Source organism: Natrix helvetica (genome assembly GCF_964273705.1).
Source record: "Natrix helvetica genome assembly, chromosome: 6".
Taxonomy (NCBI): Eukaryota; Metazoa; Chordata; class Lepidosauria; order Squamata; family Natricidae; genus Natrix; species Natrix helvetica.
This window is the reverse complement of record NC_138553.1, coordinates 10,822,262-10,966,440: the sequence shown is the minus strand read 5'-3', so window position 1 is coordinate 10,966,440 and position 144,179 is coordinate 10,822,262. Positions and strand designations below refer to the sequence as shown.

The following is a 144,179-nucleotide window of genomic DNA, read 5'->3' as shown; positions in this document are numbered from 1 at the left end:
CTTAAAACTATGTGCTGCCTGCAAGCGGGGATTCCCAAAATTTATGATTAAATGTTAATGTGAAACAAAGAGAAAATAGTTTAAAGCACAAGTAGAGGTCTTTGCTCTTTGCTCAGGGTTGTTTCGACTTAGATGTTAAATTATTTTATCAGATCCTCAATGATTCAATCAGCCCTATTTTGGGGGTTAGGAGAGTACATAAAGAATTCGGTATTTCAACAGGCCTTTGAAAGCAAAACAAGTTGATTTTAGTTCTTCCTGCGGTATAATCATTATGATCAGCCTTGTTCCTTTTGGTACTGTGGCTCAAAAAAACTCCATGGACCTATCTACGAAGTCATCATAAATCAAATTTGGGTGCAGTGAACCTTTACTAGAGATACAGAGTGATCAGTTGATGGTATGTAATAGCAATTAAATGTAAATGATGTGCCCCACTGATGTCCAATTCCGAAGACAGCTGATAACTGTCAGAGGGCCCTGGCCCCATCTCTGCCTCTGACGCAGAGCCCTCATCAGAGCCTTCCCCAGACTCCAGGACTGGCCCATGTTCCTCTCCAACCTCCTCACTGTCCGAATCTGCTGCCAGATCCGCTGGCTGCTGGTGGGCCACACCACCATCACCCAAATACTGGAAGAGAGTTATCATGTCCCTGCTCCTCTTCGTTCGTCTGGACATACCCATTTCCCCACAACCATTCATTTTATGTTTTATCCTCCAGTCGCCTCATCCTTGCGGGATCGCATCCTCCCACATACATCCCTGCGGCCAATTCGCTCTCACAGGGAGGGGCTTCTCCAGGTGCCGTCCACTAGGCAATGCCAGCGGGTGGCGCCAAGGAGTAGGGCCTTCTCTGTGATGGGCCCAAGCCTCTGGAATGACCTCCCCCCCCCCCGATATTAGAACCACCACGGACTTCCGCTCCTTCCGCCAAAAATTGAAGACTCACCTGTTCAGATTAGCTGGCCTGGCATAATTATAACTGTTATAACTGTTACCTCCTGGAAATATATTTTTAACTGGTATTTTAAGGGTATTGTTCTAAATTTAATTGATTTTAGGGGTTTTAAAGCCATATTTATATTCCTGCTGTACAGTTCTTTTAATTCTTTTAACCTCCTCCATATTTATTTATTTACTTATTTATCTGTTTATCTATTTAATGAATTTTATTGTGGATGATGTATTTGCTATGTGGACTGTACACCGCCCCGAGTCCCTTTTGGGAGAGGGGGCAGTCTAGAAGTGCAAAGAAATAAATAAATAAATAATAAATCCTCTTTGTTACTCTTCTCTGCATTCTTTCCACATCTTGTTTGTATCATGGTGAACCGAATTGGACACCCTATTCCAAGTGTGGTCTCATCCACGCAATACCGCAGGGGTGACCCAATCCTACCTTCATATCATGTCATTCCAGTATGAGTATTTTGCAACCTATCCATCTAGTCGGCATTTTGAGGAGAAAATAAAAACCTAAGCGAAGTGGCAAAAGAGAAGGTGGGGGGGGAGAAACAGGCAGAATAAACATTTGCCTGCCTCTGAAGAGCACCATGCGGTGTACTTCATTAATATTTGCACAGCATTTTCTCTATTGAAATGTATTACATAAATGCAACATAATGCGTTAAATGGACACGGCTTCCCTCTAGGTTTGATCTGTTTTCTCAAAATAAGCAGCCATGTCTGCTCAAATTCTTCCTGTGCGTGGCATAACAATGCGCAATTTCTCTTTTTCAAAAATGCTGATGCAAAAAAAAACGTTCGTGATTTCTGTGCAATTTAAAGGAAAGGAGCCATTATTAGAGAATGGCTAATTGAAAATAAATGCTGCATGCATTTTATTTTCTGTTTTGAGGAGGGGGGTTCAGACAAAAAGAGAAAGTATTTGTTTGGACTATGGAATCCTAAACATTCTAGATCAGGGATGGCAAACCTTTTTGACACCAAGTGCCCATACAGGGACGTGCGGTCATTGGAGGCAGGGGAGGCAGAGCCTCACCTCTCATCATGAAATAATAATATATAAAATAATAATATCCACAAGGGAGTTTCATATATATAAGAGGAAGAGGAGGGAGGAGGAGGAGCGCATGCGGGGTGGTGCCAGCTGGGCAACCGGTGGAGTCAGGAGGGTTCTCGGAAGCGCCAATAACCTTCCTGCCTTCGCTGTACTTTGTGCGCTCCTCGCAACTGCAATCGACGTCCAGAAGTGGCAGGGGCTTGATGACGGCGCTGCAGCTGCCATGCGCGGACGGACGGAGGTAGCTAGAGTGGCGCCAAGGCAGTCCGGCGGACGAGCGACCGAGGATCAGGCTGCCTGATCCTCCATCGCTTGCTCTTTCGTTTGCCTGGACCCCTCGGCGCCACTCTGGTTACCTCCGGCTGGCCGCGCCCAGCAGTGACGTCGGCGACGTCATCAAGACGAAGTGGCTTGGAGGCGAAGTGCTTTTCAGTGCTTTTCTGTGTGTCTGGCGTTTAGGTAGATAGCCGGATGTCCTAAACGCCAGCCGCACAGAAAAGCACTAAAAAGCAGCTGCTGTTGGGGAGCGCGAGCCGGCGGAGCGCGCTCAGGAAGGCGGGGAATGGGATCATGTGTGCTGGAGACTGAGGCAGCCTCAGCCTCCAGCACACATGGTCCCATTCCCCGCTTTCCTGATGACGTCACCAGCCTCACCAGGCGTAAACCTCACCGGACGTCACTGCTGGAATGACCATGCATGCGTGCATCTTGGAGTGCCGGAAAACCGAAGGCCTGCTGGCTGGTGTGCGTATGCTTGTTTTTTGGTCATTTTTCAAGCCATTTTCAGACCAATTTTTGGGCCTGGAAAACAGCCTGAAAACGGCCCAAAAAGCAGCCTGAAAACAGACCTAAAAAGGCCCAAAACCAGCCTGGAAAACGGCCATTATTGGGGTTGTTTTCAGGTTGTGAAGACCAGCTGGCTGGCACCCATGAGAGCAGCTGGTGGTGGTGCGCATGCTCACAGAGAAGGCTCTGCATGTCACCTCTGGCATGCGTGCCATAGGTTCGCCATTACGGTTCTAGATCTTTATATACTGTACAGCTGGCTGGCTGGGGAATTCTGGGAATTGAAGTCCACGCCTCTTCAAGTGGCCCAGTTTGAGAACTTTTGCCTTACGGTACAATCCCATACATACTTATTTCGAAGGGCGAAAGTAGGAAACGCATTCAGAGGATACAAAAGCGTAAAGCTACATTTTGGGTCACTTTTTCTTTTTACCACTGACAGGTAAAATGGTATCAGTTGAAAACCAAGCAATCAATCAATTCATGTAAGAGTATTTTGGAATTTGGAATTTTTTTTCCAAACGGCCTAGTGCTGTCACAAATATGGGAACATATGAGTTCCATTGATGGAATAGATATCTCTAAAAAAAATTCCAAAATAGACGAGTAGATTATACAGGGGTTTTCAAAACTGATGTCATCTGGCTGTTAGCCAATTTGACGATGGTGAAAAAGGTACTCAAAATTTAACTTTACACTTCTTTTTAAATGTATTTTTGGATTCTTATGTTGTGGATTTTGACTGTTGCAAGCCACACAGAGTCACGTCTGTTAGAGCTGGACGGCCATATAAATTTGTGTAATAAATAAATAAAGGCATTTTAGCATTGTTGAAAGCAGCCCCTGACATGTCCCAAAACCTATCACTCTTTTTAATATCGATTGCTATTATGTTCTTGATTAATCTGCCTGTAAATCAAACACTTCTGACAAGACATTAATCATATCTGCTCTGTAATCAGGGACAGCTATTGCTTGGAAAGTTCTGAAATGTGAAGTAGGAATTAGGGTAATAACACATGGAGAAAAGTTGGGAATGGCATGTCTCAAAACTGAAACAGTAAGAAAGTCCATCTGCTAAGCAAGTTGCAAAAAGCTTTCTTTCCATTTCTAATCTAGGCCTATTTGGGCTCCTCAGAATATTGAAGCTTTAACTTGTAATTAATTCTGTGTATTGGTTTTGTGTGTTGGTGGAGACTCTAGAAAGAGTGTAGAGAAGAGCAACAAAGATGATGAGGGGGCTGGAGGCTAAAACATATGAAGAAGAGTTGCAGGAACTGGGTATGTCTAGTTTGATGAAAAGAAGGACTAGGGGAGACATGATAGCAGTGTTTCAATATCTCAGGGGTTGCCACAAAGAAGAGGGAGTCAAGCTATTCTCCAAGGCACCTGAGGGTAGAACAAGAAGGGTGGAAACTAATCAAAGAGAGAAGCAACCTAGGAGACATTTCCTGACAGTTAAAACAATAAACGGAACAACTTGCCTCCAGAAGTGGTGAATGCTCCAACACTGGAAGTTTTTAAGAAGATGTTGGATAACCATTTGTCTGAAGTGGTGTAGGGCTTCCTGCCTATGAAGAGGGCTGGACTAGAAGACCTCCAAGGTCCCTTCCAACTCTGTTATTCTATTATCTGCACAGAAAACAGTGTGAATATTCTTGGAGGAATTTATGTTTCCATCTAACAAAAGGCTATAGGGAAAGACCTGATAGGTAGCTCACCAGTCTATCTACCTAACATTCTGTGTCTCCCAATGAACAATTGACAATTTCAGAATTCACAAAATCCAAGTTGGGACTAGAGAACCAGAAGCACTTCTATTGTCACTACCTAGCAGACAGCATTAATGGTCCTCTTTCTTGTTGGCTGACTAGGTAAGAGAACCTAGTTTGAAGAAGCCAATGTTCATACAGGAATTGAGGAAAGACAAAGCTCTTTTATTTCTGTACATAAGCAGAAGAAGACACCTCTGTGTTTCACACCCAAGAAGTCTGCCGGAAATCAGACACAGTATTCATTCATTCATTCATTCCTCGCCTTTATTATTTTTGCAAATAACTCAAGGCAGATACCTACAATACTCCTTCCTCCTTTTCCCCCTAAAATAACAAGCCTGTGAGGTAGGTTGGACTGAGAGAGTGTGAGTGATCCAAAGTCAACCGGCTGGATGCCATGGCTAAGGTAGAACTTGAACTTATGGCTTCCCACATTCTAGCCTGGTGCCTTAACACTAGATCAATTTTACTACAGGAAGCAAAAGTGAGAGAACTGCTGATGGGTCGCAAAGTTACATGTCAGTTGCGTATGCGCACAAAGCCGAGGCAACCAACAACACTTCATAAGGTATTTAATTCTACTTCATTATCACATAGGTTGACTAGCTCTCGCTGTGTTTTTTTTTTACTATGTCAAGGTCGAGGTTCCCCTCGCACATATGTCCTAGTCATTCCTGACTTTAGGGCAGTGGTTCTCAACCTTCCCAATGCCGCGACCCTTTAATACAGTTCTTCATGTTGTGGTGACCCCCAACCATAAAATTGGTGTCTCGGTTCCTAAGACCATCGAAAATATGTGTTTTCCAATGGTCTTAGGCGACCCCTGTGAAAGGGTCGTTCGACCCCCAAAGGGGTCACAACAGGTTGAGAACCACTGCTCTAGGGGGTGGTGCTCATCTCCGGTTCAAAGCCGAAGAGGCAGCGCTGTCTGAAGATGTCTCTGTAGTCATGTGGCCGGCATGACTAAATGCCAAAGGTGCACAGAACGCTGTTACCTTCCCACCAAAGGTGGTCCCTATTTTTCTACTTGCATTTTTACATGCTTTCGAACTGCTAGATTGGCAGAAGTTGAGACAAGTAACAGGAGTTCACTCTATTACACTGCGCTAGGGATTCGAACCGCTGAATTGCAAATTTTTTTGATCGACAAGCTCAGTGTCTTAGCCACTGAGCCACCACGTCCCTCTTTCCTCCCCTCCCCCACTATACTAATAATAAACTTTGCTTACCTCCGGACCTTTGTTTGGATGCTCTCAACTAAAGCTTTAGTTAAATATCATATTATTCCTTGACTCCAATATAGCTTTGCCTGCACAATATCTTAGCTGAAGGTCTTTGAGCAGGCAAAGGCACAAATAAGCTAATTGATCTGGCCAAAGTTAATTCATTGCTTACAAATACCTCTAATTATTTCTTAATGCACTAATAAGCCAGCAGACCTTCAAGCCGAAAGATTGTCATAGCTATAACTAAAAATCTGGAAAATTTCCACACATCCTACATCCTATGATTCAGGAGGCAGTAAACCACTGTCCAGTTTAATCTAAGAGGTCACTATTGGAGGAAATGTATTCTGGGTGGATGAAAAACACCTTTGAATCAATCAGAGTTGCTGGTTTCTCAGTTTCTCACAGTCTCCAGACCATTGTGCTGCTCTGCAATGAGAAGAAAATGAAAGTACTCCTTTCTCAAATGCCTGTTGGTCCTGCCAGTGGTGGTATTCAGCTGGTTCGGACCAGTTTGGGGAAACCGGTAGTAGCGACCTGCAGGTGGCCCCCTGCTCCTGCCCCAGCACTATAATATATTTAGCCATGTTTTCTAAGCCATACACATGCGTGCAAGCCGTCACTGTTTTGGTGTGCGGTGAACCAGTGGTAAAATTACATGAAACCCACCTCTGGATCCTGCCGTATGCCAGAAATGGGTTTCAATTAAGTATGACCCTGATAATAAGGGGCAAAGAAATCCTGCCACGTGTGGCCTTGCTCCAGGAAACTCTGTTGCTGGGATGCTGTAATCGCACCTGACAACCTCTGAAGTCCCCGAACAATGAATTTTGACAGCCACTGTTAAGTCCTTATTAGCAATGGCAAATTCTACTGTAACACAAGCTGTATTTAGTCTGCTGACAACTTAATCATAACTTTTCTTGTAGTCATTGAGCCGGATGAGGAATGGAAATTTAAACCTTGGGCACAAGGAAAGCTTTTTAATGTGGGGTGAAAGAACGAAAAGCCACCTTCTGCAACATGAAAAAGACTGCACGGCCTCAAGTGTATTCAAAATAGAAGTCTGGCCTAGCAGAGTTCTGGGTCTCTTTGGGGATATTCCAGTCGCGTCTTCTATGCTGGGACTTGGCGTCTCAAAGAAAGCAGACACATAGAATATCAATCTCAATTCTCCCACATTGGACTCTAAGTGAGAGAAGCTGTTGTGGTTCATTGCTGGCCTGTGGAGCTGGCAGCAGAGTCGGACAGGGAGGAGGTTAGGGAGGAACATGGGCCAGTCCTGGAGTCTCGGGGAGGCTCGGATGAGGGCTCTGCATTGGAAGCAGAGAGGGGGCCAGGGCCATCTGGGAGAGTCGGACATCAGCAAGGCAGAGAAACAGGGGAAGCTTGTTCCCTGTGCAAGCATGTGCAAGGCTGCCAGAAGGCAAGAACAGTTAAGACAGAAGGGACGACTCGGGAGTAAAGCTTGGAGGTGATTGGTCCTTCCCATAGGACATAAAGGATGAGCAAAGGCACACAAGTCTTTGCAGGAAGCAACTTTGTTCATGCTGGTCAGTTTACATTCTGAAGCTCCGTTTTGACTCCTTGCTCTTTGACTCTTTGCTCGCTGTGGCCTTGCAAACTAATTGCCAATTAAGTGTTTGACAGCATTTCATGGAAGATAAAGGAGGGTGCTTATCAATCTTATCCCGAAAGACTTTGGAAGCTTTTTTTTTTGCCAAAAATTTTTATTGGTTTTTACACATATATGGGGAAAGGTAGGTGGATATACAAAAATTTTGGCAGCTCCCACACTGGTGTTAGTAACCCATCCAGCACTCACGGTTTTTACAATCTTAAAAACAAATACAAAAGATAAGCAGAAAACAAGATCTTATTCTATAATGTTAACCATGTGTTTATTCATTTTCCTTTGCCACTTTCTAGAGTATCACCAATTGCTATTTATTTCAAATATTTTTATTTTTGTGATCTGAGCCTTTTCGATATTGCTTCTTCCTCCCTGTCCCCAGAGGAGCCTTCAGCCCCCCCTCCTTCTTATCCTGCACCATCCTGTCCCCCCCCCCCCCTTTGCTATGTTCCTCCTCTAGGAGGGGAGAATTCTTTTTGATGAAGGCTTCAGCCTTTGGAAGCTTATTGTCGGACTCTTTACAAACTATTTGGGACATTATTCACAGCGTTTGAAATAAAAAGAGGAGTTTTGGGACTAAGCATCTGCTTTTTACTGTATCAGGAAGCCTAGGTCAGAACAGAAGTCAGGATCCAATGCTCCCTCAAGGTTTGGGATGGAGGTTGTGTGGAAGTGAAGATCAACGTTTATGATGTTATTCTTTATGATCTAGATCAGGGGTCTCCAGCCTTGGCAATTTTATTATGGCTGGCTGAGGAATTCTGGGATTTGAAGTCCCCAAGTCATAAAGTTGCCAAGGTTGGAGATCCCTGATCTAGAAGGTTTGGGGAAGCTTTCAAGACAATATTGATCACTGGCAATTGCCTGGAGTAATCCATGGGGCTTTCTTGGCAGGATTTGAAAGTGATTTTCCATTTCCTACTTCTTTCTTGGGCTGAGAGAGAGTGGCTGGCCGAAGGTCATCCAACTGGCTTCTGTTCTGACCTAGGCCTCCCAAGATCATGAAGCAGACTCCTTGCCCCAATAAAACCTCTTTTATTTAGGATAAAGGGAACTCTTCTCCAGCAAAGTCCGGACAAACAGTCTTTCAAGAGATTTCACAACTACAGACCTTTATCAGGCTTGGAAAATTGCCAGGCTAATATCTTCCAAATGCCACGCTGTAGCAGCAATTACTTGGCAAGAAGTCAGGAACAGATCTTCACCCTAATGAAATGAACTAAGTGTCTCCTGCAAACTCCACTCCCCTTTCGCTCCTCTTTATTCCCTATGGGAGGGGCCATTCACCTTCCACCTGTGCCTTTACTCCCGAGTTGACCCTTGTTCCTTAGCTGTTCCCTTCTCCTGGCAGCTCTGCACATGAGCACACTGGGAACAGGGTCCAGCTGTTCATCTGCCTCACTGATGTCTGACTCTGAAGGTAGCTGATAACTGTCAGATGGCCCTGGCCCCATCTCTGTCTCCAATGCAGAGCCCTCATCAGAGCCTTCCCCAGACTCCAGGACTGGCCCATGTTCATCCCCAACCTCCTCACTTTCTGAATCTGCCACCAGCTCCGCTGGCCACTGGCGGGCCACAACAGCATCATGCCTTAGGCAGGACTAGAACTCACAGTCACCCATTTTTTTGATGCCTTAACTGCTGTATCAAACTAGCTCTCCTGATGGGCCTCATATATCATCCTCAGTCGTCCTTCCTGTTGCTTTTATGTTTCAAATTTTCTCTCACACATAATCTCCCTCCGGTGCCGGATTGATTCTGAATATCTGCTTTGCGGTTTCCATGGGTCTTTTCTGATGCATTACTGTTTGAAATGAACGAAATATTTTTGAACTCTCTCGTGTTCCAGGGGTTACCCTTCTGGCTTTTTGCATACAGTTGATGAATGCATCGCTCCTGAATAGAGTGGTTTAGTTTGGGATTTTAAAAAAAAGGATTAGATTCTCAGCATTCCTGACATGTCCTTCCTCAAAGGAAAACTAACACAAATCACTTTCGCCTGCTGAAGTCATTGGCTGCGATTCTGAGCCTCACACTGGGATGAGTTCTTTACTAAATGGGCCTAAGAGAAAATATCATATATTTCTTTAAAAAAAATAGGCTACTATCAATTCTCTTTGAGCAGGGGTGGGGAACTACAGTATGGCCCTTTTATGATCTGTGGACTTCAACTCCCAGAATTCCTGACAGGCTCAGGAATTCTGGGAGTTGAAGTCCACAGATCATAAAGGTGTTGTCGCCCACCGGCAGCCAGCAGAGATGGCAGCAGAGTCGGACAGTGAGGAGGTTGGGGAGGAACATGGGCCAGTCCTGGAGTCTGAGGAAAGCTCAGAAGAGGGCTCTGTGTTGGAGGCAGAGAGGAAGCTAGACAGCAGTGAGGCAGAGGAACAGCTGGAGCCTGTTCCCAGTGAGTGCATGGTCAGAGCTGCCAGAAGACAAGAACAAATAAGAAAGCAGGGTCAACTTGGGAGTAAAGCCCCACCTTGCAGGTGATTGGCCCCTCCCATAGGAAACAACAGAGGAGCAAATGGGGAGTGGGCTTTTTCAGGAAACAATTCATTCCTTCGGTCGTTTCAAGAGTGGAAAATTCTTGAATACTCTTTCTATCCTGTTTTTTCCCCCCCAAAACCCCAACTTTCACATCCATAGAATCGCACAGGGAGTACTAGGGCTTGCACTATTCTCATTTTTGTAGGGATGGAGTCTCCCTGCCATCTTTTCCAAGGTCTTCATTGCTGCTCTACTAGTCAGTCTGTATTTCTTGATAGCTTTTCCCAGTGGTGGGATGCAACTGGTTTAACAATCAGTTCGGTGAGACATGCTTGTGTGTTTTGCAGGCAAGTGTGTGCACGCAGCATTCAAAAACCACCCATTTTAAGCTTAAAAACTTACCCTCTATGTCAGCGCTGGTGAGTAAAACAGCTGACGCAAGGCAATTTGCTATGCTGGGCAAATCAGCTGAGCTTAAAAACAGGGCAATATAGGAGAGGAAAGAACAGGGGTGGGAGGGCGGGGTCAACTGCTCACCAGAACTACCAGTTCTCCCAAACCAGACCGAACTTCTGAATCCCACCTCTGCCTTTTTCCTTTTAATGGTTGATCCTAAAAGGAAGAAACTAGGCACCCTTCCGATGTCTCCATTCTCAGTCTGAGGAGCATCCATTTGTACGTTCTTCTATTAAAGATTCAGATCTTAATCCTTTCTATGCATGATGGAAATGAATTATCTAAATGAAGAACTTACAGATGTATTTCAGTGACAAAAATTATTCATTTCAACACTGCTCAACTGATTAGTAATCATGTCTATGGATTTTCACATTCAGGTGACATTTCTTCTTTTATATATATATATATATATATATATATATATATATATATATATATATATATATATATATATATATATATATATATATATATATATATATATATATATATATATATATATATATATATATATATATATTCACACTGTTTGGTAACACTAACCTATATGATATTCTCCATTCTCTAAAAGAACAAGAAACTTTACAAGTTTTTGGGGGGGATTTTAAAAAAAAACCGAGAATGGATTAAGTGCTATCTCTTATTCGTGGCATGTTGCAGGCAATTCAGATTTATTACTATCAGGATATCTTAATTATGATATTGCAAGGCAAGGGAGAAATCTATTCCTGCAGAAATTACTTTCCATCTCATTTTTCACCCCATAATTTGTAGATAATAATTTTTGTAATGTGGTTCTCCTACAGGATTACTTCCAATGTATCTCAACACTGCAAATGCCAACATTATTAAAATGGAACATACTAGACGTAATGAGATTATTGCTGATCTTTTGAAAAAATCATATTTTAAAAATATCTGCGCTCATTCATCATTCACTCCAAATGGTGGGATTCATTTTTTTTTACTACCGGTTCTGTGGGCGTGGCTTGGTGGGCGTGGTGTGGCTTGGTGGGTGTGGCTTGGTGGGTGTGGCCGGGGAAAGATACTGCAAAATCCCCATTTCCTCCCGATCAGCTGGGACTCAGGAGGCAGAGAATAGATTAGGGCAGGGCCAGTCAGAGGTGGTATGTACCGGTTCTCCGAACTACTCAAAATTTCCACTACCGGTTCTCCAGAACTGGTCAGAACCTGCTGAATACCACCTCTGATTCACTCCCATTTCTACAACTAGTGTTTAGTATACAATTTAACTAAATCAACCCTTTAAAAAATAAGTAAGTAAAACACGAGATATTTTTGAGGAACAGATAGAAAATCTCCCTTCAAAGCACTTTTACTCAAGGGTTGAAGTTGAGTGTTTTTCTTAATCCATAAGTTTTCATGGGCATCATAAACATCTTATGAGAGTGTACAACCATTTTAAGCCAGAGAAGTAAAAAGATGCAGGCTCTTTCATAAATGTCCTCAGCAGGAAACTGAGTTAAGTCGATGTTCTGCTTAAGTTGTAGGGACGCTATTCAAAGAAATAATTTACTTGCTTTAAAGCATGATTCAAAGGAATCGCCACCAAGAAGATGTCCCTGACTTGCTGTTGAATCTCAGAATCTAGAAGCCTTTGAATTTTTCAGAAGTTGGAAGATAGCTTTGCTCCAACTCATTTCTCTGAAAACTCACCTTTCTTTAAATAGTGTGTGGATCTTAGCCAAGTAAGAATTATTGCAAGGAAGGTCGCACAAGAGGCCAGTTCTTTTAAATATAATTAGGGAAATCTAAAATGGTCCATGGATTGTATTATTGTATTGTATTGTATTATTGATTGCATTTTCAGTCAATTTAACATAATCAAGAAATATACCACAGACTTAAACTTGGCAGGGCAGCCGTGAAGGTCTTGGGAAAAGGTATTCAAATGCCATGAAGTGTCTGTACCTCCATAGAGTAGTGCCATGATAGTGAACCTATGGTATATGTGGCACGCAGGTGGAATGCAGAGCCCTCTCTGCGGGCACATGAGCCGTCGCCCCAGCTTAGCTTCACCGTGTGCACCTCCCGCCAGCCAGCAGATTTTCAGGTCTCTGCTGTGCATGGGGGCAGGGTGCATATTGGAGACACATGCATGCACAGAGGGGCTGGGAGGTTGTGCGTGCATGCGCAAGGGGCAGGAGGATTGCAAGGGGTTCAGTGCTCCCCCTTGTGGACCGTTTTTGGTCCCATGAGGCTGCAGGGAGGCGTATTAGGCACAAAACGGGGCACAGGGGGGTCACATGCGCATGCACAGGGAGCAGGGGTGCATGGGGGGTTATGCACACACGCACAGGGGTCAGGAAGCATGGGGGTGTCGCACGTGCATTGCATTCAGCACGCGACAACAAAAAGGTTAGCCATCACTTGAGTAGTGCAAGGGATGATATTCCCTGTGGCACTTTATGGAAGTGAAAGTTGGAAGAAGTTGGCAGGAGATTGGCACTTCTGAAATGTGGTGCTGGAGAAGGCTCCTGAAGATGTTGTGGACAGCCAAGAGAAGAAACCATCATCAAACAAATCAAATCTGGGTCCTCATTTGAAGTACAAGGTGACCAGGCTCAAATGAGCCTACATTAGATAGATCTGGACCTCCGTAGAAAGCCCTAATGCTGGGAAAGTTGGAGGGAAAGAGAAGTGGATAACCAGCGGGAAGATGGACAGATCTGGAAGCTGGACAGACAGACCTATTTTTGCAGGAATAAGTGCAGCTTTGGAAGACCTGAAAGACCGACCTAGGGCAGACTGTCATGAAGAAAATCTATCTCTGCGCACAGTAAAAGTTGAAACCAATTTAATGTCACATAATCAATGAATCAGTAGCATAACAAATTGTAAGTCTATAGAGATTCTCAGTCACCCATGTCATGCTTGTCCCAAATGTGCTTTTTCAGGAACTTCCTTGTTTATACTGCAAATGTCCATAAATTGGATAGAGTATACTTTACTAAATACTAAATACATTTATTTGTTTGCTTATATCCCACTTTTATTATTTTTATTATTATTTTTATAAATAACTCAAGATGCTGAACATACCTAATACTCCTTCCTACAGATCTAACCATTGTTTCAATTGGGAAAATGCGACAATCCTTGTTGTGGTTAGTTGCAAAGTCATATCCAACCCATCGCGACCCCATGCACAGCATTCCTCCAGGCCTTCCTGTCCTCTACCGTCCCCCGGAGTCCATTTAAGCTCACACCAACTGCTTCGGTGACTCCATCCATTCACCTCCTTCTCTGCCGTCCCCTTTTTCTTTCGTGACAATCTTAGACCAGACCAAATCCAAAAAAGGCCGGGGAATTTCTAGAAGCCTGGCACTCTGACAAATCAGCCATCAACAGACACATAGACATTAGCAACATCTATAAACTATGCAAAAGAGACAATCAACCAGCCCAAAAGAGAAGAAGACTCCAGCACATTCAGATCAACATAGATTAACTGCAAGGTGAACTTCAGACCAACAGTCAAGTAAGCAATACCCCAATCAAGAAACTGCCAAAGAGCCATCAGTAAACAGCCCAAGCAAAGACTCTCTAAGACCATCTCCACCCAACACAGACAGGCAAGACACCAGAATATAAACTGGCAGTAAATAGAACTTCTTACTAACACTGATGATGTTGTGTCGTTAGGGTAATGAACTGTCTACAAGAAAACAAGCAAGCTCAGAGAGCACCAAGGACTTCTTCCTTCTCCTAATTTCCCCACCACCACAACAACCCTATGAGATGAGTTGGGTTGAGTAACTGGCCCAAAGTCACCTTTCATGCCTAGGACAGGACTAGAATTCACGGTCTCTGGTTTCTAGCCTGATGCCTTAACCACTATACAAAACTTAATGAAACTATCATTGTTTGTTGCCCTGAAGTCCCTTTCGGGAGAGGGGGCGGTATATAAACGCTAATAAATAATAATAATAATAATAATAATAATAATAATAATAATAATAATAATAATAATAAATGAAGTTTGGTCTGTGGTTAAAGCGTTAAGGTTGGTGACCATCTCAAGGAGTATCTTTTCTTGATAGAAAATTAAATGCCAAAGTGTTTAAAAAAAAACCACAGAATTACATGGCTTTCTACTATCCAGTTGTCATGGGATTTTGTATCCAGAATCTATTGTCTTCAATTTTGGCATTGTACACGGATGGGGTACAATGCCAAACCCAGCTGCTAATTTTATGTTTGAACAGACTCTTATTGCCTTTCTAGATTCTGCATTAAAAGGTTTCAATCCCCTCTGTGAAACAAATTTGAGAGTTTCATACCACTTTAGAGCAGAAAACAGCACCGGCCCTTCAGCGTAAGAATCACATCGGGGGGTCGTCATTAGTCAGCTTATGATCGTCAGTGTCTAAGTAAAGCCATTATATAAATTGAATAAAAGACAGTAGGACAGAAAGATAATTGGTGCGCGTGTGTTTGTGTGTTTGGAAAAGGTGTGTGTGTGCGTGTGGAGTGTATTTCTAGCCCTCTTTTGCTGGCATATGAAGCCTAACAGCTTTTGTCTCTGGCAATGTGGCCCACAGGGGAAAAAGTAAATTGCTGGCAATTTATTCCTTTTCAAGCAATACAACACATTTATCATTTTCATTCTAACCTGCCAGCAGCTCACCCTATTTCCCATAACATATGCCATTACCTCTGTCCACTCAGAGGCCATTACGTCTGTCCAGTCGGCCAAACAATCCTTCAGGCTGCAAAATTGCTGAATTAATGTTTTCCATTATTTTTACTTTGCAAAGCAAGCGTCTCTTTTCCTTTTTCCTTTCTTTCCCCTGCTCAGGCTCCCACAACAGCAAAAGTATTATCTCGTTTGTGATTTGGCAACGCGGCTGGCCGGGCGCCCGTCATCTTTCATTTACCTTATGCCGTTGTCCTGTTTTTACCTCAGGAAAATGGACAATAAAGAGCCAAGTCCAGCATGAAAGAAAAAGTGACATTTTTAAGATGATGATTCCTAACTAGGCCCAGTCATGTAAAGTACAGAAACAACAAACTGGCACAGGTGGCACGCGGAGCCATATTTGCTGGCTTGGCAGCCCTCAGCTCCAGATTTTCAGCTTTCCAGAGGGCCAGGTGTTCTGTCCCGTGATTCCAATGAATGTGCAGACACGGGCTTGGCTGTCTGCCACGACTAATTACATAGATAAAGTCACCCCTTGGCTAGGAGCCTAGAAAGCTATCTTCAAGAACCAAGATTAAACTTACGGAATGCTTTCTCAACGACTAGTAAAATGGACTGTTGTTTCCTGCAAAGATTCCCCTCCCGTCGCTCCACCTATAAACTCTTTGGGAGGAGCCACACCCTTAGCCAGCTGTCCTTACTTCCTTCTATGACGTCATCTCCACAGCTGTTCCTTTCTCTTCTCAGCTCTACGTACACGCACATCAGGGACAACCTCCCTCTGTTCCTCTTCACTGCTCCCTGACTCAGATGCCACCTGGTGACCAACAGGCCTCTCTAGTTTCTGCTCTGACTCCAAACACCCTCCAGAGCCATCCTCCAGAGCAGTCCCACAATTGTCTGAGCTGTCAGAGTCCACCAACAGCTCAGCTGGCTGCTACTGAGCCACAACACCAGGGAGGCTGTTTTTGCCCTCCCCAGACTTCAGGAAAGCCTCCAGAGCCTGGGGAGGGTGAAAATGTCCCCCTCCGCAGTGGGTGGATCGCTCATGAATGTGCGGTAGATAGGTACACAGACATGCACGATAGCCTTTAGAAAAAGGTTAACCATCACCAAACTATAACATGAAAAAAAAAGGGTTGGGGTAGAAAATGGAGCCTTAGAAAGTGACCTTGGATTCTTGTGTCAGAGAAATATAAAACAGAATTACGGATCTTGGATATATGTCTGGGAAAATGTCTGGAATCAATAGGCCGGTAGTGAAATAACATGTCTAATTATCCTGGCAGAATAACAGTATTTTCCATAAACATTTAATTTTGCCCAGCATGCTGGCTGGTGAATTCTGGGAGTGGAAGTCCATGCATTTTTCATTAGTAAACTCTTTTGTTAAGTGTAATTATTTTGGAATCTTCTGCCGTGTAAACCACCTTCACTATTTGACTTGTAAATTCTAAATTAAACGGCAACATCTAGGCTTAAGTTCTTGATAGGTTCCCATTTATCTCCACAATAACATTAAAATGGCAAGAAATACCATAGCGTGTTACAACACTGAGGAGAGCTGAACGTTTAGTTTAATAGTCTGAATGTCCTGTTCTTTTGGACCTTCTGAAGAGATGATTTTATAAATATTGTTTTTCTTTTTCTCCAAAAAGGTTCAACACACAATTATATTTACAAAACGGAGCACTTAAACAAGAGTTCAATTTGTCAATGAACTGATGCAAAGGAAACATTCTTTATTCAATCTAGTTGAAACCCACTTATATAGTCCTAACTCTCTTGATGACCTCTAGGAAGGAAAATAAGCGGGAAATGTAGCTTTGGGTTCATGAATAAATATTTGTGCAAGGCAGTGATCTCTTGCCTGATGGAACTCCAAATCAGAACTTCATTTCATTGACTGTAAACCAAATACTAGATTTGGGTAAAACAAATATTGGACTGGCCTCTGGATAGCCCTCTCTTAGGACTAAACCAGCAGCACAGGTTAGTACTGTGATTTTCAATATATAGAATAGAATAGAATAACAGAGTTGGAAGGGACCTTGGAGGTCTTCTACTCCAACCCCCTATTTAAGGAGGAAACTCTACACCACTTCAGACAAATGGTTATCCAACATCTTCTTAAAAACTCCCAGTGTTGGAGCATTCATAACTTCTAGAGGCAAGTTGTGCCACTGATTAATTGTTCTGTCAGGAAATTTCTCCTCAGTTCTAAGTTGCTTCTGGAGTAGAACAACAGCCAACCAAGAAAACTGCATTCCTGATGTTACACATCTGTAACCATGATATATGATATGTGTGTAGGGTGTGTGTGTGTAAACGACTTGTTCAAGCATTATTTCCTTGAAACTGAGACAAAGGTATGACAGTCAAGTAAATAAAATGTGTGCTTTTACAAATAGATACATGCTACTATAATATGCAAGTTATTGCACAGGGGTGTCAAACTCAAAGCCCGCAGTTTGGATCCGGCCTGTGGGGTGCTTAAATCTGGCATCCAGGGCTGGCCTAGAAATAGTAAAGGACCGGCGTGCCGTGTATTTGGCAGCCAAAAGGTGGCACAGGGGGGAGGGGACAGGCATTTCGGCTGACAAGGTGTAGCAGTTTGCCGGCCAGGCGGAAAACAGGCCGTAAATGCCCTGTGCTCTATTTTGGCTTGCAAAGTCCTGCAGGAGTCTGTCCGGGCTGAAATCAGGCCATGCAGGGGTCACATGCGAGGCCCCAACACTCCGTTTTGGCCAGCAAAGTGCTACAGGAGACCGGCCGGCCCTCCCCCCCACCTCCATGGCCAGCCCGCAGAGGAGAACTTCAATGCTGATCCAGCCCTCAAAGAAATCCAGTTTGACACCCCTGCTATAGCATGTGCCAGCCAGGGCCTTATTTGACATGCTGTCTGAGGCCATCCTTTGCTGGGCTCTTTGCTAGAAAACTAGTCAAAAACATCAACTAAAATGCCCAGGGAACCTGCTGTCTGGATGTCACCCTTCGAGGCAGTCGAGACAGAAAGCGCAAACCATGAGTACTGTGCTACCTTTATTATAAGATTACAGTCAGGGAATCTTGCAAGCCTGAAAGCATTTCTTCCCTACCAACTTCATGGAATGCATGCCATTAAAGAGGGGAAGAAACTGGAATTTAGTTTCTGCTATAGGAGAAGTTGTAGGAGATGACCAGGCTAAGCCTAAAGAGCTAAACATATCAGTGTTGAGTCTCTACACCACTCTATGAGACCCAAGTCCAGCCTCCTTGGAAGTCCATTGACCCTTATCAGGAGCCAATTCACCTTGATCATTACTCATTCAGATTCTTGGGTATGGGTAGCATGAAATAAACATGTAGTACTTTTGGACTCTCTCCCAGTTCATGTCTATGGAGATCCTCGGTCATCCAGGTCATGGTTGTCCCAAAGGTGCTTTTTTCAAGAGGCAACTGGGCTTTCGGGTTTTTCTGTGAAGATGTTTCTCTTCTCATCCAAGAAGCTTCTTCAGTTCTCTAAAGAAAAACTGAACTACAGTGAACTACAGAAGTGAAGAAGCTACTTGGATGAGAAGCGAAACGTCTTCAAAGAAAAACCAGAAAGCCCAGTTCCCTCTTGAAAAAAAAATCACCTTTGGGTCTCTTCTTGGTTCCTGGCTTCTTGAACCTGACAGAAGTCAAAATGAAAATAAAATGAATGCGGTCATACGAAGTAAGTGCAGAATTACAGCACTTCTACTACCCAACAATTTTATACTCCACATTGTCCCATATTCCATTAAAAACAGCGCTGCTAATGGCAGCCTTGGTAAAATGCCCAAAGATCTGCTGATACAGTTCTACAGAGGAATTGTTGAGTCTGTCATTCAATAGCTGCCTGGTTTGGCACAGCAACCAAACAGGACAAGTACAGACCTCAACGAATAGTTAGGACCAGGGAATGGACTTCAAAAATTGCAGCAACGGGCTCGCTGCCCCGTTGCTGAGTGGGTGTGGCCATGGTGGGTGTGGCCTAGTTGGCCTCCTGCACTACAGCAGTGGGGTGTTTTTCACCCTTCCCATGTTCCAGAGGCTTTACTCAAGCCTCTGGGAGGGCGAAAATTGCTTCCTCCGGGCTCTGGAGGCCCTCTGGAGGCCAGAAACAGTTCCGTTTCCAGACTTCCGGAACCTCCAGTAGGCCCGTTTCCTCCTCCTCCCCGAGCCTCTGTGCAAGCCATGCACTTACCTGGCATGATGAACAGGTTGCATGGAGACTACTGTGAAAGGCGGGGCAGGATGGGAGGGGCAGAGCAGGGTGGGCATGGCCAGCCAGGAATGGCATTTTAGGGTTTGACGAACTGGGTAGAATCCTAGCTAGAGGATTACCCAAGCCCATGCAAACTCCCAGCAGCCCACCCCTGGTTAGGACTGCAGAAAAAAATAACTGCAATCAGCTTGCCTTCTATTGAGGACCTGTATACTGCATGAACCAGAAAGAGGGCTGAGAAAATATGTACAGACTCCTCTCATTCTGGACATAAACTGTTTCAACTGTTTCCCTCACGATGCCGCTATAGGGCATTGCATGTCAAAACAGCTAGACAGTTTTTTTCCTCCTGTGTCATCACTCTGCTGAACACTTAATTCCCACAGCACTGTCTTGGGCCTCAGAAATTTACTTGTGTAGTAGGGTTGTATTGCTATTATCATCTTCCTCATCTTCTCATTTCTCATCTTTGCTCCTCTTCTCGTCTTCCCTGCTGTCCTCTCCCATTGGTATCTTATGATTTATCACTTGTTGCTCGTATGTTATGATGAATGATTGCAACTGTGATTTTTGATCACTTTGTTGTTGTATATGTGTATACTGACAGCTGATGAACTGGAGACAAATTCCTTGTGTGTCAAATCACACTTAAAGAATTTAAACCCCAATAAAGAATTCTATTCTGCTCTGCTCTGTTCTATTCCTATTCCTAGTTCTAATTCTAATAATTCTAATTCTAACTCTATTCTTATTCTTGTTCTGTTCTGTTCTTATTCTATTCTATTCTATTCTATTCTATTCTATTCTACTCTTATTCCGTTTATATCAGAACTATTTATAAGGTGCTTATCATGTATCTTAGCACTAACATATAATTCTATAGTTCAGAGTTTATTCTGTGTTTAGGTCAATCGAAGCAAATCCCACCAATTTAGCGGAGGTTAGGAGTATGGGAGAGACAAAAATGATTAATGAGGATGTGTAACCTGATTCATTTTCTTGGGTGTGAATTCGAAGGAAAAATCTTTCTCCCTCAGTCTAGTCTGCCTCCTTCCTCCCCCCCCCCAAAAATAAAAAGAGCATAGAAAAATGAATTTATGGAGTCTGTGAAGAAGTAACAGCCTAAGAGCAAATCTGCATGCTATATCGCATGTACCTTTGCCCATTTTATTATTAACATACACATCTCAAAATGGAAATTGTGGATTACACTAATTCTGCAATCATTTTAATTGCTAAGAAGACTATAGTAAGCTGGCTTTGGATGCCAAAAATAACACAGGATTGCTTCTAATGACTTAAGCTGGTACAGTAAACAGCTTCTACTGAAACTGAAATGTTTTGGTTTGAAAATGCACACTGTGGTTTAATTCATAGAGATGCTTGACATTACGCTGAGTAATAAAATCGTGTTTCCAACATTCTTTCCCTTAACTGTTATTAAAATCAATAACCCAGATTAAAACTTAAAACCAAAACCTTAACAGTCCAGGATATCATATTCAATACAATACAATAGCAGAGTTGGAAGGGATCTTGGAGGTCTTCTAGTCCAACCCCCTGCCTAGGCAGGAAACCCTATACCGTTTCAGACAAATGGCTATCCAACATCTTCTTAAAGACTTCCAGTGTTGGAGCATTCACAACTTCTAGAGGTAAGGTTGTTTCACTGATTAATTGTTCTAACTGTCAAGAAATTTCTCCTCAGTTCTAAGTTGCTTCTCTCCTTGATTAGTTTCCACCCATTGCTTCTTGTTCTACCCTCAGGCGCTTTGGAGAATAGTTTGACTCCCTCTTCTTTGTGGCAACCCCTGAGATATTGGAACACTGCTATCATGTTTCCCCTAGTCCTTCTTTTCATTAAACTAGACATACCCAGTTCCTGCAACCGTTCTTCATTTATATTTATATTCATATTTACTGATGCATTTTAATTACGGGAACACCAAAATTAGCCACGGTATTAGTAAGGCTACAATTGGAATCAGAAAGTTAGAACTTTAGATAATAAAGACCTGTTTACGTTTTTTTTTTCCTGAAAAGGTAAGAAACCACTTTTTTCCCTTTTTAATGACTCTGTAATCTCTTGGATCAGGGTGGAATCAGAGCAACTGAATGGAGCTGAGCATTTACTGGCCAGATGCCCTTCCTGATGCCTAGGCAAAGTTCGCAGCAGATATTTTTCTTTGCACCCAGAGAGAGAAATATCCGCCACTACCTAGGATTGAACTCACAGCCACTTGATTGTAAGGCGAGAGCTCCACCTCTAGGCCGCCACTCCACTCCAGATAAGAAACAAGATAATGTTAGCAATTATTTCCCCCAAATTTGGCAGCATGACTTGGAGCCATATGTTGTGGATCCATTGGCTGATATAGCATCTTTGGGAAATCTGGATAGCCCCTTTAAGAAATGATGGTGATCCTTATCCTATTATAAGCAGGAGTGGACTTCAAAAATTTTAGCAAGGGGTTCTCTGCCTGGTTGCTGGGTGAGCGTGGCCATGGTGGGTGTGGCCTAGTTGGCCTCCTGCACCACGGCGTTGGGGAGGGTGTTCCTTTACCCGGGGTCCGGAAGTGAAAACAGCCTCCCCAGGCTCCAGAGGCTCTTTGGAGACCGGAAATAGGCATGTTTCTGACCTTCCTGAACTTCCAGTAGGGTGGGCCATTTCTTGCCTTCCCCGAGCTTCCAAGCGAGCCCTGCACTTACTTGCATCAAAAACGGGCCACACGGGGACTCCTGTGAGCGGTGGGGTGGGCGGGGCCAGCCAGAAGTAGGATTTGGGGGTTCTCCAAACTGCACAGAATCTTAGTTAGAGGTCATCCCGGACACCTGTGAACCCTCAGCAGCCACCCCTGAGTATAAGATATCCTTGTGTTGTTGTTGTTAGTTGCGAAGTCGTGTCTGACCCATCGCGACCCCATGGACAACGTTCCTCCAGCCCTTCCTGTCCTCTACCATCCTCTGGAGTTCATTTAAGCTCATGCCGACTGCTTCGGTGACTCCATCCAGCCACCTCATTCTGTCTTGTCCCCTTCTTCTTTTGCTCTCAATTGTTCCCAGCATTAGGCTCTTCTCCAGTGAGTCCTTCCTCCTCATTAGGTATCCTTGTGATCCTTATACTATCATTCCTACTCTCTAACTCTTCAACCATAGAATCTGCATATGGCTGAATTATTTATCATAGCTATGTTTCATACACTGCAGTTAGTAAATCATCTGTTTAATGCTACACTGAACTTGGAATCTTATGCAAACCTTTATGCTGATTTATTTTTTTACTTTAGTGCATTTTTACTTAATGCATTGAAAAGCCCAGTGGTTCAGAAACTGTGTTTAGCACATTATGTAAACACAATAAATCACTATGGAACAAGCATTATGGAGAAGTAGGGGATGTAAGATTCTAATCCTCATGTCTGTGGAGAAAACTTTGGACCAGAGGTGATGCCTGATCCAGAATTAGGCATTCACTGTCTTGCAATTTTCCCTAACTAGGAGTCCTTAATCTTCATTTTATAGCCTATCTATCCCAATTTGCTTGGAGAAGGCTTACACCCTACACCTTTTTAGATTATTTGTCTATTTAGTTGGTGAATATAGAACATAGAATAATAGTTGGAAGAGACATTGGAGGTCTTCTAGTCCAACCCCCTGTTTGAGCAGACCATATACTGGGAGGGGGGGGAGGACAGGATGAGCATAGCCAAAATGGGTGTGGCCAGCTCAACATCACTCGTATTGAGGGAGCCTATGCTCTGCCAGTGAAAATGGACTCCTGAGCTCCATGTCCAGCTGCAGTGGCCTCCTGCAATTCTCTGCCAGCAAAAATAAGCTCGCAAGGGACACATGCAACCCTCCCAAGCTCCATTTTCATTGGCAGAGTCACTGTGGGGCAGTCCTTCGCTGTTTCCAGGGTGACCCCGTGGGCCAGAGGCCAGATTTAAGCACCCCATGGGCCAGATCCAGCCCGCAGGCCTTGAGTTTAACACCCCTACCCTATACCATTTCAGGGAACTGTCCTTCAGTCCTTCTTTTCATTAAACGAGACATGCCCAGTTCCTGCAACTGTTCTCCATGTGTTTTGTATCCCTTCAGCCTGTTCCAAAGAATAACAGTTCACCATAGTCTGGTATGGAGCATTTTCTCTGAATGTGCCGAACAGTTCTCTGGGGAATTGTCCATTTTTGAAGAGCAGTATACCAACTTTAAAATAAATATATCAATTACCGTATTTTTCAGAATATAAGACACACTTTTTCCCCCCCAAAAAGAGGGTGAAAATCTGGGTGTGTCTTATACAATGACTACAGCATTTTTGGCTTACTGAAACCCCGCCCCTTTCACAAAAATGGATGTGCAGAGAGTTTGGGAGGCCTGCAAAATGCTCCTGAGGGTTGGGGAAGGCAAAAACGAGTGAAAAACAGGCAAAACGAGTGAAAAACAGGCAATTTTTTGTTCGTTTCCTCCCCCCGCTCCGAGCCCCCAGGAGCACTCTACAAGCATCCTAAAGGCTATGCATGCCCTTTTTTGGCAAAAAATGGGCCCGTTTTCATGAAAAATTGGCCATTCTTTGCTCGTTTCTGCCCCCCCAGCCCCCAGGAGTACTTTGCAGGCCTCTCAAACTCTCTGCATTCCCCATTTTTCACAAAAAATGAGGCATTTAGAGGGTTCGGGAGGTCTGCAGAGTGCAAAAACTTTTTTTTTTCAATTTGCCTCTTCAAAATCTTGGTGTGTCTTATATTCCGGTGCATTTATACTCCGAAAAATACGGTAGCTAGCTAAAAGAGAAGCTACACAGGTTAACAGCAATCGGAAGCAGAATTACTGTTATTTTGTAAAGTGCCATGTCCTGTGAGCAATTGCAGTTCCAATAAACCTAGCTGCCATCATTAAGCAAGAACCACGTGGGTCACTAAGTGAGGACCTGACGCAACTGCAGCTTCTGACTTCCTGCCAGCTTCTCCATTGACGTTGCTCGTAGGATGCAGGCAGCGAACATCAGAAATAGTGACTGCCTGACTGCAAGAACCCTTATGATGGCTGGAATGCTGATGATCAGTCATAAATCTCCCTCATTCAACGCTGTCTAAGTTTGAATAGACGCTGAATAATGAAGCTGAGGTCTATTTCTATCATATGGCAACTATCTATGATTTCTGGGTCACCAAACCCAACCCAAACAGCCTGTAGCAATTTGTCCTTTTGAAACTCTCTTTTTTCACGTCTAGCTTGAATGCAAAAAACAACAACTTTGACTAAGAGCGCCTGTCTGGGAAATGAATTACCGGTACTACTTCTGTATGTTGTCAAATGCACAATCTGCCTGTGTTTTCTACAAAGGGAATACATGTTGAAAAGATGGCTGTGCAAATGAGCTTGCTGCTTGAAATGGGCACAAACGCTGCTAGGAAAACTCAAGGCTGCCATCGCAATAATTGCCGAATGTTCATATCCAAGAAAACAGCTCTCCCATTTTAAGAGATGCCTATTCAATGATTTCTGAAAGGCACAGCAATCCAGGAACTATTTTTATGCTTGAAATTTCAAACATTGTGAAACGGTTTTACAATATTGTGCCCTGTGTCGTACAAATGATGAGAGATGGGGTTTTGCATTTCGGATTTAATCTTGCGCTCAAGAGGGCAGGACAAGAAACAATGGTTGGAAACTGATCAAAGAGAGAAGCAACCTGGAATTAAGGAGAAACTTCCTACGAGTGAGGACAATTAACCAATCGAATTACTTACCTTCAGAAATCACGGGCACTGCATCACGGAAGGTTTTTAAGAAGAGATAAGACAGCCACTTATCTGAAATAGTATAGCTTCTCCTGCTTGAGCAAGGGGCTGGACTAGAAGACCTCCAAGGTCCCTTCCAGCTCTATTCTATTCTATAGTGGAAAAAACTATCTATTTAGTGCTGTTCTAATTACTCATTCTGTACAAATCTTGCTGTCTCAGGCCGACTTTTTCAAATATTTCTGCAAAGGACATCACTATAAAAAAATAATGTTGTGAAATTGATTTTTCATGTTATTTTACCATGTGTAAAAGTAAATGTGTAGCTTGCTGGATTCTTCTTAGGAATATTACTAGCGAACATAACTTATGTGAGTAAACATTAAAGGAATTAGCACGCCACTTGACTCAATGGTGCAGGCTTCCTTTAAAAAAAACATAAATAATAAAATTGCCCATGTTTTTTCAGGATTGCCAGATTTTATGAGTTTTATGAGGTAACCTAATTTCATGATAGCATAATGATCTTTTGGAGTCTGATGAAATAATTAAATTTGGGGGTGTTGTAGACCAGGGGTGTCAATCTGGTCTGTGGGGCCACCCTAGAAACAGCAAAGGACTGGTCTGCGGTGCTGCTGCCAGCAAAAACGGGGCTCGAGGGGGTTGTGTAGCTCCGTTTTCACTGGCAAAGGGCTATTAAAACAAACTAAAAACAAAACAAAAGGAGAAATGTTTCCCCTTTTGCATTTGAGCATCCAAGAAGGGACTGGGAAGGAAAATGGGAAAGAGGCAAGACAAAGAAAAAGAAGGGAAGATGGGAAGAGAGCAAGGAAGAAAAAATAAGGAAAGAGGGGAAGGAAGAAGAAAGGAGAATGAAGAGGGAAGGAAAATGAAGGGAAGGAAGGAAGGAAGGAAGGAAGGAAGGAAGGAAGGAAGGAAGGAAGGAAGGAAGGCAGGCAGGCAGGCAGGCAGGCAGGCAGGCAGGCAGGCAGGCAGGCAGGCAGGCAGGCAGGCAGGAAGGAAGGAAGGAAGGAAGGAAGGAAGGAAGGAAGGAAGGAAGGGGATTATGAGAATGAGCAGGGTCTAAGGGAATCCTGCCTACTTAGCAGTTGGCCACCACAGGTGCCCCCCCCCCCCACAAGTGATATGGAGTGGGCCACACCCACCCTGGCCACGCTTACCCCAGCCATGCACATCCCAGTCTGCCGACATCAAACAAAACCCTAATGTGAGCCTCAATGAAATCAAGTTTGACACCCCTGTTGTAGACAATCTTGGTCTTTGTAGGCAGATGTTTCTTCATTAAACTAGGAAGTGCACCTTTCGCTAGATGATTGCCATGTTTATCTTGAGTCCTCAAGACCTTGCAGGAGGCATTGGCATTCCAGCCAAATGTTAGGGAAGAACTTAAGACGACTCTTTCCCCCAGTGGAAGATGATGAGTTACGGAATCCAGGTCCAAGAGACCAAAGCAATGAAAGCTAATAGGGGAAGAAGTAGTATGAGCAGGCGCAATAAGAATTTCTCCAATGAAGCTTCTAGGCCACATCAGGGAGCAAAGCTCTGCTCTTCAGATTTAAATGGGCCCTCTGAGCTTCTGCAGTCTCCTTTACAGTACTCACCCAATTGCATGAATCTTTTTCTTGAATCCAAAAATATGTATCAGGGCCAGTGGTGGGATTTAGCGGGTTCACACGGGTTTGGTAGAACCAGTAGCTAACATTTTGTGCAGTTCAGCGAACTGGCTAAGTGGCATGCCTCACCATGCCGGGCCCCACCTCGCCCCTCCCAGCCACTCCTCGCCTCTCCACCTGGCCGCTCACCCAACTGTTCACCTGGCTGGGCATGTCAAGGAGTGGCCGGGAGGGGAGGGATGAGGTATGTCCGGGCATGGTGAGGAGAGGCTGTGTGAGGCGTCCCTTGACACACCTACCCAGCTGGTTATTAGGGCATTGAAATGATTGTTAAATTATTTTAATCCTACCATTAATCATGACCCATTTTTTCTCTTCTTTTTGACCATCGAAGAAAAAACTAATGTATTTTTCGGAGTATAAGATGCACCTTTCCCCCCCCCCAAAAAAGAGGGTAAAAATCTGGGTGCATCTTATACACTGCATACAGCATTTTTAGCCTTCCGAAACCCCACTCCCTTGCAAAAATTGCCATGCATAGCCTTTAGGAGGCTACCAGAGTGCTCCTGGGGACTAGGGAGGGCAAAAATGAGCAAAAAATGGAGTTTTTTGCTCGTCTTTGCCCATCCAGCCCCTAGGAGCATTCTATAAGCCTCCTAAAGGCTATGCATGCCTCTTTTTTTGACAAAAATGGGCCCATTTTGGCAAAAAAACGGGCCATTTTTGGGAGGTCTGCAGAGTGCAAAAACTTTTCTTTAATTTGCCTCTTCAAAATCTTGGTGCGTCTTATACTCCAGTGGGTCTTATACTCCAAAAATACGGTACCTACAAACAGCAGACTATGCCACCTGCAAGAACCTACTACCCTCTGGCTTCCTATTCAGTATCTTTTGTTTTGCTTTGTTTTTTTCCCTCTGCATTAGACCAGCACTGCTCATTACTTAAGGGTGATTGATGGCAATTATGGCTTTCAAACAGGACAGATTGCAAGCCATGTTCTAATCACTTTTGGCAGTAAAATAGAAAATATTATGATAAGCAAAGGAGATGCTATGAGTACAGATGACTTGGCATCTGTAGTTGCTGGGCAAATACAGCTTTCAGCAGGTTCCTTTCCTCATTGGAAGATTTCAAACTGTTCATCAACAAAACAAAATCAGAACTGAGCGAAGACATTGCTCTGCTTTTCTGAATCAAACAGTGTTGTGTATGAAAAGGCTTCCTTTCCATCCTACCCCAACAGGAGCCATATTTCTTATCAGCTTGATGGCAGTGCTTAATGCTAAGTAAGGTCTCCTCATTTATTCATTCGATTTTTATGGTCACTCATTTGCAGAATGACTGACTTTGGCAAAGTCTTGTTCTGAACAACACGCTGGATTTTATAGCCCAACGAAAGTGGACATATGAAAATGCTTCGGAAGCAGCTTCAGCAGATTGGAAGATAAACTATCTGAGACAGAGAAACCACCTTGGAGAAGGGATGCCTCCATGACTTTTAGCTTCTAGACGGAAATTAGCTGGGGATAAACATGCCCTTACAAATCAAGTTCAAAACAGATTGGATGTTGAGATTGCAGTGAATTTGTAAGGGGCCCAATTTTCATTTTACAAGTCTTATGCTGTCCTCAACGAATGATTGGAAGGATGAAAGAGATTTTTGTTGCCATGAAATGTATGGAAACAAGAAACTGGTGACTAAGGCATTCCTAAGATTGTGACCTGTGCCTTGGAAGAATCTCCTTTATGATGTTTTCTGGAATGCTCTAAATCAGTGGTCACCAACTGGTGGTCCATGGAACACTGGTGGTCCATGAGAAAATTTTGGTGGTACGCAGAGAAATTATTTGCAATGGTCTCCAGGTTGCAAAGCACGGGGAGCAGAGAGCAGCCATGCCCACAGAAGCAGAGAGTCACCACCTCCGCTACTCCACTGTTGCTGCTGGTGGTGATAGTAATATCGTATTACTATCCTGCCCCACACATCCCTTCGGCTGATTCGCTCACACAGAGAGGGACTCCTCCGTGTGCCGTCCACTAAGCTGTGCCAGCGGGCGGCGCCCAGAGGAAGGGCCTTCTCTGTGATGGGCCTGACCCTCTGGAATGACCTTCCCCCTGATATTAAAACAACCACGGACCTCCGCTCCTTCCGTAAGAAGCTAAAAACCCACCTGTTTAATCTAGCCGGCTTGGCCTAATCCAGCTCTCCCACCTCAGTCTGTATTTTTAAATTTTAGGGGTTGGTCTTAAGGCTGAGTTTTTAATTTTTATACTTGTACAGGGGTTTAAAGTTTAATCCGATTTTAACTATATCTATGATTATTTGTATGGTTTTTAATTTGGTACCTGTACACCGCCCCGAGTCCCTTCGGAGAGAGGGGGCGGTCTAGAAATCAAATAAATAAATAAATAAATAAATAATAAATAAATAAATAAATAAATAAATAAATAAATAAATAAATAAATAAATAAATAAATAAATAAATAAATAAATAAATAAATAAATAAATAAATAAATAAATAAATAAATAAATAAATAAATAAATAAATAAATAAATAAATAAATAAAATTAGATATGGATGCATCCTTGCTTTAGGTCCCACCTGCCCTGCCGGCAGAGGGAAGGGTGCAGCGGTGGGAGAGGCTGGCCATCCCATAAGCCAGTTCTCGGAGGAAGGAGGCAGAGATGCCACTCAGAGTTCACTTTCCTGCCTCCTTCCTCCGAGAGCCATGGGTGGCAGGGAAAGGGAAGCTTCTTCCCCAGCTTCCCCGCTGGCAAAACAGAAATTTTCGTGGTTCTGTGGCTAGGTGGGGGGCATGTGACTGAGTGGGCATGTACGTGAGTGACCTCAAGTTGGCCACGCCCACTCAGTCACCTGCCCCCTACCTAGCCACACACACAGAACCGGTCGTAAAAAAAAATTGAAAGCCACCTCTGCTCGCACATATGTGCTAGGCGTTCCGATTCTAAGAGTTTGCGTCCTATGTGCTCCACTAGGATGATGAAATGTTGGCGTCTTAACCTGTGTGGAATTCTTGGGAGGAATATAAACATCTGGAAACCTCACCACCTAGGTTGATTTTCTTCATCTGTCATTAAACCTTCTGTTAACACTATTGGTTTTTTCTTTCTTTCCCCACGTATTGCGATGGAGGTTTAGTAGCTACATACGCTGCAGTGCATAACTCCAAGGATCTTCTCTGCCTCTGAGCGATGATGCTGATTGCTCAACAAAACAACATCCAGCTGAATGCAGGAAAGTGGTTCCCCACTGGAGAGGGATGTAATTTGAACATTGTCAGAGGCAATTGAATTATTTCTTCATTAGGATGTGGTCCCCTCCTCCTTATTTCCTGGAGTGAGCTCTTTTGCCACATTTAACTGAAGCATTTGCCCTAGAGAATAGGTGCATACGGGAGGTTGCTAACGGCACATAACAAGTTGCTAATCGTGGGGAAATTATAATGGCTTTTTCATGGTCCATTGTCGTTTAGTTATCTACATGCAAGGAGTACCCTCTATGTGCAAATGTCCCCATTAGTACGGGGGCATAAAAGGCCAATCTATTTATTTTGCAGTGTGCAATTGCTGCCAAGGTAAAAGGGCTAAGTACACATTACAGGCTAATGTGCTTAACGCTGTTCCAGTCCTGGTTTTTTAATCACTGAAACATCTTCAGCAGTAGGCAATTTAGGATGGACATGTAGCAGAGGTGTGCTTAACGGCTTCCTGGTTTTGTCAGTCTTGCCATTGCCACTTGAATTTTTTTTTGGTCCCTTAATAGGATGGCAGAAAGGACGCGGTTGCTCAGTGGCTAAGACGCTGAGCTTGTCAATCAGAAAGGTCAGCAGTTCGGCGGTTCGAATCCCTAGTGCCAGTGGTGGCTTCCTATTGGTTCGGACCGGTTTGGTTTAACCAGTAGTGGTTTAGCGGCCTGGGTCACTGGAACCAGCAGCGAGACAGGTCTGCCATGCCCCCGAACCGATTCTCCGGGTGCACACAGTCGTGAGCGATCCAGCAGTAGCAACTGCTGAAACCCACCCCTGCCGAGCGCCGCCTAATGGGGTGAGCTCTCGTTACTTGTCTCAGCTTCTTCCAACCTAGCAGTTTGAAAGCATGTAAAAATGCAAGTAGAAAAATAGGAACCACCTTTGGTGAGAAGGTCACATCTATCTATCATCTATCTATCATCTATCTATCATCTATCATCTATCATCTATCTATCTATCTATCTATCTATCTATCTATCTATCTATCTATCTATCTATCTATCTTGTAGATGAGTTAAATCATTGGGTTTTATTTGTGTGTGGTCATTCAAGAGAGATGAACTGTGAGCTCTTTGGTGCTCTCTGAACCTGGTTGTTTTCTTGAAGACATTTCATTACTACATAACCAACTAAGTAACATCATCAATGAGATGAAGTGCAGCCATTGGTAGGAATTCAACTATCAAAAAATCTAAACCTATGTCCTTCTTGTAACTGGAGGTCTTGAGGTATCCCAACTCATCATTTTTCTAAGCTAAAATCACTCCTGCCACTCAACTCTTGCTCCTAAAAGTCCGCCAGTCCTTTCATTATTTTACTTTGGACTGGACACAAAAATGACCAGTTCAAAGATAGTACCTTTGATGCAGTTTGACCATATGAGAGAATATTCAATCTAATTTTAATTCAAAGATAATACATAAGGGTTGGATTTAAAAAAAAACATGAAGGAAAAAGGAAGAGGGGAAAGATTAATAAATCTGGTTGAATGGAGTTACTGAGAAGTTCAAAAAGAGGTAGAATAGATAAGTTTAAATCAGAAAAACAATGATGTGTGAATCAATATGTGGATATGCTGGAACTGTGTTAAGAAGAGAGACATGGAGCTCTCTGGTGAACCAGATAAAGTTAAATTTCTTTACTCTTTTTCATCCTTTAATGTCTATGGCTAATTATTTCTTAGTCCCTTTCTGCTTCTCCCTCCCCCCTAACATTCCCAAAAGAAATAGTGTTGGATTTGTTTTAGATTTGTTTTAGATCTCCTTTTTAACAATGGAAGAAAAAAAAATCTATCTGTTGGCTTACTAAAGATGTATTTGCTCAGCCTACAAGGAAATACACACACTTTGGCACCAAGTTTTCTGTTAGAAGAAAAAGATAATAACCAAACCCTTGTGAATTGGATAGAAAATTATCAAAGGCAAAGAGTTGACAGTCTGGTCTTGGACATGCAGCAATTGATGGCGTTGTGATTTTGGAAATGGAGTTCTACTCAAAAAGAGTCATTTCAGTGATAATACCACTTTATAATGCCGTGGTAAGACCAAACTATCCAGTTTTGGTTGCCATAATATAACAAAGTTGTTGAGACTCTAGAAAGAGTGCAGAGAAGAGCAACAAAGATGATTAGAGGACTGGAGTGTCCTTCAGATGGTTTCAGATGCCATCATGACTTTTTCACCTCCATTCACACCTGTTAAGATTGAACCACTTTGCTTCTTTCAAACCTTAACACTTTTCAACTTGCCAATGAACTGGGGTGGGGGAGGGATAGGGGAAACAGAATGCCGAGAATGTGTGCGTGGACCGTGAGAGTCTGGCAACCATCAAGGTCACCTTTGCAAGTACTTGAGAAAGAGATGGATTGTTCCCATAACAAAAGGACATCTCATAATTGGACAATGTGATCACCCAGGGGTGGGGAGAAAGGGAAGCTATTATTTATCTCCTGTGCCTTTGCACGGGAAAACCAGAGTTGGTTTTGACTCTTCAGTACCAAAATGATGTATTCAATGAAGTTTTACTTTTGGGAATTCAAAGCACCTGAGAGTGTTTCCTTATTTTGGGTTCACTAATCAGACAGTTGACACTCTGCTTCTCCCAAAAAATTTTTTAATGTTTACTAAATGTGTCCTGGAGGTTGATTAATAAAACAACTGGCAGCTATTTTAAGTGGTACCAAGAAAAGAACAATCTTGAGTTGTCTCCATCTTTTGCTTATGATCACCTCACAGTCATCTTGGTGGCCATTGGGAGAATAAAATCAATGACTAAGATGGGCCTTGGCCTCATCTAGCAGGCTATTTTTATGTTGCTCTGCCACATTCTTCTCCAGATGCCATTTATTCAACAGTTTCAAAACATTATTCATCATATTTATATGGTGCCATTTTTGGAGCAGATATTTCTTTGGAAAGAGAAGACAACATCATCATGCAAATGGGGGCAACTAAAGGTGCAGTTTATGGTGGTAAAAAAGGGTAAAAACAAGTCCCTGCAGATTTTACTCTGTTGCCAACTATATGGGTAGATCCTCATCTAAATTTCAAGACCATTGAACCAGTGCTGTCCGAAGACGTTTCTGTAGTCATATGGCTGAGTTGACATTATAGAGTGTTATTATCTTCCCACCAGAGTTGTAGCAATAGCAATAGCATTTAGAATTATATACCACCTCATAGTGCTTTACAGCCCTCTCCAAGCATCTTAAAGAGTCAGCATATTGCCCCCAACAATCAGGGTTCTCATTTTACCAACCTCGGAAGGATGAGTCAACCTTGAGCCTGGTGAGATTCGAACTGCCAAAGTGCTGGCAGCCAGCAGTCAGCAGAAGTAGCCTGCAGTACTGCATTCTAGCCATTGTGCTACCATGGCTCTTGTACCTATTTATCTACTCACATTTACATGCTTTCAAACTGCTAGGTTAGGACAGGAGCTGGGCAAGGTCAGGAGCTCACCTGTCACTTGGCGCTCAGGTCTCGAACCTTTCTAGCATCATAATCGCTCCAAGCTCAACAAGTTAACCACTGAGCCACCAAGATACCTCAATTTATAGTGGAGAGGGATACTATAAAGCTTTCCTTCCACAACAATTAAACACACACACACACACACGCACACACACCTATTCCATAGACCTAGTACTTCAAGTACTATAAACGCTTAGCTCTTCTATTAAAAAGTAGAAAGTATCACCTGCTTGGACCATGGTTGCTTTATTAAAACACACAGATGGAAGAGCAGGCGATGACATTACTGTTGAAAGTACCATATGTAGACAAACAGAGAGGCAGGCTTGAGGGTAACTCCAAGTTTGGAAACCAACGGAATGTGGCGATAACCTGAAAGAAAACCAAGATGTCAAGCAAGAAGCAACAGTAGAAAAAACTTAACCATCCACATTGACTTAGTGAACTAGATGGATCAACAGTCTGACTCTAGGAACCAACTGCCTAATGTTCTGTGTTTAGCTTCTGCATTGATAAACTTATTATTACAGTATCCATGCAGGTTGTGTCTCTCACACTAAATAAGAATAATTATCCAACCAGGCAAAATGAACAAAAAATATCTTATGGGTTCCTTGGTGCTCTCTGAGCTTGGTTGTTTTCTTGCAGATGTTTCATTATCCAACTAGGTAACATCATCAGTGCTAGAAGGGACTTGGCGAAATAAAGAATTCTATTCTATTCCATTTGATCCTACGCTACTCTACTCTAGACTAGTCTAGTCTATTCTTATGTTATCTGGAGTATGCCTTACATGCACACTGTGGCATATGCAAAAAGACACTTCCTCAGAAAGAACGATGCATTTTTACAAAATTTTAACCAATTGTTCCTCTTTGTGTGGTTTCAACAAGAACAGAGATCAATTTGACATAGATTTTTGAGACAATCCTCCTCTTTCTGTTTTCTCTGACTAACTTCATGCAGACATACACAAGTATATATTTTATCATTGCTTTTAGGTGCTCTGTTATTGAGAAATAGATGTTTTCTCCTTCCATAATAACACATAGATATTCTCTGACAGCACACCAAGTTTGTCATCTCATTAGAGTCTAAATATTTCATGATGCTTCATGCAGTGTGAAATATAGCTTAATATTTCTTGGGATATTTTATGATGGCGTGCATGCAATATTGCACCCAGGAAAATATTTTACAAATAGAACGTTATGCTTTTTGCAAGTTTGGAATGACAGAAGAAATGAACTAGAGAACATGACTGATTCCCATCAACACAAACTTAAATTCATTTAAAACACTATCTTCTCTTCTCTAAATCTGATTTTGGTTCATTTAAATCCTCCAAACAAGTCAGGGTATTTGTAAAGCAATCAGGATTCAATCTAATTCAGAATTAGGTAGAGGCTTAAATGTGAAAATTACTGGTAATAAGTGTGCACTGTGATTTGTATAGACATAAAGGCATTTGTTTGTTTGTTTGTTTGTTTGTTTGTTTGTATCCCACCTTATTATGTTTACAAATAAGTCCATATGGTAAAACTATCCAACACACCTTTCTCCTGTTTTGTCCACAACAACCCAGGCAGGGGTGAACTGCTGGGGTCGCAGGGGTTTAGGAGAACCTCTAGCTAAGATTCTGTGAGCTTCAGAGAACCACAAAATCCCACTCCTGGCTGGCCTCGCCCACCCTGCCCCTCCCCTCCCAGGAGTCCCCACGCAGCCTGTTTTGGATGCAGATAAGTGCTGGGCACAGGCAGAGGGTCGGGGAGGGCGAAAAATGGGCCTACCGGAATTTCAGGAAGGGCCTCCAGAGTGCCTCTGGAACAGTGGTGTGTTCCTCTCCCCGTTGCTACCGGTACACTGCGCAGAGGGCTGGGCTTCCTTCTCAGGCATGCACACTGCATGCACATGCACACTCCATTGCTCCTGTGACACCCAGTTGCTTGTCACAGGTCGTGCAGGCACCGCACACTGTGCGTGCATGCGCAGTTGGCCGGTTTCTTTATAAACAGGTATGGAACGCGGGAGGATGAGTGGGCCAAACGAGCCACCATACAGGTATGGTGGCCGCTGCTCCCGGCTACTACCAGTATGGCTGTACCGGCTGGAACCCACCACTGCTCCGGAGCCCGGGGAGACCGTTTTTGCCCTCCCGGGGGCTTGAGGAAAGCCTCCAGAGCCTGGGGAGGGCAAAAACACTCCCCCTGGCTGTGGTGCAGGAGGCTGACTAAGCCGCGCCCACCATGGCTACGCCCACCCAGCAACCGGGTAGAGAACCCCTTGCCCCTGCCTTTGAGGTAGATTGGACTGAGTGAGGGCGATTGGCCCAAGGTCACCCAGCAGGCTTTCATGGCTGAGGCGGGATTACTTTACTTTACTTTTACTTTTATTTAATTTATAAACCGCACCCTCTCCCCAAAGGGACTCGGGGCGGTGTACAGTCATAATAAAAACACAATATAAATACATATAGATAGAGGAGGCGACATACAAACTGTACAATAATAATTAAAATTAAAAGCAACATTAAAATCTACCCCTAAAAACTACCCCAGAATTAAAATAACTGCCAGGAGGATAAGAATGGGACTATAAATGGGCTAGGCCAGCTAATTGGAACAGGTGGGTCTTGAGTTTCTTACAGAAGGAGCAGAGGTTAGAACTCAAGGCCTCCGACTTTCTAGTCTTGATGCATTGACCCCTAGACCAAACTGTCACCATATAACTGAAGTTCCAGTGTAATCAAGAAAGGCAGCGAAGGATAACAAAGGGAATCTGAGTTTAATCCCCTCCTTTTGTAAATTTAAAAATATTCAAATCATGCTCCGTCCTTCTTACCCGTGACTTATCTTTGTTCTGTGTGCTGTCAACTTTCATTTATTTTTTTATTATTATGGTTAAGGGCCTCAAAAGCTAGCATGGAATGTATCTGGGCATTTCAATGGCTATTTTATTGGGCTATGTATGCAATGTTAAACTCAAAGTAATATTTTATAACCTGCATTTGAAAAAGTGAGATGTTCTGTTTTCCTGCAGCTCCTGGAGGGATCATTGATGGCTGGAAACTGGAAACTAGTTTGACTTCAGAAGGCTCCACATTAAAACAATGTCTGTGTGTTAAATATGGTTTGACATTTTCCTATTCTCTAAATTCAGAGTATAGTTTCTCTTCCTTTGGTTGCGATATGTATTACAGGGTATGTCTAGTTTAATGAAAAGAAGGACTAGGGGAGACATGATAGCAGTGTTCCAATATCTCAGGGGTTGCCACAAAGAAGAGGGAGTCAAATTATTCTCCAAGGCACCTGAGGGCAGGAGAAGAAGCAATGGGTGGGAACTAATCAAGGAGAGAAGCAACTTAGAACTTAGGAGGAATTTCCTGACAGTTAGAACAATTAATCAGTGGAACATCTTGCCTCCAGAAGTTGTGAATGCCCCAACACTGGAAGTCTTTAAGAAGATGTTGGATAGCCATTTGCCTGAAACGGTATAGGGTTTCCTGCCTAGGCAGGGGGTTGGACTAGAAGACCTCCAAGGTCCCTTCCAACTCTACTATTGTATTGTATTGTATTGTATTGTATTGTATTGTATCTCATCTACTGATGAGCTAAAGACAGGAATAAGGTTTTCTGGTGCTTGCTGTATTGCTAATTCTAGATAGAAGATCAAACACCAGTAAATCTGTTAATATTACAACAGATGTCTGTAGAAATTCTCAGACATCCAGTTCATGGTTGTCCCAAAGGTTTTTTTTTCAGGAGGCAACTGGACTTTCTGATTTTTCCATTGAAGATGTTTCACTTCTCATCCAAGAAGCTTCTTCAGCCTCCTGAAAAAGCACCATTGGGATTACAATAGGGGTGGGCTTCAAAAATGTCAGCAACTGGTTCTCTGCCCGGTTGCTGGGTGGGCGTGGCCTAGTTGGCCTCCTGAACCACATGGGAGCATTTTCACCTTCCTCAGGCTTTCCTCGAGCCTCTGGGGGGGTGAAAACTGCCTCCTCTGGGCTCTGGAGGCTTTCCAGAAGGCCTGTTTTTCCCCTCCCCAAGCCTCCGTGTTGGCCCTGAACTTACCTCACATCCAAAATGGGCCACGTGGAGACTCCAGGGAGGGGAGGTGCGGGATGAGATGGGTGGGATGGGCGGGGCCAGCCAGGGGCAGGATTTGGAGGTTCTCCAAACTGCTCATAACATTAGCTATGGGTTTTCCTGAACCTGGGCAGACCCGTAGCAGCCCACCCCTGGACTAGGGCTCTAACTAGGGATCAATACGTGATCACTTAAGCGATCATTAGCTACAATAATCCATTATACTACAGTGTGCAGTGATCATAAACAAGAACCACAACTGGCAGGGTTCCTTACCAGAATGTACAATCTAAATTTAGCATCCTTCACCACCTCTTAGCTTTTTAACTGCTTGGCTACGTTGTAAGCCAAAAGCACACAAAGTTAGAAAAACTTCTGTAGAATACAAATCTCACAACATGAAGCCTCTCACATATGAACTAAAATCTGTGGTACAAAAGAGTGAATTAAAAATAATATTTTAGGTTAGGATGGGCAAAACATAGCCAGTCACTCTTGCTGGAGGACAATTTCCATCATCCCAATAAGAGCCGCCGTACCGCAATGTTTAAAGTGCAGTACTGCAGGCTACTTCTGCTGATCACCAGCTGCCAATAGTTTGGCAATCCAAATCTCACCAGGCTCAAGGTTGACTCAGCCTTCCATTCCTCCGAGGTCAGTAAAATGAGGACCCAGATTGTTGGGGCCACTATGCTGACCCTGTAATCCGCTTAGAGAGAGCTGTAAATCACTGTGAAGCGGTATATAAGTTGAAGTGCTATCCCTCACAAACTTTGATCTTTGGGTTAAGGCAGCAAGCTAGAAATTGGGAGACCATAAATTCTTGTCAGGGGTGGGATTTTACCGGTTTGGACCAGTTTGGGCAAACTGGTAGCTTCGACCCTGGGAGCAAACCGGTCTGCCCCGAAGATCAGATGGGCCCACCCGCGCTATTTTCCTACTTTTATCTTCTCAGCTGATTCGCGGTGCACAGCAGATTGCCGCGTGAATCAGCTGTGTTACTTCTCCTCTGAAGAAACCCAGAAGTGAAGATTTTGCAAATTGTGCAATCACCAAACCGGTTGTTAAACCGGGAGGATCCCACCACTGCTTCCAGTCCCACCTCATTGTTCCTTGTCTGGCCTTCAGGTACTTTGGAAAATACCGTAGGTTATCTCTTTCCTCTTTGTGACAGCCTCTCAAATATTGAAACACTGCATCATTTTATCCCTGGCTCTTCTCTTCACTAGGTTATCCATGCCCAGATTTCTCTTCACTAGACTATCAATGCACTACCATTCATGCAGTGGGGAATGGAAGAATATATATGCCTTGCAATCATCTGGTCTTTAGCAGTCTTTTGAACAGTTCTTGAGTCCACTTGGAGGCTTGTCTGTGCCCTCAGGATCATCTGAATAGTGCAAATGGATTTCTTGGAACTGCTGAAAGGACTGTATTGTAAACAGGTGATAGATGGCGTCGTATCCCCCCCCTCTGTAGAGAGAGGGCTGTCCAAATTTAATGTAGATGACCTCTTTGACCCCTCTTTAAAACCAGCAGTCCTGTCAGTCCAGAGTGTGATCTTTGCTGCCTTTGCTGAAGAAGCTTCTTGGCTGAGAAGCTAAATGTCTTCAAGGAAAAACAAAGAAAGTCCAGTTGCATCTTGGAAAAAAAAAGCACCTTTGGGACAACCATGATCTTGGATGACGGAGAATCTCCATAGACATTAATGGTAGGACTTTAAAATCAAATATTGTACTGCCAGGTTTTCTGCTACAGGTGGTAATTCTCCTTACCTTGCATGGTACCTTGGGCAGGCAACTGCTTGTTACCTCTCATTAGTTAGAAAATAATGGTCTTACCTTTATTCATGCTCAAAAGTGGCAAAGTAAATTGGCCAAGGAAGTCATTGGCAAGAACTGCCATCTGATCTTCTACTACAAAGCGTACTAAGGCAAGATCTGGAACTTTGACAGTAAAGGTGAATGTCTCATTCCATCTAGGGTTCAAAGCTGAAATAAGCAGGAGAGAAAACTCTTGTTAATAGTTTCAAGCTGAATCACGAGAGGTGCTCTGAGTTTTGAGAACACCTTTTCTCCCCTTCCTCCTTATTTCAGAACCTACGCAGTTCTTCAATAAATTTTTGTTAAACCTGACATCTAAAAAAACCCCAAAGAGTTAAATTAAAACCCAAGAGATTTTTTAAAATATTGGGACTTCTGCAGATGTCTTGTCTCCAAGGAGAAATAATACGTTGTAATACCTGCATTGTTTTATTTTCTTTAATGCACACTTTTGCATGAATGTACTGACTCAAAAGCAATTGAATGGCATAAGGAAGCAAAATTCAGGTGAAGTATATAATATAACGATGTACCGTATTTTTCAGAGTATAAGACGCACCTTCCCCCTCCCAAAAAAGAGGGTGAAAATCTGGGGGCATCTTATATACTGAATACAGCATTTTTGGCTTCCTGAAACCCCGCCCCCTTCGCAAAAATGGACGTGCATATACTTTGGGAGGCCTGCAGAGTGCTCCTGGGGGCTGGGGAGGGCAAAAATGAGCAAAAAATGGGAGCACTTTGCAGGGCCTCTCAAACTCTCACAAAACTCTCACTTTCCACAAAAAACGAGGCATGCAGAGGGATTGGGAGGCCTGCAGAGTGCACAAACTTTTAAAAAAAATTTACATCTTCAAAATCTTGGTGCGTCTTATATGCCAGTGCATCTTATAGTTTGAAAAATACAGTATATAGAACAACCTGTAGCTGATTCTGTTGGGGCACCTATCTAATCACTTCAATAATATTCCATTTATTTATTTAAACCTTTTTTTTGAAGCCACTCATCTTAAAACAACTTTGGGCAGTTTAGAAGCAGTAGATATTCACCAATGTCATGGTCAGCCATATGAAATTAGAAACTGAATGTTGATACTTTCCCACACTGTACTAATTTAATTTTCCAAGAAAGCTAGCAAAAAATTATATGTTTGAGTGTGTGTCTGTTCTTTTTCCGACATATTCTCAATGTCAGCGGTGGATTTCACATTTTGTTACCACTAGTTCGCCCCACATGCTCCTGCTTCACCCCCTTGAATGCATGTGCCCAGACTTCCGCGCATGTGCCCAGCCTCAAAAATGTGCCTAAATAAGATGGCATAGAGCCGAGGAGGTTGGTTGGGAGCTACCTGTTTGGGCAAACCGGTCCTAACCGGCTGAATACTCCCTCTGCTCAGATATTTTCCTAAAATATGGATACAGATAGTCCTCAATTTACAACCATTCATTTAGTGACCATTCAAGGACAACAGCACTTTAAAAAGTGCTTTACAACCGATCCTTACATCTCCAAGGTCACCTGATAAAAATTCAAGAACATGAATTTTTTAATAGTTGCAGCATCCTGGGGTGATGTGATTACCAATTGCAACCTTTCCAGTTGGTTTCTGAGAAATAAAGTCAGAGGGAAGTCGGATTTGCTTAATGACCGCATGATATGCTTATCAACTGTGCAGAAAAGGTTGTAAAATTGAGTGTGATTCACTTAACAACCACCTTGGTTAGCGTGGAAATTTTGGTCCCATTATGATTGTAAGGACTGCCTGTATTGTAATTTTATTTCTTAATGCAGTATAGTTTGACAAAATTATGGCCTAATGTACATTTTTTGATTCCAGCATATTCTTTTTTTGTAGAGGTTTCATCTTAATGAATTGGGGATTTTTTGTGGCTATTCCCCCCTAATTTAGATCTGTGTAAGAGGTACAAATTTCACTATATATTTTAAAGAATGTCAAGTGTTAAACTACTTTCATTGCGTGCATAGATTAAAGGCGTAATCTATGGTAACATAAAATAATTTGTATTTATGACTCGTTGTTCAGTTGTTCTTTGAGATGTTTCAACTTTTTGGCATAACAACAAATAGCAACTTTGATCATGTATTATTAAAAAAAAAAAAAAAAGCACTAACCCCTCTTATTCCAAAAGGTATGGCACCTATAAATTTATAAATTTTGTATCTCTTCTCCTCTGCTCATCATCCAAATTTTTAAAAATGTGGATATCTTTGGAAATGTTATGTACAAAAACCTCTTCCATTTGTCAACATTGTGTTTGTATAATGTTACAGACTGTATTGTAATATGATGCACTACAGTAAACATATTTGTAATTGGGTTAAAATCAATCCTGTTGCTGAAAGTTGCATACAAAAGAGAGTATTAATAATAGCCATGCATTATAGATATAGAATTCGTTAGAAATTTAATGAATAAATAATAATTATAATTATAATTGCAACAACTGTGTATTGTTGTTAGTATGTACATTTATATATTGTAAATAGTATGTATTACAGAAAGTTCTGTGTAAACCATTTACAAAAAAAAATTATGCATTTGAAAGCCCCTATTAATAAAAATGATCTGAAGAACATTTGATATAATAGAAAAATAAGGTAATATATGCAATATTGTAACCGACAGAAGTTAAGAGAGTCCCATGCATTCTTAACTCTGATAGGCTTTACAGATTACTGAATTAACTCTTACAACTTTTTTATTTCATTCAACTTACCATTATTCTTTATGACAGAAGTCTGTCGTTTTGTCATATCTGCTGGAATACCATGAATTTCTATTTTGACTAAAGGATCAGCCTTGTTACTTTTGGAGAGGTTACTTGGAGGTAGCTGGTAGCCACTAATAATCTGGAGAAAAGAGATGTATGTTGGTATGCATCCTTATACTAATGCTGGATTATATCAGTGCACAACTAATTATCCAATTGTTGCCAGGCTGCAAAAGTGCTGAAGCTAACCTGGATGGCCAGAGTTTGCAGCAGCAATCACATTCAGAAAGCACACACAAGAAAGCACACACAAGAAAGCAGGATTAATAATAATAATAATAATAATAATAATAATAATAATAATAATAATAATAACAACAACAACAACAACAACAACAACAACAACATACAATACCAAAAGCAGGTTTTCCAAGATAGCAGTAAATACAAGAAAAACACAAGTAGTTTCACTTTCAGTTCTCAGCTAAGTAAGGCTCCTTCCTGTCTCCTTGTTGCTTACATGGCAAATACTGTTTCAGAGTCCAAATAACCCTAATTGGCTGACTTATTTTCTATGCCTATTCATTGGCTGACCTTGTTAACATGTGTTCCACGTCAGGAAGCTAGCCTGCTGAATACCATGGATGCTGGTAGGCAGAGGCAGAATTTTTCTTCTTGTTTTCCTTCCCAAAAACCAAGGTGCGTCTTATACACCGGAGAGTCTTATACTCCAAAAATACAGTATCGTTCTCAGATTTTTTTAGTCAAATGCTTTGATGGTAGTTCACTTCATGATATCAAGGAATTGTAGCTTATATAGGTTGAAGTTTCCATGAAACTGCCTTACCTTTATTGTTAGCGTAATGGGATTATACCTATCACCCACATTAAATGGGTCAAAAGCAGAGTCTCTTCTTCTCAAGAATTCTGGTTTCAAAACGTAGCCAGAGCCTCCATTGTCCAAAAATTTCCCAATGAGTAAATCCATCTGCACACCAGGTGTTTGGAAATTTAAGGCCACTGTAGGAAAAAAATAAAAATAAAGTGAAACATGCTTCTCCCTTTTAAATATTTTTTTACATTTTATTTCCAAAATTAAAATCCAAACCTTCAACAGAAAAAAAGGAAACAAAAATAAAATAAAACTAAGAAAAACAATTAAATGTCCATAAAACCCCCCAAATACTAATATAAATTATCTCCCCTAGTTAAATACTGAAAAATATATTTCAAAAGTAATAGTTGTCCTCCCTTCCCTTGCAAAATAGGTCTACAATTTATAAACTTCTACAGCTCTATTTACAGAGACGTGGTGGCTCGGTGGCTAAGATGCTGAGCTTGTTGATCAGAAAGGTCAGGAGTTTGAATCCCTAGCGCTGCATAATGGAGTGAGCTCCCATTACTGGTCCCAGCTTCTGCCAATCTAGCAGTTTGGGGGGGCGGAAATGCAAGTAGAAAAAATAGGGACCACTTTGATGGGAAAGTATCAGCACTCTGTGCACCTTTGGCATTTAGTCATACCGTCCACATGTCCACGGAGACGTCTTTGGACAGCGCTGGCTCTTCGGCTTTGAAAGGGAGATGAGCACCGCGCTCTAGAGTTGGGAACGACTAGCACATATCTGCAAGGGGAACCTTTACCTTTTATAGCTCTATTTACCCAAGTTATTTGACCTCCCATCTATCTCCTGGGGGAAAAAATGTTAATAGGTATTCGACAAAGGACCTAAACTTCAAAGCCTCATTCACAATCTATCATTGTATTTCACACTCAGGAAGTCCACAACTGTCTCTAATCTATCTTAAATCCCTGCAGTCATTCTATCTGAGCTGTCCAGGATCAAATATCTTCAATTGTTTCTTAATAATCATTTTTTTCCTTAAAATTATAATTGAGATATTTCCAAACAATTGCATCTCGTTCATAGAACTCTGTTGTGGATATCTACACAGCACTTGTTCAGAAAGTTTTTGTACGGGTTTGTTGGACCACAAAATGTCTTAACAGCTGTCTTCCAATGGATATGAATCTATTACACAATCTCCATCACTATTCTTAAGAAAATCCAGTTCATCACTGATCCATACTGCCATCTCTCAGCCTTTTAAATCCATGCCCCTTTCATCCTTCTCCAACGAGCCTGCAATTATCAAGCAAAGCTCCTTCTCCTTTAATTGTGTGTCAGAATTCATGGTTAGAATGTATGACACCGTCTATGCAACCACTACAGTATAGTATTCAGCCAGGATTCTGCAAAATATATTTCTGATTGCGAGCATTGCAAGATTTTGTTCAAAGCTGCAAAGTGAGTCCTCCAACGTCCCTTCCAACTCTGTTCTTCTGGTGAATTCTCATCCCAGCAACCTACATCCTCTACAGCAGGGCTGTGAAACTCCTTGCCCGTGGGCCAGATGCATTTCATGCCTGGTTTAGTGAAAGGGGGAAAGTCCCAATACCTCACATGACACCACTGTGATGACATGAGTTTGACACCCCTGCTCTTCGGGGATGTAGAATCAAATGTCCTTCCTACGATTGTGCTTGCAATTGCTTGCTTATTTTGGATTATATTTTGTTTATTTTTCTTTCAAGATTCATTTTGTTCATTTTGTATTTTTGGTCTTGAATATAAATTGTGGATTGGAAGGGTTAAACTCCATGTTGAATCAGGCAAGGCCAGGGATGCCTGAAAATAATAGGTCACTATCAAAAGATTATGTTACTATCAAATCATCATATCTCCAAAGGAAAACCACTCACTGATTGAGATCCTTCGCTTCAGTTCATAAAAGAACTGAAGTCACGCCTCCCCTAGGTATCAATAATTTGTTCTGGTGCCTCTGTTGGTATTTCACAAACATCCAATTTTCTGCAAGACAGGCTTCCCCAGTCCTGAGCAACATGCAATTAATGTTCTTTTCATGCTAGGAAAATGTGCATGAGGATACAGCGCATTTCATCAAAGCTTTTGGTGTCGCGGAGTTCGCATCATAAAATAGAACAATTTGTCTTTTGTTATGCGCTACAGCAAGACCATTAAGGGTGAAAATAAAGCAATGATTGTTGAACGCAACAGGAAAGGGTGGCATTTATCTGTCACCCTCTTCTCAGGCAAGACTCCCACCAGCTGCTGTAGATTTAAAAAAAACAGGGATCTGAATCCACACAATACCTGTTGAAAGTTGAAGTATTCTGTGAGTGTGTCTGTGTGTATAAGAGTGAAAGTGAGAAAGATCACATTCCTAAGAGCAGAAATCTCATTTGAAGAATCAAATTACTAAAGCAGATTTGATAACAAAAGTTTACTTACTGGAAATTAATTATTGGCCTAAACAAAGCCTACAATCATATTAACTGTCTCCTGCCAGGAAGAGAGTCAAACAACATACGGTTCATGCATTTGGTTTGAGAATTAAAGCAGAAGGAAGTAACCTCATATTATCAGTCTCTTAGACCACCATTTCATAACTGAGCATGTTCACGATGTGTAGACATCCCCAGCCAAAAGAGCAATTGCTAAGAATTTTGAAGTCCACTCATTATAAAGTTGTCCAGGTGGGAAATGTTATTGTAGACAAAGAACAGGAGTGATAAGTACAAAGGGAACAGAGGATAAATCTTTAATTCTATTTCCCCCTTTTGGTTACTAGATTATGAGGTACTGAAGAGAAGGTTCCACAGGAATTGGACCTCCAAAACTGCCATCACATTTACAAAATAGAAAACCGGGAGTGGGGGGAGGAATGGATTGTAAAGGGGAACTAAAAGGGGGAAATTTGTTTCTTTGAATTTAGGATTTAGAATTAGCTTCACCATGGGGGGGGGGAACTGTATGCTTGATACAAGTCAACATCACTTTAATGGCACACAACATCTGTCCTTATCATAGAGAGTTGTGGTAGTGCAGTGGTTAGAATGCAGCATTGCAGGCTACTTCTGCTAACTGCCGGCTGCCAGCAATTTGGCAGTTCGAGTCTCACCAGGCTCAAGGTTGACTCATCCTTCCATCCTTCCCAGGTCGGTCAAATAAGGACCAAGATTGTTGGGGGCAATATGCTGATTCTGTAAACTGCTTAGAGAGGGCTGTAAAACACTATAAAGCAGAATATAAGTCTAAGTGCTACTGCTAGTGCTATGCTATAGTGCTAAGTGAAACAGATAAATTTACACCCACTACAGACAAGTATCCTTTACTAGCTGTAATTTATTCAATTTATATTCCATTTCCTATCAAAGAATAGTGGTGGAAAATAACATTGGTGATCCTTGTTTCTTTGGTCAACAAATGGAGCCCACTATGCTTGTTCTCTCTTCTTCTCTTGGCCCCATGGATCTTTCTGGCAGTCTTGAATACCGATCTATTTTGGCCCCCAATGATAATTTTCCCAATGTAAATCTGGGCTTGTCCCATTCACACAGCATAGCAGATTCGGTTAGAATCTAAGGGACCGGCAAAGATGTTTAAAGATAAGTCAGCGAAAAGTTGGAAATGCCACCAGACACCAGGGTCATATTGTCATATGTGATGGACATGAGTAAAAGCCAAAAAATATTGGATAAAAATATGTACATGGTTGGAGGAGATGACACAACAGCAGATTGATCTGAAACCTGAATTATTTTTGTCGGGGATTTTACCATAAACTTACAGTAAAGAAAATGTATACTTGATAATTCACGTAATAACTAAAGCTAGGATTGTATTTGCACAAAATTGGAAAAATGAAGATATTCCTATGGATGAGAATGTGATTAGGAAAATATTAGAATGTGCAGAAATGAATAGGTTAACACTTGAAATTAAAGAGAAAGAAAAATCTGATCATTATAACATATGGGAATTATTTTATCAATGGTTAGAGAATAAATATGAAAAGTGGAAAAAAGCAGAGAAGTGAAATAGAGAAAACGTTTTAACAAAGTTAAATAAGCTAAGAAGAGGATTGTTATAGTATTAGGTATGGTATATATTAGTATTAGTATTAGTATTAAGTTAAGGATAGATAACATAATAAATATGGCTGTAAATTGTAATTGTTATTGTATAAAATATTTGCACAACATGTTTGTATCCAGACGACACACTGTTTAATGGAAGGCGATGTTTGAATTAAAATAAAATAAAATAAATTTTAGAAAAAAGAATCTAAGGGACCTACCTAGCTGACTTCCAACATTCCAAAATTCTTGAGGATCATAATTTGAAGAGTCTGTTCTGGTTCCCTTGGGGTAGATTCTTGTCAGAAAGCGGACGGTGTGCGAGACAAAGTCAGGAGCTGCAAAAAAAAAAAAGTTCAAAAAGTTATTGCAAAGAAATACGCCTAACATTTTTTGTTACTGCTGCTGTTGCTCTGTGTTATTGGTTCACTGCTTCTTTTATTGCTTCTTTTATTATGCATATTTTTGAATTGTTTCAAGGAATGCTTCTCTCAACTGTTTTGACCTACTTTCTGATTATCGCTAAGGTTTGTTGTTTTTTGCAATGAGAAGCAATATGTAAATATTTTAAATAAAATAAATAACTGTGCAAAAGGCTGCAGACCATTTTTTAAAAAAGCAAATATAACAAGCGGATAAGGTTTTAAAAGGGAGATTGTGTATGCTGACAAAAAATTCACAATATGTATTTATGCTGCATCAGAAGTGGATTACTACCGGTTCGGCCTGGATTGAGCGAACTGATAGTGGCCACGGTGGGAGGCTCCGCCCACCCACCCGGATGCTTCTGCACATGTGCAGAAGCATTGTGCACGCACCCAATAGCACACAGGAGCGCGCCCAAACCAGTAGTAGAAAAATTGACAACCCGCCTCTGTGCTACCTGCCTTTTGGGAGGGGGAGAACACCAGAGCCAGTTTGGGGTAGTAGTTAAGGCACTAGTCTAGAAACTAGGAGACTGTGAATTCTAGTCCTGCCTTAAGCATGAAAGACATCTGGATGACTTTGGGTCATGCGAGTCTGCGAGTTCTAGTCCCACGTTAGGCATGGAAGTCAGTTAGGTGACCTTGGGCCAGTCATTCTCTCTCAGCTCTAGGGAAGGTAAATCACTTCCAAAAATCTTGCCAAGTAAATTGCAGGGACTAGTCCAGTCATCAGGAGTCAACAATGACTCAAAGGCACAATATACCTGAAAGCAGTTTAGCCACGAAGAAGCTAGATTGATTTAGCAACAATTAAAGTAAGAGAATTTCAGGAGGATTGTTATGGATCTTCTCGCACTTCCTTCTCTCTTGTGGTGAGCAAGAGTAAATGTGAGCAGTCAATCTGTCTTCTTGTGATTTCATTAAAGCCCCAGGGAAGACATCAAGAGGAAACTCTTCCTATTGCTTATTGTTTTGAGGTGTGTTTTTTTTTCGGTAAGAGTGCCATCCTCAGTAAAGAGGGCTCTGAAATTGATAGAGAATGTCTCCTATCTCTGAAGAAATTCAGATAAATTGTCCACCCAATTTCTCTATCTTTACATTTGCTGGATAATTTCAAAAAGGCCAACTATCCTGACAGCCCAAATATTTTGCTATGATCCATATTTCTGCAAGCATCATGGACCACATTCTGTGCGAAGATCCACTTCAGAACAAGAAAAACGACATGATTAAGCCAACTGTAGGAAGTTCTATTTGCAAGATTTATTCCAGTTTAGGTAGCAGGAGGGAGGGTGGTAGATAAATTGAGAAGCCTTGAGGTTACATCTACTGTAAATATCAGGCAGTAGAGTATATTTCTGCCTTGCCAGACTGACTTGGTTGATCTTTTAAAAAATGGCAAGTAGAGTCAGACCTGGTTAGCATTTAGATGAAAACCAGTGGGAGATCTCAGGACTGGAGGCTAGATTGGGAGGTAAACAAAGAATAGAATAGAATAGAATAGAATAGAATAGAATAGAATAGAATAGAATAGAATAGAATAGAATAGAATAGAATAGAATAGAATAGAATAGAATAGAAGGGATAGGATAGAATAGAACAGAACAGAGGAGAAGGGAAGAGAAGAGAATACAAAGAATAGAATAGAATAGAATAGAATAGAATAGAATAGAATAGAATAGAATAGAATAGAATAGAATAGAATAGAATAGAATAGAATAGAATAGAACAGAGGGATGGGATGGGATGGGATGGGATGGGAGGGAAGGGAAGGGAAGGGAAGGGAAGAGAAGAGAAGAGAAGAGAAGAGAAGAGAAGAGAAGAGAAGAGAAGAGAAGAGAAGAGAAGAGAAGAGAAGAGAAGAGAAGAGAAGAGAAGAGAAGAGAAGAGAAGAGAAGAGAAGAGAAGAGAAGAGAATACAGAATGGAATGGAATGGAATGGGATGGGATGAAATGGAATGGAATAGAACAGAATAGAATAGAATAGAATTCTTTATTGGCCAAGTGTGATTGGACACACAGGAATTTGCCTTTGGTGCATATGCTCCTAGTGTACATAAAGAAAAATAAAATAGAATATATTCATCAAGAATCATAAGATACAACACTTAATGATAGTCGTAGGTTACTAATAAGCAATCAAATTATACTAGAAAAAAAACAATATAAATGTTAAAGATACAAGCAACATGGTTATAGTCATAAGTGGAAAGAGATAGGTACTAGGAAGGATGAGAAGAAGAATAGTAATACAGTCTTAGTAGATAATTTGACAGTGTTGTTGTTTAGCAGAGTGATGGTATTTGGGAGAAACTGTCCTTGTGTCTAGTTGTTCTGGTGTGCAGTGCCCTATAGCAATGTTTTGAGGGTAGAAGCTGAAACAATTTATGTCCAGGATGTGAGGAGGTAGCACTGAAAAGCCACATCAGTGTTGTTACCCATAACAATTACGTGGAAGTGTCCATAAATCCCAGAGTTCAATTTGACACAAAAGAAACTTTGATATATATCCCTGTAATACATTCAAAAGCTTCATAAACTAACACAAGGCACTTTTATTCTCTTTGGAAAACTACGCTGGCTCCAAAACAAATAGAGAAATATGCAGCTCACTTAAATATTAGTTCATGGTTGAAACTTCTACATTACCTCTCCGGCTGATGAGCTTCTGACCTTTCACCTCTCCGATTGAATTATTTTGGTAGCATTTCTGCTTCTCCTTGGAATCCTCAAAGCTGACAAACTTCCGAGAAGCGGTATAAATCACGAGTTCAGAAAGGAGCAAAGCCACATGGACTTTATGGCCCTAGGAACAGAGATTGACAAACGTTGTGACTCTCTGAAGTGAAAGTAATGTGCAGCATCAAGCTTAAGTACATCAGGGGTGACAAGATCGGGAAGACAGGGTAGTTCTAGATAGACACATTCTTTGGTCTCCTCCCATTCCATGTGAACAAAAGAGAGTGGGTAAATATCCATCTTTAGATTAAGATGGTCTTGGGATAATGGGATTATTGCACCTAAAATGCTTTGGACCACATCTTTGCGCCTCTGACATTTTTTTCCTACAAGGAACGTTTCGATGGAATTATCCAGGATAGATTCTGGCAGACATGTCTGTTACTGGGGATTAGGTGGGGTGCAGAGGTGGTATTCAGCAGGTTCTGACCACTTCTGGAGAAACAGTAATGGAAATTTTGAGTAGTTCAGAGATCTGGTAAATACCACCTGACTAGCCCCACCCCCATCTATTCTCTGCCTCCCGAGTTCCAGCTGATTGGGAGGGAATGGAGATTTTACACTGTCCTTCCCCTGGAGTGGGGAGGGAATGGAGATTTTACACTGTCTTTCCCCTGGAGTGGGGAGGGAATGGAGATTTTACAGTATCCTTCCCCTGGAGTGGGAAGGAATGGAGATTTTACAGTATCCTTTTCCTGCCATCTCACCAAGCCACGCCCACCAAGCCACGCTCATAAAACCAGTAGTAAAAATGTTTGAATCCCACCAATGGTGGGATGCTAAAGACAAAAGCAGCTTTGTGCTATTATGATAGAAGATGCATATGTGCATTGTGATATCAGTTTCATGCAGATACCAAAGAAGTGTTATTTCCATAGCTGCTTTGGTGGTGCCTTGACGGCAAACATGGGGATGACTTGAACCTAGATTGATAAATGCACAACACCTTTTGGGTGCTTTCAACCCCTTTTCAGAGTTGGGAACTGTGCTGATTTAGAGAAAGCAAGCTGCCTGCGTAAGCATAGGCATTCTCTTCCCATTTTTTTTAAATGAGTAGTTTTCTATTTATGATCTACTGTATATATGTGAACCTGAAATCATGCAGAAGTTCCTGAGTTGGTTCTGTTTGAAAGAGACCAGCACAGCAATATTTTTTGGCAATGGGAACATCAGAGTGGATGACCTACAGTGACAAGCTGTAAGGTATGTGGAAATGACCTTGAAAGATAGAAAGAAGAGTCGCAGCCTAGATCAGCATGGTTAGCTGAGGAATTCTGGGAGTTGAAGTCCACAACAGAGGTGGTTTGCTCCCAGTTTGGCCCGGTTCGGCTGAACCGGTAGTGGTGATTTGGCCTGGGTCACAGAACCAGCAGCAATTCAGGCTGGCCACGCCCCCAAACTGGTTCCCTCGTCTCTTCTGCCATTGCCAGCACATTTCTGCTCATGCACAGAACAATTTACAGCCAACTCTGCATGCGCGAGCAATATGAAACAAACCGATACCACAACCAGTACAGGAACGCACCCCTGGTCCACAAGTCTTAAAGTTGCCAAGTTTGGAGGATCCCACCCCCCTGGCTTAGACATAGACTAATAAATAAAATTTAAGGAAGGGTGATATAAGCATCTCAGCAGGGATGTTCTTGTTTTCTAATTTTTGGGAAAGTCAAAGTGAGAGGAGTACTTTTTAGACCTGCAAGATTCTGTTAATGTAACTTCACAATAAAGGCAGAGCTAAAACTCTTTGTTGCGCTTCTTGCCTGGACTTCCTCACAAGGCTAATTGAATGGCAAGAGAATTAGAAAGTTTACTTCTCAGCACCTGCCAATTGCCCCCATTAGCTGTTTTCAGAGAGAAAGAGAAGCTTTGAGTGAGATAGAGAAAACAATTGAGAGAATTAGAGTGAATGAGCAAGAACACACAAGACAGGTTGTAACAGAGCAAGACTATGACAGAGAACAAGGATATCTCAATGAAAGTGTTTCCTAACCTTGCCAACTTGAAGATGTGTGGACTTCAACTCCCAGAATTCCCCAGCTGGGTCCAGCAGGACCCATGAATCCCAGAAATTGTGATTAGTTTTGAGGGAGCTGGCTTACTGTCAGGGTTCCAACAGATGCCCTAATTAAATCATGAGCCTCAAGCCAAGCTTCAAAAGAAATCCAGTTATTTATTAACAGCTTCACGTTGGCAAGAGAAGCCAGCTCTGACCCCACATAATTTACGGTCCCAATCATGACCCTGTTTCCCCCCCTCCCCGCTCCCTGAGTGTGTCATCAATCACATTCACCAAAGGGGCAATTTCTGGCCGCTGTAAGTAACCCTGGGATACAGCTTGAGAGAGATAAGTCTGGAATGTGCACCTGTCTTTTGCTGCTGTGCCGTTTCATTGGTTTCCCACCCCCACTTTCCTATGGCAACTCGAGAGCAGGCCAGGGATGCTTTGTGAGTTGGCATTAGAATTCTTTCATGATGGCTTCATTAGGTTTTTTTTTTACGGATTGAGACGTTAATGTTTTGGAAACCAGTTCTTGCAGTTTCGTGCCCAGCAAGTCAGGCCTGCAAGCATTTGAGAAAAGCCTTACTTATCTTTTCTTATTTTGAAAGAATCAGGGCAACGTTGCTGTGGACGATTGGCCCTTGGCTTACCTTATCTTTTTTATGTTGTTTCCGAATGAGCGCTTTCTTTAGCATCTGTCCAGAAGTTTCATCCTCGTCATCACCTGACTCCAAGGTATCGTCAGTCTCTTCTGTAAGGCCCTTATATGCCTGACCCCTCCGATTAAGGGTGTCTTGGAGTGATCCAGCTTTCTTATTTTTGATCAGGATCTTTAATTTCAATTGCTATGAAGGGGAAAAGGTACGCTCATTCAGCATGGTAAGCTACAAAACTCAATGACAAGGACAATTAAGACAAGTTTCTAATGTAATGAAAAAGAGGACTAAGGGTGATATGATAGCACTGTTCCAATATCTCAGGGGCTTCCACAAAGAAGAGGGGAGATCAACCTATTCTCCAAAGCACCTGAAGGCAGGACAAGAAGCGATGGATGGATACTAATCAGGGAGAATAGCAAGCGAGAACTAAGGAGTGATTTCCCAACAGTGAGAACAATTAATCAGTGGAACGACTTGCCTCCAGAAATTGTGGGTACTCCAACACTGGAAGTTTTTAAAAAGAGATTGGACAACAATCTCATCTGAAATGACTCTGGAAGAGATGTGCGAATCGTTTTTCCCTCGGGTGCCAAAAGGGCGTGCCGACATCCATAATCCATGCCAACCCCCACAGCCCCTACACATGCGTCTCCATGGTCATGTGGCCACAGAGATGGAATCAAAATGCGAGTTCTTGGCAACTGTCAGGTATTTGCAGCATCCTGGGGTCAACTTTCCAGCCAGCTTCCAACAAGTAAAGTTACAGGGGAAACCAGATTCTCTTAATAACCACATGATTTACTTAATAATGAGGCAATGATTTGCTTCACAACTATCACAAAAAAAAGGTTGTAAAATCAGGTGTTGTTCAATTAGCAAACATCCTGCTTAGCAATGGGAATGTTGGTCCCAATTGTGATCATAAGTCAATGACTGCCATAGTCTTAGTATTATCCTTAACCTGAATGAATCTTTTTTCATGGAGGTGTTTAAGAAGAGAGTGGACGGCATTTGTCTGAAAGGGTCTAGATTTTCTGCTTGAGCAGGAAGTTGGGTTAGACGACCCTTACAACTCTAGTTTTCTAGTCTAGTCTAGTTGAGTCTAGTCAAGTTGATTCGAGTTTAGTCTAGTTTATGCTATTCAATTCAATTTTATTCTATTTGTCATTTTCCTACTCTTCTCTACTCTATTCTATTCATCATTTTCCTATTCTACTCGTCTTTTCCTACTCTACTTTACTCTATTCTATTCTATTTGTCATTTTCCTACTCTACTCTACTTTACTCTACTCTTCTCGCCATTTCCTACTCTTCTCTACTCTATTCTACTCATCATTTTCCTATTCTACTCGTCTTTTCCTACTCTACTTTATTCTATTCTATTTGTCATTTTCCTACTCTACTCTACTCTACTCTTCTCGCCATTTCCTACTCTACTCTATTCTCTTCATCATTTTCCTATTCTACTCGTTATTTCCTACTCTACTTTATTCTATTCTATTCATCATTTTCCTACTCTGCTCTACTATACTTGTCATTTTCTACTCTACCTTACTCTGTTCTGTTCTATTCTATTCTTAATTAAGGTTTGCATTGACTGGAAGCAAAATGAGTATTACCATCCCTTCTCAGCAAAATTTGTCCCAAATTCATTTTTTATGATGGAAAAACAAACCGCAGCAGATCTATCCATCTGTCATCCTTAACTTTTGTGGGTTTTTTTCCCCCTAAGGAGGAGCACATGATTTTACCTCTGGGGAGGGTAATTCTGATGGCACAGCATTGTCAATAGTTGTAGTACACAAACTATCACGAAGGATGTCGAGGAGATGAGCTGCCATCCTTTCCTGCTGTGGAGGGCTGCAATGATTTTCCAGTGACAAAATGATGGGATAATCTGAAGCCTGAAAATAAATTAAAGAGGTTATAGGAGATGCTACATCATCACAACATATAGGGGCCAACGAAGACTACGCCCATACGTTTGCATACAGTTCCTAGTTTTAGCTCTTTAGCCTTTGTGATTGTCATTTCTCTTTATGTAGCTTTTTAATTTGACACCAGACTATTCTAGTCTCACATTTACAATACTCTTGTTTAAATACAGATGCAAGTGGTGTAATGATTTTATGCTTCGTGTCAGCTATTTTAAATCATATTCCAAATAGTTGAGATGGTTTATATTTACATAATACATTTGTATGTTTCTGCATTTTAATTATATTCTGCCCAGAGTAGCTCTGTGTGAGAGATGGGCAATCTTCATTTGATCCATAAATAAATAAAAATATTTACTCGTTATCCCATTGTTTTATCCAAACTGTATCTATAACTTCTATACTCACTCTTGTCATAATCTTAAACTTAACGTCTCAATGGTATCGGTATCAAAATTTTATAGTTAGTTATTTAAATCTTATGCATTCCTGAGGGTTATAGAGTACTCCTGGGGGCGCAAAAACGAGCAAAAAATGGCCAGTTTTCACTCATTTTTGCCCTCCCCAGCCCCTAGGAGCACTGTGGAAGCCTCCTAAAGGCTATGCACGACCATTTTGGTGAAGGGGGCAGGGTTTCGGGAGGCCAAAAATGATGTATTCAGTGTATAAGACGCACCCAGATTTTCAGCCTCTTTTTTGAGGGGAAAAAAGTGCGTCTTATACTCCGAAAAATACAGTAGGTGCTCCTAAATCGAGTCCATCTGGCAACCATTGTCCATACACACACCTGCCACTTGATGCTGACAACTATCAGTAGTTCTTACAAGGAGATTCTTAATTTTGTCTATCCATTTTTATCTTCTTGACTTATTACAGTTTAGCCATGTAGAGTTGTTTTAGCCCATCCCTCATAGGTCTGAATCATGTGGATTTTTATTAACTCACCATCATCTCAAGAAAACAGCTTTTCCTTAGTCCATGGTCAATCGACCGACTGTCCCTGCTTTTCGTGGTACTCATCTCAAAATCCATATACTGGAAGCATCAATCTTCTTTCTCCTGCACTTTCTAAATATTTCACTGCCATACATCACCACTGAAAAGACCCTTGCTTTATTTATGGCGAACTCGCTTGTCATAACAATATCCTTATCCTTCATCACCTTGTCCACATCTATCATGGCTTCCCTCCCAAGGATTAGTCTCTTTACTGCCTTAACACACTGCCCTTCTTTATCTGTAACGATAAAGAAATAAAAGTATCTTCCGCCTTCCTGTCTTTCGCAGTCAGTCTCAAACTTCACAAAAGATACAGATGGTTGCGTTAGATATTTTATATTTAACATTGACTTGGTTGTTTCGTTGTTTACTTTCTGAAGGAGCTTGTCTTAGTCATCTTTACCTTGCCATTGTTTGTATATCTGATGCCAGCATTTATTGCTTTTAACCCTACTATAACAACTTTGCTGCATGACCCAAACAAACAGAGGGATATTTTCCCTATTTTGAATCACTGTTTTTCTAGACTGTTTTTACACAAATGTCTTGCTCTCTTATAAAGATTCCTCACATATAATCAGTCGTTCTGGCACACCCATTAGTCTCCATGTGGTGCAATTCTAGCATTATTTACATAGTCGAAGGCCTTGTTGTTACCAATGAAGCAAAATTAAATGTTCTTCCAAAGGTGTTTTTCAAGAGATCACTGGGCTTTCCGTTTTTTCTTTGAACCAGAAAGTCCAGTGGCCTCTTGAAAAAGCATCTTTGGGACAACCATGACCTGAATGACTGAGAATCTCCATAGACATTAAATGTTCTTATTTTAACTTGCTGTTATGTTAAATATCTGATGTTACATCCTGCTTATGTACTTTATATATTATTTAAAACAGTGACTTTGAATGTTGGTGACTTTAAGATGTGCTGTTTTTCTCAGAGCGTTTATGGGGCACCATATAAATATTATGAATAAATCAAGCAATAAAATGCCCGTGATGTTTTTCAGTGATGGTGCCCTCAACTAGATGCACCGAGCAAATCCTTTAAAACCAGCATCTAGAACCATATCTAAAGTATTCTATAGATGGTTTATAAGATGTGTCTAAGACTTCTTTAGAGGTGATTCTCTTGAGCCTTGGCTCCACCATCTGACAGTCACACATAAGGGGGACAGTTACAAGTGTAGCAGGGGTTCCCAACCTTTGGGCCATGGCCCACTAGTGAGCTGTATGCAACCGGGCCATGGAAATGGTGGGAGAGTGCGCACACGTGCATCCCCTTGTGCAAGCAGAGGATGAGCATGTGCATGCATGCTTCATTTGCATGGGCACATGCGCATGCCACTAGTGCAAACGGAGCTGTGCGTGCACGCTTGCTGGCTGCCCGCATGGAACCACCCCCTCTCCCCCTTCCTACCAGTTTGCAAAGCCAGAAAGGATGGGGAACTGTGATCTATAGGATAGGAAGCCATCTACACTCATCCATCTTTATGAATTAGAAGCAGTTGCTTCTTTGATCAACCATAGGCACCACCTACCTCAGTGGACCAGACGAGCCGCCAACAGCGAGTCTTGAGAGACCATTCTGGGAGGAGTTTGACTCTGTTGCCCCCGAGGATTTGGACAGGTTGCGTGGACGGCTGCGACCCACCACATGTTTAACGGACCCGTGCCCCTCCTGGCTGGTACTGGCAGCCTGGGAGGTGACACGAGGCTGGCTCCTGGGCCTGGTGAACGCCTCATTGGGTGAGGGATACTTACCAACCGCCTTGAAAGAGGCGGTGGTGAGACCCTTGCTCAAGAGACCTTCGCTCGACCCAATGGAGCTAGCTAATTATCGTCCAGTCTCCAACCTCCCCTTCTTGGCGAAGGTTGTTGAGAATGTGGTGGCGCAGCAATTTCCACGACACCTAGACGAATCCGACTATCTAGACCCACGCCAGTCCGGCTTCCGACCCGGGCACAGCACTGAGACAGCCTTGGTCGCGTTGGTCGATGATCTCTGGAGGGCCAGAGATAGGGGCTGTTCCTCTATCCTGGTCCTATTAGACCTCTCGGCGGCTTTTGATACCATCGACCATGGTATCCTATTGCGCCGGTTGGAGGGGATGGGAGTCGGAGGCACCGTTTTGCGGTGGTTCGGCTCCTACCTCTCCGACCGGAAGCAATGTGTGTTGACAGGGGGGCAGAGGTCGTCCCTGAGGCCACTCACTTGTGGGGTGCCACAGGGGTCGGTCCTCTCGCCTCTCCTGTTCAACGCATATGTGAAGCCGCTGGGTGAGATCATCCGTGGTTTTGGGGTTGAGTACCATCTTTACGCTGATGATACTCAGCTGTACATTTCAACCCCAAACCACCCCAACGAGGCTGTCGAAGTGATGTCCCGGTGTTTGGAAGCCGTCGGGGTCTGGATGGGGGACAACAGACTCAAACTCAACCCCTCCAAGACCGAGTGGCTGTGGGTACCGGCGCCTCGGTTCAGCCAGCTGACTCCATCGCTGGCCATAGGGGGCGAACAACTGTCCCCCGTGGAGCGGGCGCGCAACTTGGGCGTCCTCCTAGATGCCTGGCTGTCAATGGAGGACCATGTGGCAGCCGTGGCAGGGGGGGCGTTCCACCAGGTCCGCCTGGTGCGCCAATTGCGCCCCCTACTGGACCGGAGTGCCCTGCGCACGGTCACTCATGCGCTGGTGACGTCTCGCCTGGACTACTGCAATGCCCTCTACATGGGGCTTCCCTTGGGACGCATCCGGAGACTGCAGCTAGTTCAGAACGCAGCCGCGTGGGTTATTATGGGAAGTACACGTTACTCCCACGTAACACCTCTCCTGCGCGAGCTGCACTGGCTACCTGTGGCCTTTCGGGTGCGTTTCAAGGTATTGATCACCATCTTTAAAGCGCTCCATGGCATAGGACCTAGTTATCTGCAGGATCGCATCCTACCACACACGTCCCTGCGACCTATCCGCTCACACAGGGAGGGGCTCCTCCTGGTGCCGTCTGCTAGGCAATGCCAGCGGGCGACGCCTAGGAGTAGATCCTTCTCTGTGATGGGCCCAACCCTCTGGAATGACCTCCCCCCAGACATTCGAACTACCACCGACCTCCGTTCCTTCCGGCAAAAGTTAAAGACTCACCTATTTCAATCAGCTGGCCTGGCACTTTCTTAGTTTTACCTCCCGGGGATTTATTTTATTTTAATTGGGTTTGGGGTTTTAATTGTGATGTTTTTAGGATTAGAATATATTTATTTCTTAGTACAGCCTATCTCCCCCTCCAAATGTATCTTAAATGTATTTTATTATTATGACCGATTTTATTTGTATTGACTGTACACCGCCCCGAGTCCCTTTCTGGGAGAGGGGCGGTCTAAAAATCTAAGAAATAAATAAATAAATAAATACCTCAAATGCATGTTTGTGTACAACATTGATGACATTCTGGAAGGTAATTTTGCTCGTCAGGGTATGTCCATGATAAACCACTGGCTCGTTATTTGGCCCATCCCAGCAGTCAATCTCCACGCAGCGGCATCCCCTTCTAAGGGAACTTTTAAAAGAAAAATGTGTTTGGAGGGTTTTCCAGCAACACAACACAAGAAAACATCCCATTTTAGCATCAGATTCGGTTGAACTGATTGTGGAGTTGTCCGTGCTGTTGCTTTTGTTTCAAAGCTGCCTATACTTGGTCAGAAACTTGATGGTAACTTGATGATTTACAAACATTGGGTCATTAAATCAGAATTGGCTTTATCCTTTGCAGGGTTATTTTTCAATAGCTCTTTGCTGGGTGAGAGCTTGTCTTCACATGAAACACAAAACTCATCGCAACTGTTTGTACATACAGATCAGTATGTTGCTGGGTTTCTACACCTTTATATTCAAATCAAAGTGCATTTGACAATTTCTCCCAGTGCAGGATTGCCCCTATTTATGAGCTATGAAGCATGATAAAACCTTGATGTACCCATCAGATGTAGCCTTTCCTCAAAATTATTAAAGACTGTATTAAACAATTTTATCTTCACATCAGAAGATAAGTCACAACACCGACTAGACCAAAGTAATTCAATGAATTTCATGGTCTCAAAAAAAAAATCTGAAAGGAGAATCCAATCTTCACCAAGCTGCTACCTTTGATACATACAGATTTTAACTCCCTGAATTTTCAATAACGGCAATAGTGACACTAAATTCTGGGAATGAAAGCCTACAGATCTGACTGACTCCCGAGATAACTTAATTCAGCTGCATGTCATTCCAGTGTCCTTTTGTGAATTTTGTGCAGATAACTAATGACTAAAATGCAAGACTATCCGTAAATTTGCATCTTCTACAACTCAGAGAACTCCAATCGGTGCGCCATCTTTTTCAATGTACTCAAAAGTCGGAGAATTTTGGAACACTGCTATAATCTGTTTCACGACCATTTAAAACCATTCCAGAATCCTTCCCAAATCTATAAGTATAAGCTTCAGGATAAAAATATCAGATTTCAAAATATGAATATGCAATCTTTCAGTTGTTTTCTCCCATCTCCTTTGGACCCGAAGTTCTTGGAGGTAATATCTTTAAGTGTTATTATCTTTCATTAAAAAAAAACATGTCAGAGTAATGATGATTTAATAGCTGACCAGCTGCTATAAGACTGTAAACCATGATGATGACATGAAGGATGAGTCAGCAAGGTTACTGCCACTTTAAGAAGCTGTATATATAAGGGAGGCCATGCGAGGGCATCTCTTTCTCCTCATGTATCTCTCTCCTCATGAACCTCTCTCCTCAAGTTCTATCTCCATTGTGGTTCCCCATGTAGAGTTGAAGCTTGATTAATTGCCTGGTATTTGCCTAACACATGTATGTATGTATATATGTCTTGTATATAAACCACTGTTTGAAAGACAAAACCTCTGTGTACTGTATTTTGCTCCTGGGTTGTCTCAAAATAGTAGTCACGCTGTGCACACTCTGACAAAACAGTACTTTAGATTTTTCCATATAGGTCCACCCATTTGTTTAGTCCATTCTCCAAACTATGAAGAAATAAATTATGCATAGGATCAGAAAATTCTGAGCACCTTCACTATGCATCTCCAAATCATATTGCCTAGAAGCCCAAGGCTACCCAAAAATCATGACCAAAATAATTGACTAACCACAACTCTCAAAAAGCATGGCCTGAAGTCTGCTTACTAGAGATCCATTGCCTCTCAACTCATGCTTCCATTTCATCATCACATTCAGTCTCTTTTAATGTTGGAAACCATGATTTGGGATAGTTTCTTTGACATTTTGTCTTAGTTCAGATTACCTTTCTTGATCAGTAGATCCAACGTAAATTGATTTATCTTGCTAAAGGAAGAACAGATCCTTCCTCCTACAAGCTCACCACTTTCATTTAACCCTTGTTTCTTGCAAAGAGAAAGCCATACAACAGGACTTGGGAATACACACATCTCAATTAAATTGCATTAATTGATTAACTGCCGCAAATCCAATGAAGTTGTCAAGCATCATCTTATGACATCTTGATGTCATATACATTCAAAATCAAAACCAAGCAGTTTGCCATAATCAATTTACAGCAGGAAAATTACTGAAAGAAAAGTCAGTTCAATAAGCTGAAAATTCCTTTAGTCTCCTGTTTGGCTAGAGTGATTTTCCTGAATTGTATCCTACTATATTTCCATTCTTAAGTTCTGGAAGGAGCCTACAGTAGAGCTCATTTCAGGTAAACTTGACAGATCAATAAATATTTAGAAATAAACTTTAAAAGTTCAAAGTGAATCACAACATTGTACCTTATCTGATACTGGAAGAATTCAATATCAATTTTATTTATGTATACATTTACAGATAAATCATATTCAAACATGTATATTATAACTAACCAAAAAAAAATCATAAGACCAGTAAAAAGAATTAACCCCCAATTACATTCATGTGTTATTATATAATTGTCAGGCCTGCAGTTATATTCCTTTTAGGATCTTTGGCCTCTCTATTATTTTACTATGCTGTTTCATTAGTGGGGTAATTGGGAGGGGGAATAGTAAGGAGTTGTAGAATTGTAGAATGTGTTGTTGTCAAAATAGAACATTCCTCTCTAGAAGCCCAAGGTCATTCTTTGTCTCTGCACCTCTGCACCTGACCGGAACTAGATGGGTGGAAATGCCAGCGTGTCAGAGGAAGATTGGACCGTGTGATGGACTTGTGGGTGTGGGGGGCAAGGTTTTGAACTTTCAACTGGGTAGAAACCCAGGAAGCTTTCAGATTCGGGTTTTCCACAAATGTACCAACATGTCTCTCTTATTAAATTGGAACTTTGATGAAGGCTATGCCTTGAACTCTGATTTAATTCTCAATGATATTTGGAACGCTGACAATAATAATACAGATTACAGGTAGTCCTTGATTTACAACTATTTGTTTAGTGATCTTTCAAAGTTACAACGACACTGAAAAAAAGGTGACTTATGACCATTTTTCACACTCATAATCATTGCATAATCCCCATGGTCATGTGATTGAAATTTGGACTCTAAGCAACTGGTTCATATTTATGACAGTTGCAGTGTCCCAGGGTTTTGTGATCACTTTTTGTGACCTTTTGACTAGCAAAGTCAATGAGGAAGCCCGATTCAACTATGTTAGGTACCTTAACAATTACAGTGATTCACATAACTGCTTAGCTACTTACTGACTTCACTAACAACGGCAGTGATTCACAAGTATGGCAAGAAAGGTCATAAAATGGAGCAAAACGTAATTGTCTTGCTTAGCAATAGACATTTTGGACTCAACAGGGCAGTGGTGGGTTTCAAAGATTTTTGGAACCTACTCTGTGGGTGTGGCCTGCTTTGTGGGAGTGGCTTGCCGGCCATGTGACCGGGGGAGTGGCTTACTGGCCATGTGACCGGGTGGGAGTGGCTTGCCAGCCATGTGACCAGGTATGAACAGGGGTTGTAAATCAAGGAACACTTGCATATATGCTCACAGTAGTAAATCAGGGATGCATTCATCTTGAAAAATAGTAACAATGTATTAGATATGCTTCAAAATATAATTAAGCATTTCTGTAACAAAAATAATCCCAAAACAAAGAAATTAACAGTTACTAGATCGGAGCACTATTCTAAAAATAACAATCAGTGAGAGGCAGATAAAATTAACCAGTGATATAACAACTACCCAATGCATGAAATATTCAGACAGGTCAGAAATAAATCAAATTAAAATAGATTACAATTGACCTACTTATTAAGTATGACTTGCTGTATTTATCGCATTGATTTCAGTAGAGGAAAAATGACTAATTAGTCTAGCTTCAATAAATGACAAGAATTAAATACATTATTTCAAATAATAGCATTAGATATTAAGACCTATTCCATCAATGTTTGCATAACTACATAAATCAAGGTTCTGCCTTGGATAGAATTGAACAGGAGCATAGTAGTTTGTGTGGTTAGGACGCTGGGATGGAGGTCAGTGAGCCCACGTTTGAGATCCAAGTGCTGCTGTGGGATGGGGTGGAGCTCCCGTCCTTCGCTCCAGCTCCTGCTGGGGTCACGAAAGGATCCCTCAATTGGGTGTCCCCCATGCAACGGTGATGTCACCTGCTACTCCTTTCAACCCAGAAGCACATCAATGCTTCCGACATGAGTGGAAGCAAAGGTTAGGATAGAAAAAATAGAGAATAAATCAGTAGTCCTTTTCAGTATTCTAATTTGGGATTGGAGTTTTGGTGTAGCTATTCTTTTTAAGTAGCTTTCTTTTACACATCCATCCAACTATTCCTTCTCTCTGTTCTTCCCGCCCCGGGGGGTGAAATCCAGCAGGTTCTGGAGAACTCGTAGTGGAAATTTTGAGTAGTGAGGGTGGGAATGAAGATTTTGCAGTATCCTTTCCCTGCCATGCCCACCAAGCCACACCACGCCCACAAAGCCACACCCACAGAACCAGTAGAAAAAAATTGAATTTCACTACTGCCCCCCCCCCAAGAAGTACATACTTGGCATAACCCCACAGATGACTTGGCCCTATTAGCTGATCCTGGATAAGGTAAGTGTTGTGTGAAGACGATATGAAGTAATCGCAGAGCGGCAAGCTCATATCTTGGTAAACTGCTTTGTTCTCCATTTTGAATATACTGCACTCTTCGGACAGCATGTATCGTATAAAGCCTTCGATGGTCATCTCTTTCTGGTTTCTCGCTAAAGGTTGTGGTGGGAATTAAAAGAAACAAGCTCAGTTTTTTTCAGATTTATGTTCCAACTGAAACTAAACAGACTAGAAATAGTCCACATATCAGGGGTGAAATTCAGCAGGTTCTGACGGGTTCTGGAGAACCGGTAGCGGAAATTTTGAGTAGTTCAGAGAACTGGCAAATACCACCTCTGGCTGGCCCCAGAGTGGGATGGAAATGGAGATTTTGCAGTATTCATTCTCCAGGAGGGGAGAGGGAATGGGGATTTTGCAGTACCTTTCTGCTGCCATGCCCACCAAGCCACGCCACAGAACTGGTAGTAAAAAAAAAATGAATTTCACCACTGCCACATATCATTCACCAGATCTTAAACTGCACATTGAGACTTACTTTATGTCATTAAACCGTGGGTAAGTCTTCTCCAGTCAAGATACCTGCAGAGATTCTAGTTAGTTTCACCAAATATAGATATGGAAACAGGCATGGTTCTTTCATAGGCTTGTCATCGTACAGTAATGGTAAAACAAAACTCTTCATTTGGGGCAACCACAATAATTTCTTTGTAACTTTGAGGGAAGTTTTCTATTAGTTATATACAGTGCTTCTCAACCTTTGCAACTTTAAGATATCTAGACTTCAACTCTCAGTTATGCTGGTTGCGGAATTCTGGGAGTTGAAGTCCACACATCTTAAAGTAGCTAAGGTTGAGAAACACCGAGTTAATACATAACTCTTCTCTGTAGTGCCTGGGTTCTCTCAATATATTTCTCTAAATCTAAATAGACCAGAGGTGGTATTCAGCAGGTTCTGACCAGTTCTGGAGAACCAGTAGCAGAAAATTTGAGTAGTTCGGATAACCGGTAAATACCACCTTTGACTGGGCCCGCCCACATCTATTCTCTGCCTCCTGAGTCCCAGCTGATCAGGAGGGAATGGAGATTTTGCAGTATCTTTCCCCCAGGAGTGGAGAGGGAATGGAGATGTTACAGTATCCTTCCACTGCCACGTCCACCAAGCCATGCCCACCAAGCCATGCCACGCCCACCCCACCAAGCCATGCCCCAGAACCGGCAGTAAAAATAATCGAATCCCATCACTGAAATTGACCCTGGGTAATTTTGATTCTCCCTATTATGGGAAACTCAGTTACTCCATTAATATCTTACCTGAAGCAAGCCATCACATTAGCCCATAATTATTTCATCATAGCATGTCACCCAAACAACACAGATGTCCAGAGGATTTAAAGCTTTCATTCCAACAAGGAAAAGAGCATCTCACTGTTGTGACATAACTCTGGCTTTTTCATACTCGAGTGTGATATCATGAAACAGCTACATTGCAATGGTATGATCTTTCTCCCATCACTGGCCCTCCTATTGCTGGTCAGCACAGAGGCCGAGTTTGATCATTTGGAGTTGTCATTTAGCTTGTTGGGTGAACCAGTTCAGTTGTTCCACCATTAATAACTGTCTCTTGCAACACAGGAGACATAGAAATGTTGTTGGCCATAAACTGAAATTTAATGGTACCGCATTTTCAGACTAGTAGACGTAGCTTATCAGGGTCAACATTAAAAAAAAATATATCACTCTCTTATTTTTTTACTTTTGTAATGGGATCATTTTCCTTCTTCATCTGACTCAGATATTCTTCTGATTCAGATACATCTTTGGATTATAGATGTAGGTTATCAAAGAACATCCCTGTTGCAAAGAGTGTGGTAGCTGACTGACAATTTCACCCAAGGTTTGTTCCATGAGATAACCTCACAAAGGTGTCCACAAGGTGTGATAAAAAAAATCAAGATGGTGTTCATAATGTGTACCCTGGTAACACCCTTGTACTCTCAGCTTATGCAGCATGTTGATAATCACACAAGAGGCAGTTTTTCCTTGCAATGTGTGAATCTCCTGCACATCTCCTTTATCTTTCAACTCTTTGCAGCACAAAGATAACTTTCCACAACTTAGAGACATGGGGATGATCTGAATGCTAACTGTTACGTAATATATAATATATAATAACAGAGTTGGAAGGGACCTCGGAGGTCTTCTAGTCCAACCCCCTGCTTCGGCAGGAAACCCTACACCACTTCAGACAAATGGTTATCCAGCATCTTCTTAAAAACTTCCAGTGTTGGGGCATTCACAACTTCTAGAGGTAAGCTTGTTCCACTGATTAATTGTTCTAACTGTCAGGGAATTTCTCCTTAGTTCTAAGTTGCTTCTCTCTTTGATTAATTTCCACCCATTGCTTCTTGTTCTATCCTCAGGTGCCTTGGAGAATAGCTTGACTCCCTCTTCTTTGTGGCAACCCCTGAGATATTGGAACCCTGCTATCATGTCTCCCCTAGTCCTTCTTTCTATTAAACTAGACATACCCAGTTCCTGCAACCGTTCTTCATATGTTTTAGCCTCCAGTCCCCTCATCATCTTCGTTGCTCTTCTCTGCACTCTTTCTAGAGTCTCCACATCTTTTCTACATGGTGGCGACCAAAACTGAATGCAGTATTCCAAGTGTGGCCTTACCAAGGCATTATAAAGTGGTATTAACACTTCACGTGATCTTGATTCTATCCCTCTGTTTATGCAGCCTAGAACTGTGCTGGCTTTTTTGGCAGCTGCTGCACACGGCTGGCTCATATTGAAATGGTTAGCTCAGTTCATCCAGATAGGAAGTAGGTTAGAGATGGTGCTCTAGGACAGGAGTGTCAAACTCACAGCCTGTGGGCCGGATGCATCATGTGCTGGCCACGCCCACCCCCAATTTAGCAAAGGGGGGAAAGTCGTGATACATCACATGACGACAACGTGATGCCGCGAGTTGGACTCTGCTCTAGGACAAGCAAAGGTTGTCGGCAAGAGCGGAGCCGCCCCAGAGCAGAGAGTGTGAAAATAGTTCTTCTAATGTTGATTAATGTGGCATCCTCACTACTTCTGTTCTGCAGTGTTATCCATCTAAGCATAAGAGAGCGTGCTGAGGCTGGGAAAGATTGGAAGGGAGAGTAGTGGATAAATAATCAACTGATTAAAGGTGAGTCAGACGGAACTTAGACCAAGTGGGAAGAAACATGAGAAGAAGGGCTTCAAATCATTCCGAGATTCTGCCTTAATTAAGATAAATGATGCTGGGATTTCTTGATGCAGTTTTCCATTTACCCTTGAACAGCATTAAAGAGACTTTTCTGAAGTCTGTGTGCTTCTTACTTCTTGACTGGCTTCACGGGGCTTAACAAAAAGTAGCTCCCACAGGGAAATGGAGGACCAAAAGAGACAAGATGGCTTATCCCTTTCGTCCATGTGACATTTTGCCTTTTTTTTCTGTGATGTCCATGGATATCACTGAGTAGTTACTGTATTTTTCGGAGTATAAGACACACCAAGGTTTTGAAGAGGCACATTTTAAAAAAAAGATTTTGCACTCTGCAAACCTCCCCAAACCAGCCCGTTTTTCATGAAAATGGGCTCATTTTTTGTCAAAAAAAGGGTATAAATAGCTTTTAGGAGGCTTGTTCAGTGCTCCTGGGGGCTGGAGGGGCAAAAATGAGCAAAAAGCAGGCCGTTTTTTGCTCATTTTGCTGAAGGGGCAGGATTTCGGGAGGCCCAAAATGCTGTATTCAGTTTATAAGATCCACCCAGATTTTCAGCCTCTTTTTTGAGGGAAAAAGGTGCATCTTATACTCTGAAAAATATAGTACTTAGTTCATTTTTTCTCCCCTTTAAATCTGAATGCTGTATGCCAACAGTGTAATAACTTTATAATTATTTTTAACAGTTAATAAATGGCTAATAAATTATTAATTGAATTAGCTTTCCACATAAGAAGTGTTTAGTTTCTATTATTTATTTATGTGTGTGTGTGTGTGTGTGTGTGTGTGTGTGTGTGTTAATTGGATAAAATTGCATTGCTTCTGTCTAAAGCGCTTTCTGCCAAATTTAAAATTAGCCTGCTCTTATTTTTTTTTAGGATTGTACATGTTTCAAAAATTATTCAGAAGGATCGGGTCCAAATGCATAGGGGCAAAAACACAGCATCTCTTTAAGGCAGGTAAACCTGTAAACAGGCAGCTGCTTTAATGAGCCCCATTAAAGATGTGGTTGTCTTAAGGATTAAAATCACTTAATAAAAAATATCAATATGTTCAATGAGTTGCATCAAAGACATGATTATTTAAGAGAGTCAACTTCTTAAAGCTAGTCCTTTTTTTAAAGGTTTTTTAGAATTCATCACCCAAAAGTAGCTGCTTTAAAGAGATGCTGTTTTTGGCTTCCTATATGTACTGAGGCATGTCCTCAATATCATTTTCAAAGCATTCACAGATTCATTTTTTTTAATGTATAGTTTTACTGATCTTGGTACTTTTTATCCTTTTCTTCAAGCAATTTCTTTCCATATTCCAACCTAGATTATTATTTTTTTATCTGTTTGTTGTGCTCAATATGGTTCTTTTTATCTCTATGCTTTTTCACTTCCAACTCCTTGAACCAGCTTCGTATGTTTTTTTCCCCTCTCACTGAGATCCATTTCAAAATGTATCCCCTTTTTATTCTTCTCTCTTTGAAAATAAATTGTGCCCACAAGTGACAGATTGGCTTGTAACACCAAAAGACATAGTCTCAACACCATGGGCTGCATCCATTATGGGAAAGCTTCTCTTCCCTATCTCTGTTCCTCCCCTGCTTTTTAAAACTTTTTTATTGATTCCATCTGTTACACAATTGTGCCACAAAATGATATTGGAAGCCAGAATTGTGTTTTAAACCCAAGTACCCTCTTACTTTCATGACCCTTTTATTGCCCCCAGTTCCTTTGATTCATGCCTGTTGAAGTTTACTTGGCTGTGAACCATTGAGCCCATATTTTTGCAAAAAGCTTAGAATATTATGGATACTAGATTAAGTTTGTAATAATAATAAAAGTGTAGGTCAGGTGGAATATTGACTTATTCAGCGCTACGATCCAGGGTTCCGCCCATTACACCAATTGCAGAGATTTATTTTATCTATAAATAAAGTTCAGACACTTAGGAAAGCAGAATAACTACAAATCCTATTACTCAGCAGGAAAAGAATTGTCTCTGTTTGCAAGTCACGCTGAGCCCAAGGTTCAGCATTAGGCTGGATGTAGCTGAGAGCTCAGAAGCCACAAGAGAGAACATGTTCTTCAGAGGTGGTATTCAGCAGGTTCTGACCAGTTCTGGAGAACCAGTAGCGGAAATTTTGAGTAGTTTGGAGAATAGATAAATACCACCTCTGGCTGGCCGCACCCCCGTCTATTCTCTGCCTCCTGAGTCCCAGCGGATCGGGAGGAAATGGGGATTTTGCACTAACCTTCCCCTGGAGTGGGGAGGGAATGGAGATTTTACAGTATCCTTTCCCTATCATGCCCACCAAGCCCACCAAGCCATGCCCACAGAACCAGTAGTAAAAAAAAAATAAACCCCATCACTGGTATACTTTGATATGAAAACTAACCTTCCCTGCTATACTTTAACAGAGTAAGACAGCAAAGAAGAGCACTGCTCAAGAAACATATCTTTTATATATAGGTTATTAGGGCTGTGCAATGCTTCAGGCATTTGCCACAAGTCCGAACCATGTGTAAGAATCTGCAGGAAATGCAAATATAACATTTGTCTGTAGCTCTTTAAAGCAGCTTTGTCTTCCTGGAGGGTAGTATAATGTAAATATGTATGTATAGTGCTACATTCGTATCTCTAATCTGGAGCACTGCACAGTTCTAATATATATCTCCCTCTGCTTCTGCAGTAGTATCCCTTCCATCTTCTCTCCAAAACCATTTTGGAACTGGCTGAATTCTTGAAGAGGTCTCCTATCAATCATGCATGCAGGGATCAAGGGGAATGAGGTAAAGGTAAAGGGGTTGCCACAAAGAAGAGGGAGTCAAACTATTCTCCAAGGCACTTGAGGGTAGAACAAGAAGCAATGGGTGGAAACTAATCAAGGAAAGAAGCAACTTAGGAGAAACTTCCTGACTGTTAGAACAATTAATCAGTGGAACAGAAGTTGCCTCCAGAAGTTGTGAATGCCCCAACACTGGAAGTCTTCAAGAAGATGTTGGATAGCCATTTGCCTGAAATGGTATAGGGTTTCCTGCCTAGGCATGGGGTTGGACTAGAAGACTCCCAAGTCCCTTCCAACTCTGCTATTGTATGAAGAAGAGATTGAATACTTTTTGATATGGGACAGGTTCTATCAATGGTTAAATAATAGAAGTTAGAAAGGAGAAGATACAATTGGAGGAAATGGTAAACAGGAGAGTTGTTAAAGAAGATATGTCAAATGTTAAATATTAATGTTAGATTATTATGTTATTATATTCCTAATTTGATGGCAAGGAATTACAACAACAAAGATGTATATATTAAGCCTAATTGTACCCAAAATACACTTTGATGAAAATTGGATGTTATATAAATAAAACAAACAAAACATGAAAAAAAAGGAATTGGGTATGTATAGTTTAATGAAAAGAAGGACTAGGGGTGACATGATAGCTATCTTCCAATATCTCAGGAGCTGCCACAAAGAAGAGGCAGTCAAGTTATTCTCCAAAGCATCTGTACACAAGTGGAATTTATTCGGTGGAATTTATTCAAAGGCAGAAGACACCGTTTGTCTGAAATGGTATTGGGTTTCCTGCTTGAGCAGGGGGTGGGACTATAAGACCTCCAAGGTCCCTTCCATCCCTGTTTTCTGTTATTCTGAATGCTAGAAGGAATTCATTGCATTAGAAATAAAAGACAATGGAGGAGTCCTTCCACTCAGACTACATTTTGAACAGAGGGAAGCACAAAAGAGAGCGAGAAAGAGGTAGGATATTTTCTGCTGTTTCTTAAACACAAAGATTCACTGAACAATAGGACAGATGATAAAGGACAACTGATAAAGACTCATCCCACAACCTCTCCCTTGCCTTTGGCCCTAGTGAGCAGAAAGCTTCTACAGACAAAGAGATTGTACTATCTCTGTCAAACAGTAGCCTCTGCATTCGCACAACATATAAAGTTTGATTCATCTAATACCATTTTCCTATTTAGGTAGCCTAGCATGCTTTTTAAAAATTTATTTCAATTTCAAGGCTTTCCAACTCCATAGCAACCCCAGGTAGCTTACAGATAAAACAATTAAAAGAAAGCATATGAAGAGGGGAAAAAAGAAGAAGACAAATGACCAGAACACAGAATCAAAAACACAAACAGCAAAAATCACTTCAAAGGGACTCAACCACCCTCCTTGCCCTAAGCCTGAAAGAACAAACAGGACTTTAGCAATTTGCTGAAAGTAAAAAAAAAATGCAAATACAAATCTCTGGGAAATATTATCCCCCAGGATGGTGTGAACATTTGGATTAGTTTATTTCTAAACCCAGAAAGTGTTTATTGTAATAGCCATTTTAGGAGAATGAACCTAGTTAGATCATTTTGCATTGTTACTTTCCATGAGATGGGCAGCTATATAAACTTGATTACTAAAGATAAAGGTAAAGGTTCTCCATGCACATATGTGTTAGTCATTCCTGACTCTAGGGGGCAGTGCTCATCTCCGTTTCAAAGCCGAAGAGCCAGCGCTGTCCAAAGACATCTCTGTGGTCATGTGGCCAGCATGACTAAACACCGAAGGTGCACAGAACGCTGTTACCTTCCCACCAAAGGGGGTTCCTATTTTTCTATTTGCATCTTTACATGCTTTCAAACTGCTAGGTTGGCAGAAGCTAGGATAAGTAACGGGAGCTCACTCCGTTACGCGGCGCTAGGGATTCAAACCATCGAACTGCCAACCTTTCTGATCGACAAGCTCAGCATCTTAGCCACTGAGCCACCACGTTCCTTAAACTTGTTTACTAATTAACAAATAAATAAAATTTAAGTCGTGTTGTAGGTCAGTTAATACAATGGTATGTGAGAATGACCTTGGGAAACAGGAGGAAGATCCGCAGACTAGACAATGATCAGATAAAAGCCAGCTGAGCCTACAGAATAAATGGAGGGGGTGATAAATATCTCAGAAATGGCTTTTCCTAGTCTTTTGGGCTGTAAAGGTGAGTTAGAGATACTTTCAGACTTTCAAGATCTATCCTCAGTACAGGGAGTTCTTGACTTACAACCATTAGTGACCATTTGAAGTTACAACTGTGTTTTAAAAAAGTGTCCGATGACCTTTTTTCATACTTTTGACCGTTGCAACATTCACATGGTCATATGGAATCAGGAGTCTAGTAACACCTTTTCAGACCAGCAATAAAAACAATGGATTTTCAACACATCCCAATTTTAATTGATAAAAGTACAGGTAGCCTCTCTGACATATAACCTGCATCTTTAGAACTGCCCTGTCTTCTCTTCATCCAATTTAAATCCTACATCAGTTTCAACCAGGGGTGGACTGCTATGGGTTCGCCCAGGTTCAGGAGAATCTGTAGCTAATATTATGGTCAGTTCGGAGAACCTCCAAATCCCACCCCTGGCTACCTTCCCTTCAAACCTGATAGCAGGAGTAATGAGCTTGCTCTATGAGCAATCTTTAAACCCCTTAACTTGATTTTCCACTCTTGATAATATATCCTTTAAAAAGACAGTCAGGTGAAGTATTTTGGTAAATAATGATAGCAACAGTAATTTTTATTCAGATAATCAGTGGGTCACAACGAAGAGGTAGGAGTGGGTGGTTTTTTTTGCCCTCTTTGCTATTTCTTAGTGATTATCTTTTCTTTTCTTTTCTTTTTGGATAACCAAAGCTATGGTTTTCCCAGTTGCAATGGATGGCTGTGAAGGTTGGACCATAAGGAAGCCTGAGCACCAACGAATGGAGGCCTTTGAACTATGGTGCTGGAGAAGATTCCTGCAAGTCCCTTGGACTGCAAGGTGATCAAACCGGTCAGTGCTGGAGGAGATCAAGCCTGATTGCTGTTACAAGGCCAGATCCTGAAGGTGAAACTCAAATACTTTGGCCACCTAATGAGAAGGAAGGAGTCACTGGAGAAATGCTGGGAAAGATTGAGGGCAAAAGAAAAAGGGAACAACAGAGAATGAGATAGCTGGATGGAGTCACTGAAGCAGTCAGCTAGAGCTTAAATAGACTCCAGAGGATTGTAGAGGACAGGAAGGCCTGGAGGAATGTTGTTCATGGGATCACAATGGGTCAGACACAACTTTGCAACTAACAACAACAACAAATACAGATCTGATCAGTGACGTGCGGTGAGCTTTACGGCTGGTGAGGCTGGTGACGTCATCAGCGTGAGCCGCGGTCCCCTTCATGTTGACTCAGGAAGGAGGGGAATGGGACCACGTCAGCCTCCCTCCTGCACACGTCCCATTCCCCGCCTTCCTAAGTCAACATGAAGGGGACCACGGAGCGCGCTCCGCAGGACCGTGGCTCACGCTCCGCAGGACCGTGGCTCACGCTCCGCGGGACCGTGGCTCACGCTCCGCGGGACCGTGGCTCACGCTCCGCGGGACCGTGGCTCACGCTCCGCAGTCCCCTTCATGTTGACTTAGGAAGGCGGGGAATGGGACGTGCGCAGGAGGGAGGCTGAGGCTAGAGGAGCCTCCTGCACACGTGGTCCCATTCCCCTCCTTTCTGACTCCTGAGTCAACATGATGGGACCACGGAGCGCTCCCATTCCCGACCACGTGTGCAGAAGGCTCCTCAGCACCTTTTCCCTTTTCCCTTTTTAAAAATTTTTTCATGATGAGAGCGGTGCGTCTCTGCCTCCCCTGCCTCCCCTGACCGCACGTCCCTGGATCTGATTGCCAACATGCAAGGGAAATAATAAAATATCTTACCCCTATTTATCCACTAACACCCCTTACATTTCCTTTTCCTTCTTCTGTACTTCCTACATTTAGTTCTATGCACCATAAATTATTCTGAACTTCTCTTCGTTGTTGTCCTAATCCTGGTATTATTGTTAGTTTTATCAGTATGAAGGTAAGAAAGAATCATGCAGATATTTCTTGACTTATGACTTAGCAACTGTTTGAAGTTACAACCTATCTGAAAAAGGGGACTTATGACCCGGATCCAACTTTTTGACCACTGTACCTCCCACCCCAGGAACACACTGGGTGCTCCACAACAAGGCAACATTTACAGGCCCTTGCAGTGTCCCACAGTTATGTGAGTGCCTTTGATGGCATTACTGCTGAAAACTAACACTTCTTCTGACAAAACCATGCCATAGCAAACAGCAAACAATAGCACATTTAACAACTGTGGGGTTTGCACTTATGCACTTAATAACCGCTGCTTTCGTTTAATAGCCACTGCAAAAATGTCACATGTTTAAGGACCGTTACGACTTATGACCGCAATGGGCAGGCTCAGTGACAGTCATAACTTGAGGACTATCTGTATTGCTAAGGGTAGCAAATCCTATAGTAGTAAACATGGTGTACCAAGCTTTACTTTACTGGTTCCAAGATCTGTTAAACTAATTCCCACAAGAGGGACAGCAAATAGGGAAGAGGTGGGAATTATGGGGGGATAACCAGAAGTGGGCTGCTGGGGGTTCGCAGAGGTTCTGGAGAACCTCTAGCTAAGATTCTATGCAGTTTGGAGAACCCCCAAATCCCACTCCTGGATGACCCCGCACCCCTCCCAGGACTCCCCATGCGGCCCATTTCAGATGCAGGTAAGTGTAGGGCGCGCATGGAGGCTTGGGAAGGGTGAAAAACGGGCCTACCGGAAATAGCCTCCAGAGCCCGGGGAGGCTGTTTTCTCCCTCCTGGAGGTTCAAGGAAAGCCTATGGAGTCCAGAGAGGGCAAAAATGCCCCTCCCTCCATAGTGCAGGAGGCCAAGTAGGCCACACCTGTTAGATATTAGCATATATCAAGGCAAGTCTCCACTCTGGTCCGCTGCTACAGCGGGAAACAGGTATCGTTCTGATTGGTCGAGGGGCGTACCCGATCCCTATAAAAGGGGAACCCTCAGACCACAGAGCAAGCTGGATCACTACTACTACTAATAAAGAGCTGTTAAGTCACTTCGTGTCCGCAGTCTGTCTCTCGTTGCCCAGATCTAACATTGGCGACGAAGGTGGGATTGAGAGACAGATAGGACGAAGAACGCTACCTCCAGAATCTCCGGATTTGATCCAGCCCAGGAATTCGGCAGAAATTCCGGCAGCCATCTCAGGTCACCGCAGCGCGGCAAATTCAAGCAAAGAAGATGGCGATGCACGCTTCCCCCGCTCCATTCGACCCAGCGAACGACGAATGGGAAGCCTTCATGATTCGTTTCGAGTGTTTCCTCGAAGCGAACGAATACACGGGGATCACCGACGCCAGGAAGAAAAACATCTTCCTCGGCTACTGCGGAAAAGAAGTTTTCAACACGGCAAGAGACCTCACCGCGCCTACTCCAATACAGGCAGTATCGTGGACGGTGTTGCAACAGGCCCTGCAAACTCATTACGCGCCAAAACCTTCCCGCCATGTCTGCCGCAAGGAATTCAACACGAGGAACCAGAAGGCGGGAGAATCCATCAATCAATATGTTGCAGCCCTACGAAAAGCAGCAACTCACTGCGAGTTCAGGGATCTGGACGAGCACATCTTAGCGCAGCTCATCTGTGGGTTAAGAGACATTTCACTACAAAAGAAGCTGTTGGCAAACCCGAATTTAACCCTACAGATAGCGCTAAACGAAGCAAGAGTGTCAGAGTCAGCAGAGAAATCATCGGTGACCATACAACGAGGGGCCAACGTAAATCAGCCAGCACCAAGGCAAACCAGAGTACACTACGAGGACACAAGCCCCGACTATGAGAATCCCGAGTTCGAGGACAGTCACCTGATGCAGAGCAGTCACTTGAGGCCTGGGGGGAGACCCGGATTCCGTTTGCCGCCCTGCGCAAGCTGCGGAGGGAATCACCCCAGGTCTACTTGTAGGTTCAGGAACGTTGTTTGTTCGCACTGCAACAAACTTGGGCACATCGCACGAGTGTGCCGGAGCGGAGTCCCTGCCTCACGGCAGCCACCCATGTACCGCCAACAGAAGCCCAACCCAGGGGCTTGGCGAAATCAAAAAGGGCGCCCAGAGAGAAATCCACAAGTGTTTACTCAGAGAGAAAATTTCCAAAGAGCTGAATGAGCGTATCCCCAGAGAGATTACTCACAAGGAGCTGAGCGAGCGTATCCCCAGAGAGAATACACACAAAGAGCTGAAAGAGCGTTCTATCAAGACGCTCAACGAGAGTATTTTCAGGATGTAGACGATGAGATAGAGTTGACCCAGAGAGAGGAGTTGCGAACGTATCTCACCACAATACATCAGGTCCTCCCTAAGCGGCCAAAAAGGCTGAGAGTCACAGTCCTCTTGGAGGGCTCACCTTGCGAGCTAGAAGTTGACACAGGATCGACCCTGACGATTATTTCATGGGCATCCATGAAACAGGCTATCCCTAGCCTCAGAAAGAGCCAGCTACGCGCTCCAGACGTCCTGCTACGAGACTACCAGGGGAACCAAGTCCCCATCGTGGGCCAAGGCACATTCCAAATCCGTTTCAAGGACATCGAAGCCCAGCTGCCCGTGACCATCGCCAGCGCGCCATTACAGAACCTTCTGGGGCTGGATTGGTTTGAAGCCCTGGGGTTAGAAGTCACCGGAATCAACGCCGTGAGAAACAGCAGCGCTGAACAGATTTTTAAGGAGTTCGAGGATGTGTTCAGCCCTGGTCTTGGTAAGTATGTGGGTAAACCAATATCATTCAATTTAGACCCCAAAGTGGCGCCAATCCGACTTAAACCGAGAAGAGTGCCTTTTGCACTCCGCCCAAAAATAGATAAAGAAATAGATAAGTTAGTGGAGCAAGGAATCCTTGAGCCGGTGGATCACGCGTGCTGGGAAACACCCATCGTGACCCCAGTCAAACCAGACGGATCAGTCCGCATCTGCGCGGACTATAAATGCACAATTAATGTCGCGCTACAACAGAGCGCATATCCTGTGCCTGTAGTACAGCACTTATTGCACTCGTTGGGGCCAGGAAAGGTATTTGCTAAATTAGACATGGCACAAGCTTACCAGCAACTGCCAGTGGATAGCGCCACAGCGGAGGCCCAAACTATAGTGACGCATAGAGGAGCATTCAAATGCAACCGGCTACAATTCGGTGTGAGTATTGCCCCAGGACTGTTCCAGAGCGTCATGGAACGACTTTTGCAAGGGATACCGGGAGTCGTCCCCTATTTTGACGACATCTTGGTGTCCGCTGCAAACGAGGAGCAATTAAATAAAAGAGTCAGAACTGTTTTGGCCAGAATCAGAGAAAAGGGTCTCCCCCTCAAAAAGGAAAAATGCCAAATTAACGTGCCTAGCGTAGAATTCCTGGGTTATAGAATCGATGGTCAGGGAATACACCCCACTTCAAAGAAAATTAAGGCGATCCAGGACGCCCCCACACCACGAAATCAGACCGAGTTGCAGGCCTTCCTCGGACTACTTAACTTCTACAGCGTTTTTCTGAGGCAGAAGGCGACCGTTGCTGAGCCACTACACCGTCTACTCCAGAGGAACGCACCATGGAAATGGGGACGATCCGAAGCTGCAGCTTTCGCTGGGGTAAAGCGCCTGCTCACCACTGAATCACTGCTTGTCCAATACAGCCAGACCCTACCGCTGGTATTGACCTGCGACGCATCACCCTTCGGAGTTGGAGCAGTCCTCAGCCACAGGATGCCCGACGGAAAAGAAGCGCCCATCGCCTTCTACTCCAGGACTCTTTCATCGGCCGAAAGGAATTACAGCCAAATGGACAGGGAAGCGCTGGCTGCTGTAGCTGGAGTAAAACGTTTCCACGAATACCTCTACGGCCGCGATTTTGAACTAATTACAGATCACAAACTGTTGTTGGGACTTTTGGCGGGAAACCGCCCCACTCCGGTCTCCCTTTCTCCACGCATGACCAGGTGGACTGTTTTCCTGGCTGCGTACTCATACAAATTGATTCATCGACCGGGCTCCACTCTCGGACACGCAGACGCACTCAGCCGTTGCCCATTACCTGACATTCTGCCAGACCCCACTCCAGAAGTACCGGTATTGCTCATTGACTGTTTGGACTCTGGACCGGTTTCTTCATACGACGTTGCAAGGTTCTCCTCTAAAGACAATTTAATAAAGCAAGTTCAAACTTGGGTTTGGAGGGGGTGGCCGAAGGGAAACGTGGGCCCGGAATTCAAAGCGTTTTGGTCAAAACGGGACGAACTCTCAGTGTTGCAAGGTTGTTTATTGTGGGGGGATCGAGTTGTTATTCCGTATGCTTTACGTAGAAATGTATTAGATGCTTTACATGTGGGTCATCCGGGGATTGTTAGGATGAAGGCGTTAGCAAGAAGTTATGTGTGGTGGCCAAACATGGACAAAGAAATAGAGGAGTGGGTGGCCACTTGCGACCCATGCCAGGAATCGAGACCAGCACCCCCGGAAGCGCCCGCCACAGAATGGGAGAAACCTAAAGCACCCTGGTCGCGAATACACATTGACTTCGCAGGGCCATTCCAAGGTCAGACTTTCCTTATAGTTGTGGATGCATACTCAAAATGGCTAGAAGTAGTCCTAATGACTTCAACCACGGCAGAGGCAGTCATTAAGGTTCTACGGCGACTTTTCGCCACCCATGGCCTGCCCGACCTCCTGGTCTCCGATAACGGGCCCCAGTTCACGGCCATGCAATTTGAGACATATCTAGCAGGTCAGGGAATTCGGCACGCCCTCGTCGCGCCATTCCATCCGGCATCAAATGGACAAGCGGAGAGAATGGTACGATTCGCAAAAGAGGCCCTCGCTAGGATGGGTCCAGGTGATTGGCAAACACGCATTGATCATTACCTTTTAATTCAGCATATCACCCCAAGTGCAACGACGGGTAGGAGCCCCGCTGAACTACTCATGGGCCGCCGTCTACGGTCTCACCTGGACCGTCTTCACCCAAATTACTCTGCCACGGCTCCCCCGGACTCCACAAGTAAAATTCGATCTTTTAGCATAGGGGATTCAGTATACGCCCACAACTATGCAGGGGGAACATTGTGGATGCCGGCAAAGATCATTGGCGTCACGGGTCCACGATCGTATCTGCTGGAGCTGGAAGATGGGCGGAACTGGAAAAGGCACATCGATCAACTTCGGGGTCGCCTAGCTCACTCAGACCTTCGAAACGAAGACGAGACCTTCCTGCCAACAGAAAGTCAGCCACGCGAGAGCCCCATTATAGAGAACCACGACACCTGCGAACCCAGCTCGGAACAAGAAAGCATGCACGAAGCAGAGCAACCCCCAGACAACGCAACCGAGCAGACTCCGGAACACCCCTGCAACGAGGGCACGAAACCTTCAGAACGTGGAACAGGAAAAGCATCCGATCCTGCACCCACTTCTGACCAACCAGAACTACGACGCTCCTCCCGAGTAAGGCAACCCCCCACATACCTAAAAGACTATGTTACCTACCGCAACGTTCCGTCTAGGAGGGGAGGGGTGTTAGATATTAGCATATATCAAGGCAAGTCTCCACTCTGGTCCGCTGCTACAGCGGGAAACAGGTATCGTTCTGATTGGTCGAGGGGCGTACCCGATCCCTATAAAAGGGGAACCCTCAGACCACAGAGCAAGCTGGATCACTACTACTACTAATAAAGAGCTGTTAAGTCACTTCGTGTCCGCAGTCTGTCTCTCGTTGCCCAGATCTAACAACACCCACCCAGCAACCGGGCAGAGAATCCTTTGCTAAAATTTTTGAACCTCACCCCTGAGTATAACCCCACATATTTGAAATGTATTCAATTGGGTAAAGCTGCACAACATTACTTACTTGAGGAGTGCTTGCAACTGCTAGCAGCAGTTGTAAGCACTTTCAGAGCTGATAAAACTCCAAAACCTGAGTGTGCTAAAGCAAACAGTAAATTATGCCCAACACTGTTCTGAGGGGTTGGGGGTGGGGGGTGGGAAAGTGTTGGAATTAATCTCATTTAGGATTTTTGCACATCTGGAGTCAGCATTTTAGGCCTTCTATAAGGATTTCTCTTTTGTGTGTTGCTGTTATCTAGGTCAGGGATTTTCAAAGTTTTTCAGGCAATTGAACTCGTTACTTTTCAAACAACAACAAAAAATCCCCGCAGCCCTTTTTTACAAGTTGCAAAGCTCTCGCAATAGGAAATCAGCGGTAAAGGAAACAGGTGCCAATTGATGCCTGTCTGTAGTGGGAAGGCTGATTGGGAATCGCCACCCAAGAAGGAAACCTGTTTCTGTGTAAAAGCATCCATTTGGCCTTGTTCCAGGGAAAGGAAGAAAGGCGGGTTTTTTCCTTATTTATTTTATTTAATGTATGGCATCTACAGAGGTCATGCAATCACTGATATACAAATATAAGTTTAAATAAAACATCATCAAATAAATCAGAGGTGGTATTCAGCCAGTTCTGACTGGTTCTGGCGAACTGGTAGCAGAAATTTTGAGTAGTTTGGAGAACCGGCAAATACCACCTCTGGCTGGCCCCACCCCCAATCTATTCGCTGCTTTCTGAGTCTCAGCTGATTGGCTGGGTCTTCTTTTGTTGTCTTGCACAGGAGAATGGAGGTGGAAAGCAGGTTAGTGGGGAGGGGAGAGAATGGTGATTTTGCAGTATCCTTCCCCTGGAGTGGGGAGGGATGGTGATTTTGCAGCGTCCTTCACCCGCCATGCCCACCAAGCCACACCATGCCCACCAAGCCATGCCCACAGAACTGGTAGTAAAAACAATTGAATCCCATCACTGAAATAAATATACATATATGTATACAAGGGTGCAATGGCTTTGTGATTAAAGACAATAAGCTTGTCAGCTGGAAAGTTTGAGGCCTGAGCTCTGCGCACCCAAAACCCCACAATCTTTGCATAATTTCCTTCCAATATTCTATGAGGTTGGAAAGAATAAATAGTGAAACCAGCAGGTTGGAGGCCATCACCTTTCTAGTAAGCTACTTACTTTTTTCCCCAAATGGACAGCATGCATTTTTTCATTGTTTATCATTAGGAGAAAAAGCTCAATAAAGCTAGAGTTAAGCAGAGCCGTTTTCAAGTCTTAAAGGTCATAGAGCAGGGGTGTCCAAACTTGGGAACTTTAAGACTTGTGGACTTCAAGTCCCAGAATTCCCCAGCCAGCCATGCTGGCTGGGGAATTCTGGGAGTTGAAGTCCACAAGTCTTAAAGTTCCCAAGTTTGGACACCCCTGTCATAGAGATTTCAGGCGGAGTGCTAAGCACATCCTCCCACTAAAATCAATGAAGGTAAGAAATCCAATTGCTGTAAGCTCCCAATTATGAATTGAATTGGAAACAGCTCTATAAACTATGCCTCAGGTTTTTTTTTATTTACCTAAGCTCTCTAACTCTACTGTATTTTCACATGGGTGTTTGTATTAAACAATCCTATTGATCAAAAACTCAACATTTCCCATTGCAACCGTTGATTTTTCTGACCTACTTTCATTCCCATTGAAAAACATGTGGCCAAGTAACAATTTCCAGGAACACAGCCAGGGTGTAATTGTGATATAACTCATAATCAACTGAATCGCATTTTATTCAGCAGGTATAAATCATGACATATAGTGGAGCTGCCTGCTGCCTGTAGCAGGTACATTAAAAAACAACAACCACAATATAGCTGCTAAATCAGGAATATGAGAATGGCCAGGAATGCTACTTCTAACAGGGGAATCTAGCAAAACTTCATTTTAAATGTAAAATGAATGGATGAAACAATACACTGCCTTCTTTATATCTGTTGCAATATGTGAGAAGCTGGTATTGTATAGAACTCCAAGAAATCTACAGAATGTGTGATGTTTTTAGGCAAATTATGAAATATGAAATATTTTGATATGCTATATCCGGGATGGCGAACCTATGGCGGGCGTGTCACAGGTGGCACACGGAGCCATTTGTGAGGGCATGAGAGGCATTGACTTCGGCCTACGGCCCTACGGATAAACCGGAAGTCACTTCTTTTCCTGAAGATGGTCACTAAATCTAAGCTAATGAAGTTATTATGGTATGTGATAAACTTGTGCAATGGACTAATCTGGATGTGATAGCTTAGTAGTGTAACAGATCTTTATATTAAGAACAATTATGCTACTCAGGGCACTAATGATCAAGTATTGACTACTTTTTTTAAAATTAACCCATGGTAAAGGATGGGAACGTTACACTTAGTGCAACAAGCTAATTGGGCAGGCAGAAGTTTATGACAACAGAAATAAAAAGCTTCCACCCAATATACCGTATTTTTCAGAGTATAAAACGCACCAGAGTATAAGACGCACCAAGGTTTTGAAGAGGCAAATTTTTTAAAAAAGTTTTTCCACTCTGCAATTAATTCATGCAATTACATAAATACAAAAATGGCCCATTTTTTGTGAAAACAGGCCCATATTTTTCAAAAAAAGGGCATGAATAGCCCTTAGGCTTGTAGAGTGTTCCTGGGGGTGTGGGGGGGTTAAAAAATGGGCAATAAATGGCCCATTTTTCATCAAAAAAAGGGCATTAGGAAGCTTAGAGACTGCTCCTGGGGGCTGAGGGGTAAACGTGAGCAAAAAGCGGGTTGTTTCTTGCTCATTTCTGCCCTCCCCAGCCCCCAGGAGCTCTCTGAAATCCTGCTACAAGCTATACATGGCCATTTTGGTGAAGGGGCAGGGTTTCAGGAGGCAAAAAATGCTGTATTCAATGTATAAGACACACCCAGATTTTCAGCCTCTTTTTTGAGGGAAAAAGGTGCGTCTTATACTCCGAAAAATACAGTAATTTGATCTCTCTTTGATTGAACCATGCTTTGAACAAACTGTCTCCTTGATTTCAGAATCACGGACAATTGTGGTTTTGTTGAATGTGTCCTGTTTGTGAGGGCCTGAAGTGTGCAGAGGACAGGGTTGCATGAGTTGACCGTGTCTCCTACAACTTTGCCCTTCCTGTCTGCTGCACCCATTTGTTGTCCTGAGTTCCCTCCCTGTACAAGATGACTCCCCTCAGGATTGTTTGAATATGACTACAGCTCTACTCAAGATGGATTCAAATCCAGTAAAGGTGGTAGACCTTCCCTTTAGAAGGTCTGGTTCAGTGCACAGAAATTGGAACATGAAGGGATTGTTGGGAAAAATGCCCATCTGGATTCATTTCCAAGTGGGGAGAAAGACACTGGAAACATGAAGGCTATTTGGAAAGATGGTTTAATGGTGGACAGGATAGTCGTTTATTATCATGTAAATGAGCAAGAGAAATGTGCTCATATACAAAGTGTAAAAAACCCCAAAGAAAAATACAGTAACAAGAATTAGCAGTAAAAGAGGAGGGACCTGTAGCCCAGTTCATATTTTTATTTCATTATTAGCACTCGTATACATTATTGATGTAAACATACAAGTTCCCCAAGAGAGAACAGGAGTCCGTTAATTCATGCAATTACATAAATACAGTTCCATAACATTGCATACAGTTTTGTAAAAAGCATAAAGAAAAGAGCACTGTGACTATTTTGTGTATAAATGTATTTCTAAAAATAATCATGATATAATATGACAATGCAAGCTTTTTTAAACACTATAAGAAAAACGAAATAAATTGTACAGGTAGTTTTCAATTTAGAACAGTTCTTAGAAGTTAGGACCCTGAAAAAACATGACCTATGACTGTTTTTCACACTTATGACCCTTGCAACATCCCCGTGTTCACATGATCAAAATTCAAGTGCTTGGCAATTGGTTCCTATTTATGACAGTTGCTGATTTTTGTGGTGTCACTTGATCAACTTTTGTGAATGGGGAAACCAGATTTACTTAACAACTGTGTTACTAACATAACTGCAGTGATTCATTTAACAAATGTGGCAAGAAAGGTTGTAAAAGGAGGCAAAATTAACTGTTTCATTTAGCAACAGAAATTTTGGGTTCAGTTGTGGTCGCAAATCAAGGACTAGGTATATTATTAGGCCAACCCAACATTAAAAATAGAACATTTTTTAAGAATTCAAGGATTAGATAACTTTAACTTATTTTTGTTTCTTCCAACATTTTACCAATTGCCTCTGTTGCAATCTGAACTGTAAAATTTTCGGTCTAGGCTGCTGCAGAAAAACGTATTTCGAATGATTTATCTCATAAATTACTATGACTTGAACTGATATTCCCATGGTCACATTTAATATCTGAATGAAACATTTACTAAGATAGAGCATGCATGCAGTACAGCACAATGTATATAAACCAGTGTTTTGCTTTAAAGTAGACAAAATGACACAAAGGGAAATGAAAAACATAATGCGTTCAAAAAAAAAAGATAAAATTAGTTGCAACGCTTTTCCTCGTTGTATACACAGAAGAATCATTTTTCAACAGAGAATTATAAAGCATATTTAGAAGCTGAACTCACTGTTCATCTTCTCAGGACATGATTAATTAGCATAGAAGCAGTTTAATAAATTAATATATCATATTATATATTGTATAATAAATGAATACAATTTAAATTCATAAAAGCATGCATAAAATACAATATATATTGCTTTAAAGGTTGTACATATTTTAAATGGTTACACATCATTTAAATGGTGGTAGCTACACAAAAATAACAATTTTGATCTTCTATTAAATACACATATAGTACCGAAGACACAACTGTGACAGCAGACCAAGGCCAATGATTTCTTCCAACCAAAAAGTATGTTTTTGTTAAAGAAGTATGACAATTGTTTGCATTATTTCTGTTTTCAACCTTCATCCTTTCTTTAGAAAAAGGAAGTTCCACTAATTAAATCGTAACTTTAGAACGTTGGGGTACCTTCATGAATGGGTTCGTATCGGTTAATGAGCGAAACAGCTCTTCCCTCATTTGCATTCAGCTCAAATTGTTCCTTTCTGAGAAATTCAGCTAGATTTGCCGGTGCTAGAAGTTTTTTGTTTGCTGAGTAGCTGTTGAAAAGTTCAACCAGTTCTGGTCTGTGCAGCAGCATTCGGTACACTGCTCTGAAATCTTCCATGGTAATAACTCCAGACTTCTGTTTGTCATTTTTCTACCAAAAGAAAAGAAAGATTTAGGCAAAACCGGGCTCCAAGGTAGTAATTGTGAGAGGGACCTTCACTTAAACATAAGCCAGCAGTGTGTGGTGGCAGCCAAAAAAGCTAATACAACCTTTGATTGTATAACCAGAGGCACAGAATCAAAATCAAGTGAAGAATTAGTACCACTTAATAAAGCCTTAGTAAGACCACACCTGGAATATTGCATCATGTTTTGGTCACCACATTAGAAAAAAGATGTTGAGACTTTGGAAAAAGTGCACAGAAGAGCAACTAAGATTATTAAAGGCCTGGAGACTAAAACGTATGAAGAACAGTTGTAGGATTTGGGTATGGCTAGTCTAAAGAAAAGAAGGAGGCATGATAGCAGTATTCCAGTATTTGAAAGGCTGCCACAAAGAATAGAATAGAATAACAGAATTGGAAGGCACCCTGGAGGTCTTCTAGTCCAATCCCGTCTAGGCAGGAAACCCTATACACGTGATGGCGAACCTATGGCACGTGTGCCACAGGTGGCACACAGAGCAATTTGTCAGGGCACACTAGGTGTTGTCCTGTCAGCTGGCCAGAGCATATGCATGTGCCGGTCAGCTGACTTCGGCCTTCCTTTGAGGCCGTTTTTCACCCACCAGAGGCTTCCTTATAGCCTCCGGAGCGTGAAAAACTGGCCCTAAGGGCAAATCAGAAGTTCAGGAACGTACTTCATAGGGCCGGTTTTAGCCCTCCAGAGCCTCCAGGAGGCTTCCCTGAAGGATCCGGAGGGCAAAAAATGACCCTACGAGCAAACTCGAAGTCACTTCCAGGTTGCTCGTAGGGCCAGTTTTAGGCCTCCAGAGTGTTCAGGAGGCTTCCCTGAAGGCTCCGGAGGACGAAAAACGGTCCTACGAGCAAACCGGAAGTCCGTTTCTGAACTTCTGGTTTGCCCGTAGGGCCGGTTTTCCATGCACCCCGCGCCCATCCCCTACCCATGCATGTGCAACCCCCTGCATGCATCCCTCCTGCATGCAAGTGTGATCCACACACACACACACACGTTCATGCGTCTCCCGCATGTGCCCCGTCTCCTCGCATGCACGGCAGAGATCCGAAAACAAGCTGGCTGGCAGGAGGCGCATGCACATATGAGGTGGAACTGAGCTGGGGCGACGGCTCACGTGCCTGCAGAGAGGGCTCTGCATGCCGCCTGTGGCACACGTGCCATAGGTTCACCCTCACAGGTCTAGTAGTTAAGGCACCAGGCTGGAAACCAGGAGACTGTGAGTTCTAGTCCTACCTTAGTTGTGAAAGTCAGTTGGGTGACTTTGGGCCAGTCATTCTCTCTCAGCCCAACTCATCTCGTAGGGTTGTCATTTTGGGGGAAATAGGAGCAGAAAGGAGTATTAGGTATGTTCCCTGTTTTGAGTTATTTATAAAAACAATAAAGGTGGGATAAAAAAAGACCTAAAAACATGCGTTTCCATATTAAAAGAAAACTTTACTCTAGAAATTTGTCCGTTCAACACCTGAGAAAATGGCTTAGATCGTATTTTTACAACACATCTTTTTTTTAAAAAAAAAATGTATATTTTTTTTCTCACCTTAAAAAGTTTTTTCACATGAACATAATCGTATGAGACGTCAAACTTATTGAGCAGCTTTAAGGTCTTATCTATGTTGATCTTGCCCTCTCTAAATTCATCGAAAATCATGTCCATGAACCATGTATAGAAAAGTGAGTTAAGGGAACTCTCAACAACACTGACAATCTTAATCCAGAAAATATCAACCACCTTGACAATCTTCATTCAGAAAACATATAAGAGACAATCCTGTAACTTCTAATATTAAGATTTCTATATTAAGTTCTCTATGACCAAATGCACTTAAATTACTTACATTCAGCTATTTCAGAGGTGTCAAACTGGATTTCTTTGAGGGCCAGACAGCACGGGGGGGATGGAGACAAGATGGATGCCTCCTGTAGCACCCTGCCAGCCAAAACGGGGGGCAGGGTGCCCCTCACGCAGCCCCCCTGCATCCTGTTTTGGCTGCCAGAAGCACCGTGGGCCGGTCCTTTGCTATTTCTAGGCTGGCCCCACTGATTTAAGAATCCCACGGGCCTTGAGTTTGACAGACCCCTGATCTATTTCATTTAGTCAAAATCAAGTGAGGTCCTAATACCACTCTATAAAGCCTTAGTAAGACCACACCTAGAATACTGCACTCACTTTTGGTCATCACATTATAAAAAAGATATTGAGAGTTTTGAAAGAGTGCAAAGAGCAGCTTATTAGGGGATTATTAGGGGACTAATCATCCCCTAATAAGATTAGGGCACTGGATGCTAAAACATATGAAGAACGGTTACAGGAAATGGGCATGGCTAGTCTAGAGAAGAAAAGGACCAGGGGGAGACATGATAGGTATGTTCCAATATTTGAGGGGCTGCCATAGAGAGGAAGCGGTCAAGTTACTTTACAAAGCACCGAAGGCCAGACCAGGAATAATGGATGGAATCTGACCAAGGAGAGATTCAACCTAGAAATAAGGAGAAATTTTCTGATAGTGAGAGTGATCAACCCATGGAACAGAAGTTGCCTTCAGAGGTTGTGGTAGCTTCATCTCTAGAAGCTTTCAAGAAGAGACTGGACTGCCACCTGTCAGAAATAGTGCTTGGTCGGGGGGTTGGACTAGATGACCTACAAGGTACCTTCCAACTCTGTTAATCTGTTATTTAGACTCAACTTGAGAAGATTGAAATAACTTGGTAAGGCAATATTCTAAGTGAAATATCATTAAAATAGAAGAGGGTTCCCCCCTATGGAAAAGCAACTTCCCCATCCTCTTTGAGGGTGGCAAAATAATAATTCCCCTGTATTAAGTGTAATAAGAGCCAGTTTGCTCAAGTGGTTAAACTCTTACCTAGAAACCAGGAAACTGTGAGTTCTAGTCCTAGGCATGAAAATCAACTGGGTGACTTTGAGTCAATCACTCTCTCTCAGCCCAATCTACCTCACAAGGTTGTTGTGGAGAAAATAGGAGGAAGGAGGAATATTAGGTATGTTCTCCACCTTGAGTTGAGCCTTGATCCTTTATAAAGTAATAAAGGCAGGATAAAAATCTAATAAATGAATAGTAAGCAGTATGTTAAATTTATATGTTGCTCATCTCATAAATTCCCAGTTTAGGCATACATACCAGAGGGGATATTCAACAGGTTCTGACCAGTTCTGGAGAACCGGGAGCAGAAATTTTGAGTAGTTCAGAGAACTGGTAAATACCACCTCTGACTAGCCCCACCCTCATCTATTCTCTGCCTCCCGAGTCCCAGCTGATCGGGAGGAAATGGGGATTTTGCAGTATCCTTTCCCTGCCATGCCCACCAAGCCACGCCCACAGAACCAGTAGTAAAAAAAATTGAATCCCACCACTGATCCGCACCAAATATATACATAGGGATATCTATAAACTGCCATTAAATTCAGATGAAGCTTTGCTTGTTGCAAAGGAATTGGGTAATGGAAGAGTTCACACAATAAACAAAAACCAAGAATCTTCAACAAAAGGATTAAATGTATATTTCTACAGAGAAAATGGTGTTTCCCTATAAGGCAGGACCCTGCTTTGCCCTTCTTAATATACTACCCATTAAAAAAAATCCTCCACCAGTAAAATTATGATTATTCATTCATTTATTCCTTTTGTGTCGTGCTGGGATGTAAGTTTATAAGTTATGAAAAGCATTAAAACACCCACAGTAAATATGAAAAGTCAGAGTAAAAACAATTAAAAACACATTAAAAATTGTAAATGGTCAGAAATAAGATAAATAAAAGATAAGAAGATAACCAAAACTAACTAGTTGGAGCACTTTGGGAGATGCTCTCAGCATCCTCCAAAATGCCGTCAGGGAAAGGGCCGGTCTGATCTCTATTAAAAGATTATTCCAGAGGGCCAGTGCTGACCTGGATTCCTTTCACTTCCTAATTAGGTCAATTGGAATATTATGTTTATCTGAACAAGGATTTCAAAGTCCATGCAATATTAAACTGCTCCCCTAGAAAGGCAGGAAAGATTAAGAACTACCAATAGACAGAGATGTGTGGATCCAGGAGATAAGGTAAAGGTAAAATGAGAGTTCCCCTCATACATATGTGCTAGTCGTTCCCGACTCTAGGGGGCAGTGCTCATCTTTGTTTCAAAGTTGAAGAGGCAGCGCTGTCCAAAGACGTCTCCATGGTCATGTGGCCGGCATGTCATGTGGTCTTGTGACTGGTCATATGCGCCTTTGACTAAACACCGAAGGCACACAGAACACTGTTACTTTCCCACCAGTGAGAAGCATGCTGGCTGGGGAATTCTGGGAGTTGAAGTCCACCCACCTTCAAGTTGCTAAGGCTGAGAAACACCAGATCATATAGATACATGCTTTACTTATTCCAGGCAGGCATTGCTATATAAACTACAATATTTTATTCCTGTTCACAGAGTGGGAACCATTAGGATGAGTAATTTTCTATGTATTTGCCTTTTAAAGCTAAGCCTATTGAAAGCCATCATTTTACCTCTTGGGAATTCCACGGTTTAGAACAGAACAGAACAGAACAGAACAGAACAGAACAGAACAGAACAGAACAGAATAGAATAGAATAGGGGAGGGGAAGGGAAGGGAACAGAAGAGAACAGAAGAGAAGATGGAAAGGAAGGGAGGAAAGGAGAGGAGAAGAGGGGAGGGGGAGGGGAGGGGCGGAGAAGAAAAGAAAAGAGAAGAGAAGAGAGAATGGAATGGAACGGAACGGAACGGAACAGAACAGAACAGAATTCTTTATTGGCCAAGTTGATTGGACACACAAGGAATTTGTCTTTGGTGCAGATGCTCTCAGTGTACATAAAAAGACAAGACACATTCATCAAGAATCATTAGGTATAACACTTAATGATAGTCGAAGGGTACAAATAAGCAATCAGGAAACAATCAATATCAATATAAATTGTAAGGATACAAGAAGTAAAGTTACAGTCCTGCAGTCCTAAGTGGGAGGAGATGGGTGATAGGAACGACGAGAAGGCTAATAGTAATAACAATGCAGCCTTAGTGATTAGTTTGACAGTGGTGAAAGAATTATTTGTTTAGCAGTGATGGTGTTGGGGGAAAAACCTGTTGTTGTGCCTAGTTGTCTTTAATCATAACAGAATAACAGAGTTGGAAGGGACCTTGTAGGTCATCTAGTCCAACCCCCCTTTCTGCTCAAGCAGGGGACCTTGTACCATTTCTGACAGACGGCAGTCCGGTCTCTTCTTGGCGCATCCTTGGACAACGTGATGCCCAGGGATAACCTGGGACCCCACACATACCCAGGAATTCAATCCGACCACGGGTCAACCAGTTGGGGAATCTGGAGAGCTGTGATCCATACTCAACTGGAGGGCGCCGCGTTGGGGAAGCGCCCCCACCCCCGGGGCTGCCCCCTCCCCTCTTTCCCTCGCCTCCTTCCGAGCCAAGGATATTTATTCTCCATGGTGCCGCCGTTGCCTCCTCCGCATGGCCCGAGCGCCTGTTCCTTACTGCGATGGTCTCAGCAGCTCCCAGCGCGCCGCCCGGCTCGCCCGCTCGCGGCTCTTGCCCGCGGCTCTTCTTGCCTGCTGCCTGCCTGGACGCGGCCAGTCGAAAGCCGGGAGGGAGGCGACCCTCTATGGCGCCCGCGGGGCCTCCGCGACGTCACAACGGGCGGGCGAGGGGCTGCCTCCCTGGCTTCCCCCCCTCCAACCGCAGGATGAACCCCCTCCCCCTTTCAGCTCCCCGATGGGCTGCAGACGGGCGTCCTGTGCGCCTCTTTTTGCTTGCCTTCTCCTCGGCCGGGCTCCAGAGTTCTGGCCAGAATAAATATTTAAAGCAGGGGGTGTCCAGACTTGGGAACTTTAAGACTTGGGAGTTGAATGATAATAAGTCTTAAAGTTCCCAAGTTTGGACACCCCTGCATGCATATGCACATCATCATCATCATGTAAGATTTGATAATTAAATCACAAGAAAGGAAGGTCTCCCTCCCTCTCTATTCCTCTTGGCAACTTTAAGCCTGGTGGACTTCAACTCCTAGAATTCTGGGAGTTGAGTTCCCTGAGGCTTAAAGTTACCAAGGTTGGAGACCCCTGGAATAGAGAACACAGAATAATAGAGTTGGAAGGAACCTTGGAGATCTTTTAGTCCAAACCCCCTGCTCGAGCAGGAGACCCTATACCATTTCACACAAGCAGCTATCCAATCTCTCCTTAAAAAGCCTCCAGTGATGAAGCACCCACAACTTCTGAAGGCAAGCTGTTTCATTGCTCACTGTTAGGGAATTTCTCCTAGTTCTAGGTTGATTAGTTTCCATTCAGTGTTTTTTGTCTTACCTTCTGGTGCTTTGGGGAATATGTTGAACCCCCCCCCCTCTTCTTTATGGCAGCCCCTCAAATATTGGAACACCTGTTATCATGTCACCCCTAGTCCTTTTCATTAGATTAGGCTTAGCTAATTCCTGCCACCGTTCTTCATATGTTTTAGTCTCCAGGCCCTTAATCATTTGAGTTGCTCTTCTCTGCACTCTTTCCAATGTCTCAACATCTTTTTTTTTTACAAGGTGACAATCTAAACTGGATGCAATATTCCAGATGTGATCTTATTAAGGTTTTATAAAACAGTATTCATATTTCACGTGATCTAGGCACTTTGTTACACATGCACAAGACAAACTGTAAGCAGAGAACTTCCAAATCAGTTGGAAGGTGATGAGATACAGAACAATGTGTGTAGAAGCAGCCAAGGTGAATGTACAACTTGCAACTCTTGTGTGTGAAAAGAATCATAAAAGCTTGCTTGGACGGGTATTCAGTGTTTCACCCAAGGAACAGCATTTTTTGTATGCTTGACCTAAACTTGGCAAATATGGGCTAAAGGTTTTTTGTTGTTGTTAGTTGCGAAGTTGTGTCCAACCCATCCTGACCCCCTGGATGTTTCTCCAGGCCTTCCTGTCCTCTACCATCCTCTGGAGTCCATTTAAGCTCACACCAACTGCTTCAGTGACTCCATCCAGCCACCTCATTCTCTGTCGTCCCTTTCTTCTTTGGCCCTCAATCTTTCCCAGCATGAGGCTCTTCTCCAGTGAGTCCTTCCTTCTCATTAGGTGACCAAAGTATTTGAGTTTCATCTTCAGGATCCGGCCTTCTAAAGAGCAGTCAGGGTTGATCTCCTCTAGGACTGACCTGTTTGATCGCTTGCAGTCCAAGAGACTTGCAGGAATGTTCTCCAGCACCGTAGTTCAAAGGCCTCCATTCTTTGTGCTCAGCCTTTCTTATGGTCCAACTTTCACAGCCATCCATTGCAACTGGGAAAACCATCGCCTTGACTAGACACACTTTTGTTGGAAGGGTGAGGTCTCTGCTTTTCAGTATGCTGTCTATATTTGCCAATATTTTTAGGAGACTTTAAACACTGTCCTGATGGACTGAATCTCATCACTCAGTGGCTGAGAAGGGAGAAGGATGCTGGGGTTTTCAGGAATTTTTCTCAAGCACACTATAGAGAGAAATGTATTCCTTTATTTTCCTTGCCTTAAATCAAATTGCAATTTTCAGGAACTCTCCTTGAATTTCCACTGACAGTGAGAAATGTTTTTTTCTTCTTTCAATATCAAGCAAGAAATGTTATTTTAACAAAACAGATAATTCATCTTCTCACCTTTATCACGTAGAATTGTTTCCATTGTGCTCTGACTGAGCCTAATTAAGAAAATAAGGGAAGGTATAAAGGCCTTGCTAGATGACAAAACAAATATCACATTCCCATAATTTGGAACAGAAACAAAGGGAGCAGTGTTATTGTATCTGTTTTCCCCAAATATTTTAAGAGATGTACTTGCCTGAAATGCCAACTTTTTCGGCAATCTTTTTTTCAACATAAAAAAATAAAAATAAAATTGTAATGTGTGTTGCATTGCATTGCATTTAGTGATTTATAGTAGGAGATATGCTACCCTATCAAGAGCTATAGAGGGAACATGAATGATGCCCCAAAATTCCTCAAGTGGTTTTCTGATTATGTCTACAACATCATTGATAGATGTCTCATATGTACAGTATGATTAATCAAAAAGGTATTAGACTCTTTTAATACACAACGGAATGATAGTCTGTGGCCCCAAAGTCACAAGCATCCTGGGAAGGTCTGGTGTGACTGTCACAGCCCTAGCAATACAGGTACCAAATTATAATTTTTTGACCTGATGGGAAAAATTATGAAATTAGTTAACTGTCCTTAACGAATTAAATGTGGATGTGATTCTAATCCAAAACATTGAACCATGATGTCCAGAGTATTGTTTGAAGTTGAACTGCCTCTTTTCAGTGTCAAAACTTCCCTAATCAGGTACAAAAGTCTGTTTGTCTGTCTGTCTGTCCGTCCGTCCGTCCGTCCGTCCGTCTGTCTGTCAGACAGTCAGTCAGTCAGTCAGCCTGCCTGCCTGCCTGCCTGCCTCTCTGCCAGCCTATCTATCTATCATCTATCTATCTATCTATCTATCTATCTATCTATCTATCTATCTATCTATCTATCTATCATCTATCTATCTATCATCTATCTATCTATCTATCTTCTATCTATCTATCTATCTATCTATCTATCTATCTATCTATCTATCTATCTATCTATCTATCTATCATCTATCTATCATCTATCTATCTATCTATCTATCTTCTATCTATCTATCTATCTATCTATCTATCTATCTATCTATCTATCTATCCATCTATCATCTATCTATCTATCTATCTATCTATCTATCTATCTATCTATCATCTATCTATCATTTATCTATCTATCTATCATCTATCTATCTATCTATCTTCTATCTATCTATCTATCTATCATTTATCTATCTATCTATCTATCTATCTATCTATCTATCTATCTATCTTCTATCTATCTATCATCTATCTATCTATCTATCTATCTATCTATCTATCTATCTATCTATCTATCTATCTATCTATCTATCTATCTATCTATCTACTAATTTGTAGCCTGACATTTAAAAACATTCATTAGATATACTTTCTTTTCACTGTATTGAATTAAATTCATATCTTATGCAAAATTTTTGAAGGGGCACAAATCTTTGAAAAGGTTTGCAAATGACAGTAGCGTATCCAAGTTATAGTCACTCCTTCCATAATTCTTGCTCTGTATTGTAGAAAACCCAGAAATTCTTGAATCCAGAAATATCCACCAAGGAAGGTTGATAGTTCCATTCCCCTTGATGTCATGGAGTGACAAAACAATTGTTTTCTCTGGCATTTCTCCAGGTCACAGTGCACGACAGTCTCAATAGATCCTAGGAATTGATATCATTTTTGTGTGCAAAACATAACAGTTTTCTCATCTATATTCATTTGCAGTCCCTGTAAATGTTTTCGAAAAAGAAAACAGTGGAAGCAGAAAAGCAGACTGCGACTCCAGGGTCCTCCGATGTTAAAAACAAGGGTAATATATCCATTTTTTGATGTAGTTGTTTTTTTCCACTAATAATATAAACGCTTAGTATCTGTCCTTCAAGGCCCACATACATAGATGCAGAGACAATATTTTAGAGTTCTGTTTTAGCCTCAGAATTTGTTCAACAATGTTTTTGATGGGATTAAGGGATTTAACAAATTTTGTTTGTTTGTGAGATTGAGATTGCCTTGAGCCATGGTGGCGTAGTGGCTAGAATGTAGTATTGCAGGCTAATTCTGCCAACTGCCAACAGTTCGATACTCATTGGCTCAAGGTTGACTCAGCCTTCCATCATTCCGAGGAAGATAAAATCATCATCACCTTCTTCTTTTATCAACCCCATAATCCCTTGCGGGGTGGAGTCTGGGCAATTGAATGGAGCTAGCAGACTGTTTACTGGCCAGATGCTCTTCCTATTGCCAGTGCGGAGTTTTGTTCAGCAGATATATTCTTATTGCTGACTCTGTAAATTGCTTAGAGAGAGCTGTAAAGCACTGTGAAGTGATATATGTGTAAGTGCTATTGCGAGTTTTCACAGAAATAAAAAATGCAGGAATTTCTGCAAGAGATATTTCGTATTTATTTTCCCCCCACAATTTCAGATCCCTCGGCTACTGTTGAAACAGGCCCTTCAAAAACTGAGCCAGCACCAAAAGAGGGTGCAGCTCAACCACCTACAGATGCTACAGCAACATCAAAACAACCTGCGGCCGCTCCAACTTCGGAGACAAAAACACCTGAAAAACATGGTAAAACTAAAGAAATGACCAATTATAAAAATGTGACGACCTCACCTTCTGCAACACTAGGTGCCAAATTATAATTTCAAATACAGCAGGGCAACTTATGAAATGAGTAATAATATGTAGTTGACTAATTACACTGACACGTGAATCAATTCTTTAAAAATTCATTTGTCCAGATCAATTACAAACTACAATTGACCAATAATAAGTGTTGGGTAATTTGCAGACCAAACCTTTATATACTTAGCTATCCTGTAAGCCAGAGGTGGTATTCAGCCAGTTCTGACTGGTTCTAGTGAATTGGTAGCGTAAATTTTGAGTAATCCGGAGAACCGGCAAATACCACCTCTGGTTGGCTCTACCCCCATCTATTCACTGACTCCCAAATCCCAGCTGACCAGAGTCCCAGCTGATTGTCTGGGTCTTCCTCTGTTGCCCTGCACAGGAGAACGGAGCTGGAAAGCAGGTTAGTGGGGTGGGTAGGGAATGGGGATTTTACAATATCCTTGCCCTGGATTGGGGTGGAAATGAAGTTTTTACAATATCCTTCCCCAGGAGTAGGGAGGGGAGGGGGATTTTATAGTATTCTTCCCTCAGGAGTGGGGTGGGAATGAAGATTTTACAATATCCTTCCCCAGGAGTGGGGAAGGAATGGGGATTTTACAGTATCCTTGCCCTGGAGTGGGGAGGGAATGAGGATTTTACAGTATCCCTGCCCTGGAGTGGGGAGGGAATGGGGATTTTACAGTATCCCTGCCCTGGAGTGGGGAGGGAATGGGGATTTTACAGTAGCCTTGCCCTGGAGTGGGGAGGGAATGGGCATTTTGCAGTATCCTTGCCCTGGAGTGGAGAGGGAAAGGAGATTTTACAGTATCCTTGCCCTGGAGTGGGGAGGGAATGGGGATTTTGCAGTACCCTTCTGCAGCCATGCCCATCAGGCCAGGCCATGCCCACCAAGCCACGGCCACAGAACCGGTAATAAAAAAAATTGAATCCCACCACTGCTGTAAGCTCTATTGAATTCTTTAAAGGAAAAAGTGAAACAAATACAGTAGACCCTACTTCAGAATCCTCCAGCATTAGTAGTCTTGAAAAAAATTAAGGTTTCCTTAAGACCAATATACAATATACACAGTCAATTCATGCTATTATTTTCTTTGGGTTTCTTCTAGATTTCTTAAGTAATTTTTTATAATTGGCCTTGTTATAGCGTTCTGGAAACTTTTTAGAAAATCGATATATGATTTTTTTTTCTTCCTAACATTTTCCCACAAATGTAGAATCTACTCTTCTTTTGGGGATCAATCAAGAGTTGATCTGTTGGTTGCAACAGGAATCGACTGACCAGTTTGTTGTCCAAGCTGATGTAGTTGGCTTTCACGCCTAAAGCACAACTAGAATATAGAGTCATTTTTATCTTATTTTTTATACTGTTTTAATTCTTGATTGGGACCCACTCAGGGTTTGGTATAAGATGGGTAGCTATGTAAATATTTTAAAAAGAGAAATAAACTCACAATCTCCTGGTTCCTAGCATGATGCTTAATCAGTGAACCAAACTGGCTTGTGTCAAATATATGTGTGTGTTTTTTCCTAAGTCCCAGGCCCGCCACCGCCTTCAGATGGTAAAACAATCACAAAGGAACCCGAAAAACAAGGTAAAATTAGAAGGAAGGTAAATTGTCGCGATGTGGACATTCTAGTTGGCCAGAGATTTTTTTTATTACCAATCTTTTGTTAGTAAAAAAATTTTTTTTGAAAAATGTACATGGGCTAACGTATTAGTAAAATTTCATCCATAAAGGAATGTGTAACTACCGTATTTTTCAAGCTATAAGGCGCACTGGAGTATAAAGCACACCATGATTTTGAAGAGGTAAATTTAAAAAAAAAAAATTTTTTTTGCACTCTGCATAAGTATGCAAACCCTCCCAAACCCTCATTTTTTTGCAAAAAGTGGGGAGCGGCATGCAGAGCTTTGGGAGGCTTGTAGAGTGTTCCTTGGGGCTGGGGGGGGGGCAAAAATGGGGGGGGGTTCTGCTGCTGGGGGAAGCAAGATTCACTTAACAACCGTGTTAGTAACTTAACAACTGCAGTGATTCACTTAACAAGTGGGGCAAGAAAGGTAGTAAAATGGGGTAAGATTCACTTAACAAATGCCTCACTTAGCCACAGAAACGTTGGGCTCAATTGTAGCTCCAGGACTATCTGTACTGAAATCTATAGAGAACGGCTGGCTGGGGAATTCTGGGAGTTGAAGTTCACAAGTCTTAACATTGCCATGTTGGGAGATCCCTGGTTTTGAGAATTGGGTTATCAGGTTTCAGAACAGGCAAAGCAGGACATGGACATTTTGAAAACAAGGCAAATGGGGGCAGGAGGAGAAGGATGCACTAATTATTTGATTTTCTTGGAATATGCAATAAAAAAATCAATGTAAACCTGGGGTGGGGGAGGAGGAGGAGGAGGAGGAGGAGGACTTGGGTCTACATGAATGGGTCTATATGAAATTACTTTTTCCAGCATGAGAAAGATTGGTTTTTCAATTACAAGAAGGTGTCAGAATCAGTTAAGGGGCAAAAGCCTTCAACCTTATAACTGATTAAAGTCTTGTCAATTTCAGGCATCAGTGCAAGCTGGTGAGAGTATGCTAATCAAAATCAGGAAAGAGCTTGTTAACGTGAGGTTCCATTAGTACTTCTTTAGGAGGCAGTGTGCCATGGAGAAAAGCTGCTCAGAAAGAGATACTTAAAAAGCTGGACAAGGTTTGATTTTAAGGCTGTGCTTTCCAGATGGAGATCAGAGCCATGGTGGCACAGGGGTTAGAGTGCAGTACTGCAGGCTACTTCTGATGATTGCTGATTGCCAGCAGTTTGGCAGTTCAAGTCCCACCAGTTCAAGGTTGACTCAGCCTTCCATCCTTCCGAGATGGGTAAAATGAGGACCCAGATTGTTGGGGGCCATAGGCTGGCTCTGTAAACCACTTAGAGAGGGCTGTAAAGCACTATAAGCGGTATATAGGTCTGCTGCTATCATGAGAACAAGGAGGACATGTCCCCCTTTTGCCATTAACGACATCTGTTAACTCAATCTGAGGACTTTTTGAGATATGTCAAAGAAAAACTCCCATCCGTGATAAATCTGTTAACAAAGGAATTGTACCTTTATAATTTTAATCAGTTGATATATGCAGTAAAAGAGAGAAAAGTGTTTCACATGAATTGCTTACTGAAAAATGAATACATTGGGCTATTATATCTCATGGTTCCTGCTTGTAATACAAATTGTCCATAAATTGTTTACTCACACTTCTTGGAATTTCTCCTCTACAGATATTGTGAGTGATGCAAAAGTCCCTCCTCAGCCTGTAGACAAGAAATCCACTCCAGAACCATCTCAACCTCAACCGGAAGTTAAAGGACAAGGTGGGATGAGAATTTTGACATTCTAAATTGTCTGAATTTTTGGGTTCACTACACAAATTTTGAAAGGCAGAATATAATTTCAGTTCCAATATGTTTTATTTGCTTTCCTTTCTTTTAATACCACTTTATAATGCCTTGGTAAGGCCACACCTAGAATACTGCATCCCGTTTTGGTCGCCACGATGTAAAAAAGATGTGGAGACTCTAGAAAGAGTGCAGAGAAGAGCAACAAAGATGATTAGGGGACTGGAGGCTAAAACGTGAAGAACGGTTGCAGGAACTGGGTTTTCATTAAACTAGGTTTAATAAAAAGAAGGACTAGGGGAGACATGAGAGCAGTGTTCCAATATCTCAGGGGTTGCCACAAAGAAGAGGGAGTCAAGCTATTCTTCAAAGCACCTGAGGGCAGAACAAGAAGCAATGGATGGAAACTAATCAAGGAGAGAAGCAACTTAGAACTGAGGATAAATTTCCCAACAGTTAGAACAATTAACCAGTGTAACAATTTGCCTCCAGAAGTGGTGAACGCTCCAACACTGGAAGTTTTTAAGAAGATGTTGGATAACCATTTGTCTGTAGTGGTGTAGGGTTTCCTGTCTAAGCAGGGGGTTGGACTAGAAGACCTCCAAGGTCCCTTCCAACTCTGTTATTCTATTCTATTCTATTTTCAAGTATATAAACTTAAAAAGAAAGGGAAACAAAGGAACTGAAATTATATTCTCTGTGTGTCTATCTATATGTATTTTATTTATTTGTATCCTATCTATGTTATTTCTACAAATAATTCGGGATGGGGAACATATCCAACATACCTTTTCCCTCCTATTTTTCTTTGCAACAACAGTCTTGTGAGGTGGGTTGAGCTGAGAGAGAGGGAGGGACTGGCCCAAAGTCAGCCAGCTGGCTTTGATGGCTAGTGAAAAACGTGAAGCAACTCTCTCCACTTTTTAGTCTGGTGTCCTAACCACTAGACCAAACTGGCTGTCCATTTTCCCCCCCATTTATTTATTTATCTCTATCATCCTAATATATTTCTCTTCTTCCATTATTTCTTGTGGAAAATGGCCTTGGAAATGAAAACCTCAATCAGCTCCACAACAACCGGCAACAACCGGCAGTCCCCAGGCTCCTGGTAAATATTCCCGTATCATTCAGAGATATCATTTTCCTTCTTTTTTTTCTTTGTGGGTTATTGATTTTGTGTGGGGGTGTGTATTTAATGTATGTATATATGTATGTATGTATGTATGTATGTATGTATGTATGTATATATGTATATGTATATGTATATGTATATGTATATGTATATGTATATGTATATGTATATGTATATGTATATGTATATATGTGTTGTAATTGTACTGATAAATAAATAAAGGGAGACTAGGATAGATCTATTTCGAGCTAATTAGCTCTCATCAGCTAGCCATACCCTTACTGGGATTAGAACCCGGGCTGTATATATCTTAGGCAGGAGTCTTAACCACTAAGCCACGGGTTCTCTTCCTTATCAGTTGAGCTGATATATATATATATTCATTCAGTGGGTCCAAGTGTGACCATTCCTCCTGCGGCAGCTCCTTTAACGACGCAGCCAGCAGCAAAACCGACAACAGAACCACAAGCTCCAGGGGTTGCTCCAGCAGCAACACAAGTACCCGGTAAATCGCCTTTTCTCACTTAATTGACCTTTCCTTGTTTGTTCTTTGTGTCCAGTTTCCATATACAAAGTCCTAATATTTTTTTCTTGTGTTGTTCACTCCTTTTGGAAATGAAAACCTCAAACAGCTCCACAACCAGCAACAGCAGTCAGTCCCCAGGCTCCTGGTAACTCACCCCTTATCAGATAATTAGAGATAACACCTTTCCTTTTTGTTTCTTGGGGGGGGGGGGTGTTGTTTTTCTTTGTGTTTTTAATGTCTGTTTTTTTAAAAAATCAGCAGGTCCCACTGTTCCTCCTGCGGCGGCTCCTTTAAAGACTGAGCCAGCAGCAAAACCGACAACAGAACCAAAAGCTCCAACAGGTGCACCAGCAGCCAAGCGGGCACCAGGTAAGTTACCCCTTGTTACTTAATTGAAGATAAAGGCTTTACTTCTTTTGTCTTTGTTAGGTGTAATTTTTGTTTATGTTTTTAATCTCTCTCTCTCTCTCTCTCTCTCTCTCTCTCTCTCTCTCTCTCTCTCTCTCTCTCTCTCTCTCTCTCTCTCTTCTATCTCTATCACTCATTCACTCTCATTCTCTCTCTCATTTTCTTTCTCTCATTCTCTCTCACCTCTCTCTTCTATCTATCTCTATCACTCTCTCATTCTCTCTCTCTCCTATCTATCTCTGTCACTCTCTCTCTTTCTCTCTTTCTCATTCTCTCTCACACCTCTCTCTCTCCTATCTATCTCTATCACTCTCTCTCTCATTCTCTCTCTCCTATCTCTATCCCCCCACCCTCTCTCATTCTCTCTCTCTCATTCTCTCTCTCACCTCTCTCTCCTATCTATCTCTATCACTCTCTCATTCTCTCTCTCTCCTCTCTCTCTGTCACTCTCTCTCTCATTCTCTCTCTTTCTCATTCTCTCTCTCTCATTCTCTCTCTCTCACCTCTCTCTCTCCTATCTATCTCTATCACTCTCTCATTCTCTCTTTCTCCTCTCTCTCTGTCACTCTCTCTCTCTCTCATTTTCTCTCTCTCACCTCTCTCTCTCCTATCTATCTCTATCACTTTCTCTCTCTCATCCTCTCTCTCCTATCAATCTCTATCACTCTTTCATTCTCTCTCTCGCCTATCTATCTCTGTCACTCTCTCTCTCATTGTCAATCACTATCTTTCTATCTCTCTCCCTATCTATCACTGTATCACTGTATCACTGTATCTATCTATCTATCTATCTATCTATCTATCTATCTATCTATCTATCTATCTATCTATCTATCTACCTACCTACCTACCTACCTACCTACCTACCTACCTACCTACCTATCTATCTATATCACTTTTATCACTATCTCTATCTCCCTATCTATATATCTCCCTATCTATCACTGTATCACTGTATCACTGTATCACTGTATCACTGTATCACTCTATCTATCTATCTATCTATCTATCTATCTATCTATCTATCTATCTATCATCTATCTATCTATCTATCTATCTATCTATCTATCTATCATCTATCTATCTATCATCTATCTATCTATCTATCTATCTATCTATCTATCTATCTATCTATCTATCTATCATCTATCTATATCACTTTCTATCACTCTCTCTCTCTTTCTCTCTCATCTATCTATCTATCTATCTATCTATCTATCTATCTATCTATCTATCTATCTATCTATCATCTATCTATCTATCTATCTATCTATCTATCTATCATCTATCTATCTATCTATCTATCTATCTATCTATCTATCTATCTATCTATCATCATCTATCTATATCACTTTCTATCACTCTCTCTCTCTTTCTCTCTCATCTATCTATCTATCTATCTATCTATCTATCTATCTATCATCTATCTATCTATCTATCTCTCAAAAGCAGCCCCAACTGAACCAACACCCAAAGCAACAACGGAGCCACACCCTTCGGCACCAGCAGCACCAGCAAAGCAAACAGCAGATGCCGAAGCTGCAAAGGACAAGAAGCCCGAAGCCCCTGGTAAAACCAAGATAGCATTCAAGTTGGTCTTCAGGATCACTATAGATACACTTATAAGGATATACAGAATATAATTTGTGCCTCCTGAGCCACGTAGGACTCTCAGAAACAGTCTTATTGTTTCCACATCCCCTCCAAGATCAGGGGCCAGGTTATAAATTTTTGTATCGCAAGGCAAGTTGGGACAGGTCATCCTTGTTGACATACAACCATCAGTTTAGTGACCATTTGATGTTCCCAAGGCACTGAAAAAAGTGACATGACCAGTCTTTGCACATACAACCATTGCAATCATGCCATGCTCATGTGATCAAAATTCCGTGACTGGCAATAGGTATGTATTTGAAATGCATCATGTGATCGTGGGATCACCACTTGCAATCTTCCCAGCCAGTTTCCAACATGTCAAAGTCAATGTTGGGAAGCTGGATTTGTTTACGACGATATGGTTCACTTAACAACTGCAGCGGTTCATTTAACAATTATGGCAAAATGGTCATAAAATCAGGCGTGACTCACTTAAGAGCTCTCTTGCTCAGTGAGTAATGGACATTCTGATTTGAATTGTGGTTGTAAGTCAAGGATTACCTCTGTCAGTAAGTCTCCTCATCTGGTTGCATTGAAATACCAGCCAACTTTTTAAAATCCAGTTGTCCTGACCAATCTCAGCCTGAAAGCATAATGTTCAGCATGCTATCTGAAACCAAGCTGTGTCCTTTGTCCCCAAAACCTTGCCCATTCCAATGCAAAGTAATAAATGTCAGCTCATTTGCAGAGTTTGTGCACAGTACGGTACTTGCTCAGATTTAACTTCTATTGAACTTTTTAAATGGAAAAAAGAATAAGTAGAACACCAGATCCTCCACTCCAAAATTATCCAATGTTAAAGGTAAAAACAGTGTGTTTCTAGGGAAGATTACCATATTTTTTGGAATATAAGACGCATCTTTTTCCCTCAAAAAAGAGGGTGAAAATCTGGGTGCGTCTTATACACTGAATACAGCATTTCTGAAAACTCCATCCCCTTTGCAAAAATGGCTGTGCATAGCCTTTAGGAGCCTTGTAGAATCATCTTGGGGGCCGGGGAGGGCAAAAATGAATGAACAATGGGCTTTTTTTGGTAGGTCTGCAGAGTGCAAAAACTTTTTTTTTAATTGCGTCCTCAAAATCTTGGGCCGCGAGTTTGACACCCCTGCTCTATGGGTTTTCTTTCAGAATTGTCAAACACATTTTTCAATAGGCTGTATGCTACAGAGCTCTAGCAAGCGTTCCCAGAAAATAAAGATATATGAGCATATATAAATTATGTTTATCTTTTTCCCTCCCAAAATCCCAGTCCGGACTGTTACTTTTGAGGCAGGCCTTCCCAAAACCGAACCGGTACCAACAGAAGGCAAACCACCACAAGATACGAAAACCACAACAAAACAGCCTGTGGAACTCCCGACATCAAAACCTGGTAAAGTAAAAGAATAGTACATTGTCGCAATGTAGGCATTCTAGATGGCCAGAATCCCAAAGTGCTTTTTTTCTGGAGGCAACTGGACGTTTGAGGACGTTTCGCTTCTCATCCAAAGAAGCTTCTTCAGCTCTGACAGGATAGTGCAGACAGCTGGTCATTTGCATTCTTTTAGAGCAGCTATGCTGGCTGGGGGATTCTGGGAGTTGAAGTCCACAGGACTTAAAGTCGCCAAGTTTGAGAAACACTGTTTTAGAGGGTCGTTGAAGCCCTTGGAGGCTTATCTTTGTCCTCAGGGTCACCTGAGTGATGCTTCTGATTCCAGTAGTCTCCCATTTCCCCCCCCCCCTCTGGAAATTCATTCCTACTTCCACACCATTCAAAGGGTCTTCATCCCAAATGGTATATGATAAACCTCCATCTAAAAGGTTGCCAATGACCAGCTGACTGCAAGGAATATAAATCCTTCCATTCCCCACCATCCTGTCAGAGCTGAAGAAGCTTCTTGGAGGAGAAGTGAAACATCCTCAAAGAAAAAACAAAATAAGAAAGTCCAGTTGCCTCCTGAAAAAGCATCTTTGGGACAACACCTGACCTGGATGACTGAGAATCTCTACAGACTTTTTTGATGACCACATATTTTTTTACTACTATTAGTTCTTTGTTGGCAAAAAGTATTTTTAGAACTGTAAGTGGGCAAATATCTTAGCAAAATATAGCCCACGATTTAAGGAAATTGTGAGTAATTTTTTTGGCTCAGTGATCCAGAGAAAAAAAGGAGAACCATGTGAGGCTTCTACTGTGTGCAGACACACTTCATTCATTGGCTATTGTGTAAATGCCAAACACCCAATGAGAGACACAATCTCAGAAGAAAGCAATTCAGTATTAAAAGCATTTGGAAGCAAGAACGGAGACCCAGTGTGATATCTGATCGATATCAGAGAATTCTTAAAGGAGAGAAGAGCTACAGTAGCCCGTATACCTCTCTAAGATCTTTTAAGTATGGATGAAATATAGATAGTCCTTGACTTACAACCACAATTGAGCCTCAAATTTATGTTGCTAAGTGAGTCATTTGTTAAGTGAGTTTTGCCCCATTTTACGAACTTTCTTGCCACGGTTGTTAAGTGAATCATTGCAGTTGGTAAGTGAATCTGGTTTATCCCTTGACTTTCCTTCTCAGAAGGTCACAAAAGGTGATCATATGATCCTGGCACATTGCAACTTTCATACATGGGAGTTGCTAACTGTCTGAATTTTGATGATGTGACTCATAGGGATGCTGCAAATGGTCATAAGTGTGAAAAATGACCCTGAGTCACTTTTTTCAGTGATGTTGTAACTTTGGAGAGTTAATGAACTGTGGTAAGTCAAGGATTACCTGTAAAAATCTCCTTCCTTATTTATTAATGAGTAAGTCTATTCTTACAATTTCACCATTTGATATCTCTATATATAAAAACGGCTCTGTGTCCGTGTCCGTGTGTGTGTGCGTGCGTGTGTGTGTGTGTGTGTGTGCGTGTGTGTGTGTGTTCCAGCATAACTCTGGAACACCTCGAGCAATTTCAACCAAACTTGGTACACAGATGACTTACTCTCTGGAAACAAATACTGTGGGGGTAAGACACCCCTAACACCCTCGGGATGTGTCAAAAAGCCAACACAGTTCTAGGCTACATAAACAGAGGGATAGAATCAAGATCATGTGAAGTGTTCATACCACTTTATAATGCCTTGGTAACGCCACACTTGGAATATGGCATCCTGTTTTGGTCCCCAGGATGTAAAAAAGATGTGGAGACTCTAGAAAGAGTGCAGAGAAGAGCAACAAAGATGATTAGGGGACTGGAGACTAAAACATATGAAGAACGGTTGCAGGAACTGGTTATGTCTAGTTTAATAGAAAGAAGGACTAGGGGAGACATGATAGCAGTGTTCCAATATCTCAGGGGTTGCCACAAAGAAGAGGGAGTCAAACTCTTCTCCAAAGCACCTAAGTGTAGAACAAGAAGCAATGGGTGGAAACTAATCAAGGAGAGAAGCAACTTAGAACTGAGGAGAAATTTCCTGACAGTTAGAACAATTAATCAGTGGAACAGCTTGCCTCCAGAAGTTGTGAATGCTCCAACACTGGAAGTCTTTAAGAAGATGTTGGATAGCCATTTGTCTGAAACGGTATAGGGTTTCCTGTCTAGGCAGGGGGTTGGACTAGAAGACCTCCAAAGTCCCTTCCAACTCTGCTATTGTATTGCAAAATGAAGGGTCTTTGGACAAGTAAACAACACCCAAATCAAGGAACTGCCAAACCAATTAACAGTAAACAGCCCAGCCAAAGAACTTCCAAGAACATTTGCACCAACACTGACAGACAGAGCCACCTGGACATAAAATGAGAGCAAACCCTACCCTCTTACTAGCACTGATGAAGTTATCTAGTTCGGCAATGAAAAATCTATAACAGTGATGGCAAACCTTTTTGGTGCTGAGTGCCCAAAGTGCACGCGCACCCTCCCCCCCAAAAATGCAATGCGAGCGTCCCCCATGCATGTGCCTCCCCACACATGCGCACACGTTCCCCCCCCCTGCCTATTTTTGACTTCCAGTTTGGTGCAGGAGGCCTTCCAAGCCCAAAATGGGTGTGCGGGAGGGGGGGTGCGCACATACCGGAACCCCCAAAATGCAATGTGTGTGCCTCCCCCTCCCCCTCCCCCTTGTGTTTGTGCACATGCAAGCCCCGCATGTGCCCCCCCCGTGCATGCGCGGCAGAGACCCAGAGACCATCTGCCCAGTGGGAGGCACACACGTTTGCAGGGTGAAACTGGGCTGGGGCAACGCCTGGCATGCCCACAGAAAAGTCTCTGCGTGCCACCTGTGGCACATTTCCCCTAGGTTCGCCATCACGGATCTATAAGAAAACAATCAAGCTCAGAGAGCAGAAAAGTCCCCTCGGTCCCCCCCAAACTTATAACTGATCAGCCTGAAGGCAAGGAAGTCCACTCCAGAACCTTCTCAGCCTCAACAGGAAGTTAAAATCCAAGCTGGTTTAGGGATCTTGATGTTCCAACTTGTCTGAATTTTCAGTCTTACTACAGAAATCTTGAAAGGCAGAATGCAATTTCAGGAGCATTACATTTTTCACGCTTACCTCTCTTTTCAAGTTTCAACACGCAAGCCCTCATCTTGCTCTCTCGTTTTATTTCTTCTGGTAAATGCCCTTGGAAATGAAAATCTCAAACAGCTCTACAACCTACCACAGCAGTCGGTCCTCTGGCTCCTGCTAAATAACCTCTTCTCAGTTAATGAGGCACAACATCTTTTCTTTTCTTCTTCTCCGTGCGTTGTTTTATTTTGTGCCTTTTTAAGGTCAATATTTTTTTTAAAAAATAAAGCAGGTCCCGCCATTCCTCCTGCAGCGACCCCTTTAACGGCTGAGCCAGCACCAAAACCGACAACAGAATCACCAGCTCCAGGGGTTACACCCGCAGCAAAGCAAGCAGCAGATGCCCAAGCTGCAAAGGACAAGAAACCAGAAACTCCTGGTAAAAACCAAGTTAAAATCCAGATTGCTCTTCAGGGACATTCTAGTTGCCCTTAATGGCACAGAATTCAAATTGCATGCCAGGGCCATTCAGGATACCCATAAGGATAACCACGTATTGATATAGATTTACTCTTCTGCTTTTTCTTTAATCCTGGCTGACATCCTAGCCCCGTGAAGGCAAACCTAGGGCACACATGCCACCGGTGGCACGCAAAGCCCTCTCTGCGGGCATGTGAGCCGTTGCCCCAGCTTACATCAGGTCTCTGCCATGCATGAGGGAGATGAATGCGCATGCATGGGGGGTGAGGGTCATGTATGCATGGGCGGGAGGCGTGTGCGTGAATGCATGGAGGTGAGGGAATGCGGGCGTAGCAGTGCACCCCCCTACACCCCTTTTGGTCCTAGGATGCTTCAGGGAGGCCTGCTAGGCCCAAAACGGGGCACAGGGGGTCACATGCACATGCACGGGGGTAGAAGAGAGCATGAGAGGGTCACACGCATACGCAGGGGGCAGGGCACATGGGGGGCATTGCATTAAGGGTCTGGGCATGCATGTCTGCACTGTCGCACACACGCTTTCAGCAAGTAAGAACAAAAAGGTTAGCCATCACTGATCTATGGCTTAATATTTTTACTTGTACCAGTAAAAAATTTGGGGGGGGGAAATCTGAAACAGCTGAACAACCATTCCAAGACTCTTAGTAAATCACCCTTTACTACTTAACTGAAGATAATACTTTCCTGTTTGGAAATTGTTTGAGATGAGGATTTTCGCATTTCCAATTGACTGCATTTTTTCAATCTTGCTACAGAAATCTTGAAAAACAAAATATAATCTTAGAATGATTGTTTCTGCTTATTCCCTCCCCATCCCTTTCTTTTCAAGCTTCAATATACAAGTCCTAATATTTTTTTCTTCTTCTTCTATTATTTCTTCTGGCAAATTCCCTTGGAAATGAAAACCTCAAACAGTTCCACAACCAGCAACAGTAGTCAGTCCCCCGGCTCGTAAGTCATCTCTTATCCGTTATTTACAGGGGGAAAAAAGTTTCCTTCTTGTTTCTTTGAGGGTTGTTGTTTTTCTTTGTATTTTTAATGTCTATATTTTAAAGGAAATTCAGCAGGTCCTATCTATCTCTCTCTCTCTCTCTCTCTCTCTAATTATTTATCTTCTATCTATTATGTATCTATCCCATCATTTATTGTCTCTCTATCTCTCCATCTCTCTTTATCTCTCTTTCTATCTAAAAAGCAGCCCCCACTGTTCCTCCTGCGGCAGCCCCTTTAACGACTCAGCCAGCACCAAAACCCACAACAGAACCACAAGCCCCAGCGGGTGCACCGACAACAACGCAAGCACCGGGTAGGTCATCCCTTGTTACTTAAATGAAGATAACAGCTTTCCTTGTTTTTTCCTTTGTGGGTTGCTATTGTTATGTTTTTAAACTAATTCTGTCTGTCTGTCTGTCTGTCTGTCTGTCTATCTATCTATCTATCTACCACCCATCCATCATTTATCCTATCTATCTATCTATCTCCTATCTCCGTGATGGCGAACCTATGGCACGCGTGCCACAAGGTTCGCCATCACTTTCCTATCTCTCTCTCATCTATCTATCATCTATCTATCTATCTATCATCTGTCTATCTATCTATCTATCTATCTATCTATCTATCTATCTATCTATCTATCTATCTATCATCTGTCTATCTATCTATCTATCTATCTATCTATCTATCTATCTATCTATCTATCTATCATCTGTCTATCTATCTATCTATCTATCTATCTATCTATCTATCTATCTATCTATCTATCTATCTATCTATCATCTATCATCTTTCTATCTATCTATAAAGCAGCCTCTACCATTCCTCCTGTGGCAGCTCCTCAACCAACACCAACACCAGCTCCAGCTCCAGCTCCAGCTCCAGCTCCAGCTCCAGCTCCAGCTCCAGCTCCAGCTCCAGCTCCAGCTCCAGCAGCTGCACCAGCAACAACGCAAGCACCAGGTAGGTCATCCCTTGTTACTTAAATGAAGATAACAGCTTTCCTTGTTTTTTCCTTTGTGGGTTGCTATTGTTATGTTTTTAATCTCTCTTCTATCTATCTCTATCACTCTCTCTACCATCTGTGTGTGTGTGTGTGTGTGTGTGTGTGTGTGTGTGTGAGATCTGTCTGTCTGTCTGTCTGTCTGTCTGTCTGTCTATCTATCTATCTATCTATCTATCTATCTATCTATCTATCTATCTATCTATCTACTCCTACCACTGCTCCTGCAGCAGCCCCTTTAACAACTGAACCAACACCAAAACCGACCACAGCACCGCAACCATCGGCGATTGCACCAGCAACACCAGCAAAGCAAGCAGCAGAAGATGCCCAAGCTGCAAAGGACAAGAAACCAGAAACTCCTGGCAAAACCAAAATAAAATTCAGACTGCTCTTAAGGGGCACTCTAGCTGCCCTTAATGACCCAGATGCCTTAATACACACTGGTTTTTCTGCCGTTTTCCCAGACGTCGGCTGACTCCCCAGCTGATAAGTTGAAGAACTTCTGGTGTGGGTATTTTGGTCTCCATCCTTCCACATCCCTGAAGATGTTAGAAGGGACACAGGAAATAATTACCATAATTGAAAACAGAATTTCTAAGGCAGGGCTGTCAAACTCACGGCCCGTGGGACAGATGCACTGGCCACGCCCCCACCTGGTTTAGCAAAGGGGGGGTGTCACAATACATCACATGACGCCGCTGTGATGATGCAACTTTGACACCCCTGTTCTAGGGAGGATCTAGTCAATGATGGTACTGTTCTTTTTTTTGCGGTAATTTTTTTTTAATTTTCAAAACAAACACAACACAAAGAATCCTCCTTTTTTACATACTGTAGAAAGTGTATCAGTTGGTTACAAAAAACTTTCGTGCATCTCTTCCACAGTCATCAATCATAATTTATATTAACTCAAGTATTTTAACTCCAATATTTATACATATTACCATCATCATACCTCCATTTTCATTTGACTACAATTGTTTAAACGTCTTTCATCATAAAATATATCAAGATTTAAAATATAACCACATACTGGCATTTCATTTGCTATTTCTAAAATCTTCCAGTAACACTGAATCCTTATCTCCTATTCTAGCTAAACATCCATAATATCTAGTAACAAAAATGTCTAATCCTCCTTACCAAATCACTGTTTACCATTTACATCCAGTTTCCTTATGTTGTACCCATACATATATATTTTCCTTTGTATTATTATTCCTCCTTTATTTGACTGTATCCTGTATCATAACAATTTTCCCCCTTATGATCAAAATTTAACTAAATTTAACTTCGTTCTTTTTTATTAGCCTTTATATATAACCAAAAAGATTTCTAATCTTCCTTTCATGGGTACCATTCAAATATTCATATCCAATTATTATTTATCATAATAATACATATGTATATATCATTATCATTATCAATTATTTATTTGACTATATCTATTGTCACTAAATTTCACTAAGTTTAACTAGTTTTAAATTATGCACTTCCATCTATCAACCTGTATCTTTCCAGTAGCAAAACAGTTTCACGTCTTCTGCCATTTGTGGTATCAGTCCTCTAATCATCTCCTTAATCAAGTTTGTAAGGACTCCTCTTAGCAACTCATTGCTTATTAAGTCTTTCATGTAATTTCGATGCCCTTCTTCTGTTTCCTTAATCAGCTTATCTTTAATTGTAGGTGGTGTTATCAATGATGTTGCTAATAAAATTTCTCTCTTTAAATCCATGAATTCTTTTGTTTTTTCCTTCTTCTGATCTTGCCATCTGGGGTAGAGTTCCCCTCCATTTAATTCCTTTTTCAGTGTTCCACTCTTTCCATTTCTAGACACAAACCAATCACCATAGATATCAGCGGATTTAATTTCTTTATAAACATTTTCCTCTTCGGTTTTTAGAACTCTAACCTCCACTTCTTCCACTTGATAAACATCTCCAACTTCTTCATCATATTTTACTGTTAGATGCTCTAAGTTTTCCAACTTCTCCGTTCTCTCAAATGTATTTGATAATTTCTGAATTTCTAACAATATCTTTTGCAGGCTTAAAATTTCTTTCTGCTGTTGAAGTTGTGCCATTATCTCCAGTTGACAAACACTGCTGCTTTGGCTTAGAAGGTTTTTACAGGAATAAACATAAATTCACAATAAGATCTTATTTTCACTTTTCTCTGGTTAAAGATATACTTCAAAAAAACATCTGTATGCTTTTCTTCTTATCACTCTCTATAAACAAACAGTGAAACCTTGAAATGCCAAGCCAGAATAATCAGTGAGGAAAGTAAGAGTGTTTTGTTTCCAATACACAAACCTCCAGCCTCCGAGCCTCAGCGCTTTTCTTTCCCTTTGTTGTAACAATTTTCTTTTTTTAAACAAAAGTCAAATTCTTGAATGGGTTAGAGAAGAAGAGAGGAAAAAACCCCACAGTAGTGAAGAAGTAGAATTTTAGTCCATAGGTTACAAAGAATAATAATAATAGCAGAAAAAAAATAGAAGAAGAAAACTTAATCCATTCGTTTTAAAAGGCTTGCATAAATTCCATCCGTGAACATAGCATTTAAAAAGTAAGATAACCCACTGTCCGCCGCTTGTTTCTTCTGTTCTCAAATTTAAATTAACTTTAAGTTTTTTATAGGCAGTCTCTTTTAAAACGGCAAAAATTCTTCACCAGCTGGCAACACTTTTTCTTTCCGTATTCTTCCATTTTGGAGACACCCCGACTTCATCAGCCTAATGGCTGGATTTTTTGTCGCCGGCTTGAAGAACTTCTCTTGGATCCATCAGGGACTATGCGATGTCCCTGAGATCAGCAAGACATATTCTTCCTGTTCACCGTCTGTGTGGGACGGTTTAGGTCCGATTGGACCACCCAGCGGCAAAAGTATCGGCTGTGGTCTCGGAGCATCGAGACCGCACGTCTATATCGTCACGACGTTGGCTTCTCCTCCTAGGTTCTGACCTAGGCTTCCCCAGCAGCACGAAGCCTCAACCTGATAAACCCCCTTTTGTGTAATTTATAATGAATTCCTCTCCAGCAAAGTCACGGCCTGCAGTCTTTCAATATAGTTCACAATTACAGACCTTTATCAGGCTTGGAGAGTGGCCAGGCCGATATCTTTTAGATGCCGCAATACTTGGCAAGAATGCAGGAATGAACTGATTGTGTCCTGCAAACTCCACTCCCCTTTCGCTCCTCTTTTATTCCCTATGGGAGGGGCCACTCACCATCCACTTCTGGCCTTACTCCCAAGTCAACCCTTATTCCTTAGCTGTTCCCTTTGTCTGGCAACTCTGCACATTCACACACTGGGAACAGGCTCCAGCTGTTTGTCTGCCTCACTGATGTCTGACTCCGAAGGCAGCTGATAACTGTCAGATGGCTCTTGCCCCCTCTCTGCCTCCGATGCAGAGCACTTGTCAGAGCTTTCCCCAGACTCCAGGACTGGCCCATGTTCCTCCCCAACCTCCTCAATGTCTGAATATTCTGCCAGCTCTGCTGGCTGTTGGCGGTCCACAACAGGTACCTCCTGAGAGATGTCAGCATCATAAGTTTGGATGGGCAACATTTGCTGACTTGTAGGTCTCAGTTCAGCCTGTCTACTTTCTGTTGAGTCCCAGTAAGCCATCTGATGATGTGATGATGCCAGTAGAACATTTTCATTTATTTTGTGGAGGAGGCCAACAGTGAAATAAAAGTAGGTAACTTCTGAGATGAAAACCATTCCCAATCCTACTTTCTTTCACCACCAACCTTCACTCCATATGCTCCCAAAACACCACTTTCAGGCACATTTGTGGTCTTTAAGAGAGTTTTGTGAAATTTAAGAATGAAACAGAAACAGGCTGTTTCCCAGAGGCATCCTAGTAGTTGATAACCCTCAATCTCTATTCAAAATATGCCATGAAATAGGTTGAAATTGATTTCTTTCTACCATGTCTGTTCCGAATTACATTTCTTTCTTTTTTTAATGGTATCAACTAAATTGTCTATTTGCCAACACATTTCAGGAGCATGACTTTGTGGTGCTGGATGGGATTGCATGCTGGCTGATGGGGACCATACCTTACAAACTGTTGGATGAATAAATTAGGCTATTATTTGTTTGAGGTTTTGCAACACAAATTATTTATAAGTTCTGCATGCTTCAAATGCTTGCAATTTCTCGTCTGCAATTATTGTGAGTAATGCAAAAGTTCCTCCCACCAGTGGTGAAATTCAAAATTTTTTCCTTACCGGTTCTAGGTGTGGGTGGGGCATGGTGGGCGTGGCTTGGTGGTGGTGGTCATGTGACTGGGTAAGCGTGGCCAACTTAAAAAAAACTTTTTAAAGCATTTTTGGTGGACATCTTATCTGCAGGCTGATCACTTACAGAGTGGGGAGCAGGGGTCAAATGCTACCGGTTTGGGCCAGTTCGCCCGAATTGGTAGTTAAAAAATGCTTTAAAAAGTTTTTTTTTTAAAGTTCCGATGATCAGCTGTGCAACAATCAACTGTGCCATGTGATTGTTGGAATTTTTCAAAAACTTTTTGAAGGCTTTTTAACTACCTGTTCAGGTGAACCAGTAGCATTTTTACTACCAGTTCGGCCAAACCAGCCCGAACTGGTAGCATTTCCCCCCTACTCCCCACTCTGTAAGTGATCAGCCTGTCCCCCCCCCTTTTTTTTTTTCTTTTCAAGCTTCAATATACAAGTCCTAATTTTTTTTTTCTTGTATTATTTCTTCTGGCAAATCTCCTTGGAAATGAAAACCCCAAACAGCTCCACAACCAGCAACAGCAGTCAGTCCCGGAGCTCCTGGTTAAAAAAAAACAAAAAATCTCACACACCCTTATCAGATAACAACGTCTTTTTTTTGTTTCTTTGTGGGTTGTTCTTTTTCTTTGTGTTTTTAATGTCTAAAACAATTCAGCAGGTCCCACGGTCCCTCCTGCAGCGGCCCCTTTAACGACTCAGCCAACACCAAAACCAACCACAGAACCACAAGCTCCAGGGGTCGTTCCAGCAACAACACCGGGTAAGTTGTGGTGGCGAAGTAGTTAAAATAAAGTATTGCAGACTGATTCTGCCGACTGTCAGCAGTTCGATCCTGACCAGCTTAAAGTTGACTGAGCCTTCCATCCTTCTGAGGAGGGTCAAATGAGGACCCAGATTGTTGGAGGCAAGAGGCTGACTCTGTAAACCACTTAGAGAGGGCTGTAAGGCACTGTGACAGGGTACGTAGGTTTAAGTGCTATCACTATTGCTAAGTCACCTAATTGAAGATGACACTCTTCCTTGTTGTTGTTGTTTGGTCAAATTTTAATATACAAGTCCTAATATTTTTTTCTCCTATTTTTTTCTTCTGCCAAATGCCCTTGGTAAGTCATCTCTTACCAGTTACTTACAGAAAACATGTTTCTTTTTTTTTGGAGGTTTGTTGTTTTTCTTTGTTTTTTTAATGTCTATATTTTTTTAAAAAAAAAACACAATTTGGCAGGTCCTCCTGTTCCTCCTGCGGCAGCCCCTTTAACGACTCAGCCAGCACCAAAACCCACAACAGAACCACCAGCTCCAGCAGCTGCACCGACAACAACGCAAGCACCGGGTAGGTCATCCCTTGTTACTTAAATGAAGATAACAGCTTTCCTTGTTTTTTCCTTTGTGGGTTGCTATTGTTATGTTTTTAAACTAAGTCTGTCTGTCTGTCTGTCTGTCTGTCTGTCTGTCTGTCTGTCTGTCTGTCTGTCTGTCTATCTATCTATCTATCTATCTACCACCCATCCATCATTTATCCTATCTATCTATCTATCTCCTATCTCCGTGATGGCGAACCTATGGCACGCGTGCCACAAGGTTCGCCATCACTTTCCTATCTCTCTCTCATCTATCTCTCATCTATCTATCTATCTATAATCTGTCTATCTATCTATAAAGCAGCCTCTACCATTCCTCCTGTGGCAGCTCCTCAACCAACACCAACACCACCTCCAGCTCCAGCTCCAGCTCCAGCTCCAGCTCCAGCTCCAGCAGCTGCACCAGCAACAACACAAGCACCAGGTAGGTCATCCCTTGTTACTTAAATGAAGATAACAGCTTTCCTTGTTTTTTCCTTTGTGGGTTGCTATTGTTATGTTTTTAAACTAATTCTATCTATCTATCTATCATCTATCTATCTATCAATCATCTATCTATCTATCTATCTATCTATCTATCTATCTATCTATCTATCTATCTATCTACCATCCATCCATCATTTATCCTATCATCTATCTATCTATCTATCATCTATCTATCTATCTATCAATCATCTATCTATCTATCTATCTATCTATCTATCTATCTATCTATCTATCTATCTACCATCCATCCATCATTTATCCTATCATCTATCTATCTATCTATCATCTATCTATCTATCTATCTATCTATCTATCTATCTATCTATCTATCTATCTATCTATCTATCTATCTATCATCTTTCTATCTATCTATAAAGCAGCCTCTACCATTCCTCCCGTGGCAGCTCCTCAACCAACACCAACACCACCTCCAGCTCCAGCTCCAGCTCCAGCTCCAGCTCCAGCTCCAGCAGCTGCACCAGCAACAACACAAGCACCAGGTAGGTCATCCCTTGTTACTTAAATGAAGATAACAGCTTTCCTTGTTTTTTCCTTTGTGGGTTGCTATTGTTATGTTTTTAAACTAATTCTATCTATCTATCTATCATCTATCTATCTATCAATCATCTATCTATCTATCTATCTATCTATCTATCTATCTATCTATCTACCATCCATCCATCATTTATCCTATCATCTATCTATCTATCTATCATCTATCTATCTATCTATCAATCATCTATCTATCTATCTATCTATCTATCTATCTATCTATCTATCTATCTATCTATCTATCTATCTACCATCCATCCATCATTTATCCTATCATCTATCTATCTATCTATCATCTATCTATCTATCTATCTATCTATCTATCTATCTATCTATCTATCTATCTATCTATCATCTTTCTATCTATCTATAAAGCAGCCTCTACCATTCCTCCCGTGGCAGCTCCTCAACCAACACCAACACCACCTCCACCTCCAGCTCCAGCTCCAGCTCCAGCTCCAGCTCCAGCTCCAGCTCCAGCAGCTGCACCAGCAACAACGCAAGCACCAGGTAGGTCATCCCTTGTTACTTAAATGAAGATAACAGCTTTCCTTGTTTTTTCCTTTGTGGGTTGCTATTGTTATGTTTTTAAACTAATTCTATCTATCTATCTATCTATCATCTATCTATCACCTATCTATCTATCATCCATATATCCATCCATCTTTCTATCTTTCTATCTAACTATCATCCATCATCTTCTATCTATCTACCATCCATCCATCATCTATCCTGTCTGTCTGTCTGTCTGTCTGTCTGTCTGTCTGTCTGTCTGTCTGTCTGTCTGTCTGTCTGTCTATCTATCTATCTATCTATCTATCTATCTATCTATCTATCTATCATCTATCAAGCAGCCTCCACCATTCCTCCTGTGGCTCCTCAACCAACACCAACACCAGCTCCAACTCCAGCAGCTGCACCAGCAACAACGCAAGCACCTGGTAGGTCATCCCTTGTTACTTATAACAGCTTTCCTTGTTTTTTCTTTTTCTTTGTGGATTGTTATTTTTATGTTTTTAATCTAATTATATCTATCATCTATCTATCTATCTATCTATCTATCTATCTATCTATCTATCTATCTATCTATATCTCATCATACAGCTTCTATCTATCATGTATCTTATCTGTATCATCTATCCATCCATCCATCCATCCATCCATCCATCTAAAAAGCATCCCCCACCGTTCCACCTGCAGCAGCCCCTTTAACAACTCAACCAACACCAAAACCAACAACATAACCACAACCTTCAGGGAACTGCACCAGCGGCAGAACAAGCATGGGATAAGTCACACCTTATTAGTTAATTGAAGATAATATACCATTCCTTGTTTGTTCTTTGTGTCAAGCTTCAATAAACAAGTTCTAATGTTTTTTCTTCTATTATATCTTCTGACAAATCTTGAAAATCTAAACTTCAAACAGCTCCACAACCTGCAACAGCAGCCAGTCCTGGGGCTCCTGGTAATTCACCCCTTATCAATTACTTACAGATAACATCTATCCTTGTTGTTTCCTTATGGGTTGTTTCTTTGTGTTTTTAAAGTCCATATTTTTAAAAAAAAACAATTCAGCAAGTGCCACCGTTCCTCCAGCAGTGGCCCCTTCAAAGACTGAGCCTACAACAAAACCAACAACAGCACCACAAGCCCCAGCGGGTGCACCAGCAACAACGCAAGCACCGGGTAGGTCATCCCTTGTTACTTAATTGAAGATAACAGCTTTACTTCTTTTGTCTTTGTGAGGTGTAATTTTTCTTTATATGTTTAATCTCTCTATATATGTATCTATGTATGCCCTGTTTCCCCGAAAATAAGACCTCCCTGGATAATAAGTCCAATTGGGCTTTTGAGCGGATGCACTTAAATAAGCCCTCCCCGAAAACATTGCAACACAGCAGCAGCCATGGGGTGACCACGCTCGCTGCTTCCTGCACCTCAAAAATAATAAGACCTACGCAAAAATAAGGCCAAGATCTTATTTTGGGGTTCAATAGAAAATAAGACCCTGTCTTATTTTGGGGGAAACACTGTGTGTGTGCGTGTGTGTGCACGTGTGTGTGTGTGTGTATAAATATATAAAATATATATAAATCTTGGTGGGGGGATGTGGAGTGCTGGCGTTGTTTCAGTAAGTGGATTGATTGGCTGTGTGGTTGTATTATGATTGGTAGATTGGTGCTGATTGGTGTTGATTGATGCTGGTTGGTCCTGGACCTGACCACCCCCTGCCTAACCAACACATACTTCATCCACAATGGACAGAGATACAAACAGATAGAAGGAGCACTCATGGGATCACCCCTCTCACCCGTTATTGCAAACTTATACATGGAACATTTTGAAACTAACACCTTAGATAAATCTGAACACAAACACAAACTCTGGCTTAGATATGTTGATGACACTTTCGTGATTTGGCCACACGGGAAAGAAAAACTGGACAACTTCCTCACACATCTCAACAGCCTACACCCCAAAATACAATTCACTATGGAAATAGAAGCAAACAACCAACTTCCCTTTCTGGACATCCTAATCTACAAAAAACCCAATGGATCCCTAGGACATACCATCTACCAGAAACAAAACACACACACCAACCGCTACGTAAATGCACAATCCCATACCACCCTGCACAGATCAACTCTGTAGCCAAGACCCTAATCTCCAGAACCAAACGCCTAGCCAACAAAGACCACCTGAAAACTGAATTACACACTCTCACAAACGTATTAAACTCCAACGGATTCCAAAGAAAAACAATTACCAACCTAATCCAAAGGGAGACTCCCCCCAAAAACCGAGACACAGAACAGGACAACGGCATATATATGTTGCTGGGCAGATTTTGCATGGTATATATATATATATATAGGACAAATATACCTATATATAGGTATACATATATAGGACAAACAAACAGGAGAATAAATGCACAGAACAGATCACAGAACACAAGAACGCAGTAAGAAAAAAAGAAAAAACTTCCTCCCTTTTCCAGCACCTTAAAGCTACACAGCCCACAGCTTGAAGATGGCAGGTGTGATCCTGCCGAAACGTTGCAAAGACAATCTCAACCTTACATGGGAAAAGACCCGAATACAACAAAACCAGCATACCTACACCCGTGAAAATCTACGAAAACAAATATCTTACCTCTACGGGGAGGAAACCTTCTTGCTCACCAGATCCTACGAGAGGCTTGAAGTCCGGAGAGCCACCATCTTATGTGACCTAACATTCCTACGCAACTGCCGAGACAAAAGCCTGATTCCCACATGCTTCCAACTAAAATTCCATTCACAAACCTCAGCCACCGAAAGGATCCTGAAAAGAACTGAATTAGCCCTAATCAGAAACGAACTCCACAGGAAAAGATTCCTACTAGACCAAACCAACCGGGACCTACTCACTCTTCACCTCAAACTCAGCAACAAAATCCACCCAGCACTCTGGGACAAATTCAAACAACTAGCCCTTTGGAGAGCAGAAAAAGAAACCTTCTATAAGACAGAAAAACACTCCAACAAACTCTACAGACTAGAAAAACGACAGAAGCCTAACCCCCCTCCTCAGCAACTCATGAAACAAACAGTACACAACATATCAGACAGAACCCTCACCACAGCTGAAACCAATGTCCTTTCCAGAGGATTCAACTTTGCAGTTGCCCCCAAACGCATCCCCACTGAAGACATCATATGCGGAGTTGAAGCTACACTCATCAAAATCAATGCAGATGAAGCCAATAAAATCAGACTTGCAGTCAGCAACGTCCTTTGCTCCAGCATTCCACCCAGAAGCAACTTACAGCAACAAGAAGAAAAAGCACTCTCCAACCTGAAGAAAGACAACAACATAATCATTCTCCCAGCAGACAAAGGAAACGCCACAGTGGTGATGAACACATCTGACTACCAAGCCAAACTATCCAACCTACTCCAAGACCCTGCTTACAAACCTATAAACACAGACCCCACCACCTACCTGGAAAAAACCACCAAATCCAAAATAAAAGCCTCTGCCATCAGTGAAGAGATCCAGCAAAGAATCATCCCCAGAGAGAAATCTTCCAGATGCCCCAAACTCTATGGACTCCCCAAGATACACAAAGAAGGAACACCACTCAGACCCATAGTCAGCTCCATAGGCTCACCTCTCCAGAACCTTGCCAAATTCCTCGCCAAACAACTCCAACCCTACGCAGAATCCATCACCTCAAACGTACAAAACTCACTCCACTTCATAGAAACAATAAAGAAACAAAACTTACAACCCAGTGACCTACTTGTGAGTTTCGACGTCATATCCCTCTTCACCCAGGTGCCCATAAAAGAAGCCTTGACAGCCATCCAGAAGAAACACAACCCCCCTAAACACATCCTAGACCTGACCAACCACTGCCTAACCAACACATATTTCATCCATAATGGACAAAGATACAAACAGATAGAAGGAGCACCCATGGGATCACCCCTCTCTCCTGTCATTGCAAACTTATACATGGAACATTTTGAAACCAATGCCTTAGACAAATCTGAACACAAACCCAAACTCTGGCTTAGATATGTTGATGACACTTTCGTGATTTGGCCACATGGAAAAGAAAAACTGGACAACTTCCTCACACATCTCAACAACCTACACCCCAAAATACAATTCACCATGGAAATAGAAGCAAACAACCAACTTCCCTTTCTGGATGTCCTAATCTACAAAAAACCCAATGGCTCCCTAGGACACACCATCTACCAGAAAAAAACACACACCAACCGCTACTTAAATGCACAATCCCATCACCACCCTGCACAGATCAACTCTGTAGCCAAGACCCTCATCTCCAGAACCAAACGCCTAGCCGACAAAGACCATCTGAAAACTGAATTACACAAACTCACAAATGTATTAATCTCCAATGGATTCCAAAGAAAAACAATCACCAACCTAATCCAAAAGGAGACTCCCCCAAAAAACCAAGATACAGAACAGGAAAATGGCATCGCCCTCCTCCCTTACATCAAAGGCACCACAGATAAAATCAGCAAAATTCTCCACAAGCACAATATCAGGACAGCCTTCACCACTGACCAAAAAATAGCCAACATCTTAAGAAACCCCAAAGACAAAATCCAGCTAGAAAACCAAGGAGTCTACAAAATACCATGCAAAATCTGCCCAGCAATATACATAGGGCAAACAAACAGGAGAATAAATGCACGCATCACAGAACACAAAAATGCAGTAAGAAAAAAAGAAAAAACGTCTTCCCTTTTCCAGCACCTTAAAGCTACAGGACACGAAATCAACTTTGAAGGAGCCAGGTTAATCTCCAAAACAGAGCACCTCCACAAGAGAATAATCATGGAAGCCATCGAAATAGAGAAACACCCCCACAGCATGAACAAACGTGATGATACCTCCCGCCTACCAAACATCTGGAAACCAGCCCTAGCCAACAAACGAACACCACCCACCACCCAAGCCGTTAAAATACAAAACAACAATGCACACACAACCTGCACCAATCAGCACCAATCTACCAATCATGATACAACCACACAACCAATCATTCCACTTACTGAAACAAAGCCACCACCCCATCCCCTCCCACCAAGACTTACAGAAAGACGGCAGCTCCGTTCCCATTTTAAGCCCACAGCTTGAAGATGGCAGGTGTGATCCTGCCGAAACGTTGCAAAGACAATCTCAACCTTACACGGGAAAAGACCCGAATACAACAAAACCAGCATATATATATATATATATATATGTATATGTATATGTATATGTATATGTATATGTATATGTATATGTATATGTATATGTAATGTATATGTATATGTATATGTATATGTATATGTGTTAGGGTTCTAAATACCATGCAGAAGTAAATCATTGTCCAAGGCAAAACATCCTTAAAGGTGCAATTTATTCCGCAGGCATGTTAGCACGGCTATGGAAAATTCCAACTCTAAATTACCTCCTGTAAGTTCACCCAGTTGAAAGTTCATGATCTCTCCCCACACCCACAAATCCATCACATGTTCCAATCATCATCTTCCACACTGGCATGTACACCCATCTTCTTCCGGCCAGGTGTCGAGACGCGAAGACAAAAGATGACCTTGGCTTCTACAAAAGAATGTCAACAATCCATTCTACAATCCTACTCCTTTCTATTCCCCCCTCCCAACTACTACACTAATGAAACAGCATAGAAAATTATTAAAAAGTGTGGCAGGCCAAAGATCCTAAAAAGAATATAACTACAGGCCTGACAGGCGGCCTCTCCTCAAAAGAAAAACGTTTCCTGCAAAGAGAATAACATAAAAGTTAACATCACAAAATTAACCACCTCTTCTCCACCCAGGGGAACCCCTTGACTTCTCAGGAAACTTCCCATTGAATTGCTTTACTAACTTATCCACTTTTAGGTTCCCACTGTTCACCCAATAAGCTTCAGACCAAGGGTAACCCTTCCAATGCACTAAGTACTGTAAGCAACCCCTATTCAGCCTGAAATCTACAATTTTTTCCACCTCAGATTGTGTTTCCCCTTCCATCACTAAAGGAGGAGATTGAGCTTGGGTGGATGCTCTTCTGTTAGACCCAATTACTGGTTTCAACAAGCTACAATGAAATTCTGGGTCAATTTCCCCTAGACTTCTGGGTAGACTGAGTTGAACTGTAACTGAGTTAACTATCTTCACTATTGGGAATGGACCTAGAAATTTTGGACCCAATTCCTTGCTAAGCATTTCTAATCTTATGTATTTGGTAGATACAAAAACATTGTCCCCCACACGGTAGGGGTTTAGGAGTGAGCGATGTTGATCATCTTGCTTCTGGTAGGCTTCTGCCGCAACTGCTAGAGCCTTCTTCGTATTCTCCCATCCTTTCTTTAGCATGTCCATCCATTCACTCAAAGACATGAAAGAAGGAGGTTCTCTAGGCAACTCAGGCATGGCAACAACTTCCATGCCACTGGTAATCTGGAAACCCGCTAATCCTCTGCTGCTGTGGACCGCATCGTTGTACACCACTTCGGCGAAGGGTAGCAAGTCCGACCAGTTGTCTCGCTGATAGTCCACAAAACACCTGATGTATTGTTCCACCACCGCCTTGGCTCCTTTTGCTGCGCCGTTCATGCTGGGATGAACCTCTGAGCTCAGTTCTTGTGTGGACCCAATAGATCTCAGGACCTCTCTCCAGAACTTGGCTGTGAACTGGACTCCGCGGTCTGAAATGATCCTCTTGGGTACTCCATGCAGGCGATAAATGTGTTTCACAAACATTTTCGCTAATTCGTTTGCGGATGGCAGTCCTGAGCAAGCAATGAAGTGTGCCTGCTTAGAAAACAAATCAATAACAGTCCAAATTACTTTATGCCCACTTCTGTCTGGGAGTTCCATGATGAAGTCCATTGCGACCTCTTCCCATGGCCATTTCGGGCTCTCTGCTGCAGGTGCTGTAGGTTCTGGGCTCTTGGATCCAATCATCCACGGCTGGCCTTGTTCCTCCTCCGAGGCCTCCCCCTTGGTAGGACTCTTCGTCACCTGAAGTTGGGGGTCCTCTTCCAGAGGTCGGTTGGGCATTTCCCCCTCCAAGGCCTCCCCCTTAGTTGGACTCTTTGTCACCTTCAGTTGGGGATCCTCCTCCGGAGATTGTTTGCCCTTTTCCTCTTCTGAGGCCTCCCCCTTGGTAGGACACTTCGTCACTTTAAGTTGGAGATCCTCTTCCAGAGGCTGTTGGCCCAGATGACTTTTCTGTGCTGGCATCTGGGGCCCTCTCTTAACCACCGTGGCAATTGGTACACACGTTTGTTCTTCGGCAATTCCCTCCTCCGAGGCCTCCCCCTTGGTAGGACTCTTCGTCACCATAAGTTGGGGATCCTCTTCCAGAGGTCGTTTAGGCTTTTCCCCCTCCGAGGCCTCCCCCTTAGTTGGACTCTTTGTCACCTTAAGTTGGGGATCCTCCTCCGGAGAATGTCTGCCCTTTTCCTCTTCCGAGGCCTCCCCCTTGGTAGGACACTTCCTCACCTTAAGTTGGGGATCCTCTTCCAGAGGTTGTTGGCCCAGATGACTCTTCTGTGGTGGCATCTGGGACCCTCTCTTTACCGCCGTGGTGGTTGGTGCGCACGTTTGTGGCATTGGGGCTGGAGCCAAGCACTCTGACGCTCTGTGGCCAAGTTGACAACAATGGTGGCATTTAATTGGGCCCCACGAGGAATGGAACCTAGTTACATCTCTAAACTCAGGAACCGTTTCATCACACTGCCTTGCTCTCCAACTTGCAGCTGCCCCCTTGGTAAACCCTTCTTCCATGGTGGAGATTGCTTCTCTGTAGGAAGGTGGAGTAAGAACCTTTTGGGGCATTGCAGATGCACCTTGTTCCGCTTCCCATCTTGCAGGCCTGGCTTTGGTAATCCCTTCTTCCATGTTGGTGATTGCTACTCTGTAGGAAGGTGGGGTAAGAACCACTTGGGGCCTTGCAGGCGCACATTTTCCCGCCATCCACAATGCAGGCCTCTGTTTGGTAATCCCTTCTTCCATGGAGATTTCTTCTCTGTAGGAAGGTCTGGTAAGAACCTTTTTGGGCCTTGCAGGGGAGACTGGAACCGGTGGGGAGGTCAATCCCTCGGTTGGCCACTGCCCAGCTTTCTGCCATGGTGCCATCTGCTGAGGGAGGGCAGGTGCCCACTGGCATCCCTCCCATCCATGACCTGGGGTTAAGACCCATCCCGGGGTTGCCTGCTTCACAGGTTGCAGCTCAACCAATGATGGCTGGCTAGGGGGGTTTACGTGCCAAGGACCCTCCTGCTGGCTTGGAGGAGTTATGGGCCAAGTAGGTGCCCTTTGCTGGCTTGGATGAGTTATGGGCCAAGTAGGTGCCCTCTGCTGGCTTGGAGCATTTCCCCATGCTGATGGCAAAGGAGTTGGTAAGTAGCATCTCTTCCATCCAAGTCCTGGGAGGAAAGCCCAATTTACTGCCCAATTTGCTTCATTTACTGGTTGCAGCCCCATTTGTGGTGGCTTGCAAGTGACAGATGCTGGGAAAATCCCTTCTTCCTGCCTCCTTTGAAATTCCCATTTTGAAAGGGAATCTTTCTCCCAGCTAGTTGCAGGGTGATAAGCCATTTCATTTATTGCCGTCTGGAAGGAGCCCAAACCTCTGTTCTAGGGTTTTTTTTTTCCAGCCTTGCTTCCAAGCTGGGGGGAAGGAGGGGGAGCATGCACTCACATTTTGTTGAAGAAGCACGTCTGCGACCTTCCTTCGTCTTGTCGTGTCTCCTCCTGCATTCCTCCTGATGCAATTAAACTGGAAGCAGCATTCCATTGCCTTTGAAGTTCCGCACTCAGCTTCTTATCACCAAAAGCTTCTCATTTATTCTTCGCTGATATTTACGCTGTCCCGGTCAGCATTGGGAATGCCGAGACCCCATCACCAGATCTTCCATCACCAGCCCTTCCCCCTTGAGAGGGGGAGGGTGCTAGTGAATTATTTTGAAGTAGAGAGTTGGAATAATGTTAGGGCTGTAAATACCATGCAGAAATAAATCATTGTCCAAGGCAAAACATCCTTAAAGGTGCAATTTATTCCGCAGGCATGTTAGCACGGCTATGGAAAATTCCAACTCTAAATTACCTCCTGTAAGTTCGCCCAGTTGAAAGTTCATGATCTCTCCCCACACCCACAAATCCATCACATGTTCCAATCATCATCTACCACGCTGGCATGTACACCCATCTTCTTCCGGCCAGGTGTCGAGACGCGAAGACAAAAGATGACCTTGGCTTCTACATAAGAATGTCAACAATCCATTCTACAATCCTACTCCTTTCTATTCCCCCCTCCCAACTACTACACTAATGAAACAGCATAGAAAATTATTAAAAAGTGTGGCAGGCCAAAGATCCTAAAAAGAATATAACTACAGGCCTGACAATATGTATATGTATATGTATATGTATATGATGTATATGTATATGATGTATATCTATATGTATATGATGTGTGTGTGTGTGTGTGTGTGTGTGTGTGTGTGTATGTATGTATGTATGTATATATATATATATATATATATATATATATATATATATATATATATATATAAAAGCCCCTATCGTTCTTCCTGCAGCGACCTCTTCAAAGACTGAGCCTGCAGCAAAACCAACAACAGCACCACAAGCCCCAGCGGGTGCACCAGCAACAACGCAAGCACCAGGTAAGTCACCCCTTGTTACTTAATTGAAGATAACAGCTTTTGTCTTTGTAAGGTGTAATTTTTCTTTATATGTTTAATATCTCTCTCCCTCCCTCCCTCCTTCTCTTTCTCTCTCTCTCTCTCTGTGTATGTGTGTGTGTGTGTGTTTGTGTTTGTATAAATAAAATGCTGGCCTTGTTGTATTCAGGTCTTTTCGCATGTAAGATTGAGATTGTTTTGGCAACGTTTTAGCGAGGTTTCACTCACCATCTTCAGGCTGGATTTTGGGCTTAAAGGGTAATCAGAGCTGCAGTCTTTCTATAAATCTTGGTTTGTGTGTGTGTGTTTGGAGTGCTGGCTTTGCTTCAGTAAGTGGAATGATTGGTTGTGTGGTTGTATCATGATTGGTAGATTAGTGCTGATTGATGCTGGCTGTGTGTCTATTGTTGTTTCGTGTTGTAACGGCCTGGGTGGTGGGTGGGGCTCGTTTGTTGACAAGGGCTGGTTTCCATATGTCTGATAGGTTGGAGGTATCGTCACGTTTATTCATGTACACCCCCACAACAAATATATACAAGACCAGCATATATCTATATCTATATCTATATCTATATCTATATCTATATCTATATCTATATCTATATCTATATCTATATCTATATCTATATCTATCTATCTATCTATCTATCTATCTATCTATCTATCTCTCTCTATCTCTATCTATCTATCTCTCTATATCTATCTATCTATCTATCATCTATCTATCTATCTATCTATCTATCTATCTATCTATCTATCTATCTATCTATCTATCTATCTATCATCTATCTATCTATCTATCTATCTATCTATCATCTATATAATAAAGCCCCCTCCATTCCTCCTGCAGCAGCCCCTTCAAAGACTGAGCCAGCAGCTACACCTACAACAACGCAAGGACCTGGTAAGTCACCCCTTGTTACTATAAATTTAATCCAATTATCTCTCTATATAAATATCTATCGAAAAAGGAGACCCCACCTCTTGTGGCGGCCCCATTAACAACTCAGCCAACACCAAAATCAATGGAACCACAACCTTCAGCGACTACACCAAGACCACCAGCAAAGCAAACAGCAGATGCCCAAGCTGCAAAGGACAAGAAACTGGAAGCACCTGGTAAAACCAAGATAAGACTCAAGTTGCTCTTCAGGGTCACAATTGTGACTATGCTTTAATATGCACTGACTCTTCTCCTTTTACTTAGACCTTGGTTGACATTCTAGCTTATAGATTGGGGAACATCTCAAGATATTGTTTGGATCTCATCTTTCTGCCCGTGGTTAAAAACTTTTAGCAGGTGTGCAGGACATGAATTCTATCTGCAGGGGACTTAAGCAGTGACTCCTAGCATCTCAGGGAAATGGGTCAAATGAGAAATTAGTTAAAAATCAGAAATTAGTTCTGACAGGATGGGGAAGGTTGGAAGGCTCATATTTCTTTGCAGTCATCTGGTCGTTAGCACTCTCCCTGAGAGCGTTTGAGGCCACTTGTAGGGTTTATCTGGGCCCCCAGGGTCCAACCCCTTCCCATCCTGTCAGAACTAATCCTTCCATCTCTCCCGTCATCCTGCCATAACTGATGAAGCTTTTTGGATGAGAAATGAAACATCTTCTCCTTCTTCCACAAGGGAAAAAAAAACAGTCCAGTTGCCTTTTGAAAAAACATCTTTGAGACTTGTGTGGGCTGTTTGAGCCCAACAACAGGTTAGCAGAAATGTCCAAGCCCCGGTAAGACAACCTCAACACCCCTCGGGGTGTGTGTTCTGTTAAGATACAGCCTGTTGTGCCTTAAAATGGCTTCTACTGTACTGCCGTAAAATGGATTCTCCTATACAGCGCAGTGGAGTTGCCATGGTAACAGCTTCAACAGTACTTCACAAGGGGGGCTCCCTCTGGTAAGTGGGAAAATCCAACATTAGAAATTATGTTTGGTCCGGACATCCCCTTCCCCCCTATAAATAAATTCCTGGGCAACGGCAGGTTACCAGCTAGTAGAAACAATAAAGTATGCTTGGATTCTGACACCGTATATTTACACACCATTCAAAAGAGGCAGTAAACAAGCAGTAAGGAAACAAAAAGAACAGGAAAACATCCTCTCTGGAAGCTAGCACTCTAATAAGCAAGGATTAAGAGCAGAAAACAATACCCTAATCAAGGAGAAAGCCATTCCTTCCTCTTGTATCCCACCACCACCTGCATTTACACATCAAAATTGGCATGGCAAACCACTGCATAAAAGCACGAGGCATTCCTCAGAGGTTGTTACCTAGTTGGGTAATGAAATGTCTGCAAGCAAACCACCAGGTTCAGAGAGCACCAAGGAGTCTACATCTTGTAAACTGGTTATTTGAATCCCCACTTGCTATTGGTACATCCGCAATGCTGCAGCAAGGGTGATGGGTAGTTAGTGTGTGCCCTGAGAATTGGAGGCTATCTCTAGTCACCAAGGTAAGATCGTTGGCCTGTCTAGGAACAGAGTAGGAGACTTGCAACAGTGGTGTTATCCCTTCAAAGTAGACCTAACAAATTCACATCTTGTAACTCAGGATTTCTTTCATTGTAGCCACTTGCAAGTCCAAATGTTCTTCCTCCCTCCCTTGCTTTATCTCTAGGTGAACTAGCGATGGTCCAAATCATTCAAACCAGTTGCTTCAAATGAGGTCATGTCCCACTTATCTGATTGTTGCCTTGCTAGAGACTCTATTTCCTGTCTTCTTAAGGTCATTCTCTGTGCCCTCTACATCTATAAAGCCCTCCGTTAAGGCCTGCCTGCCGGAGACACTCTTTGCTTCCTCCAGGGTCTGCCCATTATATTCAAACAGAGCCGGTATGCTTTGTGTCCCATCAATTAATACAGTGTCATTCTCTGTTGTGGCATTTATCCTCTGGAACTGCATCTGTCCAGAGAGTGACATTGCCCCAATCATAGCCTTGTTGAAATGGGCTCTTAAATTATGCCATTTCCCCCAGGCCTTGTAGCAGATTGAGTAGTAGTCCCTTCGAGGGAATGCAATATGACTGAGAAGATGTTAGTTATTTTCTCTGGAAATCTATTGTATGTTTTATCTATTGCTAATTTATTTTTAACATGTGCACCATGTAGAGCTGCTATGGAGTCAGGCAGCCTCACAAATGTGATAAATAAATAATATTTCAGTTGATGTAACATAAATTGCATTTCATTCTTCGAGTTGGAGGAGGGGTGTTTTCAGTCACATCACAGCTGACTCAAATTTAGTTTGCAATGAACTACTATTTTAAGATCTTACACAGGGGTGGGCTTCAAAAAATTTAGCAAGAGGTTCTCGGCCCGGTTGCTTGGTGGGTGGGGCAATGGTGGGCATGGCCTAGTCACCCTCCTGCACCACAGCAAGGGGGTGTTTTTGCCCTCCCCGTGCTCTGGAGGCTTTCCTCGAGCCTCCGGGAAAGCAAAAATGACCTCCCCAGGCTCTGGAGGCCCCCTGGAACTTCTGGTGGGTCTGTTTTTTGTCCTCTTCAAGTCTCTATGTGCGCCCTGCACTTACCTGCATCCAAAACAGGTTGCGTGGGGACTCCTGGGAGGGGTGAGGTGGGTGGGCCCAGCCAGGAGTGGGATTTGGGGGTTCTCTGAACTGCACAGAATCCTAGCTAGAGGTTCTCTCGAACACCTGCGAACCCTCTGCAGCCCACCCCTGATCTTACAGCTTCCACTAAAACCCGATAAGCTCACATTCCATTCTAGATCTAGCTTAATCTTAGAAAGTTCTAGACTAATTTCTGGAAGTGACAATTGAGAAAGATTCAAAATGAAAAACCACTTTGTTCCATTTTTTGGAAGAAATGTCAGTCAAGTGTCGAGTTTAATCCATAAACATTTGAGAGAGCTCTTGTTTTATTTTGTTATCTCATTGCCAGATTTAGAAGAACCACCCTCCGAGGAAACTGAGCTAGCCAAAGAAGAAGAAGCTAATGCCCTGAAAATAAAACTCATATGCAATTTGTTAAAACAATGCCCTCCAGGTGAATTCAAGAATGTTTTTGAAGACCTTCGCTTTCTGCTTTGTGATGATAAACTTATAAAGGAAGAGGTTGCTCTGGTGTGTGCTAATCATTCCAAGAAACATTTCACCACTGCAAACATCAAAGGGGACAATGTTCTGGTGACTCGCCATAATGACATGGGAGGTGATCGCTTCTTTGACCCACAGATCAAGCTTTCCTTCACATTCGATTCCCTGAATAGAAGAGCTGACAAGTTTCTGCTTTATTGTAATATTAGGAAAGATAGGGCAGAATTATGGAGAGAAACCCTTAATGTGACCTTGGAAGCATACATGAAGAGGCATTTCATTTCAGGAGTTTGTCGGGTCTACAAAAAAACAATTAGAAACAAACCATTTCTTGTGGTCTGCATGGAAAGCCACCAGAATAAGAAATCCTGGAACTTTCTCTGGAAATCAGAATGGATAATTGCAATAACTCCACCTGTTTCAGAAGTCAAGGGGGACTTAAAAGTACAGCTGCATTATTTCAGAAAAGCTAATCTTCACTGGACAGCAAGTAGTACTGCTGAAGGTTCCATATATTTAATTCATCGGGACCAATTTGCCTTGGATTTTGAGAAATTTATTGAATCTGAAGATAACAAATTTCAGATGGATCTGGTGAAAGGCCTCTACGATTTGTCAAATGAAACATGGAGGGAGTTTCGAAGGCGGCTCCCAGTTACTCGCACTTCAATCTCTTGGGATATACTGATGATGGCTTAGAGAGAAGAGGTGAAGGCCCCTGAAAATGATGGATCATTATAGTTGCTGCAATGCCTGTGTGAATGAAATAATGACCAAATAAAACAACAGTTGTGTAGTACATTTCAAGTGATCTCTTTGATTTATTGCCTGATAGTTCATGAAAACATGCAGTCCTTCACAATAAACAGTAGCCAGGTCAGTGGTGTCTCGGATAGTGTTTCTACTTCGTTTCTTTCTTTGAACATAAAGCAAAATATCAAGATTGTTTACAGAAGACAGGAGCTTCTTTGACCTGGTGTTATAGATAAAGGTGAGCCTTTATTTACATCATAATAAAATAGAGAAAATTATCAATATTAACATCATTCATTTCTTAAGAAAAACAAATATTGGACAGGAGTAAAAAAAAAAATTAAAAATCCCTATATTGATAATAACTTTATTAAACACACTTGAGGTGTCAGCTTTGAATTGACCTAATAATGTTACTGTTCTGAATGGATTTTGAAAATAGAGAATGCCAATCAGTAAAATGTGATAAAAAAACAGCTAATTCAAATAGGCAGCAAAATTAAAACAATTCCAAATTAAAATATTAATAAGAAATTCCCATGGGGGAAAAAATCATATCACATCTTCACTTATCAACTGTTCTAGCATTTCAAACTGAATACCTACAGTAGGGGTGTCAAACTCAATTTCATTGAGGATCGCATCAGGGTTGTGTTTGACCTGAGAGGCGGGGGGGGGGGCATGGCCAGCTGGATCTCACTCATTGAGGCTTCCTTTTCGGCTGCGAGGGCCTCCTGCAACCCTCTGCCAGTGAAAATGGAGCTTAGGGAGGCTGCAAGTGGCCTGCCCAGGCTCCATTTTTGCTGGCAGAGGCACCACAGGCCGGTCCTTCGCTGATTCCTGGGAGGGCCACAGGCCAAATCTAAGCACCCCACATACCAAATCCAGCCCACAGGTGTTGAGTTTGACATCCCTGGCCTAGAGCCTCAAATTACAATTTCCTTCTGACTCAGGAATCATTAAAAATACATTGTTAGGGAATATTTGATGTGTATGTTTTTTATTAAGGTGTAGCATGCTTTGGAGTACTTTGGAATTGTGTACCAAAGTTCATCAGGGAGGTTGTCTTCTGATATCTCCTTGCTGACCAGCAAAAACATCTTTATTTTACCTGATTTTTGACTGAATTTAAGGCATGCTAGATGTTTCGGTTATTTTTATATAATGCTGAAAATTATATGAGGATTGTTTTTAGCTGCAAATTAATTACTTTCATTTTTTTTTTTGTCTGCCAAATTCAGTGCTGGCTATTGGCAGAAAGCTCAGTAACAAATTGCATAAGTAAATACAATTCATGGACATTTAGGATGGGGCATAAATTTTAGAATTTAAGTCCTAAGGTTTCAAAATCAAACCTTTGAAATTGGCTTCTTTGCCATAACTTCTTGTTTAACTAAAACAGAAGATGCCCAATGATTACCATATTGATTAATGAATGATATAGACCTGATGCTTAGGGCCCTACCAGATAAATAAGTAGCATCTAGCTTGCCAGTTGTCCAAGACAAACATACAAAGGAGGACAAGGGATATGTTTATAAGATCGAAGTAGCAATGTACGATAAGTAGGAACTGTTTTTGCTGTTGTTAAAATATGTATGGAAATGACAAAGCCAGGAAGGTCACTGGGGCCAATGTTTTAATATTTATTTAATAAAAATTTAATTAAAAAAGAATAGATTTTTATGCATTAAATAATATTTTTTGTATATAGGAGCACTTGAACATCATCTTATTTTTTCAGTAAGAATTGGGTCATTGTAACACATATTAAAAATATTTCATGATTTATCATAGAAAGTAGTGGAACATTTGAAAGACTTATTAATATAGTTGGATGAACAATATTATATTTGCTAATTGTTTGCCTTGGAGAATAGGGATGTGAGGAACACCACTGAGTGCAGAGATATTGTAACGAGTTTTTCATGGCCCATTGTCATTTAGTTATCTTCATGGAATTACTACTCTTCTATTTGCAAATGGTTCTCATTAGCTTCAACATTAAAAAGCCATCTGTATGTATTTTGCAGCATGAAATTTCAAAGGTAGCAAGGTTTCTCGAGAGGACTATTTCTGAATAGATGGAGTTAGGCCAAACTCAGTTCATCTCTAGCCAGCCCATCAGGGCAAGGAAAACGTTCAGTAGTATGGAACAACAACACTTCTGAAAAGTGAATAATTTTGTTTGATCAAAACCAATGTTCTTTTACTCCTCAGTAAATAATATAGATTTGCTATACCTGAAAACTATTTCTATTATAGCTTAGCCCTCGATTTACGAAGGCAGTTGGGGCTGGAGTTTCTGTTGCTAAGCAATGAGAATGTAAACCGTGACATCGCTTAGCAATGGCAATCTCTGCAGACCTGATTGCTGTTTTTAACCCAAGTAGTATGGTCATTAAGTGAGGAAACTTCCTGCCAGCTCTCCACAACCAAAATCAGTAGGGAAGCTGCCAGGAAATTTTAAGCCACCGGCTGGCAAACTACCATGTGCATAAGAGTTACATCAGGTCTAATGTGTGCTCTTGTTTCGGCTCCAGGCCTGTGATCATTTGAGACAAGGTCACTGAAGTCATCAAGTGCAAAACTGCCTCCAAACCCACTCTTATAAAAGAAAGATGAAACTTACATTGAGCACCAACCTCAGGTTAGCATCAAGCAGCTTGAAAAGGGATGCATTTGTGCTGGAAGGGCAATGCAACAGCTTTAGATAGCCCCAATTACCATCGTTAATTGAGGACTACCTGTGTTGGTTTTTGTTCCTACCACTGTAATTTGATAGATTCTTATATTACAAGCCGTAGCTGTTGAGAAACATAATTTCTTATCACCTAAAACACTTTTTGTGCATCTTTGGATTGTAGCCATAGTGCAGTATTATAACTATGATGTTGCTCTGTAAATGGCATTTTCTTCAAAAGATGCAAAACACCGAGTATGTCTGGGATTCACTGCAGAAAATGGCTTTTTCCCCCCCGGGAAAACACAGTAGTTTCAAGGCAAACAAATCTGACTTAAATAGCTCACAACTTAAAAGGCTATTGGAGCTGAAGGGTAATTGTAATGAAGAGAAAAATAAAGATAAAAAAAGAATATTTTTGTCATGCGAGAACTGAAGAGACGTTGCTGTCACGCCAGTTCACTCTTGAAATTAATTAAAGTCTTCCCGAGAAAAGCTAGTTGAGCATTAATAAGCCTCAAGAGAGCTAATGAAGTCATGAACTATTTACGGTACTATAGGGAAAAAAACACATTTGCTGTGAGCAAATATCACAGAGACCAACGTTTTGATAGTAAACTGCTTAGAATGAAGCTTTCTAAGCAAGTACTTGCTAGTAGTCATCATTCTCATTCATTTTGAGCCTCTGAATTATTCGCTTTTTCTATATTCTTTCATCTTGTTTCCCACCCATCTAACAGAATATTTTCCCCCTGAATCTCATGAAGGACGTTTCTCAATTTCCCCCAAATCTCACATCCAATTCTTCTGTTATCACTATTAACAGGAATATAGCAATAGCAACAGCACTTAGACTTATATACCACTTTACAGTGCTTTACAGCCCTCTCTAAGCGGTTTAGAGTCACCATATTGCCCCCAAGAATTTGGGTTCTCATTTTACCCACCTCTGAAGGAGGGAAGGCTGAGTCAACCTTGAACCTGGTGAGATTTGAACTGCCAAATTGCAGGCAGCCAGCAGAAGTAGCCTGCAGTACTGCACTCTAATCACTGCGCTATCAAGGCTCATATATAACATGCAACTATCACTAACCAAAGGATTCCTATTTTCATACAATCCCACAACTATATGTATTTGAGCCCTTTCATTTATAATTCAACTTACATCTTCATTTTCCAACAGGTATTCATAAATTTGACATTTATTTACATCTTTAACCTTTCTCAAAATTTGAGATACTTGTCATATCAAATTTTTTAATTACTTTGATTCATGGTGCTTATCATTTACTCCACTTTCATTCAAATTCCCAATCTTTCAGATATCTATGATTGTCATTAGATGACAGCCATGTCACCGAGGAACTAAGGGTGATGAAATGCCGCAAGAGACGTCTAGAGAGTCATTGGAGATCCTCTCGCTCCGAATTTGATCGAACACAGGCACGAGCCCATTTAAGGACGTACCTTGTGGCATCGAGAGTGGCCAAACGCCAATATTGTGCCACTCTCATTGCATCCGCGGAGAACCGCCCTGCCACCCTGTTTCGGGTGTCCCGCTCCCTCTTGTTTCAGAGGCCGCGGGAGGCCCCTCTACAGGGCAGGGCAGAGGAATTTGGTAAATATCTGCAGGATAAAATCGCTCAAATCCGGAGGGATTGGGTCCCTGTCAGTGGTCCAATGGAGACGTCCGTGGCGAGTCTTGAGGAATCGATCTGGGAGGAGTTTGACTTGGTTGCCATCGAGGATTTGGACAGAATGCGTGGACGACTGCGACCCACCACATGTTTATTGGACCCGTGCCCCTCCTGGCTTGTACTGGCATCCTGGGAGGTTACACGAGACTGGCTCCTGGGCCTAGTGAATGCTTCGTTGAGCGAGGGGTCTCTCCCGGCCGCCTTGAAAGAGGCGGTGGTGAGACCCTTGCTCAAGAAGCCTTCCCTGGACCCTTTGGAGCTGGCTAATTATCGTCCTGTCTCCAACCTTCCCTTTTTGGCGAAGGTTGTAGAGAGTGTGGTGGCCTACCAGTTTCCACGTCATCTGGAGGAAAATGATTATCTAGACCCGCGCCAGTCCGGCTTCCGCCCCGGTCACAGCACGGAGACGGCCTTGGTCGCGTTGGTGGATGATCTCTGGAGGGCCAGAGATAGAGGTTGTTCCTCTATCCTGGTCCTATTAGACCTCTCGGCGGCTTTTGATACCATCGACCATGGTATCCTGCTGCGCCGGCTGGAGGGGTTGGGGGTCCGGGGCACCGTTTTGCGGTGGTTCGGCTCCTACCTTTCTGGCCGGACGCAGCGTGTGTTGGCAGGAGAAGAGAGGTCGACCCTACGCCCCCTTACTTGTGGGGTGCCACAGGGGTCGGTCCTCTCGCCACTCCTGTTCAACACATATATGAAGCCGCTGGGTGAGATAATCCGTGGTTTCGGGGTGGGATACCACCTGTACGCTGATGATACTCAGCTGTACTTTTCCACCCCGAACCACCCCAACGAGGCCATCGAAGTGATGTCCCGGTGTGTGGAAGCCGTACGGATCTGGATGGATGACAACCGACTCAAGCTCAACCCCTCCAAGACGGAGTGGCTGTGGGTACCAGCTCCCCGGTTCAGCCAATTAACTCCATCATTGGCCATTGGGGGCATTCAACTTGCCCCCGTGGAGCGGGCGCGCAATTTGGGCGTCCTCCTGGATGCCCGGCTGTCCATGGATGACCATGTGACAGCCGTGGCAAGGGGGGCGTTCCACCAGGTTCGCCTGGTGCGCCAATTGCACCCCCTACTGGACCGGGACGCCTTACGCACAGTCACTCATGCGCTGGTGACGTCTCGCTTGGACTACTGTAACGCTCTCTACATGGGGCTTCCCTTGAAATGCACCCGGAGGCTACAGTTGGTCCAGAACGCAGCCGCGCGGGTAATTATGGGGAGTACTAGGTACTCCCATGTGACACCGTTCCTGCGCGAGCTGCACTGGCTTCCTGTGGTCTATCGGGTGCGTTTCAAGGTTTTGATAACAATCTTTAAAGCGCTCCATGGCTCAGGACCTAGTTACTTGCGGGATCGTATTCTGCCCCATACATCCCTGCGACCAATCCGCTCGCACAGAGAGGGCCTCCTCCAGGTGCCGTCCACTAGACAGTGTCGGGGGGCGGCGCCTAGGAGGAGAGCCTTCTCTGTGGCGGGCCCAGCCCTGTGGAATGACCTCCCTCCGGATATTAGGAATACCTCTGACCTCCGCTCCTTTCGTATTAAGCTTAAGACCCACCTATTCCAAGTAGCTGGCCTGGCTCAACTTTGATCTAACCATATCGCTCCTGACGGGTTTTTAATTGGGTATTTTAATTATATTTAATTATTTAGGGGTTTTTTAATCACTGTATTCTAATTGTTTTTTATTCATCAGCCGACCTCCTCCTTGTGTATGTCTCGGTATATGTCTCTGTTATATGTTTGTTTTGTCCACATATTTATTTCATATGTTTCATTGTACGCCGCCCCGAGTCCTTCGGGAGAGGGTGCGGCTAAGAAATAAATATTTATTTATTATTTATTTATTATGTTAGCAATAAATTAGAGAAAATGAAAAAAAAGTAGAGAGTAACGTCAACACACAAATGCTGCTATTTTGGATTTGTGTACCAGCACCATAGCATTTGACAGTGTAGTAGAGTTGGAAGTAACCACAAAAATTACCTAACCCAAACTCCTGTTGAGTACAGATCTATAGTACTAGAACATCTCCAATAGAAGACCATCCAGCCTCAAGGTGGAAACTTCTAGCAGAGGGTAATTAACTATGTCATATTGTAGCCTCTTCCATCAGTTGACAGCTGGAAGCTCATAATGATAGGGAGTTCCTCCTATTGTCTAACCTGAACCTCCTTCCTTATATCTTAATCTATGACTGTAGTTCTGTATTGAAGTTTGCCACCTCCCCCATTCTGTTGCAGAATCTCATGCCATATGGACCTACATTTATCTCTGTTGCTTATCATGGCTTTGGCTTTGGTTAATCAAGGTTGTCATGTAACACTTTGGAGTCAGACAGAGAAAGTGCAGATTGCAAACTGTAGTTGTAGCTGTACCATATGCAGCTTTTCCTGTTCAATTTTGGTACATTTTGGACAATAAAAACAGCCAAAGCCTAGTTATATATCAAGCCTGTTCATGATATTTTATCAAAATTAGGATCTGTAATCTAGGGACCAGTTTACAAGCCAAAATATTATCACTTGTATTCTATCATCTATGAGGTATATACATTGTTCTGTTACACATTCAAGATATACCTGGGGATAGATACTGTATGTAGAAAATAAACTTTATTAAGTGACTGAATTTAAAACATAAGATATACAATTTGATCATTGCTTTTGATTTAATGCAAACAATTTATAGAGACTAAATTTTAGCAGCAATTAGTCATGATAACCAAATAAGGCTGAATGCATTCATGAATTATATTTATGGAACTTCAGGAATTAATTGAATGCTAAATTGCAAGGGCAAATATCAAGGAAACCTTTCTTCTTTTTAGTACATCTGAAAAATATCCATCTATTAGAAATACAACAGAGGGATTTTATTCTTACTCAGCAAGGTATATTTTATGTGAGTTTAATACATACAGAGTAAAATTAATTCAGGAAGAAACATTGTAACACCGAATGCTTAATATAATTAAACCACTGAATATTTATTGTGGAATAGGGATAAATCCTAACATACATTATTTCCTGAGTACCAAGCATGTACAAAGAGTGAAGCAGGACGCAAGTTGACACCAAGTTTGGAAAAAAGTGGAATGTGACGATAACCTGCAATATGACACCAACCAATTAATGTATTGTATACAGTGAGAACTACACAATAATACATATATAATGGTTGCATCTTGTAAAGTATTAGTTTGGAATTCATTCCTCAAAGAATCGGAAACATCAAAATCAATACAAAAACTTGGTTCTATCAAAGTTGTATTTTAGTACAACTCCTTATTTGCTCCAGTGTAAGAGAATGACTCTCATTCATTTAATAGGAAAAACAAAACAGTGCAATTTCAGCTACATTAATATAGAAATTTGCACAATTATTTCTGTTGACTGAATTTGTTCATTTGGCAAAGAATGTTTCATACAGTCCTGCTCAGAGGTCATGTCACCCATAAATAGCAACTGTGAAAATCTACTCTTTATTAATGATAGAAATACTTCAAATACAAGTATAAAGACTGGAATTTTCTTCTTACTTCTAAAGGTCTTGTAATGGATTTTGCAATGCAATATAGTTAAATACAGTACATGTAGAAGTTTAACATGTGCAGTAGCTATTACAAAAATGCAGCAATTATAGAAAACCTTTGGAAGGAGATTTGATGGTTTCAATGCGTTCTACACAGTGGTGGGATTCAATTTTTTTTACTAATGGTTCTGTGGGCGTGGCTTTATGGGTGTGGCATGGCTTGATGGGCATTGCTTGATGGGCATGGCAGGGGAAGGATACTGTAAAATCTCCATTCCCTCCCCACTCCAGGGGAAGGTTACTGCAAAATCCCCATTTCCTCCCGATCAGCTGGGACTCGGGAGGTAGAGAATAGATGGGGGTGGGGCCAGTCAGGGGTGGTATTTACTGGTTCTCTGAACTACTCAAAATTTCTGCTCCCGGTTCTCCAGAACTGGTCAGAACCTGCTGAATATCTCTGTTCTGCATAAGAAATGTCCTCAATTTAATCTATGAAAACTTTTTGCAGGATTAGAAAAGATCCTTAGGGATTCATTCTAGGCACTATGAGAAATCTCTGACTTGATATAGGGCAAATTCCACCATTAAGCAAGTCTTCATCCCATGTTTCTCATTGAGATCTTTGAACATCTGGTTCAGACTCACTTCATGTAGTTCTGAAAGTTCCTTCTCCTGATCCATAATTTCAGAGATTATCCCACTTCAAAATGTCCATACGTAAAAGCAATACTGAAAAAGGAAAGCAGTAAACATACTGCCCCCTATAAAGAACAGGCAACCTTGGGAGACACACTATTGACTACTGATATCATGGGAATCAAAATGAAAATAATCAGGTGCTGGCTGTTCAAAAAAGAATCTCCAAACAGGGGAGTTCTCAATGCTCTCTAAGCTTGGTAGTTTGCTTCAGACACTTCATTACCCATTTCAGTGATGATATTACCTGAGTAATGAAATGTCTGTAAGCAAACAATCAAACTTAGAGACTCCATAGTTTAGATCAGTGTTTCTCAAACTTGGCGACTTTAAGTCCTGTGGACTTCAACTCCCAGAATTCCCCAGCCAGCTATGCTGGCTGGGGGATTCTGGGAGTTGAAGTCCACAGGACTTAAAGTCGCCAAGTTTGAGAAACACTGGTTTAGATAGATAGATGATAGATAGATAGATAGATAGATAGATAGATAGATAGATAGATAGATAGATAGATAGATAGATGATAGATAGATAAATAGATAGATAGACAGAGAGAGAGAGAGAGAGAGAGAGAGAGAGAGAGAGAGAGAGAGAGACAGAGACAGAGACAGAGACAGAGACAGAGACAGAGACAGAGAGATAAACAGCAAGCAATATGTGGAAGTGTGCAGTAACATTCCTGTTATTAACATAAAGTTTGTAGCTTCCAGAAACTGAAAAAGATTATACATGAACAATAGCATTCCGTTAATTTACGTAAAAGAGAAAACTGCCCAGCCCATAACTCTAATATTTGAAAAAAATTTAAAAATGTAAGTTGACCCACCGTTTAATCATACAATGTCATAAAGTAAGGGAAGAATAGTTATTTGAACAATTCTGGAATCAACAAAAATAGAAATAATATTACAATGTCTTGTATGATATGCCTCATATAGTAATCAAAAGAAATGTTATAATAATAAAGTAAAGAATTGGAACACTTTTTGTACACAAAAACAATCAGTGTAATACCTCTATTTATGCTTAAAAGTGGCAATGTATATTGACCAAGGAAATCATTGGAAGCAAGAGAAAACTGATCTTCTACAACAAAACGAACTAAGGCAAGCTCTGGAACACGGATATCAAATGTGAATGTTTGATTCCACCTAGGACACAAAGCTGAAAGAAAAAAGCAATATAAAACAAACAATTTATCTAAAACACTTTATCTTCTGATTGTTAGTCATTATTTTTTCTCAATTCTTTTTTCTGGTTATTCCAAGTGACTACAAGAATAGAAAATTGAATGATTCACAAAATGAACAAGAAATATATCATTAATTATGCTTACACCTTTGGTCATAATGAAATCAAGATGAATACAATCTCATCTATTCTCTTTAAAAGATATGGTGTTCACATGAAGATCTCAAATTAATGTCACCTTTGCAGTGGCAATCATCTTACTGCATTTCTGCTGAAAACCTCTCACAGTTCTAAAATATACATTCTGTTGATAGGAAAACAAACTGTGTTTAATATATATCAACAATTTCCACAAATCTACTGATCTCCACTCCGTCTTATGCAGGGGTATCAAACTCAAGGCCAAATCTGGTTTGCAGGATGCTTAGATCTGGCCCACGGGGCTGCCCTGGAAACAGTGAAGGACCAGCCTGCGGTGCCTCTGCCAGAAAAAAACAGAGCTCGGGAGGGTTGCGGGCAGCCCTGCTGAGTGCTTTTACTGGCAGAGGATTGCAGGAGACCGTCACAGCTGAAAACGGAGCTCGGGAGTCCGTTTTTGCTGGCAGAGTGCTTGGGACACCACAGGCCCTGACATGAATGACATCGACCTGGTCATGCCTTCCCTGGCCCCCTGAGGCCAAACACAACCCAGATGCGGCCCTCAATTAAATCAAATTTGACTACCCCTGGTCTTATGGATTATCTACTCATATATCTTTAATGAAACGTATACAGCCAGGGGCACCTGGAACAACTTTTCTAAAGTAGAACAGGAAGGGAGGGCTTGTCAAGATGACATTGCGAAGCCCCAATACACCAAGGATGTTTGTGGTGATGGAAACTCATTTCTTTGCCTCTTGATCAGGAAATTATGTTAAGATGTGTAAACTTCCACGATTATTAAAGACAGCATGCCATACTTTGCCAAATTCGGTGCCATTCAGATGAGTTAAAATTCTGGGAAATTGTAGATTCAAAGTATCTGGAAGCTATCAGGCTACAGAACGCTGCCTGACAGAATCAGTATGATCCACTTACCATTGCCCTTCACAACACAACTCTGTTGTTTTGCCTGGTCTGCTGGAATGCCATAAATTTCTAGTATAACAAGAGGGTCGGCTTTGTTAGTTCTTGAAAGGTTGCTAGGTGGTAACTGATGACCACTAATAAGCTGCATAGATGCAGGAAAAGATACCAGTATTAACTAGGATGCTAAAAATTAAAATTATTATTAATTATTATTTAATATTATTACAAGCATTAATATTTGTCCTATAAATGTTTCAAAGCCTATCATAAAGTATTGTGGGAAGGGGTGGGGTTTGTACCCTCCAGAATAATTGGTTTTTAAAAAAATCATTGCATTAAACTCTGTACTTTGCTGATATTTCAACTGCAATTTGTTTAATTTTAATCAAAATTGCATCCTCCCAGAATCACAGAAATGTCACAGGGTAAAACTATAGAATAAAGTATAAAACATAGACATGCAACAAAAGCTCAAAAGAGAGCATGGCCTCAGGGCCCAAAAGCCCTCACAAAAAGTTCTGCCTTCAGGGTTTTTTGAAGGAAAGACTGACTGTGTTGGAGACAGATGAATCTCCAATAGGTCATTCTTAGGAAAAAGCTCCATCACTGAAAACCAACCAGGTGGGCTTTGCCAAAAATTCCTCTGAAAACAAGTGTGCAAGGAAAAAAAAACTCTTCTTGCACACTTATTTCAGAGGGTACCTCAATAGGAGTCTGTAATAAAGTAAAGCTTTTTGAACTACAGTAAGTACTCAATGCTGGAAGTTGTTTTCTATTTATATCTGCATCATTTCATTGCATTTTCAAAGATGGTTTGCCATTGCCTTGTTTCTAGGACTGAGTGAGAGTGACTGCCCAAAGTCATCCAAGTGACTTCAATGCCTTAGGCAGGACTGAAAATTGGGCTTTTCAACTTGCCGTTCAGTGTCTTAACTTGTAATCAAACTGCGACACACTCTCTCGCTCTCTGCCAGAATTTATAAAGAAAAATAAGCCAACTTAAGGAAACAACAAAGGGTAAGAAGAAACAACAACACTGATTTAATCTCACAACAAATAAACTGTGCTTTAAAGATGATTAAACCAGACTTTTCATATCCAAATTGAATGCTCTAGTCATCAGGCTCCCCAGTATACATTTTCACTGTGGGACTTTGTAAAGGCAAAGTTAACCAGATAATGAGTCAGTGCTAAGAGGAACATGTCCTTCCATCTGAATTCTTATGCATCAAACACAGCACATCACCATCTTAGAAATCTGGTCATCTATTCATTGTTGATTAGTTGGAATAGTCTGAGGATGCATTAAAAAACTGAAATGGTTTCTAGAAATACACCATCCTGAAAGTATTCATGCTCATACCTTATTATATCATATCTTATTATATCACACCTTGTTATGTTCTGGATGTGTTGAAGTACCATCTCTGATACTAATCCTATCCCATAAAATCTGTACTTGAACAGATGAATCCAGACTATCCCTAGCACAAAGATATCAAAAATTCTATCTTTTTGTTATTTTCAAGTCAACCAGATTTTTATAACTCACATTTAATATCTCTAGTTTAGATGCTACCAAGCTTAACTGATGATCTGCTTGGGTCATATATTTATTTCCATGCTGCATTATCTTAGCCAAGAGTCATTTTATCCAGCAGCCAAAGCATAGCAATCCAATTAATTGTATAGTACTACTTGTGTCTGCTTAAAATTAAATCTTATTCTTTTCAACTGTATTTATATCTTAGATCTGTATTCAGCCTTCCTCAATCTGCCACTTGACAATTATATTAAGTATTGAATTCTCACAACTCCTGATCAAGTGCAGCTTTTGCCCATACTGGCTGCAAATTCTGAGAGTTAGAACTCGAGATTTTCAAAATGCCAGGTTGGGGAAGAACAGCACATATTAAATTAAAAATATGTATACAAATAAAGTAACAACCAGCAGCCAGTATACAGAAATAACAAAGCAGAGCAAATAGTCAGCTCAAACACCAGTGGGTCCCTAAGCAAGCACTAAAAATTTTATTCAGCTTCTAAAATTAGTTATTATATATGTGAACTGTCTCCTTATTCCTGTCTCCTTATGGCTCATTTTAAAATGTGAACATTGAAATCATACATATACCTTAGCTCAGAAACATACCATGCCATCA

The 144,179-nt window shown here is 42.1% G+C and overlaps 3 protein-coding genes across 3 annotated transcripts in view; 1 reads left to right on the top strand and 2 right to left on the bottom strand.

Moving 5' to 3' along the window:
* Positions 1 to 33,686: 33,686 nt before the first annotated feature.
* Positions 33,687 to 116,040, bottom strand: LOC309394978 (1-phosphatidylinositol 4,5-bisphosphate phosphodiesterase zeta-1-like; the record flags this gene model as incomplete). The annotated part of the gene is made up of 14 exons (XM_081958698.1): positions 33,687 to 33,775; positions 39,336 to 39,485; positions 42,054 to 42,186; positions 42,895 to 43,067; positions 47,208 to 47,324; positions 50,061 to 50,217; positions 52,800 to 52,994; positions 54,560 to 54,712; positions 59,148 to 59,292; positions 63,757 to 63,958; positions 84,792 to 85,023; positions 86,608 to 86,808; positions 90,576 to 90,660; positions 115,919 to 116,040. 14 exons carry the CDS (start codon positions 116,038 to 116,040, stop codon positions 33,687 to 33,689), a joined length of 2,154 nt encoding a protein of 717 aa, XP_081814824.1.
* Positions 116,041 to 127,357: 11,317 nt separating this feature from the next.
* CAPZA3 (capping actin protein of muscle Z-line subunit alpha 3) lies at positions 127,358 to 131,085 on the top strand (the record flags this gene model as incomplete). The annotated part of the gene is made up of 2 exons (XM_081958697.1): positions 127,358 to 127,451; positions 130,232 to 131,085. The coding sequence occupies 2 exons, from the start codon at positions 127,358 to 127,360 to the stop codon at positions 131,083 to 131,085; spliced, it is 948 nt and encodes a 315-aa protein (XP_081814823.1).
* Positions 131,086 to 138,543: 7,458 nt separating this feature from the next.
* PLCZ1 (phospholipase C zeta 1) overlaps positions 138,544 to 144,179 on the bottom strand; it is a gene marked incomplete at both ends in the record, with an annotated part of 72,653 nt that continues 67,017 nt past the window's right edge. The window contains 3 exons of the mRNA XM_081958696.1: positions 138,544 to 138,641; positions 140,773 to 140,922; positions 142,027 to 142,159. Of these exons, the coding sequence (XP_081814822.1) occupies positions 138,544 to 138,641; positions 140,773 to 140,922; positions 142,027 to 142,159 (381 nt within the window). The remainder of the gene's footprint in view (positions 138,642 to 140,772; positions 140,923 to 142,026; positions 142,160 to 144,179) is intronic.